Source organism: Mercenaria mercenaria, chromosome 3, assembly GCF_021730395.1.
Source record: "Mercenaria mercenaria strain notata chromosome 3, MADL_Memer_1, whole genome shotgun sequence".
In the NCBI taxonomy this organism is placed as follows: Eukaryota; Metazoa; Mollusca; class Bivalvia; order Venerida; family Veneridae; genus Mercenaria; species Mercenaria mercenaria.
The window spans coordinates 45,123,239-45,259,694 of NC_069363.1; the positions used below are offsets into that span (position 1 = coordinate 45,123,239).

General features: G+C 33.9%; 4 protein-coding genes and 1 long non-coding RNA gene across 8 annotated transcripts; 3 read left to right on the forward strand and 2 right to left on the reverse strand.

The window, feature by feature from the left end:
• Positions 1–9,514: 9,514 nt before the first annotated feature.
• LOC123524925 (von Willebrand factor D and EGF domain-containing protein-like) lies at positions 9,515–39,779 on the reverse strand. The gene is made up of 29 exons (XM_053538329.1): positions 39,585–39,779; positions 39,015–39,185; positions 37,587–37,715; positions 36,461–36,601; positions 36,051–36,170; positions 31,459–31,569; positions 30,656–30,858; positions 28,426–28,681; positions 28,199–28,321; positions 27,398–27,622; positions 24,916–25,077; positions 24,734–24,760; positions 24,220–24,373; positions 23,889–23,991; positions 23,099–23,185; positions 22,591–22,803; positions 21,757–21,918; positions 21,410–21,492; positions 20,960–21,023; positions 20,402–20,584; positions 19,759–19,994; positions 19,204–19,513; positions 17,613–17,774; positions 14,038–14,212; positions 12,873–13,069; positions 12,218–12,478; positions 11,059–11,167; positions 10,714–10,852; positions 9,515–10,203 (listed from the first exon to the last, which is right to left on the reverse strand). Exons 1-29 carry the CDS (start codon positions 39,667–39,669, stop codon positions 10,098–10,100), a joined length of 4,497 nt encoding a protein of 1,498 aa, XP_053394304.1. The 5' UTR covers positions 39,670–39,779; the 3' UTR covers positions 9,515–10,097.
• A 6,833-nt stretch (positions 39,780–46,612) lies between these two features.
• On the reverse strand, positions 46,613–56,520 carry LOC123523534 (uncharacterized). Its single transcript, XR_008370200.1, has 9 exons — positions 56,296–56,520; positions 56,061–56,099; positions 52,183–52,392; positions 51,870–52,037; positions 51,474–51,575; positions 50,747–50,873; positions 48,952–50,365; positions 48,433–48,467; positions 46,613–47,345 (listed from the first exon to the last, which is right to left on the reverse strand). It is a non-coding gene; the product is annotated as an uncharacterized LOC123523534 (long non-coding RNA).
• An 866-nt stretch (positions 56,521–57,386) lies between these two features.
• On the forward strand, positions 57,387–71,593 carry LOC128556027 (uncharacterized). Of its 2 annotated transcripts, XM_053539926.1 has the most exons (11): positions 57,387–57,447; positions 57,589–57,795; positions 58,208–58,378; positions 58,633–58,662; positions 59,786–60,449; positions 64,407–64,493; positions 65,381–65,590; positions 68,454–68,618; positions 68,970–69,052; positions 69,650–69,713; positions 70,376–71,593. In XM_053539926.1, the coding sequence occupies exons 5-11, from the start codon at positions 60,414–60,416 to the stop codon at positions 70,628–70,630; spliced, it is 900 nt and encodes a 299-aa protein (XP_053395901.1). In that variant the 5' UTR covers positions 57,387–57,447; positions 57,589–57,795; positions 58,208–58,378; positions 58,633–58,662; positions 59,786–60,413; the 3' UTR covers positions 70,631–71,593. The 2 variants fall into 2 exon arrangements, with proteins under 2 accessions (XP_053395901.1, XP_053395900.1); XM_053539925.1 differs by having other exon boundaries at positions 58,633–60,449.
• A 34,596-nt stretch (positions 71,594–106,189) lies between these two features.
• On the forward strand, positions 106,190–111,709 carry LOC128555583 (multiple epidermal growth factor-like domains protein 6). Of its 3 annotated transcripts, none has more exons than XM_053538332.1 (5): positions 106,190–106,291; positions 107,095–108,654; positions 108,843–108,951; positions 109,383–109,480; positions 110,457–111,709. In XM_053538332.1, exons 2-5 carry the CDS (start codon positions 107,157–107,159, stop codon positions 110,894–110,896), a joined length of 2,145 nt encoding a protein of 714 aa, XP_053394307.1. In that variant the 5' UTR covers positions 106,190–106,291; positions 107,095–107,156; the 3' UTR covers positions 110,897–111,709. The 3 variants fall into 3 exon arrangements, with proteins under 3 accessions (XP_053394307.1, XP_053394306.1, XP_053394305.1); XM_053538331.1 differs by having other exon boundaries at positions 108,849–108,951; positions 109,383–109,543; positions 110,457–111,707; XM_053538330.1 differs by having other exon boundaries at positions 109,383–109,543; positions 110,457–111,706.
• A 15,051-nt stretch (positions 111,710–126,760) lies between these two features.
• On the forward strand, positions 126,761–130,552 carry LOC128555585 (peptidoglycan recognition protein 1-like). Its single transcript, XM_053538333.1, has 3 exons — positions 126,761–127,055; positions 128,349–128,469; positions 129,313–130,552. Exons 1-3 carry the CDS (start codon positions 126,816–126,818, stop codon positions 129,516–129,518), a joined length of 567 nt encoding a protein of 188 aa, XP_053394308.1. The 5' UTR covers positions 126,761–126,815; the 3' UTR covers positions 129,519–130,552.
• Positions 130,553–136,456: the final 5,904 nt, after the last annotated feature.

Sequence of the window (136,456 nt, forward strand, 5' to 3'; positions counted from 1 at the left end):
AACAGATAGCGACAAACGTAAATAGTTAAGTATGCATACGTAAAACTTGCCGGGTCAATGCCGTCGGTTCGTTGAAAGACCAGAAGCTTGTTTACCACAAAAACACACCGAGGTCAGATTGAAGAGCGTAAAAAAACTGAAGAATAACCGACAGGCATAAAGTAAATCAAGCTGCAAAATTTCCATGGATTCCATAGAAAAAGCTAAGAAAAATTGATCTAGGAGCTGCAACACATAACATATTCTGTCGCGAAATTGGGATGGAAGGCAACTGAGAACTGAACTCACTGATAAAGTACTTTGACAAAAACGCTCGCATATTACTTAAGGTTGAGTTGATGTCTTGTGTTAATTAACTAAGGCAACAACCAGCTAAATGTGCTGTCTCCAATATAATCTACGAAACGACAGTAAACAGATAAAAATTGAGAAAGCACACACACACACACACACGCACGCACCCCCGCACGCACGCACGCACGCACGCACACACACAGCTACATGAATGGCAAGTTCAAATAACCAAGATATCATTTCTAGAGCATCATTATGTTTTCTTTTGATAACTTTAGTATAGCTAGCTTGTTCTATATAGTAATGTCTAGCTGTACAAGACTTGTGCATGGCTTGAATATTCGAAATAGCATATATCCTTAGGACGACCAGCACATATTAATTCAATCTCGCCAGGCATATGTATGTTTTCGACAACACCCCGTCTAAATGTATGCGCGTGAACTTTTTTTTTTTTTTTGCTATTGGGGAGCCAATTTTCAGCACTTGAAATTGAAATTACCTGGGCTTTAGTACAGCATGTCAGCTTTTAATCTATGAAAAAAATATTTGAGCTCTGGATAAACAAAAATCCCACAGGGGTCCGTAACGGACCAAGGGTACATTGATAATTTTGGAACTTCATGAAATCGCTCAAAATGTCATTTTTGATGTTGTCTGAGAGTGTCAGTATATGCCTCAGATGTAAGATATAACCGTATTTGAGAGCTGCAGACCTAGACATTTCAGAAATATTTTCAAAATAAGTTTCGTGTAATAAATGTTGTTTCTACGAAAGCGTGAAAGGGCCATCAGACGCTAATACGTTTTAGTACGTTAAGGCTGCGGAAAGGATATAGGGTGCCAATAGTTCTAAATGAAACAAAGGGAAGTAATTGAAAAATATTCAAGGAAGATATTTTTTTCTGAAAAAAAAAAAAAACGTTTGGCACTGTGAGTGATACAGACAAATATCTCACTGATAATGTTCAGTTTATCACCAGTTATGTAAAATAAATTAATCTATTAATCTTTTACAATAAATACAGGAATGCGTTAGGGAGTGCTATTGAAATTGCTTTGTGATTTCGTTTAGACTCTCCCTTCCGACGTGAAAAGAAGTGATAATGCATTTTGATACAAAGTGATAAAAATAAAACTGTGAAAAGGTTGAAAGCAACTATTTGCACCTTTTGTCGCTATGGTAACTTAAAAATTTTGAACGATGAACTCCAATAATGACAACGAAACCTGTATTACGATCAAATGTTGACTGATAGTAAGTTGTATTTGCACTGTGAAGTTACCCTGGGTGGCTGGGTATTTCAACTCTCCGCATGTATCTTTGTTATTTGGTCCTGGCAAGTTCAAGTCATAGGTTATTACTTGTTAACGAATATATGTGTTTAAATTGCTACCATGTTTTAACATCACATCAAATTGTGCTTTTACTTTGGCTGCGTAAGCATGACGTATTACTTTAGACCCTATGTTTTGTACACCGGGAAAAGCTTGTCTATGTATTCAAATACCAAGCTCAATTTTTAAAATTTGAAATCCCTGATTTAAAATAACGTTTCCAATTCAAAAATTGAAAGGTTCCCAAGTGCCTGATGGATGTTATTAATTTTCAGATTTGACTGTAATAATAAAACAAAAAAACTTATTTTATGCCTTGATACATGTTTCACAGAGGGTTTCGTTTTCAGGTTTTATATATTTTACAAGACATATGCTATTAATATATCTGTTCTGTGTAAAAGTTAACTTTTTATGATATATTTCCAGTGAAAAATTGAAATATAATAGCGAAATCAGATAAATACGTTATATACTGTAAAGTAATTGGATCTCAACTATGTTTGTCCCAGAATATGAATTATAGTAAATAATATGAAGTTATTAACAGTATGCTACAAGTAAGACAATTTTGTGAACTTGCAAGACCAGAAACTTATTAACTGCAATCAATTTACAGACATATACCAATTTTGATAACTAAATCATGTCTGACCACAAATGGACGCATTATTGACAACATCAGACTTGCAAAGAAGGTTTTGTTAGTAGTGTTCGTGTCTCTCTCTGGCCGTGTCAATTTGCAAAATTACTCTTTCTCACAATCTACATAGCTCATCTCCCTTTGTCTATCATTTCTTTTCCAAGATTGTCGTCTACACGATATATTTATGCATTCTTTCTTGTTTACACAGGTTTTGACTAAGTTAATTCTGTACATTAGGCTGGAGTACATTTTATCCAGCGAGTATGGAGCATTCGTGATATGTCCTTTGTAAAAATGGAGTCTATTCAATATCAATATAATAGATTGCCGTTTGAGCCGATAATAAGGGATGTGAGAGGTGTTGCACTTTCCATTACCTCTCATGAGCAGACTCAGTCAAACAAATTTTGTTATCATCATTTTCCTGGTTGTATTCGAAGCTCCCCCCGAAGGACCTTCTCAGAGATTTTATTTCCAACGAGGAGGCTCACAAGCTAAATAGTTAATATGGGAAACACTTTATATGTTTACGGCATAAAGTTTTTATAATAGAGGGCAAGATGTGTTTGCTTTTGTTATTCATTCAACACAACAACCTTGCGTGAAATGTAGCTCTATTTTTTAATGTAATATGTGATGAAAACTTACACATTCATTTTATTTCTATAATAAATGAAGTTATATTAGGTTTTCATTTGGCAAATTAATTTACACATTCCCTTAATACGGAAACAAAACTGCTACAAGTCGTGCATTGTTCTATATACAAGAAAGTTTCTGAAAAAATAACGCGTAGGAGGATTGAATAACTTACTCGTAAATTACTTCTTATATTTCGACAAATGAAATCAAGTTATCAAAATAAGATTGCTTTATTACCATTCAGGGCGTGAACTATTATATAACTGTATCATTTTGCCCGATATACCAAATATAACATCTTCAAATTAATTTCGAGGTTGATGCAATATATTATGAAATATGAGAAAAACAAGTGTGAATTATAGTTTATCAGGGAGCGTTTTGATAAAAATATTGCCCTCGTTTTTTTTAATAATTTCCGATAAAAATATCGCCCTCGGTTTTCTAATAATTTCCGTATGGAACAAAGCAGCATTCAGACTGTTGCAACTCAATGTAGAGAACGTATTCGTTAGGAATATCCAAGTTTCATATGACCTCAAATTGTGTCGATGCGACGTTAAGGTGGAGTGCGACCTTTAAATTTCTTTTAGATAGATCTATGAAAAATTAACGGAAGAAAATTGAGTATATTTCTGATTCACTGTCGATTAATAAAAAGAATTGACATGAATGTGTTTGTGCTTTTCTTTCCATGTTAATTTAGACACAGAAACGGAATTAAGTGCAGTTGAGCTGATAGTCCTCCATGTGGATTCAAACATAAAATCAGTATGACGTGCAGATGTAACTGATATTTTTGACATGTTCAAACTTAAAATTAGAATGAATTACAAACGTAACTGATGTCCTTTCCGTGTACTGATAGTTCTCTACACACAATCAGGTGGGTAGGTATAACAAATGTGCTCTCCCTGTCGATTTCAACACAAAATCATGAATTTCAGTTGTAACCATGGCAACAGATGTGTTTTCCGTGTCGATCAGTATGAAATGCAGTTGAACTGCTGGGCCTCTGTAGATTCGGGTGCATCTCTTGTTGCTCTGTCTGCAGCTGCATAGAGAACATGCGTTTTTGGCTCATATTGTTTGTTTTTTACTTTGTTCAGGTTGAGCTATTAGTGTAGGTGTGGATAGTCTATCGTCCTGCGTCAACATTTTTACTTGAACATCTGCACAACAATAGTTCTGTTTTTTAAAAGTACATCCCTAAAGGTTTGCTGTTTAAAAACATGATAAAGTAAAGTACGATACGGTATTTTACACGGGCATATACAATACCAACTTTATGAAAAAAACGAGCAAACTTAATAAAACAAGCATGTTCGTAAAACATGCACCCACATTTGTCCCATTACTAGTGTTAATTGAAATTAGTTAACTCTAAAGTGCAAAGTTTTCCATAAAATAAATTTTATGTATAGAGGAAAGAAGGAAACATTTTATGCGCCCGAAGATGGGCATATTAACATCGCACTGTCCGTGCGTGCGTCTGTGTGTCCGTGTAAATTATTGTCCGGGCTGTAACTCTGCCTTTCGAAATAACTTTGCATAAATGTTCACCATTCGCAAGACCCAGGTCTCTAGCTCCAAGGTCAAGGTCACACTTAGAGGTCAAAAGTTAAAACAGGGTCTTTTTCGTATCCGGTACATAACTGCCATCCATGAAGGCATTTTGAAATAACTTGGCATAAATGTTTACAATAATGAGACGACGTGTCAAGCACAAGACTCAGACCCCTAACTCCAAGGTCAAGGTCAGACTTAGAAGTCAAAGGTTAACAGGGTCAGTTTCGTGTCCGGTTCACAACTCTGCCATTCATCAGGGCATTTTGAAATTACTTGGCATAAATGTTCCCTATAATCGTGTCATGCTCAAGATCCAGACCTCTAGCTCTAAGGTCACGGTCACACCTACAGGTTAAAGGTTAACATGGTCTGTTTCTTGTGCGGTCCATAACTCTGCCATCGATGAAGGGATTTTAAAATTACATTATATAAATGCTCGGGGGCATTTGTCACAAATATTGACAACTCTGTTAATTATGAATCAAGTTTCAGATTTTTCTTATCAGCTTAATTGTTTTTTACGAAATGTCATTGAGAGGCGATCTGTAGTTTTTAAAAATAGTTCTGATACAGCCTGTCAAGTTATTTGGAAGTGTCAAAGCTTGATAAAAAGCATGACTTAGTCATAGAACACGTATTGTACATGCATCTATATACAATAAAGTTAAATCTTATTCATACATTTCTTTGTGCCGATTATATATTTCAGTCATCAAGTAAGATTTACCCATGTAAACTAGTTTCTTAGCTGTAAAGGTGAGTATTTTGTATGCTTTCCGAGATAATCCTACTGTACACACTTGTGGGAAGCATGTTATTTGAAACGTTTTGTTGTTACTATTTATTACTACTGTTTTGTTTCCAAGCTAAAATAGACATGATATTGCTCGTCCGTTATTTTCCCCCTGCTTTGTACAAGTGTGGAATTCGAGTTGTATCTTTTATTTTTAAAATGTACCCATTTCCCTCACATTTTCAGCAGCTTTCACTGTTCACCTAAATTTCAAATAAAATAACACTCTTCTTTCAGAATCTTATTATTATTATGAATGTTTTCTCTTGTCTCAAATCTTTTCAAAAGTCTAAAATATTTAAGTTTCGGTCAGAACTAATGTGATTTATGTTCTCAAACCCCATATTTGCAGTTCCTTAAACAGCTGGGTGAAGTAAAAGCTCTGTTATGTTATGTATGTTCTGTACCTTCTACTTTTTCTAATTAGACAGTTATGCAGTTACGATTTCAATTTCCTTGCGGATTGCATTGTCTTTTGTTGGTTTACGTAGTTCTTCAAATTAACACTGTGCAAGTTTCAATTGAGCTTGAACAAATCCAACAATTTCTAGTTTCTTGGTTAACTTTGACGTTAAATGGAAGCAAGAACCTTGAATTTCACCCCATTAAACGTGTGTGTATACTATCGTTTTGTTCATATAGGGAAGAACACCTACATATGTTCATATTTGAGAAAACATGATTTATCTACCTCCAAAATGACAGAAACTTAAAAGTTTAGTTATTTTCATTATATGTTCAATAGTGATAAACAAAATTAGAAGCAATGAGATGTTCAGTTAGAGTAACTATGTTTAACCGAATTGGAGAGGGGAAATGATGTATATTGTCATAAGTGTTAAACTGTTCTAAATTCATAAGACATATCTTTTTTTTAATTAACCGTATAAAATAGTTTCCGTATATTATTAATTATTCGGCTGATTTCAACCTGTTACGATATGCAAGTTTAAATAAAATATAATCTGAGAATGGGTACGGAATTAACAAAAAAAAAAGATTCAAATTCTATATATCGTTTTTCCATAACTGTAATTAGAATCATGACGTTATGCACTGTAGAAAATTACATGGCTAAACTTTTAAAGGGTAATCTATACGAAGAGATTGGTTCGTTTCATAAAATTAAAAAATGCATCATCATACTTGAATATTGTTCTTTCCGGATGTATTTCATGCACAATACATTAAACGATTGCCATCATCCGGTTTACGTAATGGAAAAAAACGTCTCCCTTCATGATAGAAACATTTAATTTGTGCCTTTATGTCGAAGGACTTGAGAACAGTTTACCAAATGATCTGTATCAAGTGTGTAATGTCAGAAAAGAAGTTAGCAAAATATATTGAAGACATGGCATGAAAAGATATCAAACATATTTAATAAAAAAACATGAAAGGATTCCCTCATTATGGCAATAAAACGATAAGATATGGCCATGATGAAATAGATTTAAATGTGATTTCATAAAAGTGGTAATGAGCACCGTATCAATCAGCATTATTCTAGTTTTTGTCAAAACTCTAGCTAAATGCCAAAAAAAAAAGCGGAGTTAGGACTGACTTTCTCCTAATTAAGGACTATTTATACACTAATTATTCTCCGCCGAAGGCGGGTGGGATGTTGTTTTGGCGTTGTCCGTCCGGCTGTTCATCCATCTGGTATAACAGTTGAAAATGCTTACACTTCAAAAAGTATTTTGGCAAGAATCACCAAACTTCGCATATTTATTGAATAGCACATACCCTTTGCTGCTCATTTTCAGTATTATCCCCGTGTCCAAGTAAAAACGGGGTATTTCCCCTTGACTTTGTAAGAAATGTTTTACAGGATTTTACTGCATCAAAGTACTAGTAATGTATTGATGAATCTTCATGAAACGTTACACAGATGTTGATCATTATAAGGCGGTGACGCAAGTGCAACTCAGTAACCACAGTTGCTGCCTTTTAATTGTTTTACAATCCATAAATTCCCACATAACAAAGTAATCCTATAGGCCGGTGATATAAATGTACTGAATTTGTTTTTTGGAACATATAATAGTGCTAACAAATCGCAAATGATAGAACCCATGCGCATTTTGTAAGTAGCGAAGTAGTCCTTTCAAAGGTTTAAATTGTGATTTGGGTCATCTGACTACAAAGTGCTGACATATGAGCTATTGTGATATCCTGTTGCCTGGTGTCTCTCCGTCAGTCAGTCAGTCAGTCAACCTGTGTGTGTTTGCATGATAAAAGTTTTGTTTTCTTTTGGATTTTAACCAAGTATTTTCATAAGGCAACGATTCCTATTAACAAAGATATCTCTGATGACGATAGTTTCATTGACTGCGATATCGATGTCGTCAATTATAAACGATAACAAAATTAAAGTCAAATACTACAAAAATGGTTAAAGGCTATGGCGAGTATAATAACTAACATCTTCAATGCTGACGAATACATTAGCATGGGCTGAACAACAACGGCTACACTGAAGAATATTTCGAAACCGACAAAACTAACTAGACTGATGCCGACACTGAGATGGTTACAGGAATTTCCATGCGACAATACACAGGACAGCAGTACCAATGGTTACGGCGATACCTTCTTAAACTGACATTTAGTCGGTGACGTCGACATCTATACCGACGACAGCAATACTGGTTGTGACAATGCTACAAACGTGGAATTAACGTTGACACCTGTGACGATCGACTTAAACAATGACGCTATACCTGGCGGCTATCACATGATAAATTTGGTGCATCAAATGACGAGGTCCATCATCACTTAGTTCTAAGTCCTAATTAGGAGATATATCCTAATCAAGAGATACTTAATCCTAATTATGGAATTTAAGTCCTAAATAGAAATTAGAGGACACTTAGTCCTAATTAAGAGATTGCAAGTCCCAACGGTTAGGAAAATTAGGAGAATACCAAAAGCTAAGTAGGAGATACTGTGTACTATTTATAGGATATTAATTATCCCCCGCCGATAAAATCGGGAGGGGGTTATTGAAATGGCGTTGTCCGTCCGTCACGTCCGTGCATCCGTGCGTGCGTGCGTCCGTCCGTCCGCTGCCATTTCTCAGTAGCTATCGGGTAGAACTTTATGAAACTTGAAACAAACCTGCACCAACATACTGCGATGATGCCAGTCAAGTTTTTTTTGGATTGGTCAATTTTCCTTAGAGTTATTGCCCTTGATTTATTGAAAAATACCAAAAAATGTCCGTCCACAGCCATTTCTCAGTGACTATTAGGTAGAATTTCATACAACTTGAAATAAAGATGCACCAATATACAGCAATGATGCCCGTCAAGTTTTTTGTTTGATTGGTCAATTTCCCTTAGAGTTATTGCCCTTGATTTAATGAAAAATCCACGTCTGCAGCCATTTCTCAGTAACAAGCTGGTACAACTTCATGAAACTTGAAGTAAATATGAACCAACGTACTTTGATGATGCCTATCATTTGTTTTTATTAATTGGTCAATTTTCCTTAGAGTTATTGCCCTTTAATTGTTTAAAAATCTACAGATTTGTACATAACAAACCAACCAATTGGTAGAATTTCATTAAACTTCTTTCATTCTTTTTTCATGAACATTTATTATAAACATGTGAAGTTGTGTACCTACACCTGGTCATCACCTTGCCATGGTCACCCCCCCCCCCCCCCCCCCCCCCTCCCCCCCCCCCCCCCCCTCCAAAAAAAAAGATTTTTTTTTTCATTCCTTTTTATTACTTTTTTTTCAAACCTTGATCAACATGTGATGTTTTGTACCCTCACCCAGTCACCCCCCCCCCCCCCCCCCACCACCACCAGTTTTCTGTTAAATTGATTTTGACTAATGGAATTATTTGCCTCTAAAGTAACATCCTTAACTTTTTGCCTGATATATTGTTTTGCCATTCCTCATCACAAACCCTTTCGGCGGGGGATACCAATTCATCGAATTTGCTTGTTCCGTTTTATTTTACGCGTTATTAATAAAAATCAGTTCTGCACAAAGTTGTCTTTTAGAGAGTAGGATTATAAAGGGCGTGCATGTGTAGTAAGTAAATTCCAAATACTATTACTACTGAGGATTAAAGGTCATTTGTTTGTAATAAAGGAAGATGCGAACTAATCGAGGAAATGGAACACATTTTTATAACGACAAGATAGCAAGAATTATAGTGGGAATGAAAATTCTACACAATGGAAGAATCCGCTTGTGAAAATAAGAATTGATATTTAAAACTTTTTTCGTTAACTAACTATTTACTTAAAAACAAAGATTTTTATTGAAAGTATTACAAAGTCATTTGCATCCAAATTCACTAATGTACTAAACAAACTTATAATAAAAGTGACTATAAACACACTTTATAATTTGATATACATGTATTAAAAGACTGCTTCATAATTATGTTGTCCACCACATCGGTTGTTATTCCTACACACATAAAAACAAAGTTATGCGGGTCACAGGTATAAAACTGTAGTAAAAGTCTCATTTAACAAACCATATTGAAATATCTAATTATATCAAAGTTTCTATGCAAATAATAATAATACCTTAACATAGTAGCAAAGTTAATGAAAACCCAAGAGAGTATCAAACCAGCTTCACCGTATGTAATTTTTAATTATTCCATTTTATTAGTTATGGAAACATGTAGTTATCATTTATTCTTTAATCTAAAATTTCATAAGAAATTCAAACTACGACACTTCACTCTCATTCCATCCGTCTCGAACGTGTTACATGTTTCGATAGAAGAAAAGCTAGAATGTCGTAACAAATATTTAAAACAGAATGCCTCTTGGACCATTTTTTTATTCTTTGTTTCTATGGCGTATCAGCTTAGGATCTAGACGAGGATACGCATGTACCATCTCCTTCTGTGGTTTTACGTCCAAAATTGCGGCGTCCGAAACTGATCTAAAATACGTTATAAAAGATAAATTCTGAATGTCATACCGCAATTTACAACTAACCTAATGTTCTTTTTCTTGTTTATGATTATGTTTTATTCAAATTAGAAAAATGCCTTATGATATGTGACATGTCAAGCATTTTCGTAACTTTTGCTTCTTGAAGCTTTCGGTCAATTGTTGCTAACAGATATGAATACAGTTTCCATTTGAAATTCTTTGTTATATTTGCTTTAATATGCACGATTTTGTATAGTTATTTCAGACACTGAATTGCTTAACAGCTGAAATATAAAAAGTTGCCCAAATGTTACATGTTTTTTTGGGTAGAACCACCGACTTTCCGTATGCCAGCTGGACAGATTTTCTCACAAGAAGAATTCAACGCCCCGAGTGAGGCTCGAACCCACATCAAAGAGGGGCAAGTGATTTAAAGTCAACGACCTTAACAACTCGGCCAAGGAGGCCCCTCAAATGTTACATGTGCGCCTTTGTATTTAAAACTATGTATACTTACTTCATTCGACGGCCAATCGTGCGTTTGAAGATGCAAATCATCATTAATACGATAACAGACACCAAGAGACCTCCACAAATACCAAGTATAAATCCCAAATTCTTTTCATCGCTCTCTTTTTTATTTGGTTTATAGCAGTCTGAAGCGAAAAATTAGCCATTGATATATTTACTTTATACCAAACTAATGCAATGTATTTGCTCAGTTTAGTTCATATTTTTCCAAAGACATTAAAAAATCTGCAGTGAAATAATTTAAGCAATGTATAGACTAGATTCTAGTTGCAGAAAATATAAAAAACGATCACACGACAATAAACTTTTATTGATATATAATCTCACTTACTGTCTGCCCATACATGTTTATTATAGTATGGAAGGCATGCTCGGCATTTATCAGTAAGTAGCGTTTCATTTGCTGCTCTGCACAATCCAGATATGAAACAAGTGTTGTCCTAAAATGTATATATATATCAAATAAAGGGCGCGTTGGGCAAGTGGATAAGATGTCAGCCGCTCAATTCGGGGGACGTGGGTTCGAGCCCCACTGGGGTCACGACCATGACGAGACCAGTACTTGGTTTTCCAGGAAGCGGACTCGAGAGTGGTTCCAAGAGGCTTGAAGCTTTCATTACAATCGAGCTAAAACAAATTAGTATAAACTAAATCAAACCAAATATTCTTGAACATATTCTCAGTTATTATCGCTCGCTGCCATTTGTTCAGGGTTGTTGTCCATTTTTAAGTTGAAAACATGTATGGCAACCTTAAAACTGTACTTAATATTTAACTTATTTTATTTTATTCACAATAGTTTGGTTTTCTTTTTTTCCTCGGGTCATTCAGTCAACATTTCGATTAAACTGATTTTGACTGTGTTACAAAAGCCATTCTCAACACTTTTCGTTCAAAATTATCACTAAAATGTGAAAATTGTACTTTTCAGAAATATAACGACCGAGATTTTTGAAACATAACAACACTGATCGAGACATAAGCCTGAGATTCGCAATAAATATACTTAAGTTTAAGAAAGAAATGGTAGATACACTAATATTCTATTCTATTCTGTTCTAGAATCTATCATAATATGATATAATAAATTCTAACATGGCTCGATTTGATTTCCAGTTAAACAAAGAAGCAAATCAAGTTCTGTATATTTTGCGATAAATAACGGTTGACACGCGAACTGATAAGAGAGCATTATGACGTCAATTATGACGTCAGATTACCACATGACGTCTAATACATTACTTCTCAGGTAAATGAGGTCCAGCATAATATTTATCTAAATATGTCAACGAGCATGTCAGAATGAAAACAATCAAGTCCTTCTTGTCTTTTATCGTCTAATTTACCACGGTTCAGAGTTCAGATGCTTAAGTATTTAACCACTCGGGCTAACGCCCTCATGGTTCAATTCCTACGAATCTGAACTTTGAAGCGTGATAAATTAGACGATAAACCACTCGAAGGCCTGGATTATTTGTTAAATGAAGCACCTTCAAAGCAAATAGTTTCTCTCCATTAGCAGCGATCTCCTGTTGGCATTTAGAATCAAACAGATGAATAGTTGCAGCATCGCTGTATGTCCTTCCGTTATTGCTGATCGAAATGGTATATCGAATTGTGAAGACATCGATTGGCATGTCTGCCCGTTTCTTTCGACCACTATGCACACAGCACATGCCATTGTAAATGTCAAGGTACCCGCCAGGGGTAAATGTCGAATCTGAAGATTTTTCCGAACCATTCACTAATATCTAAGAAAAGAAAGGCAAAGCACACTATAGAAAAATTGCTTCAGTACTGTCGCAATGATGTAACTGTAATAAACTTATAGAGACAAGCCTTTAGCCAAACCTGAAATTAAAGCAATAAAGATAGTACATGTATTAATTTATTAAGATTATTATCATTATAACTACGAATGCCTGCCTCTAGAGTTATATTCAATTTGCAGCATGTCCTTTGTGTATCAAAGTAAAAAGAAGTGAGCGTTGACAATGTACAACGAAACTCTATCCACTGACTTTGTTTTACAACCCTAAATAATTAAATTGCTGTTAGTAACAAAATCAAGTTTTAGTGGCAACAAGAGTTTCCTTAATTTCAATAAATAGAATAGAAAATAAAACAAAAGTAAGATGTCCATACCAAAGTCTCAGAAATTCTGCATTGAAACTTTTCTAAAAGGTTATTTGTTTGAAAATGATGGCACTGGCACTGACATGCTTCCATTCCATTATCTGTGTCACACAACCCACCGCCCTCAATATCGTCTATACGTAAACGATCATTTTCATCAATACTACAGTCTGGTCCATGGTACCCATTTATGCACATGCATTCTCCTGAATGTTAATCAAACCTGTTTTATTGTTCCGTTATTACTTTGCATTTGAATGACATTTTTCATGTAAAATTAATATTATACCTAATTGCTGCTAACTGTTCTTGTAAGCTTTAACGAAACACAAATTATTTGAAAATTTATTCATCTTCTTTCCTGTAGCTTTATCTTAGATCACATTTAGTAGGGAGTAGGTTATATGTGAAATCGTTAAAAAGAATGACCATATGTTCTTTGAATCATGCCAATGAATGGCTGCAAGGTTTGAAAATAATGATAATTGAAGACGTAATAGGCGTGTGCAGCAGCAGAGAATGAACGTCACCAATACACTGTTCACAAATCAACAGAAGTCTAACGGGTCTTTAACTATTTTACTGCCATTTACAGTAGAAATAGATACATGCAAAATTAGGAAATATCAGTAAAACACTATCAAACGTTGACTTCAGCCATAACCCTTAGGGAATTAAATGCGCAAGAAGTAAGTGTTATTGTAGCCGATACAGTCCATTATTTTTTATGGAAATCAGTGCTTATCTTATCTATTGACAAATGAAGTCACTACCAATTAACAGCTACAGTGTGTCTCTAATTGTTTCTTTAAAACATATAGCGTACAATAAATAAATATTTGTTAGATCATTTTGAAATGCTCGAACAGAAAACATAGTGTATGTATTTGTTTGATGCCTAATATACATACCTACAAACTAATAACTATAATTCAAATGAATCCTATTTTATGAGATACTCTTTGGTTTTTACTAATTTATTTTAGTTCGATGAAAGCTGAGATCAGATTCGAGTCGGTTTCATGGAAAACCCAGTACTAGTGTCATATGAGAAGGCATGGTCTCGCGACTCCAGTGTGACTCAAACCCACGCCTTCCGGGTTGAGCGGCTGATATATAAACCACTAGACCACCGCTCCCTATAAATACATTTTAAACAACATGTTCACAGTACCTTCGATCGAACAGTTTCCATGTCCAGTGCAGTTGCGTAGACAGGACTGAAGATTAAAACTAGCAACTTCATCAGCGTTAGCTTTAACATACTCTGGATCGCGTTCATTATTGGCTTCTATTACCTGATCAAGTACACTTGGGTAGACATCAGCCCATGATTTATCATTGCCTTCCTGTTTAAAAACAAAGCTTATTATTACTTTTTATACGTAAACTGCACTTCTACACGTTTCAAACTCACAATACTACTTCTGAAAATCAAGGGCGTCGTGAGATCATAACTAAATAGGATAAAAATTCGTTAGAAAGTAAACATGCCAATGTAAGAATTAAATACGAAAATCGTAAACTATAAGAACAAGCGAGGTCACTATCCTGTGTCCTTGGAACATGGTGGGGTTAAGAGTGAGATTATGCGCACAATAAACCGTTTTAAGCTCCCCAATGGTGTTTATGCCACTGACCGTTCCGAGGCGATGCCCCATCGTGTTTTTGCTTTGTGTAAATGTGTTAGTGTGTATGTTGGTTATGTGTACATCTGAGTGCTGTTGTTTGGGGAGGCTGCGGTTTTTGATCGTGAATAACTCTTTTGGATATTTACAATCACTGTCGCTTCTTCAACATTTTCAAGTAAGAAGACACAAATTATTTTCTAGGAAACATATAAATATGATGATAAACAGTATGAAGATGAATCTACATTCAATTTAACTTACTATCTTGTAAAACACATACTACATGGCCTCAGATTGTTTTAAATATCATCCTTTGTACTTTACTGAATGCAATATCTTTATTTTTACACGACTCCTTTAATATATAAATTCCCGATCCAAAGTTTCTGCTTTTGTGTAGGTTGGCTAGGTAAACTTAAAAAAGTAAATGTCAGATTATTTAACAAGTGTAAATTGGCATTGGGAAATATGAATAGAAGAAACAAAGCGGTATTGCATATTTGTGGACACTTCTTTCAAAACCGTCTTAGGGGCTTTACTCTTTTCGGGACAGTTTCTTCTTTGTTGTTGTTTTTCCATGACGGAATTCGGTAGGTAAACAGGTAACTTCCAAGAATATAACTAGTTTTAAGAGGATTTCCTATCTGAAAACGTACGAAAGGGGAGCCGCTTTATATTTCAGACAATGCCATTGTAACGTAACCAATAAAATCTGTAAAAAGATCCTTTGGAAGCATAATACAAGAAACATAACTGCAGACTCGGTCTGCTTGAGTCTAAAGAAACATGCAACATCCCTAACACCCCCTAGACCGGTTTAAGTGTAATTCTGTTACTGTACAAATTAATGGTCTCTATGTCCATTACCCCAAAGGAATAGAAAATATAACAACACTGTGAACAAGCAGATTTTTGTCAGACGCAACACGGCATTTAATAAAAACAAAGAAAAATATCAAACAGGGAATGCCACGCACCAAAAGCGCAGCCTCCTCAAAACGAACCCCCCCCCCCCCCCCCCACCAGCACGCAAACGAGTGCACCACACACACACACACACACACACACTCAAAGCTTACACATCAGGACAAAACGAACAACAACACACACACACATACACACACACTCAAAGCCAACACATAAGGACAAGACGAACAATAAGCATACACACACGCGCGCACACAAAGTCAACACACAAGGACAAAACGAACAATAAAGGAACACAGTGGGGCACCGCCTTGGAACGGTCAGTGGCAAAAACACCACTGGGGAGCTTAAACCGGTTTATGGTGCGCACCCAACCTCACTCTTACCCCCACCATGTTCCAAAGACATGGGACAGTGTAAATAAAAGTAATCCCCTCCAGGTGAATCTCTAACACACGTAATGGAAACAAAAAGGCATGGCATGTAATACACAAAAATGCTCGTGTATAAATATATGAAAAACAAACCTTAAGAACCAAAAACTTATGTACTCAATGCCTTTTCAGAAGACAGAGCAACAAGAGAAACACCCTTAAGGGCCCGACGAAACAGGCCAGAAGACAAATATCAAAACAGTTCAGTCCTGGTAGGATTTAAAAACTGCTCATCATAGAGTCCTCCCCCTCTTCCGTCAGACGCAATCAAAGAGGGAAGCGTAGTGTCCAACTGTAAACGGGTTGAACACTAAACATGCGGTATGTCTCAAAACAGTTGGGTCGTAACCTCTTTTAATAAAACGTTTGATAATCTTTTCAAATACATTTGGAAAATTACCATGACCCAAGATCTTACGAAGTTTGTAAACCACATCCCCATAAAAAACGGGTATAGAAATACCTTCTCGCAGAAGTGTCTTTAAATTACTATTGAATTTTAAAACTAAATCAGAATTACGATAATAAAATTTAGTAAAATATTTACGCAATTTGTAATAACGGTAGCCTTGCTGAAGAAGTTTACTTGTAATATATTGATTACGTTCATTGAAATGCTTGACATGACTACACGCTCTGGCAAACCGAATTAATTGAGAAATATATACCCCATAAGATGTAGCCTGAGGTACATCCCCATCCAAATGGGGAAAATTTACAATACTAAAATTAAAATTATCCCTCTTGTCATAAATTTTGGTATGTATAATATTGTCATAAATAGAGAGATGTAAATCTAAAAATGAAGCATCAGTATCCGAATTGTTAGTTTTAATTAACTGAAGCTCCCTAGGATAAATAGTACCCACCAAATGACCAAAAAACGGATTATCCATATTAAGAATATCATCCAGATTGCGTGATGTATTATTAAATGCAGTTATAATATCTGCTTGCGTATCTGGAGAAAGGCTCAACATAAAGTCTCTTTCATAACAATATAAAAACAAATCTGCGACAAGGGGTGCACAATTTGTTCCCATGGGAATACCAACAACTTGTCTAAAAACTGCATTCCCAAACCTGATGTAAATGTTGTTCAATAAAAAGGAAAGGGCTTTACAAACTTCGTCACAGGTCCACATTGTATAATGTTTAATAATATTGCTAGTAAAAAAAGCTTTATCAAAATTGCAAGCGATAAACGTAGCATTCTCTCTGGCAAAAGTCTTTTGAATTAGGGCAGTTAATTTGTCATTTATTAAGTTATGTGGTAAAGTGGTATACAAAGTAGAAAAATCGTATGTACTGACTGTAGATACCTTGTAATTATTAATTTTCAACTTATCCAGGATTTCGCCAGAATTTTTAATCGACCAAAATAAGTGTTTACCAGAGTTTTCGTATACTTTATCGCAGTATCTTTCCACGTGGGCTTTCACAGCAGTTAGACATGATGTTAATAGTTTTGAAATATTTGTAGTTGTACAAGAGCTTGAATTAGCGATAAAGCGAGCTTTATATGGTTGTTTATGCAATTTAGGAATCCAGTACATGGTCGGTAGTTTAATTTGTTGATCGTCTATACGAACTTTTAGATTAGAAACTTCAGTGATGTGATCATACATGCGAAATGCCAAAGGTCTGTAGATAATCCTAATTATCAGGTCGTTCGTATGTTTAAAACGTTTCGGACAATGTAAAACCCCCTGCAGAATTTATTTGATTGTAATACGTGTAACAAACGAAATACTTACAACAACGTCAAAAGTACATTCGGCTACTGCCTGTTGTGGACTTATTCCCTTCAATCGATGGCCAAACGTTTTCACAGCTGGTTGAGAATTGATTACATCTGCGCAAAGTTTTCCGGCTTCATTTTCCGTTATATTGTTGACATTGACAGCTCTGTCATTTCTCTTAAAATTTTATAAATGCTTTTAAATAACTGAAGTACCTGATCTTTCAAATTTGCAATCATACATGCATAACGTTACCAGAGGCTTAGATTGGAAGGAGAAAATTTGTAAATTCATATTATTAATCACTAGTTATTAATAAATATAATCATAAGTATTTCAGTTTATATGCGACTGAACATGATTATCTTTTGTAATCAATCTTGGAGGACATGTTTGACTGTACATTTACAAAATAGCCTCTTACAATAGTCAGAAAAAATATTGTATCTAACTGTACAAACTATCGTTCAAATTCAATATAGAAAAATTGAAACATAATAATAACTGTTCATTATCCTTTCATTTAAACGAGACTTACCCTAAACCCACTTACACAAGGAAAATCATCTGTTTATACAGTGAAATAACTCAGTGTGCACCGTTTGGCAATTTTGTTAAGTCAATGAAATGGAACAATAAACTACTATGCAGGGTAACTCAGTCATGCATCAAACAGACCGGAAATTTTTTTCTATGATTTTCTCATATTTCTAGATATTTTCCCCATACTTTGACGCATACATATATGAAGCAGAAATTGTTCTCTTTCCTTCAGTAGCTTTCTCAACATTTTACCCTGTGAAAGTCTTTGGGATTTAACTTTTATAAAACCTCGTTTGTTTGTTGACAAATTTCTGTACAAGAATATAACATTTTCCCCATTTAATCTTTAAATAATTTCCTTTACAATCCCTGACCACTGTATTAAGTATGCCTGCTTTTTCATGCCTAGTAGTAAAGCGCATGGTTTTCAGGAGGTAAAAAATAAATAGACATCTAAGTCTACGAGAATGTTTTGATGGAGTTGTCTCAAAATATTTTACCACGGATCTTTTATTCAGCTTAAATAACTTTTTTCCAGAAAATAATATGGTCATTATATTTTTCAGAAGACTAAGCACTCTGGTGAAGTTAACTAAATATATCTAAAGTAGGTAGTGCCTACCTGAAGTTTGTATTTTTAGTTCTAATGCCCACAGTTAGCTCTGTTAATGCAAAATATTTCAGGGTTTTATCTTAGTTTATGTAGGTAAATAGTAAATTAATCGTTTTCCAAAATAACTGAAATGCTTAATGAAGTTTTAATTCAGAACTATGCCAGACCATCAAATAATATGTTCTACAGCGGAACATTAAACTGTTTGTGATCAAAGCTAACTGTCAATGTTGAACTTCTGCAAAAATAACATCATCTTATAATGGTTTCATGACGTTATGTCGGTTTTATTTATTTTAGATTATAATTATCCTTAAATGTCCAAATTAATACTCGGCCTTAAATTATATATTTCAGCTCCCATTCTCATTTAAAAATAAATCTGAAATTTTAGGTGCCACGTATCCGTATTGTATGTAGCATATTCAATTATGTAAACGTTATACATACTTTGTGTTCTTGAAACGGTTCTTTGTAGACCAGCTGTTGTCGTCTTTCTAGTTCCACACTACTTCTTTCTAAAGATCTACGTTTTCTTTTATGAAATTTCTTACATAATTGTTTTGTGACCGACCGTTTATTTTCTTCGCATCCGGCATATAAAGATGCGGAACATTTTGCCGTAGCTTCCATAGATTTGTTGCCTTGGAAATCAGTTAGTGCTTTTTCGCAATAGCAAAACATGTCTCTCTGTTCTGCATGCCATGAAGAAATTTGTCCAGGGTTAAGCACAAGGTAACTAGTCTCGAAACTTTTACGCCTGTAAAAAACATTTATCGGACCAATAGATTCAATAGCCAACGTAAAGAAACAATAAAACATAATGAAGACATTTTGTCGTTCTGACAATGAACTAACTGTTTGTATGTTCGGTACGAAATATTGCACTGAACCATTTCCGACAAAGATGTAAAAAAACGGGACTTTTCAAAATGTAGTACACTAATAAGAAATGTGTTTGACCGGATGATAAGATAATAGATAATCTTAAACATGCAACAATACCTCCATTCTTGAGAGAAATCTAGATGACGATGTCCTCCCCTTCTAAGATCTATTGGAATTGATTTGTTGTTTCGTTTTCTTAAATCATTGGTCTTTATGTTATCAAAATATCCACACAGTCCCTCTGTATTACCTAGGTCTTTCGGAGCCATATAAATGTCCGTGTTTATCAAATTGTCGTAACCAGGATGTGGTCTCATTTGAAGATTTATGTACGTTCCAATCGGTGTGAAAACCTTAAAACACGCGCTATATGTAATAAATAGTATCCATTGCTCAAAAGTCACAACAACTTTTTGTTAAGTAGGTAACGTTTTTTTATTATTTTCTTAACATTAATAATTAATTTACAAAATCATGTATGGAAACAGCAATTAAAACTTAATCATTGATCAACATTATATGAACTTCCCCAAACATATGTATATGCAGGAAACTGAGTGCATTAAATAAAAGAAGGAATAAAGAATAAATGAACATGGATTCAGGGATAAAATGAAATATCAACTGTATTTTGATGACCAGCTCGTTGAAAGACAAGGGCTAATATGATGCGATACTATGTTTCAGTGCGGTATAAAACGTAAAGGATAACTACATAGTCATGATAGTGTAAACCCAGCAAAGTAATGACAAGAATTACCTGATATCGCAAACTCGAACGTTTTCTTACGTCTAAAATTCCGCCATCACTACAGGAAGTGAAGCCTATGAACTTTAACCTTCCACATGTGTTAATCAAGAAAATATCTGCACCTGCACGTATTGCCACAGCACATGCGCAGTATGCTCTTCCATGGTTACAAACTGTCGTTTTCTCTTGTACCTTTTCATTAACATTATCATAACTATAGCCTTCCGTGTTAAATAAATTGATTATCAGAAATTCTACAGTGGAGTCAAAAACTGAATTTAGATATGAAACCTACTGTATTGACTTGTATAATAAATCTTATTAAAGGCCCGTAGTATACAAACTTTATTCAGTCTATAAGAAGATTATTTAGAATAACAGAATGCAACATAGCAAAATAATAGCACAGTCAGTTTGACTGTGTCTGTACATGAGAGTTTATGAATTGTGCAACACCCCTTACCCCTCCTAGTACCAGTTTCAGCGGAATTCTATTATTGGCAAATTGAATGGATTCCATGATCCCATAAAATGTAACAACACTGAATCCTAATACTTATGTTTTACCTCAATACCGTATTTGATGTTTCTGTATAAGATGAATTCACCCTCATACTGGTTGTCAAAATGACTGAAAACAGAAATACATAATCAATGAGCGGGTCCAGCATGCAGACTAGGAATTACCCTAGTGACTTATAATCATACCTTCTTCAAAGAAGAGCTGAACTCTACTTTTAGGTAAGTCTGACTGGTTCCTGGCTTGTAACGGTCATGCAGAATGAGCAGGTCTAACGTAGTTTCACCTATTGCCTGGGCCAATACTGAGTCAGCCTACACTACCCTGTAGTGTTTAAGCTGAATACGAAGAAAGACTGAATAACCATATATTTATAATTCCATTCTTTCTACTGAATATGATACGATTTTAATACATATTTTTATCTTTTCTATGTTGTTTATATATTTTGTAAATGAAATATGTGCATTAAACAAGTAATATTTAACATAGCTTACTATCCATCTACTGTCTGCATATGTGGATCTACATGCGAATAACACTGTTTATACTTGTAGGCATCATTATCGGTTACATATATCTGGGAAGAAACAAGAGAAAGATTCTTCATTTATCTTTAACATATTTCGCTCATAGGCACATGAAATGGCAAGTGGTAAAATGAAACCTACTACAATTTAAAAAAGTGCATTCTTCAAAACAATGTGTATGCTTGCTTTAGTGCCAGAAAGAAATGTATTTGTTTATATTAAATATGTATTTGAACATTTAAAGCCTCATCAAAGGATGTTTTAGCATATTAATTGAAAAAATGTAAGAGTAAAATTTCGTCGAAGTGACATACCATAATATCTTTGATTCTGTGGTTTCTCCATATAGGATGCAAATCGCCAGCAAGCCTTAAAGGCAGTCTGAATTGGTGTCCATCTGCGAAATTTCTATCTTTTGTCGTAACTTCATATGAATAGTTTTCCCCCACTGTACATGTTTCATTGAATTTACAAGCCTACATAAATGTAAAAAGCGCATTTTTTATTATTGTCATTTGCTTATGATACTAATAGTAGTTTGGGCGTCTAGGGTCAAGTCATTAAACATTTATACAAGACAATAACATAACGGTAAGCATTTTGTTCTAAGAATATTATCTAGTATTTATGTTGAGGAAAGCGGATGTATACGTAAGCTTATCTTGCGTCTATTTACTTGCTGAATATTTGTTTTGTTTTATGATTTTTTATCATGCTTCATAATATGTCTCGTAATTGCATGGCTGTCTTAATTTCTTAATTTGTTTGTTTGTTTTGGGTTTAACGCCGTTTTTCAACAGTATTTCAGTTATGTAACGGCAGGCAGTTATTCTAACCGTTGTTTCTGAATTCTGTACCAGTAAAAATCTATTCTCCACAAGTAACTGCCAACTTCGACACAAGAATCAGAGATGGAGGACGAATTGTCTTTTATCAAATCGTCACGGAGAACATACGCCCCACCTGGGGATCGAACTCTCCGAGATCCGTAGATCTGCGCTCTCCCTATTGAGCTAAGCGGGTGGGCATTTCTAATTTCTTAAACATGTCATTATATTCTGTTAAATGGAATTCTTTACCATAAAAGACGGGGAGGTAACTTAACATTTTTGTACATAACAGTACTAAAGACTTCTTTCATGACTTACTTTCATTCTTCCCCCACACCGTCTAGACCGTTCGACATCTATCAAACCAGTTAAGTCACAACCCTCTCCTTCAGGAGAAATCATGCGGAAGTCTTGATAACATGTTTCTTTAAAGTGTTCATTTTCCCCATATATACATCCGATTGGTGCTGTTGGCTCAATTGTTACTTTTGCGTTTTGACCCTTTTTAATGTACACAGTAGGTTTATGTACCTTAAATAATATTAAGGAAAAGATGAAAAGCTATAATTTTGTTTACAACTACAGTAACACATTATATTCAGTACATCCTTTCATTGATGGAACATGCAAAAGTTTCTGTAATGTTACACAATATAAGTCACTTGGAACGACACCTGTCTGTAATCATTTGCTGTACTCTCACACATGTATGTCCATATTTATTCTTTACTGTAACGACACCTGCTTTACGTGTATACTGACATCTTTTGTTTGCCTTAATCAAACTACTCTAGAGGCGCTTCTATTAAAACAGGTTTTACTTTACCTTTATTCCGTAAAAATTCTCTGGGCTTTTTGTTAAATTAGTTAGAAGACCAGTTTGAGAAGCTGATACTCTAACACCGCAACTCATCTAAAATGTAAAAAAGTACTAATGATAAATGATAGAAATCTAAAAATTGGATAACTGGACATAATTCATTTTTGTGGAATAAAAGAAAATTTCACCACATTTTGAATTTCATGTTTCGATATTGAATTTTCAAAGTTAAATGTTAAATAGATACGAAATATATAATGGCATTATTCATTTTTCGAATTGCTTCATTACTTTTAATTTTGATGTTTTTAAAGTAAAAATCGGATGTGGAAGTAAAATGGGGAAATTTAAATATGGCTTAGATTAATTTTTAATTGACATTAAATTTCGTAATGACATTTAAAAAATATATATCTAAAAGTATGCCACATTTCAAAAATGTACTTTAGGCAACATGTAAGATATTGGCAAATAAATGCTAATTGTTTGGTTAGCAAACTTATTACGCGTGCGTGTGTGCGTATCTGCGTGCGTGTGTGCGCGCGTGTGTGTGCTGAACGTAGGCACGTCCCTAAATGCACTGCTGTGATTTTGAGAGGCTGCGTTCTTTTTTATGATCTGGATATTCATGCTTTTGCTGTGTATGTCTTAGAAACCAATATACGTGTTAAAGTTCAATACATAAGGCGGTAGGTAGAACCTGTCATTAGAATGAGCTTTTAGTGTACACTAAACTGATGCTGAAATGATTTTTGCTTGATATACATAAATTAATATATATATATATGTATATTACATAAATGTCAAGTCCTTGTTTCTTTTGTTTAAGCATTTCTTCAGTTAGGTTTTCAATCCTACGAGAAGGTCCTATAGCTGTGAATAATGTTGGTCCAAGATACCTGTAGAAAAAGTGTTAAATATCGGATCAGTATAAATTCCCAGTCCTATAATTTGTTTAACATCACATCTACCGTAAAATGAAATACATTTTTTTTTCTTTTAACGTCGCACCGACACATGATAGGTCATATGGCGACTTTCCAGCTTTAATGGTGGAGGAAGACCCTATGAAATACATAGTTAACTATGCAACTCAACATGAAATCAAACTAAACAAGAAAACCTACCAATATGTAGTGTAATAGAGGCTTTCTGGCAAAACAGCAGACGGTGTACAATTGAATGTTAGATATGGACGATACTGCCGGCGTGCATGCATGAAGTGAAGTTCTACATCCAAATTTAAAGTAAATCTGTCAACAGCTGGTACTGGGTCAAAATCTTAAATTAAAAGTAAGAAGTGCGTAATTTCTGCGCCGCAGGCAAATGACATATGATAGATTAGACCAGCATTAGCTTCAAAGTGATGATAAAACATAAATATATATTTAACAGTGATTTTTACTAAAACACACGACAGTATTTGTAGCGAATGAATAATTATTACATAATTAAGCGAATACTTCGCTCTACATAAAAATGAAAAATAAACACACATAGTATGCACTTTAAAACTTAGTCAAATCTGGTATCTTAGTAAACTTATCTACTAAACTGTTATGCCGTACACACTGAGTGGAATACTGTCATGAATATAATGTAGTATATATATAACGGATTAATAAACATATCTCACTGTACCTCGAATGCCTTGTAATTCGGGTGGATCTGAAATGAAGTGAAATACTGATGCATTCGCAAGTCATGTGCATTCGTTTATGTAGAAGGATTTGTGAACTTAATACTCTATTTTACTAAATATAGCAAAAAAAATTATTTCAAAACATTACATTAATCTTATTTAGAAATGAAACAATGTTTACCGAAACAGTAGGCTGCCTTTTCGAAGGGAAGTCTACCGAGCTGATATTGTAGAGAGCCTTGGCACATCCTGACTGACACTAAGGAAGTTTCTGTGCAATTCTTGTAACATACAGTCAGTTCCACCGGGTTCTTTGTTAAATTTCCAACTGTAATATGCGTTCCTGCGGAATAAAACGAAACGAAACAGTACCATAAAGATGTTGCAACAAAGATGTATATAATTGGTCTCGTAAAAATTGTACTTCGGTGTATGGAAAAATTTAATGAACTTCGGGTTGTCAGCTCCTAGCACATGTCATATAAAGCATTATAAACAATTTTTATTTTTAAACTTAGACAATATTTCATGTAAAAACTGAAACAGCCTGTATCGGAACAAACAGCCAGAGCCAGTCAATCTGTGTTTTACAAGTATTTTGCCAATAAAATGTGTCATTATGTACAACATGAACGCAGCTATTAATAGCGAGCTCGAAGAGCAGGCCCGAAGGGCCTGCTCGAGAATCGAGCTTTACGGTAACGCAAGTATACTTTCACACTTGGTGATTGATTTGAAAAGTTTCGTCGGAAGTTTTAAAAAAGCGCACCCTAGCGGACTGGTGCTCACAGGAAGTACTTCTTTCCGGAGTGAATACAGAACTTCATTCAATTGCTAAAAATTATTCATCACTCAACAATAATGAAAGAATGATTTCCAGTTGTTTGAAAAAAATATTATTTGCTTTTAAAAGATCAAGCATCGGCCAGAAAATGGAAAAATGTCCTTAATAAGCAGAAAGAAACGGGAACGCGGTAATGACGCAACATATGATATTCACTGTTATAGGCATGGTGACACTAAATGTAGACATTTTTTTTCAAGTGAATGGGTTCTCCTGAATTCTTGTGACTAGTGAATAGTTTCTTTGTGACAAATAAATGATGCATAATATTTTTAGATAAACCCGATTTCTTTGAGCTCGCTTTGAGGCTTTGCCTTAGTTCATATTAAGGAATCGATCCTATCAATCCCTCTACGGTAACATGCTATATATACCGAATGAGACATACTATCGAATTAAAAAATGTGGTCTTCCGGCACGTGCACAGAGCGTCCGACTTCCGAATTTTTGGAAGAATACGCTTTTTCCTTGTGCGTAATAAGCGTCCACACAACTTGTCCGAACCGCAGCGACTTGCACATCAGTACAAATATGTGCAGTATTGTTTTTTATTCCAAAATTTACCTTTAAAGTGATACAAACGCATATTTCTGGGCAAGCTGATGTACTGTAACGATTCCCGATTGAGGCATTGCCTTATTTCATATTATAGTTTAAAATGTTTAATCGACGCTTAATATGCCGGTGGTTTTGTTTCATGGTAGGCTGTAAAAACAAAGGAACTAATTCTATTAAGTCCATGTCATTCTTTCTATCAGAAATCATAAACGGTAACCAGTAATGTACACTACAACAATTTACAGAATCATTTTTGCTGAAGCAACAAAGTTTATTTGTCTCGTGCACGCCCGTGCTTGCGCTGCTGTGGTTTGCCGTGTAGGGAGACTGTATGTTTGGAACGTGGTTTTCCCTGTTGAATAATCAATCTTGCTTTTTTCCACCTTGCGCAACATCCCCATAAATTTCTCTTCCACTTACCCATTATTTGTATCTTACATATAATTAAAATGTACTTGTTGCTGGATTTTTGAAGCAATTATCTACTACAGTTTCTATTTGTTGCGGGCCTACAACGCGATGCTTGTCTCATTGGCTGTGTTTGGGATGATCAGTGTTTCCGGGAAATCAACCCTAACCTTTTACTTTTTAAGGTCTTATAAGTTAATTGTAGGGTAAGTGTGAGGTCGGAATGCCCCAAACGTGTTAGAAAGCCCAATGTCCTTTACAAAGCGATGTTCCTATATTCAACTTACTTCTCGGTACAGTTTTATTTGGTATACATATTGTCTTGTTTCTTGGTGGTGTCGCTTCCATTTCAGTTCCCCTGTTTATGCCCCCACCTTCCTGACCTTTTTCGCCCCACCCATCCTCGATATATTTTTACATTTTTTTATGTCTAAAAGTTATCTCGTCTATGAATAGTTTAAAGATTCCGTCTGTGAAGATTTTATTTGTGGGTTGCTTGCCACGCCGTGTGTGGCTCTGGCTGCGTTTTTGCTAGTAATCAGCGATTAGAATCATTTTATTGATAAAAATTAGGCAAAATGCTCTTACTACTACATGTTTCTATAATTATGTGCATTTCAGCCGATACTTTGGAATATACATCATATTCCGACTTTTTATAGCGGCTAAAGGTCAATGTAAACTTATTTGCTATTAATAACACCAGAGTGGACGTTTTAATACATAATTTAATTTTAAACTCAAAATTTCAGTTTGGTCAAACTTTAAGTTTACGGTGCATAAGCAAACAGGAAAGGCAGTGAGCTTTAATGTTACACAGGCTAAAACTGTTTAAAATGATGAAAGCGTTTACCATTGACATAAATTTGGTTTCTTGATCCACAGGAAAAAGGCGACGGCACTGTTGTTGAATCAGGCATTTGATAGTTTCCTTTAGACGTGCTAACATTGTACCAAGAAAGCTTTAGAAATTTGTCATCTACTATACCGTCTGATGTGCTTGATTGATCGATGAAATAATTTCTGGCTCGTACCCCTAGATCGGGTAAAAGCGGAACTTCCTCTTCACATGTTAGATCTGAGGAAAAAATGTTGTTCTTAACAGATGTTGTTTTGATACTTTGATCTAATGTAGAACATGGTACTAATGGACCATTAATGCATTGATAATGTTTATTAGACTCACTTGAAGTTAGTTACTGCAGTCATTGGCCACAATTCAATTACTTCATAAAATTTATGATAATTTCTTTTCATTATTTATGGTCGTTATCCAGTAGTATAAGCAAACTTAGAAACATAATGGTAACATCAAGTAATATTTGAAATACCAAGGTATCTGGCAAAAATACGTAAATCATTCCAGATTTATATATCGCCCTTTTCATGACAAACACGTTCAAATGTAGCCATTCAGGGAGTCAAATTCACCCTCCCCCACCATTGCAAAAGCAGAACGGTCTGATAAGAGGGGCTGAGCGAGCGAGAGATTATCCTTTAAAACTCTAAGAAATAAATTATCTCAATATTTATATAATGTCATTAACACATACGCACTGATTGTGCATAGATTGGCGTTATATGATCTAATACATGTAAATTGAAAACAGTTACACTAATTAAGTTATGCCAGAGAGATAAACATTCCAATTACATTTTTGACAGATGTCATCGTCTACGTAATAGCCGTCTTCACACTGACATGTTTTATTGATGCAGTCTGATTTTTTATCAAAACAGTCTCCACTCCCGCTGCAGTTTGCATGTAAAGTCGACACTGAAATATAAGAATAAAACAACATCTTAAGGATACATTCCAATAGTGAAGTGGTCTATCATCAGATTTCCTATTCCAACTCCCCACATTCTTTAAACACATACCTTGTGGAATCCAAATATGTGCTTTGGACACTGCTTGATTAGAACATTGTGAATATAGTCCTCCTCCATATATTCGTGGAATGCGTATTATTTGTCCGATGTTTGCAGACCCAGGCTTCCATGTTCGAATGGAGCTATTTGTGTAAGCGTATGTAAGTCCACCATAACTGCATGATGACTTTGGTCCATCGAGAAAAGCAAGAGAACCAGTGGCGACGAAACGAAAACCAGCATTAGGTCCGTCCGTGGCCTCAGCCTGGTTAGATATAAACCCGATCAATCTCTAAAGCATGACATGTAGACGCTTCAAACTACATCTTCTATTTTGGCAAATATGGCAAATTCCTATTCAAATAATTCAATTTTATATTATTTATTAAATTTTATCTAATACGATGATTCCTATACATTATTTCTTGAAATGTAAGCTTTAGAATCTAGAATCCCAAGCACATTGAACTCGTCTTGTAATTTATGGCATACTAAGTATTTATATTTCATACTAAAGTCCATATCAATTCACTTACCAATATTTCAAATATTACCCGAGTGTTCTGTATTAGCTTTTTAAATTAAAATATTATAAATAAATGTATACAGCTGTGAATTGTATAAAGGAAATACTCTTTTCCAGGATATATTCGCAATCCCATTGGAGGGCATTTCGACACACCTCTACGTTGGGAAAAACACCCCTATGGACAAAATAATTTGAGAGAAAGTACTCACTGGACAACGTTTAAAAGGCATTTTCCCGGAGAAGCACACACTTGGACAAATTGTCTGTAAAGATCCTCCTTGAATTACTAATATCCGTCCAGGAAAGGCTGTCTTAAGTTAGTCCAGGAAGTCTCTTTTGAAAATGCTGGTCAAGAAAAGGGTGGGAGCGTGTATTTTTAGGAAAGATTCCTTCAATAAGTTGCACGCGAAGGGCGGGGGTGGTTGTTTTTGTTGTCCAAGAAAAATGCCTTCAACACGTTGTGCAGAGGTCCAGGATTGACAGTGTTGTTTGATACGGCTTGTCCAGGGGGTGTTTTTCAGAAGAAGAGGTCTTTTGAAAGTTTCCAGAGTGTTCATGAATATTGCCTTCCATATGTTGTTCAGGGCGTACTTTATGTCAACTTGTTTGTATCTAAAGGGCATTTTTGGGTCGAAATGCAATTCATAGTGGGATTGTGCGGAAATGTTCGGAAAAGCAGATTTCTTTACCGTGTTAACGAATGAATAAGCAAAATAATTCCAAGACATTTGTGCGATAAAGCGTTGTCTGTCGAGTCGCATTGTCTTTGTAACTTCGTATGTCAGGCACTACATTTTTGATCAGAGATCGACACAATTCCGTGACATTTTTTGCGGTTATGTCGTGTGTCATTTCGTGCTGTTCTGTGTTGCGTCGCATTGCCATGTATCGTGTTGGGTGACATTCAACTCGATACAACACACGACATTGCGACTCGAAACACGACACACGACAATACGAGGCGACACACGAAATTGCGGTATTTCGTGCTACAGGCGCGACACACGTGTGTGGAAACGCTACATTTCTGTCTTCGATTGTCGTATGTTGCGTCGTTATATCAACTGTTGTATTGAATGATTTGGTACATTGTCGAGTGTAGTAACATGTTTCGCGTTGAGAGTTGTATGTCGCACTCCATGTGCGATACACGGTATTGAAAGTTGCACAAACAGGATTCCGTACATAGAGCTATGTTTGCACATTTACGCAAACATCTAGTCATGATGTTTTATGAATCCAATTTCCTAAAATATGCAACTATAATATTTGATAATTTTTATTTGAGTTCTATCAATTACTCTAAAGTACAAGTTTATATTATGAAAAAAAATATATAGAAAACGGATGACTTAATTTTGCATATAAAATATAAAGTAAACTGTTTGTTTATTATAGTGTCACCCCTATTGAAATGGCCAGCCAAGATGGCTTATGAGGCACCTACATACATTGAACAGCATTGCTTTCCGGTTTCTATCTTTTAATGCCAGGCACCAGGCAGGTAGGCAATAAGTAACCATTATTTAACTAGCTGGCGGCTCACCAACCGGTCTCTCTTCAGTAACAAGACCTGCTTCTGACAAGGGTTCGAATCTTCGACCTCCCGATTGCGGGGCAGGTGCCTTATCCATTAGGCCACCACAGCTCAGTATAACTTTATGACTTTGAACTGTCGACTTTGTTGGACGGTCACAATTTTACTCTTACCCAAAGGTTTATGACTATATTTTCAGTTGGAGATACTATAGCAATATGTTTATCATTGTCAAACTCGCTGCCTGGAACAACTCCTAACTGAATTGTCTCAACGGATGTTGGTGTCAGTGTTGCTTGCTTCCAGGCATATATCTCCAACTGACCGGAAGTAAATTCTGTATCAAATGCGCTTCCGTCTGCACCGTTGAATATATCTGGTTAAGTCGATATAGAATATAGCAATCATTTTATAACCAGATAAACAACAAATTGCAAAAAACATTTTCTTTCAAACATTGGATCAACACATAAATTATTTAAAGAGTCTGTTAATACATACTCATTGGTAGATAAATGTTAACGAATATTCTATTTGAATAATCTTCGTAGTTGCCAGTCACCAAATTTTAAATATTGACTGATATAGAATTGTACTATGTATCACCTTTTAATTCCTGTAAATAGTACTGTCATCAGTGATGATAATAGTTCCTGAAAACTACACAAGTCTCAAGCAGGAAAACCCGAATTTTCAGTTATAGATAATTTGGAATAGACTTGTGATGCCAATATAAACTATGTCACTAGAAAATGAATAAATAGTTAATGTAATTTAATGTAATTCGCCAAATAAATTCCCAGTTAAGAAATATCAGTCATTACAATTTGTCTTTACATATTAGCTTTAAACGAATCACTCCCACTAATTTCTACAACAAAATGTTTGGATAAATTCAAGAACTAAGATATAATAAAGACAATTCGATTTATTTACATTTAATTTTGTGTGAAAATTTAAATCTGAAGATACCTACTGCGGCCTTTCGAAGAATCTGTCCACACTCGGATGCTCTCCATATCAAAACCAAATAAAACATAACCGCTATGTTTACCAATATCATTATCATAGGTCACCTGTCCAGAGCCTAAATAGGATAAGAACTTTCGCAGGTAAGCGAGAACGGTTACAAACAAGAGAAAATTGGTTAACCGGTCGGAACATATACAATATCAATCAAATAACGCAAATCTATCATAGGTATTCTTTACAAAATTGTAAAGACAGTGCATATATTCAGAGAAATGTTTTGCAACTTGGAGTGTAACAAATCTTAAAATGACAACAATCTGTTTTGTGGAATCTGCCATAGGTTCAAAGAAAGTAAAACAATAGCTCAGCTTTGAACTGTAGTTGTAAGAGTTTTAAAGGGTGTAAAATGGTAAAGTAACTACATGTAGTTTTTGCTAGGTTAAGTACTATCAAACAGATAAGGAACACTATAAAAATCAAAGCCTGTGTCAAAAGCCTAAAAGCAGACATAGAAAACACTTTTTCTTTAATGTCTAATACAGAAACAATATGAATGAAAGTAATACATTTATTTTTAACCCCGACAAACTGTTTGTGATGGGAGATATACTCGTATAGGAATCACTTTGTCCAGCCTGACCCTTTCCCGTTTGTCTCGACCCGTCCCATCTCTGAAACCCATACAGATATCATCTTAAAGTTTTAAACAGGTTTTGGGATGATAAGATAAGTTCAAATATCAGGTTTCTTAACTCTGCCATCTGTTTGAAAATATCATTTCCTTTCGTCATTTAAAAAAATAGACATTTCATTTAATGTTTTAATATTATATTGAAACTTAATACACATTCCTTTTTGATAATGGTATAAGTTTACAAAATAATTTCCATAACTCCGTTTACTTTGCCATGATAACTGTTCCCCTTTACGAATTAGAATTTTATTTTAAATATCGTTGGAAGCAATGAATAAATTTCACTGGAACTTCAAAACATAAGTCAAATTCATACAGCTGGTTCAATAACTTACTTCTGTTTCGAAAAAAAAGCGCAACTTTGCATTTGCAAAAATGTCTAGCACATGGAGTTTCCTTTAATATTTCTTACACGTAAACATTTATGGAGTTGAAACTTAAACACATCTGAGATTATATCGCAATTACAGATATACAGTCAAATTAAATGTTTTCTTGTGACAAAATTACTTCCTCTTTTTAACTTGAACTCTGTCTATTAGACATGGAAAATGGGACAAAATTATTATTTTCTCAAGAACGGTTTGAAACTAATGATATCTCATTGGAATATTATATAAATATACAAGTTGACATAACATGTCCTATACCTCTGACTGCTCTTTTCAATTTCTTTTCTAATTTTACTAATTTTTTCATAACTTTAATATGAAAAAGTATTGTCGATATATAGAAACAATTTATATATATTTTATTTATGGAGATAGACTAAATAAAAGTATGGTTTTTGAACATTCATGAATTAGGAGCAATTACTAGTGCGTTGTTATATTTTGGTGCCGCCATCCGAGAAATGCGAGGTAGCTAATGAAGTAGCTTTTAGAGCTTATGCACTGTAATGTAAACAGAATGTCGATGACAAATGTCCATAACTCTCGTTCGGGCAAATTGCGCATCTGAGGGAAAACACAAATGATGTATAAAAATGGTATTACAAAACTGCAATATAAATACGACATCTAGCAACCATTTTTGCATATTCTCACAACCTCTCATGTAGAGTTGTGTGAGTCAACGATTGAAGGAGTTTACTTTTGTTCAAGCGTCACATGCTGATTTTATTGATAGTTATTATATATTCGCTCTTTACGTTACCCGACCCAAAAATGAAAACTGTAATGACTTTTGTTTGTAGAATATGAGATTTCAATTCCACAATATAGCACTTTTCCCGATGTAGCCAAAGTAATAAGCATGGACGGGGCTATAATAGAATGGCATCTAAACCACTGACGGGAATTTAATTTTGATTTAGTTCATTGAGACGTTTCATTTAGAGTTACTGAAAGGGTCAATAATCATTTATCTGCTCTGAATAAAGATATAGCCGTCTCTTTATCTTATTTTCGTTCTTTTATTGTGCAATAAGTAGTGATGGGCAAATCGGTTAGATTTGCCAACCGATTAATCGGCATAATCGGACAAGCCAACCGATTCGATTAATCGGATATAATCGGATAACTGGTTACTCTAGTTGCATATCTATAAGTTCACCTCACAATGTATGATTTTTCATTAAGAAATGAACCTCACAGACATCAAATATCCTATTTCTATTGTATCCCTTCATAAATATGAGTAAGTTAACAGCATAAAAGTAAAATATTTGTGAAAATAGTAACCTTCAAATCAGGTACTGTCTTAATTTTACCAGGGACTTATCCAGTGATATTATATAATTAAAATAAAAATTATTTGGAGCCAAAAAAAGTTATTAACGATTTATTAATTCCTATTTAACGACTGGACTGATTTCAATCCCACAAAATCAAAAATTGAAAATACTTTTGCTAATATGCTTGCGTAAGTCTTACGGCATGCTATGCATACTGCCATAACAATGTCAAGAGTTTAGGTTGATGGTTTTCCCGGCTTATTTTTGTAAAAGTCATATATCTTCCAAAATCTGGATGATCACAGATGACATCAATTTCTTTTGACACTTTGGAGGAAGCCATTTTTACGTAGAGTAGTTTCCCTTGGTGTAATTGCCCCAAAGAACCGTAAATACCAGAAAGAATAAGGTCAGAAACAACTAAATTATCCGTTAGGGTGACAAGTAATTAATCGGTCAGGGAAAAGTGAAGTCGGCGATCGCGCCCATGAATGCAACGCCGACGATTATTCGATTGTCGCCGATTGTCGGCCCATCACTAGCAATAAGTGAGTTTAATGTGAACACAAACAGTTAAGGATAACATGACAGAAATATCAGAACACTTTATACAAAATTGTATCCGTTTCTAATTGTATTTCCCACGTTTTAATAGTTTAACAGAATGACATAAAACAAGGATGGATATTCAGCAGGGAAAGCCGCGTTTCATAAACGCAGCCTCATATAATCATGTGAAAGAAATATAATGTAACTTGGTATACTGGTATTTTTGATATGGGGCATTGAAAGACAATAACCATAAGTCTGTCCTGACTAATGATAAAATTATCTTCTATCTTTTTTATCTCGTCAGAGCACAACCTGCTCAAGATTACTTAGTGTGAGCACCCAACGTATGTCGTCCGTCCGTCCGCCAGCCCCAACATTTTTTTACTAACAAAATCTTTTGCCTAGATGGATTTAGGTGGCTTTCATCCAAAACTGTTAGACGGTTTTGTTTGGTTGAACATGGAGTCTGCATGAACTAAAAGTGAAAACAAATCTTCGACGTTTATTCTTTGAAATAATTTCATAAAAGTATTCCTTGAATGGACCTATTCAAAGATGTTCATATTATTTCGATTCGTTAAAGACATGCTTGTCAGAAACTGCTTTCCCAGTTTCAAAATAATTTTACATAAAGATTCTTGGGTGAACCTCTACCAAATTGAAAGAATACGTAGAGCTATTGCACTTGCCCATGGATTTTTGTGTGTAAACTGGTATCTCATTAACCACTTGGCCTTAAGAGCTTAAAGTAAAACATGGCCTTAAGAGCTTAAAGTAAAACAAATATCTAAACAACATCTCCTTAGCTGTTGGTCCGCTTTAAAGTAATTTAACAGAAATGTTTCTTCGGTGACTATCTACCGAGAATAGTCAATTATTATTCCAATTTGTCATAGAACATGGCCGTCTAGGCTAAACCAATAGAACTATATTCAAACATAATTTTCTCATGTATCACTAGTCCGCTTTTGAATTATGTCATATACATGTTACTTGTGTGACCAACTTTTAGAATATTAAAAGGCATTTGAATTGTTTAAAAACATGACTGCCGGTCCAGTTTAAATTTCCTAGTTTGGCTCTGTGGAAGTCTTTGGAAATCTCTTCTGAATCTTCGAGCCAGGTTTAACATAATTTGACAAACTTATTTCTTGTTGTACATATTTGAGCTGTGAAACTGAAGTTCTAAGTAATTTGATACAATGGTAGATGGAAATAAATTATATTAGGCACAATAATCATCAGTCCTTCTTAAATATATCTACAATTATTCTCAAGGCACAATTAGATACAAAGAGTATCCTTTATTACCATTTAGACCTTTTATAAGCAAGACTTTTAGGTAACTATGACTGACATTTAGTTATAGACCTAATTTAATTATCTAACTACCAGCCTTTGTTTGCTTTACGACCTTGATATAGATCCAACATAGTTGTAAGTTACGCACATCGAGTTGTAAATGAAAACTTCGCACTAAGAACTATACAGTTGCTCTTTATTTAAAAAGATTTAGAGCAGGCACGAAATAATACCATTTCTTCACGTTTTATCTCACAGCCTTTGCTTGAGAACTCTAATATGGTATCATCTCAAAATCCTACTTGGAATGCGAAAACTAATGATTTTACGGACAGATGGAAGAGGCGGTGAAAACATTTCTAAATTTACATACCAACAGCGTCAGACATGAAACCATCAAAGTCCGAGTTCGGATTGGATAATTTTGTACGAACGATCACCATACTTGGATATTCTTTCAAGTCGTGAATCTTTTCATAAAAACAGTCTGTTTCTGAAACAAAAGAACAATTTAAGAAATGGTACGTTCTCTATTAAGATAAGACAATTGTTCTGGTGAATCATGTTTAATAGGATATCACTACCACCGTATATTGTAATCACTTAATCCTTTTCATTACATGACAGCATTATTCGATAGATGTCTTATTAAAATACACCTTCTTGGCGAAATCCCAGAATTGTATAAAAGAGCCAGCTTGACAGTAGATCGCAATAACGATAGATGTTGGCACGTATCATGTAAAAAGTAACAATTAACTTAAAAGAAAAAAACTTTTTTACCAACTGCACATGATGATGTTATATTAAAACCATCAATTTTGAAGTCTGGTTTTGGAAATGATGAAAGTTTCCAGGCTCTGACCCTCACGTAACCATCGTAGCTGTCGTCAGCATTTGGACCATCCCAGTACTTGCTATTCTCTGTAATTAATGCAGTAAATTGTTTGTTTGCTCTGTGTTTAATTGTACGGCAGGCAGTTAACCTTACCGGTGTTCTTGTAATATTGTTTTTCTTAAAAACTGTCCGCAATATTTTGTAAGAAATAACAATTTCATTTGTAGCAGTTTGACCTTATTTCATTTTGAATACGTCTTGAAAACTTTTAATTTTATGATTGGATGTATTTTATAATAAATTTTTTGTATAAGCCAAATGGAATGTCGAACGTTTTATTTTTACTGTTGTCGCTCTACAAATAAATATATTGTGTTAGTTCAATAGTATGACTGTCAGAATTTGTTTGTTTCAGCGTAAGATCAAGACGGAGTGGACACTATAATTGAATATTTTTACGAGTGGCACAGCCACGAATGAAAATGTAAATTATGGTGTTCACAAGTGAAATATATTTCGATGTTACATTGAAACAAACAAATTTACAATTTTCGATGTTATATTGAAACAAACAAATGTATTTTCGTTGGTTTTGAACAAATCTATTTAACTCGCACACCGTCACGTGCATAGCATCTTGACGTCATGATATCTACGTCGAAAAACCGTAAATTAGTTCAATGACGTTTCCAGATTTCTTTCACATTTTAATACGATGGAACGTATATATTTATGTTCATGTAGGTGTCTATATACATTTATATCTTTACTAAAGTATATTTCGCAAGGAATTTGCAATTATGTATAATTCATATTCATTCGCATTAAAGTGTAGATCCGTAACAGTGAGAAATAAAATGATAATTTGATTGTTTGAATCAGTGAAAATATCAATTCTTTTTCACAGATAAATTTCAGTATTTTTCTGAAAACCATGAAATAAATTTTAAAGTTAACAAAATCATTATACCGTATTTCAAACATTTTATACTGATGCACATTATTAATACGATGACGACTACCGCTGTTACAGCAGAACTGATTCAAATATAAGGCTAACAGAAATAATACCTGTGTACAAAACTCTTCCACGGTTATTATTATTTTCACTCATTGCTGATATGGTAACCATTCTTTCATTGTAGATATATGAAACAGCTGCGTACGGAATTGCCTCGTCGTCGTCACGTGGAACAAGTCCTACAACGTTTATTACTAGTGAGAGTGTATTCGGTTTAATGTATTTTAAACAAGTTTTAGTTATATAACAACAATGTCTACTTGTAGCATTCTGTTCTATTCCCAAGTCAATGGTATATCAAGCCGTAGGCATGTGACATGACAGCTGACCTCATCACATTATACTGACTCCTAGATGTTGAGAACCAAGTGTGGAAGCTCCTAGTATCATTTTCAGATCTTTGATATGACGAGGCCAGGGAGTGAACGCATGGCCTCCCACACTTTGGACAGGCACTACACCCCCAGGCTACCAAGGCTGTTGTTTATAAGTAGAAAACCAGTAAATGGGTTAAAGATGACAGCAGGTAACAAAACATAAACGGTTTACTATGTACAGTAAGTGTTGAGGAACATCAACATTTTACTAAATGGTTCGTTTTCACACGAAAAAATGAATCAGAAATTATAATCTTAAGATGGCGAAAAAGTATAGATAATATTAGATTACAAAATGTCACACTGATTATAAAATTTGCATAGAGCAACAGGATTTTAGTTTCAGCATTATCGAGGTCTGATAAGTTTTAATTGAATTTCACCGGCCGGGAGCAATCCGTATTCAAAGACTAAGAAGGCGCTTTTGTTGAATAAACAGGCGTTCTAATGAGCCGACCTTAATCTAACGAGTCCGTCCTATTTAGGTTTTATATCCACAATGTTAATGCTAACATTTTTGTTTGGTAAATATCTAAGGTCAACCTTATAAATATGTCATTTTTCTCTGGTTGACAATATCCCATATCTCCACATTAATACAACATACAACAAAATAGCCACAGATAACCGTTATATTTCCTTAAAAATCTCTATGTCTACTTTGACCAATATTAGTTCAAGCAATGGACAGAAGTGATGTTTTACTTTTGGTCCCTTTTTCAATCTTTTTTCAGTTTTACTTCTTCTGAGTTTGAAAGAAAAGAAGTCTTTAACAGAAGAGGTAGATCATTGTATTTCGGTATATTTTGACACCTTTGGTAAGCTTTTTCTTCGGTCACCAATTCTAAACCAATATAATATCTCTGCGCTGAATTTCGGGGACATGAAGGGGCACGCAAAAGCAATGTTTGCCACTTTCTAATGGAATAAATTTAAACTTACTGTCTGAAACTATTTCTCTTTTTTCGATAATGTAAGTGTTAAGCTTTGGTCACACATACACCTTTTTGCAATGTTTTTCGACCTCTACAATCTTCTATAAACTTTAGCCTGTAAAGACTCACTACGAATAAATTCACACAAGTTGGTGTAGATTGATACCTATTCCGGGAAATATGTATCCGTTGTTGTTCGCAGAATCACTTCTGACTTGAACTTGGACGAAAGCTGGTGTAACCCGTAAGTGATGGTAGACATCAATTCGATCTTGTCCGGGGGCAGCATTTATGTAATACCACTGGCTCACGAAGTCAGGGCTTTTGAATGGTCTTGCTTTTGAAATTGTATGAGGCAAATATATTCGTTAATTTTATGTTTGTTTGCTAATGGAATGTTTGAAATCTATTCTATCATATTTATATACTCAAAATTTTGAAAACTGTAGACACACGTTTTTAAATGGTGTACAAACATTCTAAGTTTTACGAATAGTTTATCAGTTGTCACTTCTACGTGTAGTTGTCATTGTCAGATGTATCTTTAAATCACTTGTGTAAATGTAATAAGTAAAGACATTCAATTAAACTTTCATCAAATAACTTAATATCTCGTATAACTTTGCTCTTTGTCACCGAATGTTGTAACAATCTAATAGTACAAAACTAGTACCATATTAAACAGAATAGAAATATTAAATGGATATATAAATTACTAAACTATAAAAAAGCTTACCTTCGACATAGTAATATACAAAGAAAACAAAATTACAAAATTTTGAATAAGCTGAAATTAAACTATGTCTAATTCTTTCTGTCATTGTTCAGTCATTTACAATATAACTATAACATGTTTGCCAAAGACGATTTTAAATTTTCCATTTATTTTTTGTTTTGGTTCAAGATGTAATGAAGTATACGCGTTTAGTCCTTGCTCCGCCTACTCTGTGATAGACAGATTATATCTTCACTTAAACTGATTTTTCATGCTTTTTATCTTACAGTTGATACGGCTATAAATTTGGGTAGCAAACGTATGCCCCTTGTAGGAAATGATTGACATATTGTTCTAGAAAGAAACACGGAATCACATTTTGTCAATTGAGCGGAAATATCCAAAATTTATATATTGGTTTGATGCAAGGTAGTTGTATGCAGCGACAAGATCATATCCATCTAGTACATTTACTTTATCATTATTTCATCACATTAAGTACTTCTTCATGAACATGTACACAGTTTGACAAAATATTAGCTATTTCAATTCTATATCTGCTTTAAGAATTCTGTATGCATGAGTGTTAAAATACAAAGAAAGTCTATTGGGATCTCTGTTCGTGAGACGGGAGAGAAGTCCTAATTGTAACATATTGATGCGAAACTTTGGCACAAGAACTGACAAAAGGCTTTTTATTAGTTTAGATTCACAAACGACCTGTAATGTCAGGAATGACAATGGTCAGTCTTTTGAATATTACTGGTTGCAAATAAAGTTCATTCAATACAGGGTAACATTACTTAAGCTGGCAACAGTTGACGTGCTGTGGACTGGTCGCAGCTTGTCCAATATGATATTAGGAATAACACTCAGACATTTAAGACATTTCTCTTAATTACAAGCTCGCACAATTCATCTAATCACAAGTTTTAGACCAACTGTAAAGCGTAATTTGTCTTTATTATTGCAACTTCCTTATTCCTTCTTTCAGTTTGAAGATAAAACAAACAACTGCACGGCTACTTGTTAAATCAATATCACTTGAAAAAACCCTATATATCTAGAATTGAAGATACAACTTCTTAAAGACTCTTCAGATATCTGTAATAAGACAATCCCATTTATCTTCAATCAGTCTAAATTTCTTTTTTTATCTACTTGTCGATGATGGCATATCAAGCTGATTGCTTTCTTATGTTGCAGTTACAACTCTTCCGGGACAATTTGTTTTATTTTATACCCAATAAGAGGACTTTATTTATTTTCACAAAACATTCACCGATAATAAATTCGGTCAACAACAGTCATTATCGAACCCAAACAGAACAGTAAGCGTTTCTTTATAATTTACCGAACTTAGACATTCCGTTTGTGCGATCAGGTATTCTAACTAGTTCGCCAAGTGTGGCCGAATAATTTGGTTTACTTGATATAGTTATGTTTTGTTTTTTCGTATGTCTTCTAATATTTGTTGTTGCGTGCACCTGGCAAGGTCTTTTAATGAATTTCATACCCAGTTGGTGTATTGTTTATAGTTCTGATTAGGTATAAAGCATTCAAGATACCTTAGGTATTTAGACAATGACGTCTTTCCAGATTTTGTAAACTTTACAGCTAAAAAAAATACTAAAGCATTTTTAGCAAATCAAAAGTTTGAATCATTAAATGAAGCCAAGCAAATAACGACAGACAGTGTCTGTTCGTGAGTCATAAAACCGCTACACGTCACCTGATAAGCCTACCTAAGTTTAGGCATAAATCCTATAAAATCATTGATTGGAAAATGATCACAAATGTCAAGACATAATTACAATACTGAGACCAAATACAGGGCGACACACCGTACTGTGGGAGCATGGAATGCAGCCAATCAAATAATAGCAGTTTTAATCTCTGTGTGTGTGTCCGTGTGTGCGTGTTTGACATTAGCGTCCTCCTACTGTGTCTAATTGTAGCATTTAGCACAATACCCAACTTCATAGTGCTGCCTAACTTGAGAATCCCAGAACACGCCGATCATTATCCCTACCCAGTCACATTGTTCTAACACCGGGCTGGCCAGTCCTACCTCTTAATGCTGGTATCATTTCTATCCTCTTTGGAATGATGCGACAAGGAGGTGACCCGACGGTCTCCTGCACTTGAAACGGGCGCCCTACCACTCAGCTTCCGAGGTGGTACTGAGTATGAGAGGTAAGGAAGAGTACAAATCCTAATTCGTGCTATAGCTAAAATTGAAGATTTTATAAATTTTGCACTCAGTTTAAAACGTTGATACTTGAAACATCAAGGTTCCAGTAACTATAAACCATCGAAACACTTTTTAAAATTCTGTGATAAATAACCTCAAAGTTTAATATTGTTTCACGTAAAACTCAAAGCAGGATTTAGATTAAGGCTATAACTTCTCGGATTGTAATATATGTGTTATCATATATAAACTTCAAATGATTTTAACCACAGTAGCGTAAATTTATAGCGCATTTAATGTTTGGTGACTCATTCTTTACGGCCAATCTATAAAAACATCCATGTGTCTTGACGATTATTAAGAAATTTCCTTAAACCGCCAACTGTCTTTTTTCGACCTAAAGCAGTAATCGTACAATAGCAGGGACTTGTTTGTTTGTACTGTGATGTTTGAGTTGTACATTTATATTTGCAAGTGTCTTTTTACTTTCCTATTCAAAATAAGACTGATACTGTGTGTTATTTTGCAACACATGCACTGTTTGTACGTCACAATTAATACGTTTTAACTTCAAACCTCATAGCTAAACGATCGAAAACAAAACCACATAAACAGGCAAATATTTGGTGAATACCTTCAAAGACGCATATAATAGTCATTTATGTGTTAGAATCGAAATAATATTTCTCAAATAGTGATTTTCCCTTACATAATATCACTGGTTTTCGTTCAGATGCGTATTTATATATATTCTAACATGGATCCATTTATTTTCCCTGTTAAACAAAGAAGTCTGAAAGTGTAGGTTTTTAGCGACCACTGGAAAAGAAAACACACGAAACAGGCAAATATTTGGTAAAGAAGTCCTCCAAAGATGAAGATAATAAACCTCGATGATGTGTTAGAATCGAAATAATATATCTCAAACAGTGATTTGATCTTAAATAGAATTACTGCTTAGCGTTCGGATGCGTATTGTTACATTACAAGGGCTGCAGCCTCGTGACACAATTTCTTTGCATCTAAACTCTAGGCAATGAATTTATTATACGACAAATCACTAAATGCGATATATAATTTCGTAATTATAATTCCATCGCTCTAATGTTTAGTTTGATGGTGCAAGAATTTTGTTTTCTGTTATACCGTTTAAAAGGAAAATCAGCTAAACATTTCTTCCAAAATACTTAGATACATTGTACATGTATATGTAATGTCTCACTGTAAAGTAACGTAAAACGTCATTTATTCTGATAGTCAGAATGTGTTTAAACAATGTGTTTTGATGTTTATTATTTGCTTTCATGACAGAAACCTATAAATAATAAAATCAGTAATAAGATCCCTTGGAAGCAAATAGTGCAGACATGCAAAATAATATGCAGACTCGGTTTGACTGAATGTAAACAAGAGCTGTCGGATGACAGCGCGCTCGACTATTCGAAGAATTGATTGAAGAATGGGGTCAAAATATTTCCATAGTTTTTCAGACTAAACAAAAAAATGGATAAACAAAAAATGTTCCTGTATTTGTGGATTTCGATTAGTCTTGCACTAACTGGCAATGTGTGACCATGATGGCAAATATGTTAAGTTATATGTCTGGCAAAACATGGACTTATATGAAAAATTTAACTAATTTCCAAGTCCAAAAAGGGCCATAATTCAGTCAAAATAGTTGACAGAGTTATGTACTCTTGCCTACAGATGGAAATCATGTTGATAAACTAGTGTTAAAAGTTTCAAAGCCACAGTTCAAATAGTTTTGACAAAACGCTGACTTGTTAAAAAAAACTGAACAAATTTCAAAGTCCAAAAAGGGCCATAATTCAGTCAAAATAGTTGTCAGAGTTATGTACTCTTGCCTACAGATGGAAATCATAATGATAAACAAGTGTTTAAAGTTTAAAGCCAAAATGTCAAATAGTCTTGACAAAACATGGACATATATAAAACAAAACCAATTTCCAAGTTCAAAAGGGCCATAATTCAGCCAAAAAAGACGAGAGTTACGTACTCTTGCCTATTGATAGAGACTATTATACTGAACAAGATATAAAAGTTTCAAAGCCATATGTCAAACACTTTACACAAAATATAAACTGGTACGAAAAACTTAACCAAGATTTCTAAGTCAAAAGGGGCCATAATTCAGTCAAAATGCTTGATGGAGTTATGTACTCTTGCCTACAACTGGACATTGTGATGGTAAACAAGTGTTGAAAGTTTCAAAGCTTTATCTCAAAAGACTTTGTCAAAATGTGGACTGGTACGAAAAACTTAACCAAGATTTCTAAGTCAAAAAGGGGCCATAATTCAACCAAATGCTTGATGGAGTTATGTACTCTTGCCAACAACTGGACATGGTGATGGTAAACAAGTGTTGAAAGTTTCAAAGCTTTTTCTCAAAAGACTTTGTCAAAATATGAACTGGTACGAAAAACTTAACCAAGATTTCTAAGTCAAAAGGGGCCATAATTCAGTCAAAATGCTTGACAGAGTTATGTACTCTTGCCTATAACTGGACATGGTGATGGTAAACAAGTGTTGAAAGTTTCAAAGCTTTATCTCAAAAGACTTTGTCAAAATGTGGACTGGTACGAAAAACTTAACCAGGGTGTGACGCCGACGCCGACGCCGACGCCGACGCCGACGCCGTGGTGAGTAGGATAGCTCTACTTATTCTTCGAATAGTCGAGCTAAAAATGTAACATTTCTCACGCCACTAGCACCGGCTCAAGCGGAATTCTATTACACAGATATAAGTTAAATAAATGGACTCCATAATCACAAAGGAAAACATTGAATCCAAGTACGGGAGAATTTTTAAGTCTCAAGTAAAGTTTCAAGTAAAACGAATTCGTTTATCAAACTTAACTTTCTTAGCTGCGTTTGAATAGGTGTTGTTTACAATTCTTATGCGCAAATTAACTCTTTTTTGGTTGTATATGTGATATGTTGCTATAGAAATGGAAAAAGAAAGGTGAAAGAAAGATAATTTGGCAATTATCTTTGCTCGAACAAGTTTTCGCAACCGCCTCAATAGCCTAGTGGTAGAGCGTCCGCTTCGAGTGCGGGAGGTCGTGGGTTCGATCCCCGGCCGCGTCATACCAAAGACGTAAAAAATGGTACTAGTAGCTTCCTCGCTTGGCGCTCAGCATTAAGAGGGTAGTAGTAGGACTGGTCAGCCCGGTGTCAGTATAATGTGACTGGGTGGGGTATCATGTCACGTGTCTACGGCGTGATATTCTAGTGAGGCAGCACTATAAAGTTGGGCATTGTGCCGACACCGTCGTTTATATGACTGAAAAAATGTTGAAAAAGACATTAAACCCGAAAACACACACAAGTTTTCGCAGACACACTAAAGATCATTTTGTTCGTTTTTTTCCTGGGTCGGTAGGGGAAAGGGGTAAAGATTTATTTTTCTAAATCAAAGGATGATATAATTTCTTTGTATATTATAATTATTAACGCATTACTAGCTTACAACATTCCAGTTTGGTAAAATTCTACCCGCCAGACTTTTATTTCATGCCATGAGGTTGATTGTTTGTTGTGACATTTTCGGACTTCACTCGAGGAACTGTCAAGTTTTTAGACAAATAAAAATTGCATAGTTGTTCATTACAGTGATTCATTTGTTCGACTCAGCGTGATGGACGAAAAGTAAATTCTATCTAGCAATCTGTGGTTGGTGAAATATATATTTTATATAGACCAGTGTATATAATGTAAAAAGGTTTTAAGAAGCTGCTCTAATTGAACGTGGCTGCAACTATTCGATCTTTGTCATTGTTTCTTGATTGCTAGAATCTTTATGAAGGTATAAATGTCAATCTCTTGGAAAGCTACTTCCTTACCATGTAACGACAAGAGGGCAAACACCTCCATGTGGCAATGATTTTTGATGAAACAAAATAATCTTTACAATCTTCGTAAAGGGCCACCAAAGAACATCTGTGTCAAATTATTTTAAAATTGGACCTGCTGTTTCTGACAAGATTATTTTGATTAAGTTTTCAATATATATATATATATATATATATATATATATATATATATATATATATATATATATATATAGGGAAAAATGGCCACACACCCTGGTGGCCATGTTTTTTGACGAATCAAAATAATTTGAACAGTATTTGCATTTATGTGAAATAATTCTTAAATCAGGCCCGAAGTTTCTATGACCTTTTGTTTTGGCCAAGAAGATTTTCAAAGCTTTTCCCATATATAAGTCTATATAAACTATGTGACCCCATGGGGGGTCATATTTGACCCTAGTGGGATAATTTGAACAATCTTGGTAGAGGACAATTAGATGATTCTGCATATCAAATATCAAAACCCTTTGGTTTTGTACAAGAAGATTTTTAAAGATTTCATTTCGGTTGTCATGGCAACCTATATTAACCTTTGCGTGTGTCACGGAGTCTCCTAGTGGAGACAAATATTATTTCATTTACGTGTGTTATGGATATTCCTGGCTAGGGTAATTTTTTATTTACCATTGCAGGTGTTCGAGAGGCACATGGAAGGGCAAACATTTATCACGACTCGCCAAGCGGAAATAACACTACTCTGTAACATTTGAACATATTAATTAAGAGTAAGGCTGTTGAGCAATGTTACCCTGTTTAATGTCCTACAGGGTTCCTTTGTCCTAACTGATTAACCTTTTCTACGTATGACCGCCTAATTATTAACACTATGAGGGAACGACACCAGCAGGTTAATATCGGCACAACAGTGACAAAAGAAAGGTAAATTTGCCATATGTCTGTAATACTAGATTTACTAATAACAAACCTACACGTTACTTAATTTATGATGATTTATTTTGTACAACACATCACACAGGTGTAAAAACAAAGCAAATTTAAATTAACAATCAGAATAGTATAAGAATTGTAAGAATTGTTCTTTGCCTAAATATATGATAAAATCCAAGCTTTTGGTGTTTTGTACAATTCAAGAATTAATGCAACGTGTAAAACTGTTATAAAATTTAGCAACCAGTTTTGAAATATGTCTGTTTCAGGCGATAAACTCCATCTTTATGAACGACCTTTACTCTTAAATAAGTTTTAACTCTTGCTACTGAACTTTGTACAAATTAAGAATATAGATGCAACACATGTAATACTCATAAGAATCAAAACATTACAAACATGAAGTTTGTTACATTCATTATTAATCAAACGAAAAATATTTACATTTTTTTGACATTCTTATGCAATAAAACAGTTCATGTAGTACCTCTACAGATTTCAAAATCATATGTTGCTGTAACTAATGGTATGTTTAGAATATTGACATTAGTAAATATTTATATATTTCCATCTGATATCGTTTTGATTGTTTCGTCTCTGGCTGTAGAACTATCATATATATAAATAACAATAAGTGAATATGAAAATGTGGCCACTGGCTTTAATTTCCTCGTATCATAAGTCAAAACAAACTATAAATACAGAAAAGAAAAACACAATCATATTTCCAGATTTGAACGGTTACATGATAATGTTAAATAGAAGATGACATCTCTTTATTTTACTTTTTCACACTTTTAGCTGGTCCTGAAAAATACAAAAATATACAGATTCACACTTGAGTTAATACTAGAATAATCTTGTTTTCGGGTTCGCGGTATTCGCTACTCAAATATACTCGGTAAAAAAGTTCTACACACACGGATGTTTTGGGTGACTATATTTTATTATATGAAACACAATAAACATGAATAAACCAGATTAAACTTTAATCAAAGCTTAACACAGAACTGAAAACTAAAATAAAATCCAAGTATCCGTTCTTGAGTAATCCATAAAAGAAATCCCCAAGGGTCCTCTGTCAAAAATGGTTAAATCACTGTTTTACTATCAGACACTAATAATGCGTATATCCTCCACGCTGAATGTGACACTCTGCTTGATACCGCTGATTAAGACGAATGAACAACAATACTCCGGTGGATTCCAAATATCGCTGCAATATCCTGGCGTCTCATACCAGCTTGTAAATGTCCCAGGGCACGAGCCCGGTCTTCATTAGTTAGTCGTCTAAACGGACGCCTTTACTGTGACAGTGGCCAAACTTTGAATATGGATCGCAAGTTTATTTTCTTTTAAAAAATTCATTTTACAAACAAAGTAATTAAGTAATTAAGTTACTAGTGTTTGATTGATCAACAATAGAATAAATTACTCATATTCCGGACTTAGTCTGTGTGTATGTTCAGTGTGTGAGGAAAGAATGCAAGCAAGACTATTCTGAGCACTTTTCAAATTTACTGCTAATTTTGCCATTTTTGAAGGCTTACCCCCAGTGCATATAAACTGTTATAACTTGATCATTTATTTATCGATTTTTATTCTGTTTCGACTAGTGTCCTTGTAACAGATATCTGTTGACTATGGTAAATACAAAAACGCATGTAATTTTTTAATTAGCGCTATAATGAAGAAAACATCCAGCTCTGCAGGACTTTTTTATCGAGTATATATTTGCTCTTTTGAAGTCTTATTGCGTAGTTTTAAAAGGCATATTATGTAACTGTCCGGTTGCTTTAAATCTGTTAATTTGTAACGTGTCTTACTTAACGTTTTAGCCGCTTGGCAGTATTCTTTTAATACAAATAGAAATATATTTTTTTAAAAAACATACCAGCTGATGTGGTCTAATATATTGCAATCTTTTCCCTGAAACAGTTTTGTAACATTAAACGTTTTGCATATTTCAATTACTAAAAGTACATTAAGGCTTAAAATTTTAACACAGTTGTTTTTATTAAATACTGCAGTGTGTATGCGAGTTAAACAAAAAGGAAGTCAAGCTATAAACGAAGTTGACGCACGGACCAGTAGTAGGACATTATGAGGGAAATTATGACTTCAAATAGCCGCGTGACCTGTGGTTCATTCCTACTTGGATTAATACAGTACAGTATACATTAAATCATCATGTTTTAACGAGCGTATTTAAATGAAAATAAACAAGACAATCTTGTGGTTCATGATCTGATTTACCATTGTCCGTCGTTCAGATGCACGGAGCCTTCAAATATAAAATACTGCTAACCTAAACTCTGAAACGTGGTAAAACAGACAATAAACAACGCGAAGGCGTTGAATGTTTGAAAATTTAAAAGAAATTACTAATATTACTAAATAAAACCATGCATACCCATTCACTGGATTTGGTAGAACAGTGTTCGCCAGTTTTCTGTAAACAAAAAGTGCACATTATTTCAATTTTAACACAATGTTGAAAATTGTAAACAGTCATTCGTGACCTGGTGGTTATGGTCGCTACTCTTCATTTCTTTCGGTTCGATCTCGCTCAAGCGTCATGTAAAGAAACAAGAAAGCATCTAGTGATCTTCAGACGTTCGTTACGGTTCTTAGGTGTCCTGTGTGTACATGAAATAATTCCCGGAGAATTCCGAGTAGTTTCCTTCATAATTTAAACTGGAACGACACCGTAGTTATGTCATGCATTATGTGGGTGTTACTTAACAATATCGCAACCTTTTCCCTGAAACAGTTTTATAACATTAAACTATCTGCATATTTCAATTACTGAAAATACATAAGGATTTTGACTCTAGGTGTGTCCATTTGTTGATTATCTCCCTGTATTTGAAAACCTTGTTAAGGGCATAACTCAAATACTATGTAAGATATTGACTTGATACTATACATATTGATAGCGGTCAGTAAGAGAGTGTCTAGTGACAAGTAAACAAATTCCTTTGTCGGAAAATAGCTTTAAGCTAGTGTTATATGTTTTATTCTTATCCGACGTTAAATAAATCTTCTTGTATCTTGTATCTTGTCTTATTTCTGAGTTATCTCCCTTTTTGAAAACTTTGTCCGGGGAAAAACTTGCATACTTTGTAAACTATTGCCTTCATACTTTACATATTGATAGAGGTCAGTGAGAGAGAATGCAGTGACAAGGAATCATAACTCTAGGTGGTCTAACTTTTTTATTTATCTCCCTTTTTAAAATCTAATCCGGAGCATAACTCGAATACTATGTAAGCTATTCACTTCATACTTTACATATTCATAGAGATCAGTGAGAGGGAGCGCAGTGTAAATGAACCACAAGTCTTGCTGAGCACATTTTTCCTTAACATAACATCCGTGATTGTAAAGCCTCTTATGCTACAGTATTTTCAGGGCGCATTCATCGGTGTTACCAATCACCTTGTTAAATACTGAAGCTGTATATATAAATAGGCTCATTTTGTATTTGAGTTAAACAAAAAGGAAGTCAAGCGTTGTATATTGTCCTATAAACTTCCTACTTGGATTAATACAGTACAATATACATTAAATCCTCATGTTTTAACGAGCGTATTTAAATGAAAATAAACAAGATATTCTTGTGGTTCATGATCTGGTTTACCATGGTCCATCGTTCGATGCGTGGAGCTTTCGAATATCAAATACTACTCACCTCAACTCTGAAAAGTTGTAAAACAGACGATAAACAACGCGACGGCGTTATGTTTTAAGAAACTATTTATATTACTAGATGAAACTTCGCATACCCATTCACTGGATTTGGTAGAACAGAGGTCGCCAGTTTTCTGCAAACAAAAAAGGTATATTATTTCAATTTGAACACAATGTTGAAAACTGTAAACGGTCATTCGTGACCTGGTGGTTATGGAAGCTGATCTTCATTTCTTTCGGTCCGATCTCCACAAACGGCATGTAAAGAAACAAGAAAGCCTCTAGGGACCTTCAGAAGCTTGTTGCTGTTCCTAGATGTCTTGTGTGTACATGAATTTGATGAAATAATTCCCGGAGAATTCTGAGTAGTTTCCTTCATAATTAACACTCGTTCACTAGAACGTCGTCGTAATTATACATGCATTATTTGGGTGTGGCTTAAGACCCAACAAAAAGAACTCAAACATATTTCATATTTTTTTTTTTGCTAGAACAAAAGCTATGGACAAACTTACTTTTTAAGAACTACAATTCGACCAGACAGCACGAGGTTAGCTGAAACAGATACAACGATCACAGACGACAATGCGATTATTACATTCCTACAACCATTTCCGTTTCTTTTCGCTGTGTCAGCTGTCTCTGTAGAAAATACATAAAACGGCATTTATTCAAACTGTATTTGAAAATATGATCTTTCTAAGAACATTTATAAATATATCTGTTCTTTTCTTTTAAAGAAAACATACATGTACCATATTAAATATGTGTGACAATTTAATCATCTACAGAAATTGAATTCAATGAAAATAGTTATATAATATCTAAGTCCAGAAAAATAAAAATATGTTAAACATGTGTGTCAATTTACTTTTCCTGGCATTTTTATGTTGCCAATCGTCTATCCAGTCTTACTTTTTATGCAATGTAATATATGAGGAATTAAACACTCCATGAAATGTTATTTATTGTTTAATATTAACTGGTTTACGAGTAAAACAGATATTTGCATTAGATTCAATGGTTTAGGTTATATCATATCTATGACGTGAAAGATGTTTTGTACAAGCCCCAAGAACTGTTTGAAGAAACCGATAATTATAAAATGCGTTTTATCGTATTGATTGTGTCCATGCTAACTAACCACTTGAGTAATAAATCTTCCTAAAATAATTGTCTTACGGGCAAGTGTAGAAAATTTGAAGACGTAAACATTATAATATATCATTGAGATAAATATACCTGAAGTGGATGGAACCTTTTGCGTAGTTACTGAAATTGGTGAAGTTGTCGACGTAGTTGTGGTAGTTGTAGTAGTAGTGGTGGCCTCTGAAAGGTCAACGTCTGTTCACAAAAAGGAGCATGCATTTAAATTTCTAAAATCTTACGTATATTTCGTATGCCCACTCATCTAAAACAGTTTATCATGCTTATCGAAACATATGTTTATTCGGTAGGCATCCAGCAGCTATTTAACGTATTTTAAATTTGACTTAACCATGTTAATATTGTGTGTTTATCTTTTTCGATTACATGGTGGATTTATCTTCTGGTGTTACTTTTAAATGTATCATTTTAACAAAACAGACACGTATCATGTTACCTTATAGTTTATGAATGAAAATATAGACTATTTACCGAAACAGTATCTTTCAGGACAGTCATGTGGAAGATTCCAGAAGCAGTACACATTGTAAAAAATGCAGTTCTTGACCATTAACATGTACGATTTTGCACAACACCCATCATACGTCCTAAGACAGGCTGATCGATTAACAGCTCCTTCTACAGATGTTGGCATTGTCCCTAATCAAACAAAAGTAGGATTTCATTCTCAAGTTAAATAAAACAGACTCTTTTGACATATAGTCAGATCTTCTAAAATAGTGAACTTTTTTTGCACCTTGTGCAATTTATATTTAGTTATTTTGGAAACCAATGCAATACGTACCATTTAACCAAATGGGAAGTCGTGAACCACATGATTCTTGTTGTACACACGTCTGGGTTATGTTGTAGTCACTGATATACTAGACCCCATCATCCAGCGCATAAAGGTCACAGTATTTGTTAACATCGGCAGTTTTGTCAGTGTATCTGACGGAAGGATGTCTGCTGTCTAGGTACGGAATATCTCTCGTGTTATATCTCTTGCATGGATCTAAAGGGAAAATTGATTAAAGTCTGAATTAGCTTACTTTATTCTACATTATACAATTATTGACTCTTGAGCCATTGGATATGATGTGATATTCACCGGAAGAGGGCAATATCGACCTCGGCGATCATATCTAAATCCTCAAGAGTCAATAACTGTTTTTATATGGGTACAGGTTTATGAATAAGTAACAAATATTTGTTGCAACATAATTATTTAATGTTTGAAAGTAACAATAACTGTGTGAAACTTCCATTCTATTTTTAGAAAGTGATGTTTAATGGGGAAAACCCACTAACCATTAAGTATGAAATATATTTTAAAAGATGATGAGCAGTTTCGGCCAATGAAATTTAGGTTATTTTTAGAACATATAATAAAAAGGCATATTTCATCGATTGAGTTTGTCTTCCTGTATTATTATATTTTAATCATTTGGTTAATTCGGATATGAACAAATAATATGACGTTTACGCGGGTAGTTGTACGTAGAGGGTAAATTTACATAATTAAATTGTATGCGGAATATTAAACACAAATGAAATCACAAAGTTAATGCCAGTTACAACTAGAATTCAGGAAATTGACTATTAATGTTTATTTGTAATATCTATTTTCTGCATAGTACGTTGAATCGTTTTCACTTATTTATCTTTTCTGCTTACGTTAAAAAGCATCAATCATGTAGCATACATCACATGCAGTTGTGGATAGCTGTTCACATCTCCGTGTACTATTTGTCGGTAAGCGTCTGATGTTTTACATCAACATTTGTGTGGGCAGCGAAGCGTGCCCACAGATTTACCATACCACAAATTTACGGACGATACGCTTATCCGAAACCGAACAACAAGTAGTTCCATGTCCTCCATAAATTTTACGTAATTCAAGTCTGTTTAACTTTCAGAAAGCTTCTGAGATTCAACTTTATCAAAAAATGCATTGCTTAAGTACATATTTGTCGTAATCTATATTTTATAACAAAAACAGAGCGGTTGAAAATGAGCATGCTTGCTTTGATCACATGACCAAAACAATTCTTCATCACGTGACCAAAATAAACTATAAATAACCTTCTAAAATAGTACAGTACTTCAGCACCATCCGCGTAGATCTATAATGGGTATTAAAACCAAGTTGCGTCTTTTGTAAACATTTTAAATTAAAACTCAGTTCCTGCTAGAAAAGTTAATCGAAATTTTATTATTGTAACAACACGAAAGAGCTTGTTTTGGTCACATGATCAGAAAACATCAAACTATTACGGCGTGCGTTCTATTTCGATACGATACTGAATGATAAAATTGCACCCGTGTATCCATCGACGTTTGTAGCATAGAAATGTGTTTATGGGAAGATATAGTGCATGAAATCAACAGAAGAGGTGTTATCTTATTTATTTTTCGTAGAGAGAGATACGATCCCTTCATAATATTTACGAAAATATTTTTTATTTGCTCGACTTAGGAAAATAATTGCAGCCGTAACGGAGGGGGCGGACATTACGTACCTGTTTCCCGAAAATACGAACATATGCACTTCGGTTTGATTTAATTTTACATTCTAGCTGGAGTTTGTGATTGACATATTATTAAAGGGTATAATTAATTCGAAAGAAACATTATTTAAAAATAAATACAAAAAGGAGATCATGTTTAAGTTATAAAATAAGTGTTATTTAAAAGCTTTATTTACACAGGCAGTTACATTATAATCTTATTTTACAGAGATTTAATACGGTTTTCTACAAATGATCACTGTTTAATGAATATACTTCTACAGCTAAGTCTTCCCCACACAAACAAAGTATATATCTTTTAAAATCCTGATATTGATATATTTCCCATCCAGATGTTCGTAAACGTAAAATCTAAGTCTCATAGAATTAGATGCAATACGAATTATTATTACAAATCTAAAGTGAATATTACTGTTGCAGACATCAATTTGATTATTTCTAAGTTTGGTAGACACTTCATGCTTTCACATCTTGTCTCTGAATCTGTCCAATCCCTAAAACATATATACTGTATTTAAGTGCACAAATTACAATTAAGTGTTAAAAATTAATCATATACAAAATAATGTGAAAATTATATTTCAACAGAATACATCTATAATTATAAAAAAAGATGGATAAAGTCAGCCACAAATTGACAAATACTATGTTGAAATAATTTACTGTATTAAACTATTTCACAATTATATTTTACCATTACGCAGTAACATGCGCATAAACATATTCACTTTAATAAATATCTCATTTATTTCCCTTGTTTTGTGTCTAAATTTTGTATGTGTGATACAATGGAATGAAAAGAAAAGATATAATATGACTATGTTTCAAGCAAATTAAAAATAATTTATATGCGCCTGTCCTTAAAAATGCTAAATAATAATTTTGTCGGAGCGTAAAGTTTTATTCAACATTTCTTAGTAAGATGAAAATAAAAGCCCTAGTTATATATGTTGAGCATCAAAATATTTTTACATTTGAAATCTTAACATGCGACTCGGGTTTGTTTAGTTTGATTGAATATGAATATATCTCGTCGAGATTTGAGAGATTTTTATATTTTTTTCCGCTACGACAATTTTTAAAAATTAGAAATCAATACACAATGTACTAATAGACCGGCAAAACCATATCACTCAGAGTAAAATTGATATGGATTATAACTTACTGATAATTTCCAGTATTTCACCGAAAAGCATAAAATAAAAGTTACTGTACAGTTTCGTTAAAGTCTACATATAATCTAGAGACATATCGAAAATTAGTAATTAATCATACCAGTAAACACATCAGCATTGAAAATGAATTATAATCTGTTAATATTTCACTAAATTAAAATTGATGTTTTTTCTTTATATATATATTGGTTAAAATAGTACATGGAATGCCTTTCCATACTTATAAACTGTCAACTTAAATGATTTATGATTTTTGATGTTTAATATATGATGCTTTCTATTTGAAAAAGCAAGTGCATCCTGAGAAATTATATAATTCAAAATCTTAGGTCGTAATGGTCTTTACCTTACCACCGGGGCTGGCGATGTAAGGTTTTTGATGAGTAACAAAAATAAAACCATAGAAGCTGTTGAATCACCAGTGACCCCCACTAGTCGAATCATTCGATTAAGTTCTCTGTTTTGATAAAAACTTAAAGCAAACAATCAAGTTGAAGTCATTTTGCAGGTTGGGAGAACTTCAATAACTGTTAAAATATTTTTTATTTGGGTAAAGTAATAAGTAAATACTTACATGTATGATGGAAAAGTGATTTTTCAATTTATTTTGCACATTGTTGTTGTTAACATAGTCATTATTTTCATGAAATTTAATATTTTTCAGCTGACATACTGGCCTCTATTGGTATCGTTATTGTTTTCGTCTGCACTTACCAGAACGAGGCTCCAGTGGGGAACGACCCCTTGTGTCAAATTATGTAGGGAATAACTCAGTTTCGTGAAATAATAACAAAGAATTGTTAAGTTTTCTGCTTTATTCTCACAAAGTACATGAATTTGCTGGGTGTGCGAAACCGTGTACAGTGCGAAACGGTTAAGAAAAGCTTTTCCACATGAGTCATATTAAGTGAAGAGTCTCGTATAAATCATTATTACAGAACAAAATCTAAAGAACAAAGTTATTGTAATTTTCTTACCTGATTTATCTTTGATCATGCAATCTCTTTGTGACAACACTAGCAACGATAAAGAAAGAATCGTTTAGTTCTATACATGTTGTTTCCATTCTCCGTTAGGAAGCTTTTATATATTGTTATAAAATGTAAGCTGTATTTATTCAGGAAGCATAGTCCCTTTGTTGGCATTAATTACATTTCAAAAGTTAAGGTATACAGTTTTTTTTCCAAAGATTAGAAGCTCATTAGTACTTACCAGCTATAAACAACGAAACAACTAAACAAATCGTAGTTTTCGCCATTGTTCTGACCAAAAACAACTTTGAGAAAATCTAAATCCCAGTATCTTAAAGTTTGAAGTCGTTTTCACTGAAAAAAGGCGTAAATAGTTTGGAAATCACTTCAGAAATAAACTTTGTTGCGCCATATTAAATTGGCTTCACAAAACTCGATATTTTCCAATATTTATTTTCACTAAAGTTGCAACATCCTCATTGGTTAAATCATACTGATAACACCGCGATAACGTAACTTCAATTGCTTTGTCAACATTTCACTTGTTTTCGTTCAAAAGATAAAGAAAACGATAAATCTCGGGGAATTGGGAAAAAGTTGATAATTTTAACTATTCAATAAAATCTGGAAAGTAGATCCCTCAACCATAAATTGTCTGATGAATGTATTAAAAAAACTAGAAATTCTGTAAGATAAATATGTTGAATAAATACTACGCAATTAAAGCAATAACACTGAGGAAAATGTTTTATCCGTAAATGACAAAAAGAAACCCCACGTAATATTCTGCGATAAAAATCTCGAAGTTAAATTCGCATGTTAGTTCCAGTGAAGATTTCTGGACTGGGATATATGATACATCTCATAAAATAAAACCACAAACGATGAATAAATATATATAACATTATGAAGTTTATTAATAAAAGCATGAATGAATTTAATGGATAAATGAACACAGGGGGAAAACATGAATCTCGAAAGAATGGAAATCTTTGTTTAAAAAAAAAGAAAGAAAATAGTACAATACTCTAGAGTTCCTATATAACATGTAAAATTCACGTTATTTTCGTGTAGTATATTTCTGTTAACATCTGAGCTCTTAAAATGTAGTCAACATTGAGAACTTGCAAAAGGTGAGTTAAATAAAGACATTATCTTATATCTTTAATGTTTTAGAACATATTTTACTAAAACCATCATCACTACCAAGAACAAAATAATCAAGCGGGATATATGAACTCTGAAAGATAGCGGAGATAGGGTCAAATATCACGTGATTAATGTCGTAGTATATAAATCAAAAGGATTTTCAATGTTTGAGTACATTATACGCTTAGGACTGAGATGTATCTGAAAGCAGCGTTTTCGTATAATATTTTACTGGTTGCATTAGGTCAGTATAAGGGTTGCCATTAAAGTTCACAACTTCATGTGATTATATTTTATTGGAAAACTTAAGTATTCATTTTAAAGATCGATACATAGTCCTTAAACGTAATTTAATTCCCGAGTCATATATTTTGTATATATTTAGCATGCAACAGCACCTTACTTCCGGAGCTGGAAAGGCGGGCGAGAAATTATATAGCAGATGGAAGTGTTGATCCTTATGTGAATGATTTTTTTCTTGTTGACCAATGGTATGACGTTACAAAATACGACCAACAGTATTTGATGCCGGACTCTACAAATATGCCTGATGATTTTACTTGTGGAGGATATGAACCTATTTATATAAAAGGTAAGCCGGATATTTTGTAATATACAAGAAGGCATTGGGTATTACTATCTCAGTTTTAGGAAATCACGTTATTTATCACATTTTTTAATTCTTTTAATTGTCTTAAATATATGACAATTCGCATGTAAAATCCTAATAATCTTTTTTCAATAATTTTACCGACATTCTAAAATTTACGAATTATTCGTATATTATTATACTGTATTTTCTTCAGATAATGAAACAAACTATTCAATCCCACATACCTGTATGATTATTCAGAAAAGTATGTTTACAAATGCTTTTACAATTATTATTATAAATAAAAATAAACCGATAATTGTAAACTGATATTGACCAGCGCAAGCCATAATTAATGTCTTAACTGCATGTTACGTAAATTTAATATTATGTATTTTTACTATTTAAAAAGGCACACATCCAGACGTTAAGAAACTTACCAGTACACCTGTGGCTGTTAAAGCGTGTTTACGCAGCACATTTGACAACTGTGATATTAAGTACAATATAAAATTGAGAAAATGCCACCAGAGAGTACAATATTATCTTGAATCAACGAAACAACATGCATCATACTGTTTTGGTTAGTATGTTTTCTTTATTCATTTCCGTTTTGAATACAAGAAAATGAAAATTAAATATCAATTTAAAGTAAAGCAAGGCCAACGGCTTATCACATTCATGTACCTTAAATGTAGCCAGCTAATATAAACAATAAACTATGTGTTTAAAAATATATGATGAGGAATAAGACAATTATATGTTGCGTGGATTTTGCTTACAAGGGCATCAAGTTCTGTTCGTAAGATCGATTTATGTTCTTTTTTAATTTTACAGACCCACCTTCAATACAGAACAGCAATGCAAGTAAGTTGACATTTTAGTGAAATGTATATTTTAGAAAAATACGTTTAAGCTATATCCTTTTGGTATCGTACTCGCAAAGAGGTATTATATTCGGTCTATTACGATAAGGATTTTTTTTTACATTTTAGTTATTATTGAACGGAATTGTTGAGGTACAGAAAGTCTAACGTCTACATGTTTTTGACTTTCTCAAGTACTTTTATACATAATGCGGGAAAATGATTTTGTCGAGGCATTCGTTGATCAAAAGACAATCGAAATATTGAACAGTGAAGAATTGCGAACTAGGTTCCCAGACTATGGAACTCTATGTCCATCAGGATTAAGGATGTCGACACACAGGCTACTATTAAAGTCTGTTAAAACACATTTCTTTCAACAACACTTTGCTATGTAACATGTTCAAATTAAAGAGTAAATCAATATTTATGCGCCTTTTAATATTTTATGTATATCCATTTGTCTTGTTTAGATTTGTATTTTATTATTCATGTTAAACAGACACACTTCTGCTGTATAATCCTCTATTTTGCAAATTAAAAGCAAAAAAGTGTAGTCAATAATCTAGACTGCTAGATGCTGATTGCTGCCATTAAAAAAAAGAAGAAATTTTAGAATGTTGATGAAAACATGCACACTTTCATCACAGAAAATCGCGAAATGAATCGGTAGGTAATGTAACTTTGAATGGTTCATGTTCAAAGTCATTACTTACTTCCTGAAAAAGAATTAACACACTAAAACATTGTATATCGTGGTTATGATAGTTTCAGTTTGGATATAACTGACAAAGAATATTTTAAAATTGTGTATTGGCACTTAACTCTCTTGTTGTTCTTTGGAGAAGATCGCTATATTTCGTGTATTTCATTGTTACATGTGTCTAGTTTTACACTTTTATTTCCAATTTATGTCATATTGCGTGCATTGCAAGAAAAGATATTGTTCTAACACGTTTTACACGGGAAATTCTCGGTGAAAAATCGTTGATAGTTTGAAATTTCTCCGTACTAATTCTTTTACTTTTCTTGTCCAAGACAGAAAATATATTGCTCAAGTCCAAACTAGATGTATGTGTAATATTTCATATGTTCTTTACAGTACATAAAGTTTTCTTCTAAAGAATTTTCAGACCCACCGACAAACGTCCAACTTGGTAGTGTTATTGTGAAGCCGATACTAGATTTTGATAAAGAAGACAAACAGATCCATGATAATGGCAAATTATTTGATACTACAAATTACACCCCTTTCGTGAAGTTTGAATGTACTTTTCACAGTCAAGGGAACTATTTCTATTCCGTTCATTGATATAAAATATTACATTTCTTTTCTAACACAGTATATACTGTCATCATTGGTAGCTTAATACATTTTTATGCTACCAACACAGCACTCTTGAGAAATCGAAATCTACATGAAATATATCTAACATAAACAGTGGATCCATTTGTAACACGTTCATGTTGAAAAATAACATAAAACAAAACTTCCGACAAATATATATACCATAATGTCGCATTTCAATGCAGATTAAAGCAGTCGTATGAATATTGCTAAAATTTATTTCAGAAAAGGGAAAGTTGTTTTAAAGCATGCTGTTATTTTGTTTTTGATATTTTTTGTTTTGTTTTAAATTTCATTTACTAATTTTACATTAATTATTTACACAAAGGTACAAAAATAGTCGTCTTTACAAAGTGCTTGGGCCTTCACAGGACACTGAGACATTAGTAATCTCGGAAAAAACAATGCATAGAAATGATAAAATACCCCTTGGATTCACGGTATGTAGTCTTTTATTTCATCATGAATTAACAAGTGTTGACTCAAAACACATTCTTTTGTATCTGTAATGACGTTAATGGTTAACAGTTTAACATCGGCAAAAAATAAGAGCAACTATGTATGTTGTAGGAAAATCCAGCTAAACCTAACGTGTTCCAGCGCTTTTAGTAACATAGAAGATACATGTATACGTTATACAAAATGATATACAAGAACCACACAGCTCAAATATCTTCATCCAAATCAGTTCAAAACACTCAACTTCAGTCTCGGTATCACTTTCATCTGTATCGTCGTCTCCTCCAAGCTCAGTTATCATCTCTTCCAGTACACCAACCATCTGTGGCGGCAGTATGTCCCCTTAAAACCATAAAGGTTCAATCAGGCCTGTGTCATCCTTTGTCCATCCATAATCCTCTGATGCCTGATGAATATCAGGATCAGATATGTGTGAGTGCTTCCATATCCCGACCTGATAGTTCACTCTACGGTTGTATTGAATCAGGCATTTCTTACATGGAGGCAACACAGAAAAATCAACATTCTTGGATGCATCTGGGCTGTCATCGCAGATCTCTTTCATTTCCATACATGGCACATGTGAACAAGTCCATTTAAGAAACAATGTCATCTGAAACAGTCCATTTGTTTCCTTAATCAGCAATTGAGCCTATACTTCTCGGTCCCCTACGTTTATGACCATTGCCATATCATTGATGACCATGTTTGAACCATGGCCGACAATGAAATGGATTTGTTTTGTCAATCATAAAAATCAATGGTAATGAAATGTCCATGTTGCAACTATGATTTGACCATGTCCATATCAATGATAAACGTAGTCAGGGATATAGACCTGTTTTGGCCATTGTCAAATTATTGTCATATTAATACCATGAAAATATTTCACTTCCAGATCATGGTGAAATCATGTTTGTTGAAGTAGCAATATTTTGACTTTGATTGAATTTCATGGTCATATTATGGTCACCTCATGTTCTCAACTCATATTCTTTTCAAATTGACTTGTTTTGCCCCAGTGAAAATATCACCAAAATTACTGAAACGGGTGAAATTTACCAAAATGATAAAAATTAGGTGAAATTTCAATGAAATTTGCTGCAATTGAAATCCTATTAAGGGTAGGATAATGTTTCAGGGTAACAATCTATATTAGCATCTAAAGATTCTAAAAGGGAAATAACTGGTGTTTACATATTGCGTCTGCAAAGTGACATGGATCGAAGATTTGACTCCATCTATGAAAATACCATATTATCATTACATGAACAAGAAAATTGCAGAATAATTGAAAATAGATCGTTTCAAACAATGCTGAAAATTTAGAAAACATTGATGTAAACAAGCGGGTGGGGAAATGTAAAAAAAGAAGACAAGTGTGAGATAAGATGCTATTACAGGTGGTGAAAACTAACAGAAGGAAGACTTTGACTGAATTAACAAGTGAATAGATTCTATAATAGCACCTTTTTCTTAGTTCACCTGAGCCAAAGGCTCATGATGGGCTTTTGTGACCGCTCAATGTCCGTCGTGCGTCGTGTGACAGTCAACAATTGCTACAAAAAATTCAAAACCACTGGGCAGAATTATACCAAACGTCACAGGAATGATCCTTGGGTGGCCCCCTTTCAAAATTATTCAAAAAATTGAAATTCAAGCAGCACTCTGGTTGCCATGGCAACCGAAAGGAAAAACTTTAAAAATCTTCTTGTCGTAAACCACAGGTCATAGGGCTTTTGTAGCATCATCTAGTGGTCCTCTACCAGGATTGTTTAAATTATCACCCTAGGGTCAAATATGGCCCCACTCTAGGGGTCACATAGACTTATAGGGAAAACTTTGAAAATCTTCTTCAAGTTCTTGTCCAAAACCAAAGGTAATTAGGACCCTGTGGAAAATTCATGGACAAACCATGGTTAAAATATGGTAAAACCATGATTAAAGCCGTTTCGGGCAAATGGTAAAAGGCCTGAATGGCTTCAATTTGACCATAATCTGGCCATGACTAAAACATGGTTTGACCAGGTATCGCAAATGAAACATTGTCACATCATGGCTATAACAGACATGTCTTATCCGTGATATGACTATGAATTGTCCATGATATTGCTGAAATGATCTGGAACTGATTAGAACCTGTCCAAATCATTGCCGGATCGCTCTCAGACGACACGTTCATATCATTGTCAGTTTACAATTTCTTGTGACCATATTCCAACTTCGATGTGGTAATGTTCCATTTGCGACACCTGGTCAAAACATGTTTCAACCATGGTCATAATGTATCTATATCATATCCGAAACATGGCCATTTACCATGTTTTAACCATGGTTATACCATGGTTTGTCCATGAATTTTTCCGCAGGGTCTCTTTTCCATCACTTTTATTGGTTTCTCATGTCCCTTCCCTCTGAAGGCAATGGTGGTGTCACAGCCGCAGTATTCATGAAGTCCAAGAAGTGCAGATCTGTACTCTTCTGTTAAGCCTCTAGCTACTTCTTCCATGTTCTAAAGTTTTCTATTGTTACCAGAACCAGTGTCGAAAAGTATTTTGCATCCTTCAAATTTGTCAATATAGAAAAAGAAGTATGAAGAATATGTCACTATCTGTGGTACGAATTTGAATATTCTTGTAGCCATAGTCTTTTCAATAGAACGCATACAAAACAACTCTGGTGTCTTTTTCCTCCTGCGTAGATTTCAGAGTTTCAATAGTTGATTTTTCTGTTGTTTCGCAGTCTGTTGACGTGTATTGATATGATTCACTGTCACATATAAAGATAACTTTCCTCCCCTTTAGTTTCTTTGCATATTCGTTGCTCTCCCAGGACCTGCACATAACCTGACCTAGTTGTTGCTAGTTCTCATCATTTGTGAGAAACGCCTTCCAATCGGCTGTCATTGGGTATTTCAATAGTTCCTCTAAAACAATCTGCCGGTCTGGTCTTTGCGATTACACAAGAAGCTGCATAGCAATATTATCTTGATATTTATACTGCACAACTTTGTTATTTGCCGACTTCACTTCACAAAGTTGTGCAATATAAACAACAAAGTAATATTGCTATGCAGCTTCTTGTGCAATCGCAAAGACCAGACCGGCATATTGATATAGAGGAACTATTGAAATACCACACACTCTCTCTAGACTGCTCCCTGTTCGCTTATATCAACATCTGTCTTCTATGGTGATGTTATTAACAAAATTAAATATTGTGTGTTATGGCAACTTTCATACTGTATTTAGTTAAAACTGTAAAACGTTTTATAAGAGGCTAAGACCTGATTGTTTTCGGACACACCAAATGTTTGATGTTCAGCCCTTTAGCAGCTGGATGCTAATCATTCCTGTCTAATTGTGTATAATGGATCAGATTGAATACTCCACGATAGACTAATTTGTTTTGATTCTGTTTAAGGGCCCTTAATTACTCTGCTTTCTGCCAATATACGTGTTTATATGATTTTTAGGTCCGGTTTAACATACCATTTTACAAAAGTTTGTTTACATATATTGCTTTTTGTTGCTATGATGTTTGTTAGAGATTAATCTTGTGGAAATAACTTTTTTTACACTGTTCTTCAACTTTGGAACATCGTTCGGGTTAAGAGTGAGATTTAGTGCGCATCATTAACCAGTTTTTACATTCAGTGATGTTTTGTCACCGACCGTTCCCAGTCTTTGGTCCTCTGTATTTTTTATTAGTTTGCTTTGTCTTTGTTGCCATATTGTTTTACTCTTGACTATATATTTTTGCGTAAAGGTCAACCATTTACACATCCATACATACACTGATGTAGGGTTTTATTTTGGATGGCTGCATTTTTGGAACGTGGATATTCCTGCTGGAACTTTATCCTTGTTGTGAATATTCAGGTTAATGAGTAATCAAAATTTAGCTAAAACTTCATTTCATATCGTGTGTTGTTTCAGCTTAAATGCGGAGTCCGCGTGTCACAAGACAAAACTGGCCGTGCAACAAAAATGGTTTCAAGTCCAGATTATTTTGCTGGGATAAAGGTGAGATTGTTTTACAAAACTTTTACATAACATAGCTGATAATAAGACGGCTGTTTTGCTGTAAAATAAAATTGAGTATATCACGATTATCAAGTATGCTTCCTTAACACAGTATTTTTCATAATGTGGAGAAGTCATGCAAGTGGCTTGTTGAAGGTCTGTTATTCTATTTAGCTGTCCGCCCCTGTTTGCAATATAGCATGGAGTGGTACTTGGGGTCTACCAGTAAAGGCTTGAAAATCTAAAATCACAAGAACGAACTGTGTCGGTGTTACTTAAAAGGAAAAAAGGAAAACAATACATTAACGCCGTGTTTATACATGTGCCAGTTTGTTTCACATTTTGCGGCTTACGCCAGTTTGCCTCTGACAAAAGGCTATGCATTTGTTTCCTTTCCCATCACTGCCTATGTCTATTCAGCATTCACTAAGGTGAACCGTTCTTGCGATATAAGCTAAGCGGCCACTCTTATATTTTCGAAATTTAATACCAGTAAAGGTAGTACACACAACAAGAAAACTTTGTTAACTTATTTGGAACAGGTTAAAAAAGAAATTGTAACAAATTAGAAATGAGTTATCTTTCCCTGTGGTCAGATCGCTCTGTGCCTGTACTAGAAGAGGATGAATTTTGCGCCCTGTGTGGCTGCGTTTGTGCTATGTAAAGCGCCTTTGAACGTGTTTATCATGCAAAGGGTGCTATATAAATCTGGTATAATAATAATAATAATAATAATAATATACTTGCAGCTCACGTGACCGCTTGTTAAAATACCAACGAACATTTTTTCTTGCCGCTTATATCCCAGGTTTAGTGAAACGAACTGGTCGTAAGTTTAGATTTGACGATGTAACAGTAAATCTACAATGACAATAATATTCTTTTAGGTTTTAAATCCAAGGGTTGACCTCCCAAAGGATAACACGTCAAGGGTTAATTTTCAAGTGACTGTTCCTGTAGGTTGTCGTTACAATAGCCATCCACAAAACCCGGCTTGTGACATGGGGCTCAATATGTTCGACCCAAACGGGTATACATGTGGAAGAGCAAATGTAGTTCAAGTGAAGGACAGCAGAAGATGTGGTCTTGATATTACAGTAGGCATTTTACTTTTATTACAAATAAAATTTACTCGTAATAACTTTTTTAATTCTATCTAAGTTGTTTGTGTCTTGTGTTGTTGGTAGTATAAATGTGTTCAGTGTACAAAAAACATTAAGTTCTTGTGGAATTAAATGTCTAAGGAGTTGCGAATGAACTAATTATAAACAAGTAAATTCGATGAATTGGTATCCCCTACCAAATGGGTTTGTGGTGAGTAAAGGCAGAGAAATATATGCGGCAAAACGTTTAGGATGTTACTAAGAAGCAAATAATGTCGAAAAAAATGAAAGAAGTTTAATGAAATTCTATAAATTGGTTAGTTTGTACAAGTATGTGAATTAAAGGGCAACAACTCTGAAGTTACTAAAGAGATCCTGACGAAACTGTATGTGCGCTACCAAATTATGGTGATCTAAATTTATTTTAAGTTTCATAGAGCTAGTTCCAATATGTCACAAGTTATGAAACAGAAATTGCCATACTTATAGTACCCATTATTAGTTTACACTAGAAACTAGTAAGGGCCATAACTCTTGGGTTACAAACATGTAGGCAATCTGACTTAAACTTGACGGGCCGCATTTCTCTATAGTGGTGAACATGTATATGAAGTTTTATTTAGATATTCCAAGATCAAAGGTAAGGGTAGATTTTCCGGAAGCACAAAGCACCCAAAACACAGTCATAGAGCCATGTATCGCAAAGTAGGCCCACAACAAAAGAAGCTGTAACGGAAACATATTGTAGACGGGTTGCTTCAAAATTCCAACAACAAGTCCATTATAAATATATGCAAAATACAGAAAATGGGGGTTGGGTGGTAAGGGGTAGATAAAAGGGTCGGTAGAGCAAGGATGAATATTAAACAGGAAAAGCCACGTTCCTTAAACGTAGTATTCCTACAACGTCGCAGACACGTACGTACAAAAGAAAAACACACACACACACACATGTAACTGATATGCACAGATAAACAAACAGACAAGCAAGAAAAAACATCACTGTGGGGCACCGCCCATGACACACACGCATAGATACATATACACACACACATAAGCAGGAAAAAACAACAGTCAGGCACCGCCTAAACCGCATCCTAGATATGGCTCCGGACAGAAGGACGGAAAGACGCACGGACGGACGGACAACGCCAAACCATATCCCTAGGCTATTATCAGAAAGGTTTTTTAAAAAAGCAATCTTTACAGTCAAGCGATCGTTAACGGAAATACGCTTTTATATACATTCTGCAGTACGTAACACGGAAACATGATTAACCTAGTTGTAAGTGCTCATTTGAAATAAATGTTGTTAAATTGTTGTGTTACGGTTTATTCTGGTAGAAATGTGTTCTTAGCTTTTATTTTAGTTAATTTAAATACTAATACTTATGCGGTACAACATCATTTAGAAATGCTTCTGTTACAGTAGAATATGTAAGAGGCATATTTAAGTAACAAGAAATATTTGGGCGACAAGCTAAAAGCACATCCCGTAGAACAATACAGATCGCTTTTATCTTTTTTTGTTGAAGCTGACGATTATCAACGAACACAGAATTCCTAGTATATTTATATCTTGCTTTACACAGATAGAAGTGAAATATTACACCTGACAGATAAAAGATATTTAAATCTTACAATGAAATAAACAAATATGCTTCATCTTCTGTAAAACAAACGTCCCTTTATATATTTACAGTAATAGTCGAAATAGAGTTATTTTAGCTGATATGATATAACTCACTGACTGTCAGTATTTATTAGAATAATTCTTATAGTTTAACTCGGGGTTAAGTATGACATTGCATATTTTCATTCATTATAATGTTATACTTGGATTAGATTATTTTCAATCAATTTTGAGCATCGGTAATGTGTTGACAAGCTGATTTTATTCTATTAAACTCTCAAACATTTGAATTCTTCTTACCATGTCTGCAGGAAATATCAAAACTTAACGCATGTGTGAATACTAAAATCTATCTATATTGTGTAAGTGTCATATACGATGGTTAAGCGTGAATTAAGACTGCTTAAATGACAGTCAAATGTTTTAAACATTCCCAGTTATATAGTAGCAAATATTTTGATGTCAAAATGTTTGACTGGATGGTCTGTCAAAGCAAGAGAGTAATATCTCATCTGTTTGCACTAGATAATTGTTCTTGATTAAACTTTATTTCAACGATACCTCTACTTCTCTTTCCTACCTCGGGCTATGTGTACCGGCGTCCAACGTTTGATTTTGTTTAAGTTATCTTCTTACTACAGCATTATAAGCTGAACATTTGGAAGCTTAGTTGCAACACACAGTTTGTTAAGCTATTCAGGCAGCAGGAGAGTTTCAGCTTACCGACATACGAGGCTCAGTGTTACTGCCTGGAAATACCTTTAAGGTAGTTGGAGCTTATACGAGCTGCTAATAAAAGCATTGATTGATTTGCTTGGTCACTGAAATTATTGATCTTACATTTTACAAATTATCGGTATATGAATCATTAAGGCAAGGTAGTATAGGGAAATTTTATTTGTGAGATTTAAAGGTCTCGGCAACTATACGGTTTAACAAATGACAATCAACATGGTTTGTCTGCTAGTCTATGACATAATCACCTTAGCGATTGGCAAGATGTAAAAGGACACTTCCCTAAGTGATATATCCTTATCTTGACTCAAAGTATTCAAGGTATATATTGTTTATGTACACATACACATAATTATACACGATTGAAGAGTTTCTGTTTTTAAGCTTAAAATATGTTTTTTACGTAAACAAAAGCTTGAATTCAGTCAGGAATTACTAATATTGCAATCATTTTTACAGTAATTTATCATAATTATATACTTTTTCTAGGGGATTAAGGAAGGTGAGGTGTGGGATTACAAAAAAGTGTACACATTCGATGTAAGCACGGTAGACATTAACTACAGCGACGAAAGTGAGTTCACCTTACAGCTGAAGGCGTCATCTGACTTTGGACACAAGTGGTGGAATGAATATCAACCTGATAACATCAAGGTTTAATGACTTGCTGTTTCTATATATATATGCAGACAAAAACGCTGCATGCCCCAATTTCTTAGATTAATTGCGATACGAAATCAATAATCAGTAACGGTATATGCAGGCTTCTCTTTCTTTATATCTTTGGTCAAGTAAGCATTCCTTTTCAGTTGAAGCATACTCCATTTTCATGCCGTAAATGTACGAACTTACAAGCCGCAGGTTTTCATTAAATCTTCATTTGACTTTATGTATTTTATTGAAAGCGTATATGTCTGTCTATACAGTTTTCAAACTTCTTTAAGAGTTGAACGTAATATATTTTGTCAGATTGCTTACAACATTATCTTATAATTTGTTTCTAAGGTCGCCGTCACAAATAACAAAGTGTACGAGAAGAAACTGTGCTACGCGCATGTGGACCCTCACATGCAAACTGCAGATGGATAGTATGGCTTTTTAGTTATTAACATGAATTTAAACAAACGTAATGATAGTTATATTGCAAGATCAAATTTGTGACAGGAAATCAACTGACACGCGAATAGAATTAGGTAATTACTTCGATTTCTAACTGTTCATAAAATGAGTACACATGGCTGTAGAAAGTTATGATTTAATCTTAGGGAGTAAGACAGACAAAAATATAGGTACAGTAAAACGTAATTAAATTGTTATATATCGTGTTAGACGTCATTGTATCAAACCGAGACATTAAAGTTATGCTCGAATATGCTTTATTTATCCTTGAAAAACGAGTTTTAGGACCCATACGGATACTAGATGTATGTTATAATTGATTTTTGTGTTTTACTTCATAAGATATTTTTAAGAATTGATGTGAACTGACATGAGTATTTGTTTTGAACATTAGAGCAGTAATATTTCGCATGGGCTAATTGAAAATAAATGAATTATACGAGTAGAAGCATGAGTTCGATTTCTTAATTTCAGTCTGTTAGGTGTTTGCAAGATGTCTTTATATGACTTTTATTGTTGAAATATGATCTTATTTTTCATATTAAATTTTGATAATTATTTTATAGCAACTATGAATGCCAAGATAAGGGTGAATATTTGATGTACAGAAATACAAAATACAATATAGAGGTAAGACGAAGACACGTTTTTAAGAAAATAAAAGTTCATAAAGACCATTCTCATATCTATAAAAATGTTTCTGATTTATAACTGATTCTGTCGTTAAAAGTAGCCTACAAATTTTGACTATACTAATACAAAACACATAGCAATGCTGTAGAGGCAGTCACAAAACAATGTATGGAATTAAGGGGACATTCATTAAGTGTTTGCAAGAAAACATTCTTCAGACTTTAAACGTAAGACCGTTTGCAGTACATGTATTCTTAAAATTTCATATACATCTGCCTTTTCAGTATGTAGAATGATTGCATGATTTTGTTTCAAGCCATAACAGGACGCTTTTGTCGTCATAATAAGAAAGGTCTTAAATTATTGCTATGTGTAATTCAGGTCGCTGCTGTGATCTTTCTGTTATTTACTTAACGTAATAATTTATTTACTCCATAAATGGACTACAATAGAATATATTTCATATTCATAACTAGTATATCGTTTGCTTTTACTTAATTACATCTAGAAAGAGGGTGACGTAATAGACTATTTTCGCCTCGCTATTTGAATTGTTACAGCAAATAGGTAAAATTGAAAAAAGCTGACGAGTCACGTACCACAATATTTGAATGTTTAATTTGAAAATATGAGTAACATTGAATCGTCTTGTATTTTAGATCTTAATGAAGACCGATACATGTAACCATGGGTATGCGCAGTGTATATGTAGTTTAATAATTCGGGCTGGTGCTGACGTGTTCTCCATAAATAGCTGCCACTCACCACGGTTTTTAGATTTTCTGTCATGTGATGATGGGGGCATTTTGAAAGTTCAAAGAAAGAATGACAGACATTATCAGGTTCTCTACTACATTTACGTTGTGTTCTATATTTCTAATTTCTATAAGTCGGTATACAGGTTAGAAACTTAAACCAGTTGTATGTATTCATAATGACTTAATGAGCAAGTTACAATCCTTTTATAAGGATTTGAATTCTTTTTATTAACTGTATGGGTAAAAAAGTTATCATATCTCCCAACAAACAAGGTTTTGGACTCCGTGGGAGGTTGAGCTACATCGGAATCACGTTGTGTCAATCTTTCGTCCTGAATGATATACCTTTATTATCTCTGCAACCGATACAGTTATTACCTTGAAACTTAAGACAGGCCTCAGGAGACAAACTTCTCTTACAAGGTTCCATAACTCTTAACATTTCTTTTTTGCAAAAATGCTTCCATTTTTACACTCCAAAATTATCCCGTCCGTCCGTCCAAATGTTTTTTCCTTGAATATATCTGGAACCGGTAACGATGTTTTGAAAAGTACAGTGTCACGCAATGTTTCCATACCCTGAATTTCATGCACTTCAAAACATTTCCCATCCCGAAATGTTTCCTTCAATAACAAAAGAAACAGTACAGATGATTTGTAACCTTGAAACAGGCTTGAGGGATCATGAAACATAGACACGTATAAAGTTTCGTAACTCTTTTTTTTATAAAATTATCTTCCATTTTGCACTTAAAATGCTCCGTCTCATTTGGTATAAATAAGATATTAATTTGAAACTTAAAAGAGGCTTTAAGGATTGTAAGACCACTTCACATACCAGATCTCATAATTCTTACTTTTCTTTTCACAAAATTATTTCCGTTGTCGTTATTAACATATTGTTTTTATTCAGTATCTCTCGAACCGATATATATATTATTTTGAAACATGCTTAAGGACGCTCGCTACAGTTTCGTAATTTTTTTCTCTATAATAGATTTTGATGAAATGTTTTGTATTAAAAGATCATGTTATGATGTATTAAAAAATGAAATAAAAATACTAGGTCACCAGCTTTGTTTCAATTTAATTTGCCCTTAGATATGGTGCTATTTTAAACATTTTTCAAAATTTCTGTAATCCTAAAATATATTTCAGTTAAGTACAATATTCAGCATAAATTTGATTATCTAAGCATTTTTATAACGGAAAACAATATATCTATTTGAAACATGAGTAGTAGTAGATAACAATGAGTTGGGGAGAGTTGGGGCATTGGGGCATTGGTGCATTGGGGCAGCGGGGCAGCGGGGCAGCGGGGCATTTTAATCCGACTTAATCCCTAAGCCGACATAATCCCTAATCCGGTTTAATCCCCTCCTATTCGGGGCAGCGGGGCAGCAATTAATCCGGCTTAATCACCTTCAATGCGTAAACGTTGTGGAGTGTGGTCCGAAATTTCAAGATCTATATAGCAATAATATAGAATTGTCTAAACTACAACCTAAGGTGCTGCGGCCCTTTGTTCTATTATAATAAACTGATACGCCACCTTATGCAATAAATGACTGAAAAGAACATACCTCCGACAGGCCGTCTGCGATTTCTTTTTGGTTTTCCTGTCTAAGAATTTATAAAATCTAACACAAAGTTACAAAGTCATTTACTGCATAATACAGTACAAACAAAAGCAGTCAAAAATGAAATAATAAACCACAATGTGTAACCTTAGAAGACGAAAACATTTAGTTATAGCGATAAAGGGAGGTAATCACAAACATAAATTTACTAATATTTTCCACTATGTAAACAACATTCAAATCTTTGGCTGCTTCATCAGAAAAGTAAACGTTTGACTTTCCATGTACATATTTTTCATTTCTCTGCCAATACTTATAATGATATTTAGACACTCGACCAAAATTTATCTCAGGAAAACAAAGGAATAACATCGAACTTTGGCCGAATATTATAATATCGAACGCACAGAACCCAAAAAATTTTGAAATTAAAAAAATTTTTCTTTAAAAAATATTAAAATTTTTTTCAAAATTTTTTAAGGGAAAACAATATACGGAAACTAGAGAGTAAAAAATTTAAGGGTTTGGGGTTTTTATAAAATTTTTTAAATAAAACCCAAAAATTTTTTTGGTTTTTTTCCCCTTTTTCCCAGGGGGGAAATTAACCCCCTTAATCCCTTTCTTGCAATTGGGATTTAAAAATTTTTTTAAAATTGCCAAAAAAAAGTAAACAAAAACAAATCCCCTTTTTTTTAAAAAAAACTTGCATTTTTTAAATAATAAAAAAAATATACACCTTATTTTTTTTGGTTTTTTTTAAAATTTTAAAAAATCAAAAACAATTAAAAACCCTTTAAATATAATAGGGAAAAAGGAAAAAATAAATAAAAAAATTTAAACCAAAGGGAAATTTTAGAGGAAAAAAGGGGGTTTTAAAAAATTTTTTTTTTCCCCAGTTTTCTTTGGGGCTGTTTGAAAAGCTTTTGTTTTTTGTTTTTTTTTCCGTTTTTTAAAGGGGAATTTGGGGTGCCAAAATTTTACCGGCGGGTCTGTTTGGCCGTTTTATTTGTGGCGAAAATTAGAAAACGGTTTATTTTTTTTTTTTTTAAATTTTTTTGTGTTGTTGCGTTTTTTTTTGTTTTTGTTTTTTGTTGGTAATTTTCGTGTTTGGGAAACCCCGGGCGTTAAGGGTTTTCTTTTCCGTTTTTTTGGGTTTTTGTTTTTTTCTTTTTTCTAGGCCCCTTTCCCTTCCGGAATCGGCCCGGGGTTTGTGGGGGGTGAAAAAAACCCTTTTGTGGTGGTTTTTTGGTTGTCAACCCTTTTTTCTTTGTGTCCCGTTATGGCGGTACGGGGGCCCGGTTTTATTCAAATGTTGGGTATTGTTTTGGCCCCCCCCCCTTCTTTTTTTTTTCCCTTTTCTTTCCCCTTTTTTTCCCTCCCCTCCCCCCGGGGCCGTCTCACTTTCCCCAAATTTTTTCCCCCCCCCAAAAAAAATTTTTAGTTTTGCTCTCCTTTTTCCCTGTAATTGAAGGGAAAAAAATTTTTAAAAGGTTCGGTTTTTGCGTTTTTCGGTTTTGGGTTTTTCCCCGGGGTTTTAAATTTTATTTATTTCGGCCCCTTTTTTTTAAAAAATCTTAAAAGGTTTTTTTTTGATTGTCCTTTTTGTTGACAATATAGGTGAGGGAAACTTTGTTTTTTTTTTTCTTTTTTAAAACCTTTTTGGGTTTTAGTGGTTTTCAAGTTTTTTTCTGGCCCGGTCGGGTTGTAAAAAGTGCAGGGGGAACTTCTTTTGTAAAAAATGTGGCTTCGGTTTTTTGGGGGTTCCTTTTTGGGAAGTTTGAAAAGAAAAAAGTTTTGGGGGGGTGTGTGAAAAAACTGTTGTTCGGGGTAAAACGAATTTGTTTGTTTTATTTTAAAAAAACGAAAAATTTTTAAAAAAAAAAGCGTTGAAGGGTACAAAATTTAAACTGAATTTTTTTTCGCTAAAAAACTAAAGCGTTTAAAGTACTGAAGTAATTTTAAAGGTACGTTAAAATTAATGTTTAAATTGTAACTAAACGTGGCGGTTGTAAAAAAAGCGTTGAAAGAAACTAGTTTTTCTTCAAACTGCTAGTTGAAAACCTGGGACTACTTCATTTCTTTTTCAAACTAATCAATTTTAAGTTTAATAGTAAAACATTTAGAATAACATGTCTTTCATCATCAAAAAAATCTGAAAAAATGGGACAAAACGTGTCTACGGTGTTTTCTTTTTCCGGTCTCAACCCTGATTGGTGCCCACCAATCAAAAATTCCAAAAGGTTGAACGATGTTTTAATGGCAAAAGTAGTACAATATTTCTTACCCATACTCTTTTTTAAAAGGTAAAATATTTTCTAAGTTATTCCCTCCCCTAGCGAGTGCCCGAACAAAAATGTTTTTAACAACCTTCATTTTTAAATTGGGTTTAAACAAACCTGTTAAAACCGCTTAAAAAGTAACACTTGGGACTTGGCCGCCCAATATAATTACATTCGGACCATGTCTTTCAATTGTTTTTTTCCCTAAATCCCAAAAATTTTTTTTAATAGTTTTAATCCGGTATTTTGGGTGAGTCGGGGGAGTAGTTATTACCCGATTAGTTAATTTCTCACAGAATTAAAACGTTTTAAAAATTATTTACATATATGTACGTATTTCAATTATTTTCTAACGTTTTTATTATGTTTTGAAAGGGTATAAGTAAAAAAAAATTTAAAAATAGCCCAAGAGTGATCTCCTATAAAAAAAGGAATAAAAACATTGGTTAAAGAAAGCTGTCAAATAAGGTGTAAAAAGGATATGAAAAATACCCCGCTGTTTCCCTTAAAAATTTGATAATTTAGGAAAAGATACGGAAAAGCGGGGTTTTGCAATAGTCACTAAAACTGAAAATGTTATCTTTAAAAATCCCCCCTAAAGTATGAGTTTTTAAAGGTGAAACAGGAAATTTAATTTTTTGTCATTTATAAAGTGGAAAGTTTAGTTAAAAGCGTTAAAAGTCTTTATTATTTCAGCGGGAACATTCCTCGTTTTTTAAAGGGAAAGTTTATTGCAACTCGGTGCCCTTCTAACGCGTAAAAACGGGGAATGAAAATATTTAAAATAAAGTCAAAAGTGAGGAAAATTATTCACAAAGGGAAAGAAACCTGATAAAAAAGTCAATTTGTTGTCGTTTTTTTTTAATGTTTTTTTTATTTGCCCCACTCCGTTTTTGGTTTATTATTTTTTGGGGGGTCTAAGAAAAAAAAAATAAAAATTGCCTCGGTGTTCCAAAAAAATAAAACCAACAAAAAAAAAAAGACATTGGGTCTGAAGAAAGACTGTAAAATATAGGTCAAAAGGGTATGTAAAATACCCGCTGTGTCTATTAAAATTTCAATTTTTAGGAAAAAAATACGGTGAAAGGGTTTGCTTAGTCAACTAAGGAAAAAATTTGTTTGCGTTAAAAAATAAAAGCGCTAAAGTACTAAAACCAATTCAAGGTGAATACGTTGGTTTCCAAATCAATAAAGGTTTACGTACTCTATCAATTTTAGTATATAAAAACTATTTATCTTTTAAATTTAAAATACAAAGTATTTAAAAATGGCGAAGAAAATTTTTTGTCTGACAAACCAAAGGGGTGTTTACTCGGTTCTTTTTATTTTTTAAAGTATGCAGGTCGTCGAGATACGCTAAAATTGTCGCATTTCAACTTTGTCTCGGGGTAGAAAAGGTTGGCTGTCCAAGGGATATATTTTTTGAATAATAAACGAGCGTGCAACCCAAAAGACGCTTATATCGATAACAAATTTTTTTACTCGAGAGAGTAAGTAAGCTGTTTATTTATTATGGCGAATCATGACGGATGAGGAAAGTGTTATTTGATGGGGGACGGAAATGAAATTTTTGGACATGTACCACGACCCTTTAGACATGTTTATGTTACAAGTGAATGAAAGTTTCGAGAATTGATAAAAAAACAACCCCCCGGGGGAAAAAAACGTTTTGGGGCCCAGAAGCTTTAAAACGTTTACTCTTAAAACTCGGCCCGGAGTCCTTTTAAAGTTTCTCGCAACGGGGTTTTTGATCGTTTTAAAAGGGCCTTCAACCTCCTCCCCGCGTACTCTGGTCAAACTGTTGAAAATTTTTTCTTTCCTCACTGGCGAAAAGACGGGGGAAACTAAAGTAGAAAAAGTAAACCCATTCCCCCGAAGTTTAAAAACGAAGATTGTATTTTTAAAACATGTAATTTACTTGGAACTGAAAAGGTGTTTCCCGGGGAGACGGAATGAAGGTTTTGGCATGTATGCCGGTTTGACTGTCATTTTACAAGGAAGTAAAGGGGGATATCGAAAATCTCGATGAAAACCCCATCAATCCCCCTGGAGGAGAAGCGTTTTGAGGGTAGCAAAGCGTTCTAACCCCAGCCGCATGCTTAAATGGAATAGTAAATAAAAAAACACGTAGACATTTTTTTTCTCACGGGAAAAAATGACGGGAAACTTCATTTTAAAGTAGGAAAGTGCACCCACGGAGGAAGAAGAGATCTATAAATTGACTTTTCCTAAAATTTAGGGGCTCCCCCAACAAGGAACTTTTTTCCAATATGGTTTTTTCCCTTCGTTCATATAATCTTTACAGTTTCCATTAAACGATTTCTTGAACATGAAGATACAATGTGTCGTTCTTAATTTTATTGAAACGAATTTAAATTATCCCCAGTTTTTATGAGTTACATATGCATGTGTAGAAAAGGGTACAAAAAAAAAATTTATAAAAAAAGTGTCGGTTAAAATCAGATAGATCTATATGAACCTGTTCTTTTAAAGTAGCGATATTTTTGGGTCTTTAAATGTTAAAAGTTTTTCAAATTTTCTTTTCATGCAAAATTTATAAAAGAAAAAGAAAAATATTTGAATTTAGGATCGTAAACAGTTTCTGTAATTTTAATGCCCGTTTTTCTGAAAACGGGACATTCTGGTTGAAAAAAATGCGCAAGCAAATTTATATGTACATATCTGAAAAAGTTTGAAGGGTTTAATCAAAAAGCGTTAAAATTATTCTTTTTTATTTATTTCAGTCGGATAAAATTTTCTTGTTTTTGAAGAACATTAATACCTTTGTGTTATAAAAACCATAAATTTGATTTGTTTGACAGAAACGATGAATTTTTGGTTGACGTATGGGTTTTACAAAAATAAAAATAATCGTTTCCCTTTTATCGTTTTTATTCTTAAACATCTTTTAAATTGTATCTGCTTTTCAATAAGCTCTCTAACAGTTCTAAATGAAAAATTGATCAACGAATTCCGTTTTGTAAGAAAAATAAGTTTTTGTTTATTTTCCTTCTCAAAGATGGAAACCAATTAATTGGTTCTTGGCCACCCCTGTATACATCTTTGAAAAAAGGTTTTTTCCAAAATTCCGGAATATAAGTCACCCAGTACTTTCATGATTCCCTAAATTAAATTATCTATAAAAAACGAATCATATCGATCAAAGTGTTTAAAAAGATATAAAAGTGCTCTTTTTCTTAAGCCATGTTTTATGTTTTCCGGGGAAAAAATGTTTGTGTCGTTTTTTTGCCAAAAGACCCAGTTTTAGGCTATAGTCCAAACTAATTTAAACGGTATGGGGTCTTTAAACACTCAAAAAAATATTTTCCACATGATCCAATGCAACCACCCATCATTTTTTTTTTTAAAACTCCCCTTTTGGGCTTTTTCATCAATGCGGTTTTTGAGACACAAATCAGAAAAAAGCTTTTTGTTTAAATAAAATTAAGTACTTCCTTTAAACGAACTGAAAACAGAAGTAGGAGTAAAGGGTCAATGATTTACTTTACAAGTGCGCTTAAAATAATCAGTTAATAAATAATTAAAAAAATGTATTTTGATCGGAAGGAGTATTTTTTAGCTTAAGGGCAACGTGGCTGTTTTCCAATATTTTAGAGAAAGTTAAGTACAAAATTCAAATTTTAATTTTTTAAAATTTTGGAACATCTTATTGTTAGTTATTTTATTATAAAAAACGCGGTTAAATCTGGCCCCTTTCCCAGTCTGGGATTGTGGCAGACGGTGGTATTTGAAACACAAACCCAGGGAGGTATCATCAAAAAAAAATACATGCTTATTTAAAAATATCGTGTTTTTCATAGTTCATTTAAATGTCAGGAAAAATAGTTCTTTACTTTTTCCGATTTCCGGAAATTAAAAAAAGGGTGTCACTTTGGGCTAGCTTCGCTTACGAGATAGAAAAAAAAGTAAAAAAAAAACAATAAAACATTCATGGTGACCCTATTTTTTTTCGTGGTTTTTTCATGAGAACCTACTGGCTAGTTGGTCCCCAATTTATGAAAAGTTGTACGATGTTTGATTTAAGTTTGTCTCGTTTTTTGAAACAAAAACGGGTGATAAAACAATGAGTTTTGAGAAACATTCGAGCTAAAAGAAAATTTAAATCCTTAAAAATAGCCAAACTTCATTTTCTACCCCCATGTCTTTATACCTTTTTATTTGGTATTAGTATTGCTATAGCTGAAAACCTTACCACTTTCGTTTTCGTTGAAAGTTTATTTGCCCCTGGCTATTTTTAAAAATTGGAAGGCGTTTAGCAAAAAGAAAAAAAAATTATCGAGTGAAACAAAATATGCCTTTACCTTTAAAAAAAACTTCTTTTTGTGGCTATAAATTAGTATCTTTTAATTCATTAGTCTTTCAAAAATTAAAAGTTTAAAAAAAAAGTTGATTAGCTTTTTCAAAAACTTACGGTGATAAAAAATATCCCATTACCTTTAAAAAAAAATTCCTGGAGTTTACAAAAACTGACGATAATACAAAAAATCGATCGACATTGCAAAATTACCAGGGCACAAAAACTCGCTTTTTACACTAAAAATTTAACGGGTTTTAATTTTTTTTGGGGCTTTTCGCGCAAAAATTCTTGTCGTTCAAAAATTATTAGGTTATACAAAAATTTAATTACCCGTTTACAAAAACTTCCCTAATGAAAAAATATCCCAAACCCTTTAACAAAAACTTCCTGGGGATTAAAAAAACTGATTCGTTTAAATACAAAAAATCGATTGATTTTGAAAAAAAATTTCCCAAAAAAGCAACAAAAACGTTTTTTTACACTTAAAAATTTTTTAGGGGATTAACATTTTTGTGACTTTTCGCGCAAAAAACATCATTGTTTTTACAAAAACTTACAACTTATAAAAAAGTTGATTAGCGTTTACAAAAATTACCCGGATGCATCAAAATATCCCTTTTTTTAAAAACAAAAAGTTCTGGAGTTTCAAAAACGACTGTTTAAATACAAAAAATCGTTTGACATTTGAAAAAAAATTACCGAATGCAACAAAACTCTTTTTTTTACACTTTTAAAATTTTTCGGGATTTAACATTTTTTTTGGCTGTTCGCGAAAAAATATCTTGTCTTTACAAAAATTTCTAAACTTATACAAAAATTTAAATTTAGTTTCAAAAAATTCCCCAAATTTGAAACAAAATTCCATTCCCTTTAAAAAAAACTTCCGAGATTTTTACAAAAAACTATCGTTTAAATACAAAAAATCGATCGACTTTGACAAAAAACTTCCCCGAATGCAACAAAAATCGTTTTTTTAAACCCATATAATTTAAGGGGGATTTAAAATTTTTTTTGAGGTTTTCGCCCAAAAAACATTTTGTACTTACAAAAACTTATTAGGTTTTACAAAGTTGATTAGGTTTACAAAAATTAACCCTTTTTCAACAAAATTTTGCCATTCATTAACAAAAATTTCCCTGGGGTTTTAAAAAAAATGACTGTTTAATACGAAAAAACGATCACTTGACAAAATCTTCCCGAATGCAACAAAACTCGATTTTTTACAATTGTTTTACGGGATTTAACATTTTTGAGGCGTTCGGCAAAAACTTTTTTGTTTTTAAAAAACTTTAAACCCCTACAAAAGTTATTGGTTTACAAAAATTCCGAATGCAACAAAATATGCCTAAACTTTAAGGGAAAACTTCTGAGAGTTTACAAAAATGACTCGATTAATAAAAAAAATGATCGACATGCAAAATCTTACCCGAATGCAACAAAAACCGATTTTTTACACTATATTACTTAAGGGGTTTTTAAACTTTTTTTTGTGACTGTTCCCCCAAAAATATCTTTGTCTTTAAAAAACAACTAAACTCTATAAAAAAAAGGGTTAGCGTTTACAAAAAATTACCCGAATGCAACAAAATATCCCTTTTCCCTTGGCTCCTATGGCACGAGTTGCGTAACTCTCCCTCTCTTGGAACGCTTCGGTAAAGGGCACCAGAAAGGCCCCCTGGCCGTGTTTGGGTGTGAATGTTCACCCCCAGGGCGCTTGCTGGTGCCTTGCCGAAACAGTTCCCAAAAGGGGGGAAAATTACGCAACCGTGCCCCGTGTAGCAAGGGGAAAAGGCATATTTTTTTGCTTCGGGTATTTTTTTTTAAACGCTATCCACTTTTGTATAGAGTTAGATGATTGTAAAATAATGTATTTTTTCGCGAAAGTCACAAAAAAGTTTTTTCCCGTTGTAATAAGTGTTTAAAAATCGAGTTTTTGTTGATTCGGGTTAAAATTTTGTCAAAGTCGATATTTTTTGTATTAAACGATCAGTTTTTTTAAACCTGGAGTTTTGTTAAGTTTATGGCATATTTTTGTTGATTGGGAAGTTTTTTTAAACGCTAAACCTTTTTTTATGGGAGTAGTTTTTGTAAAGACAATGATGTTTTCACGAAACCTCAAAAAATGTTAAATCCGTTTTAAATCATATAGTGTAAAAAAAACGAGTTTTTGTTTTATTCGAGTAAGATTTTGTCAAGTCGATGATTTTTCGTATTAATCGAGTCGTTTTTGTAACTCTGGAAGTTTTTGTTTGTAAAGGATTTTTTTTTTATGGGGTAATTTTTTTTTAACGTTTTCAAAATTTTGTTAACCTAAGAAGTTTTTGTAAGTACTAATGTGTTTTTGCGCGAACGCCTCAAAAAAAATTTAAATCCCGTTAAAAATTTTTTGTGTAAAAAATCGAGTTTTTTTTTCATTCGGGTAAGTTTTTGCAATGTCGATCGATTTTTTGTATTTTAACGAGTCAGTTTTTTTTAAATCTCGGAAGTTTTTGTTTTAAAAGGTAATGGATATTTTGTTGCATTGGGTAAGTTTTTGTAAATGCTAATTAACTTTTGTATGTGTTGTAAGTTTTTTTTAAAGCTAATGATTTTTGCGCGAAAGCCCAAAAAATGTTAAATCCGTTAAATTATATAGTGTTTTAAAAAAAAGGTTTTTTTTGATTGGGTAAATTTTTTTTCGTCAAACGTTTTTTGATTTTAAACGAGTCTTTTTTTTAAAATTAGGAAGTTTTTGTTAAAGGTAAGGAATTTTTATGCATCCGGGTAAGTTTTTTAAAAAGCTAAACAAAATTTTGTATGAGTTAGTAAGTTTTTGTAAAAAAATTGATGTTTTTGCGCGATAGTCACAAAAAAGTTAAAACCCCTTAAATTATATAGTGTAAAAAATCGAGTTTTTTTTGCATTTGGGGGGGGTAAATTTTTGTCATGTCAACGTTTTTTTGTATAACGAACAGTTTTTGTATATTCGGAGGGGTTTTTTTAAGGTAATGGCAATTTTGTTGCTTAGGGTAAATTTTTTTAAAAGCTATTAACTTTTTGTATAACCCAAGTAAATTTTTTTTAACGGGCTAGTATTTTTGCGCGAACGCCTCAAAATTTTTAAAACCGTTTAAAAAATTTTATAGTGTAAAAAAACGGTTTTTGTTGCACTTGGTAAGTTTTTTTCAAAGTGTCGATTTTTGATTAAACGAGTCGTTTTTGTAAACTTTGGAAGTTTTTGTTTAAAAGGGAATGGTATTTTGATGTCCGGGTAAGTTTTTTTAAACGCTAATCAACTTTTGTTTCCTTAGTAAGTTTTTGTAAAAACAAAGTATTAAAAGATCTAATGATATAGCCACAAAAAGAAGTTTTTTGTTAAAGGTAATGGCATATTTGTTTTATCAGTAAATTTTTTTTTTTTTTTGTAAACGCCTTCCAATTTTTTAAAGATGCCACGGCGCAAATAATAATTATTCAGCGAAAAACGAAAGTGGTAGAGGGTTTCAGCTTACAAATTCTAATATCCAAATAAAAAGGGATAAAGACTGGGATAGAAAAAGAAGTGTTGGCTTATTTAAAAGGGATTTAAATATTTTTTAGGTCGAAGTTTTCAAAGCATTGTTTTTCAATCAGTTTTTTTTTCTGAAAAACGAGACAAATTAAAACAAAAATGTACAAAATTGTCATAGAATTCGGGGCCAGAACTTTGCAAGTAGGTTCTCATGAAAAACGACCGAAAAAAATGGGATCCAGTGAAAGTTTTATTGTTTGTCTTTTTACTTATTTTTCATTCGTATGCGGTAATGTATGCCATACGTGATCCCGTTTGTTTAATTCGCCCGGGAAAACGGAATTGTAAAAAACTATTTATCTCTGACATGTTAAATGTAACTTGAAAAAAAAGATATATTCAAATTGCATGTATTTTTTAAGTGATTACGCTCATCTGGATTTGTGTTTCAAAGGGGGCCCCACATCATTGCACAGCAAACCTCAGAGGAAAGGACCCCGATTTAAAAGCGTTTTTATATAGAAATAAGCTAACATAAGATGTCTAAAATTATTAAAGTTATAAATTTGAATTTTGTATTTAACTTACTCTTAGAAATATTGGGAAAAAATGTCACGTTTTCCCGTTAAAACTAACTTTCAGTCCCTTCCGTGCTATGTACGTTTTATTTAAAGTATTTTTTAACGATTATTTGAAGCGCACTGTGTAATGTAAAAGCTTAGATTCACTACCTATTTGTGTTATTCTAGGTTTCGTTTAAAAGGAGTATCTTAATTTCATTTTTTAAAAAGAATACTTTTTTCTGTTTTTGTTCATCAAATACACGCCCGTTTGTAGAAAACAGGCGAAAAGGCAGTTTTAAATAAAATAAAAGATGGATGTGTTAGCATTGGATCTTGTGGAAAATATTTTCTGACTGTGTTGAAAGACCAACATACCGTTATATAGGTTGGGTATGAGCGTATAAACGGGTCTTGGCAAAATAACGACACAAACATTTTCCCGGAAGCTAAAACAGTGGCTTTTGAAAAAAAGCACTTTTTTATCTTTTAAAAACACTTTTATCGATATGATTTGTTTTATAGATGAATTTGAATTTGAGGGCAATCGTGAAAGTGACGGGGTGATTTTTCCTGGAAAGTGGAAAAGCGCTTTATTTTCCAAAAAGTGATACGAGGTGGTGGCCCAAGAACTTCAATTAATTGGTTTCGTCTTTGGAAGGATAATAAACAAAAAACTTTTTCTGTTCGAAAAAGTGATATCGTTGGCAATTCTTCATTTGAATGTTAGGAGCTTATTGAAAAAAAATGATATCAAAATTTTTAAAAAGTGTTGAAGAAATAAAAAAAACGAAAAGGAATAGATTATTTTATTTTTGGTACCCTACGTAACCAAAAATTCATCGTTTTGTCAAAAAATTCAAAAATTTTTGGGTTTTTATAACCAAAAGGTTTTTTTATGTTCTTAAAAACAAGAAAGATCTTACCGACTGAAAAAATAAAAAAGAAATAATTTCAACGCTTTTGATTAAAACCATTCAAACTTTTACGATTGTTCTATGATTAGCTTGCGCATTTTTTAAAAAAAAGAGTCAGTTACGAAAATACGGTTCATTAAAATATTTTAGAAAGTGTTTGCGATCCTAAAATTTAAAATATTTACTTGTTTCTTATATAAATTTTGATGAAAAGAAATAAGTTTAAAATATTTTTAAAATTAAGACCCAAAATTTATGCTCTTTAAACGAAAGGTTCATATGATCTATTGTATTTAGACCGCACTATTTTTTATTTTTTTTTTTTTGTTCATTTAAAATCACATGTTGAATTTTAAAAAAATTTTGGGGATAATTCAAATTTTGTTACAGTTATTTATGAACGAAAAGTTGTTCTTTATGTTCAGTAAATGGTTTATATGGGAAATGTAAATGATGTAATGAACGAAGGTAAAAAACCATATTGGATAAAAGTTCCTTGTGGAGGAGTCTGCCTGATTGTTTTAAAAAAGGGTTTTATTGATAATCCCTTTTCCCCCCGTGTGGTGATCACTCTTTTTACTTTTAAACTGAAGTTTCCGTCATTTTTGCCAGTGAGAAAAAAATGTCTTCGTGTTGTTTTTTTACGTATTGTCTATTTTAAGAGGGCTGCGTTGAACCCCTTCTGGCTACCCCCCAAAAAACGTTTCCTCCGGCGGGTTTATTGTTTTCATGCGAGATTCTCGTAGTCTTTCATTCACTTTGTAAAATGAAATGTCTTAAGCTCGGCTACTGTCCCAAAAAACCCTTTATTTCGTCCCCAGGCAAAAACAGCTTTTCAGTTTCCAAGTCAAAATTTCAGGTTCTATAAATGACCCTCTTCGTTTTTAAAAATTCGTAATGGGTTTATCAATTTTTCTACTTTTAAAAAGGAAGTTCCTCCGTCTTTTCCCAGTGAGGAAAGAAAAATTTTCAAAATTTCGTTTCGGAGTCGCGGCGAGGAGGGGTTGAAGGCTTTAAAAACGATCAAAAACCGCCGTTGCGAGAAATTAGAAAGGACTCCGGATCGAGTTTAAGAGTAAAAGTTAGAAGTTTGGTGCCCTCAAAAAAGTTTCTCCTCCAGGCGGGATTGTTTTTCATGCGGTTCTCGATTGTCTTTACATTTCATTGAAAATAAAATGTTATAAAAGCCGTGGAACAGTCCCCAAACCCTTTTTTCCGTTCCCCCAGTCAAAAAGCTTTGTGTCATACCGTCTTGATATCGCCTAAAAAGTAAACGCTTTTTACCTTTTTCTGAGTACAATTTTGTTATCGATATAAGCGCTTTGGCTTGCACGCTGGTTTTTTTTCAAACAAGTATGATCCCTTTGTGCGCCCCCTTTTCTACCCCCGAGAAAGGTGTGAAATGCGACAGATTCTAGCGTTTCGACGTACCAGCATATTTAATTGTAAGAGAAACCCAGTATACACACCTTTGGTGTTGTCGAGACAAAAACATTTGCTTCTCCATTTTAATTACGTTTTGTATTTTAAAATTTAAGAGATAAATAGTTATTTATATTACAATTTATGAGTACGATAAAACCCTTTATTTATTGGGACACTCATACGTATTCACCTTTGAAAAGGTTCGTACGTTTAGCGCTTTTTTTTTTAAAAGCTAACTTTTAGCCTTTAGTGTGACTATGCAAACCCCCCTTTCCCGTATTTTTTTTACCTAAAAAATTTTTAATTTTAATAGACAGACGCGGGTATTTTCATTCCTTTTTAGAGTATATTTGACTAGCTTTTCAGACCCCAAAGTCTTTTGTTTGTTTGTTGTTTTTTTTTTATAGGAAAACACTTCTGGGCAATTTTTTATTTTTGTATTTTATGACCCTTCTCAAAATAAAAAAACCAAGAGGATGGGTCGAATAATATGAGAAACTATTTTTTAAAAAAAAAGACTAACAAATTTAGTTTCATCAAGGTTTCTCCCTTAGTGAATATTTTATCACTTTCGACTTTATTTTGACTATTTTCATTCCCGTTTTATACGCGTTGAAGGGGACCCAGTTGCTAATAATGATCTTCCCTTAAATAACGAGGAAAGTGTTCTCCGACTGAAAAAAAATAAAGTACTTTCAACGCTTTTATATAACTTTCCACTTTTAAATGACTAATTAAATTAACCTGTTTCCCTTTTTAAAATTTTTCAGTAGTTTAGCGCTTTTTTATTTTTTTAAAGTATAACTTTTTTGTTTTTTTGGATATTGCAAACACGTTTTCCCCCTATTCTTTACCAAATTATCAAATTTGAATGGTGACAGCGGGTATTTTTCAATCCTTTTTTCAGCCATATTTGAAAAGTCTTTCTTTTGACTCAATGTTTTTATTCCCTTTTTTTTTGGAGATCATCCTTGGGCTATTTATTTTTGTATACTTAGACCCTTTTTAAACTAATAAAAACTGTTAGAAAATAATTGAAATGTACTATATGTAATTAATTTTTAAAATCGTTGTAATTTTCTTTTGATGAATATTAACTAATGGATAAAAACTACTCCCCGACTCACCCCAAAAATACCGGATTAACATATTAAAAATGGCATTTAGTGATAGAAAAAAATTGAAAAAAAATTGGTTCGTTTTTGTATTCTTATATTGACAGGCCTATGTCTAAAGTGTTACTGTTAAGTCAGGGTTTAAAAGTGTTTTTTAGACCAATTTAAAAAGAAGGTTGTTGAAAATCATTTTTTGTTATGGTCCTCGCGGGGGGGAGGTAATAAGCTTTGAATATTTTACCCTTTAAAAAAGGTAGGGGTAGAGAAATATTGTACTTGCTTTTGCCATTAAAAATCGTTCAACCTTTTTAAATTTAGTGTGGTTTTTGGCACCAATCAGGCTTGAGCCCCGGAAAATATGAAGATTACCTGTAGTCGCGCTTGTGTCCCTTTTGTCAGATTTTTGATGATGAAAGAAGTTATTTAGAATGTTCCTAATGAAAACAAGATTGTTTTGTTTGAAAAAGCAAATGGTAGTCCCCGGTTTTCAAATTTGCGTTTGAAGAAAATGTTGTTTTTCCCCTTTTATTACAACAGCCAAAGTTTTAGTTTTTCAATTTAAAACATTAATTTTAAGTACCCTTTAAATTACTTTGTTTCGTTTAGCCTTTAGTTTTTTAGGTAAACTTTTCAGTTAATTTGTACCCTTTAACGCTTTTTTTTTTAAAAAATTTTCGTTTTGTTTTATTATAAAATAATACACAATTTTGTTCTAAATTAAAAAAACTTTTAATGTTTTTTTTTATCTTTACACTTTTTCTATTTAAAATCGGTGTTTTTCTTTAGATTAAAGTTTCAACAGAGGGGTTCATCCTATATATACAGAATGCCACTTATTGTTTTTCTAAATAGAGATTAGTTTTCGTTATCCGGTGGCACTTTTTACTTTAAACCCGTTGTAACGAGTGCGCATTGAAATGGATTAAAATTCTTAGAAAAGCAAATTTAAAAAAAATTTTTGTATAAGTAAAAAATTGGAAAATAAAAAACAAAACATTATTGTTTGACCTCTATTGGTTTCCGTACTATTGTCGGATCTGAGATATTAGGTATTTTTTAAAATAAAGTGTTGTTAAACTAATTTTAAAATTTTGTAAAATGTATTGGGGGGCCCGGAAATATATAGATTTTGTTTAAAAAAGGCTGAGGGGGTTATGTTTTAGGTAGCTTTCTAAACGCTGAAAATATGTACGAATTTTCTTGAACAGTAATATAAAATGTTTTGTTTCTAAATTTTCGATTGTTGTTAATTATTTCATTTTGGGTGATTGTTTGTACTTTTATGCAGAAATGATTTTGTTAAATTTTTTGTTAGATTTTATAAATTCTTGCAGGAAACCGAAAAAAACGCAGACGGCCCCTCGGAGGTAGTTTTTCAGTATTAAAATAATGGGAAATAAACAAAAAATGATAAAAATGTAAAAAATAATCAAAATTTTCTAGAATTGGGGACCCCCGACTAGCAAGTACGGATTCTCTGCAGTTGTTAAAATGTGTAAAAACCCAAAGTTTGAAAAAAACTTTTTCCATATATTGTACTTTTCGCCCATATATGTGGTGTTTTTTTCGTTTATGTTTAATAGGGTGTGTTATCCCAAAGAAAGCCCTTTTTTTTTTTCAATTGGTTGTTTTAGTTATCCCGGTGGACTTTTTCTTTAATCCCCTTTGTAACGTTTCGCGTTTGAAGGGGATTTAGGGGTTTAGAAAAAAAGTAATAAAAAAAAAACCCCTTTTATTTATAAACGAATATGAAAAAAAAACATTTTAATTTTTTGTCTTTGGATGTTTTTCCCTTTTTATTGTACGGATCTGAGAAATTGGGTATCCATAGTCAAAAGTTCTGTTTAAATTTAATCAACACAATTTCGCACAAACTATTTTTGTTTAATAAAAATTAGATATTAAAAATGTGTTTTTATTAACCCGAAAGTGCATATATTATAGTTCTGTGCGTTCGATATTATAATTTTCGGCCAAGTTTGTGTTATTCCCTTTTTTTTTTCCCGAGATAAAATTTTTGGTCGAGGTTAAATTCATTATAAGTTTGCAGAGAAAAGAAAAAATGTACATGGAAAGTAAACTTTTCTTTTCTGATGAAGCAGCCAAAATTTGTTGTTGTTTCTTTTTGGGGAAAAAATTTGAAATTTTTGGGTTTTTGATTCCTCCCCTTTTTCGCTTAACAAATGTTTTCGTCTTTAAGGTTCCATTGTGGTTTTTTTTCATTTTTGACTGCTTTTGTTTGTACTGTATTTGCAGTAAATGCCCTTTTTAACTTTGTGTTAGATTTTTAAATTCTTGACAGGAAAAAAAAAAAAAATCGCAGACGGCCCGTCGGAGGTATTTTTCTTTTCAGTCATTTTTGCATAAAGGGGGCGTTTTTGTTTATTTAATAGAACAAAGGGCCGCAGCCCCTTGGTTGTAGTTTAGACAATTTTTTATTGCTATATGTCTTTAAATTTGGCCCACTCCCCAACGTTTTCGCATTGAAAGGGGATTAAGCGGATTTTAATTTCTGCCCCCCTGCCCGAAAAGGGGGGATTAAACCCGGGTTAGGGGGTTATGTCGGCTTAGGGTTTTAAAATCGGATTAAAAACCCCGCTGCCCCGCTCCCCATGACCCAAAGCCCCCAATGCCCCAACTCTCCCCCCAACTCATTGTTTCTACTATAACTGATAGGAAAACAAAAGAACATGATTTTGTAAAAAAAGGAATATTGTTCAGCAGACCAAGGGTATTTTTGATATTTTGTCAGTTTTAAGTTGGTATTCTGCTATTTATCTAGTTTCACATATAGAAATTTTAAACAAACTCTGCCATACCTTTGGTTTTGTCTACCTAATCTAAAACAAAAAAAAAATTAATAGGTCACCATTTAGATTTCGATTAAAACAAATTACAAAGAGGTGGGGGGTGGGCATTTTACAAAACAGGTTGGCACGAAATACTCTTTCAGTGTTTGAGCAAATGCATAGAATGTTTTAAAAAAAATTTCCCAAAGGGGATTTCTTAAAAATGGTTTTTAAAGGGGTTTTTGAAGTATTTTTATGGCATAGAACGTTGAAAATTTCCCCCTTTTTTTAAACAAAACCTATAGTTTACGAATGTACGGTACGGGTACGGTCGGGATTAGAAACGCTGTGACCAATGCAGAGTTGAGCGGGGGTTTAAAAAAAAACATAACATGAATATTACTCTATATGAAATGCACTGAATTCTGAACGGAGCTGCACGTTCGGACAGTTCAGCGCCTTTAAAACTTACCAGTTTCAAAGAACGGTTATATACCTTCTTTCTGATGCATTTCATAAACTAGATTCAATGTAGTTATCAACTGTACGTGTTTAATTTCATTTCTGTACAAAAAGTATTATATTATAAAAGGAACCAGTCACACGGGGTAGTGTTTTACAACATGTACATGACAGGTAGATTGTTGAAGATGTTATTCATTTAACCAATATTTCTGTGGTTTGGTGATATATTGCTAAACCTTAAATCTATTATAAATATTTTTGTAGTCACGTCAAAAAATGAAAGTTTTCAAGCAACAACAATTGATTAAAAATACTAATATCCTTAATTATACAATAAAACAATAAAATACAACAAATGTAGCATAAAGAATCAAATATGAGATGCAACGAAATGCGTGTTTAAAGATGGCGTATTTGTTAACACTAGCTGTCGTACACAACCGTCAATGTAGCCAGTATGGCTTTGAGTACATACCTATCGTAGATCAAATCGATGATAGATAAACCTTTTCATCGCCGGTCTGTTTTCCTTAGGGGTAAGGGGCGTAAAACTGTTGATCAGGGTTAGATTGAATGTAACGAACGTGGGAAAGTTATCAATAACGACCTATGTATTCAGAACGTACATTTATTCTCTCTCAATTTTAAGTCAAGCATCCGCCTTTTCACTTAGATTCGGATGGTTTGGCGAGGTTATATGATGCTGTGTTTGCCGTGATTTGGTGAATTCTTTAAATTCAGACGAAGAATAATGTGGACCACCATCACATAGGAATTCCAAATCTACCGAACAGTTTCGTCAGCTTTTCAATTACTTGTTTTGAAGTTGGTGTTGTAAATTGGTCAAATTCATATCAAAAAAGTTTGTGAAATAGTCAATTCCCAGCAAATACGTTTTGTTCTCAATAATGAATGCGTAATTCAGTAAGAAGGCTATCATAGGGCGAATAGTCACTGGGATAAGTTTGCCGAAATTTGTGAGATTCCAGTACTTCATTCCTCCTAGAATCACAATAATTCTAATTTGTTTTAAACATTTTCAGTTTTAGTTTATCGGCATCTTCATCCCACTCAAACTGGTCACAGATTTCAATTACCTTAGGTCCTGCGCAGTGAAGAACACTGTTTACTTGAATTTTCTCGTCCTTTTCCAAATTCCCACTAGCGATCATGTACACTCCCATCTGCCGGTTCCATTTCAGTTTTGTGAAATGTTTCCATTTTCTATATCCTAATTCTCAGATGGTTTAAAAGGGTCTGCCGTCTTCGTAACAGCTTTTTTAAACAGTTTGTGCTGTCAAATATAATGTTTAGTACGACAGATTTTGAAGACGAATGTTTATTTTTCTATTTCTGGGACGAATTTCTGAAGTCAGTCAGTTTTATGGGTTTTTACAGGTTTTACAGTTCATAACTAAATTACACTTCAGGTGTAGATATTGTCTGTTTTATAAACTTCCACACACTGTCATCATGTTGATCAGGGTTTGATTGAGTGTAACAAACGGAGCGAATTTATCAAAAAGGTAGCAGTAAAATAAAGGTAAGTGTCAAAACTGAAGACCCCGTTTTCATTCAAAATAGTGTTCAATGCAGAATTTGTGCTTTGGTGCTGTGTAATGGACATGTTAAAAACTTCTGACGGGTATTCAGCCTACCTGAACGGAATTAGTGTCCTGAAGTTAGTCAGATGCGAAACTGCGAATGTTGATTGCTGGCTCTATGTGCAAATGTCAAAACAACAGAGGCCTAATTCAAGAAGGAGTACTGGAAAAAGTAATCGGTTGACAGATATTTTTGTAATGCAGAATATGTACAGGAGAGGCTTGTGTTTAAGGCACTGTGCATTGTTGGACGCCTGGATTTCCCCTAACGTTTTGCCACAAGGCCAAATATGGCAATATTTTGAAAAATCTGTCCATATACTCGCGTACCTATGTTTCACTATTAGCTACCTATGGTCTTATAAATGGCAAATATTTTTATTGGATTTTAAGAAAGCATACAAATACATAATAGTTATATGCTTTATTTCTTTCAAATCACATGGTGTAGTTGATTTCTGCTTAATCGAAGGAAGACTGTCTCCGGCCGGCTTGCGAAAAATCCTAAAACTGGCATCTGCTACCTTAAGGCCCAAACCGATATCTTTTCTAAGTGTTTTCTGCTGCTTAATTTTATTTCTAGAGAAGTGTTTAGCACATTTCATGAAGTATTATGGACTCAACTAACTAACTTACTGCAAAGATTTGGTTTTAGGCACCAAAAACAAAGGGAAATAACTGGATTTTACAGGTTAGTCATTTTGAGGTGTAAATAAGCAATGATATCGTCTTATTTGGCCGCTAATCATCTTTTGAGATCGAATAGAAGTCAGTTAGCGTAAACATTTTCAAATTAAGCAAATTTCATTGCCATCATAATCATTGTAATGTAAGCAGTGTGGAAATAGACTGGGACGAGTTGTTCTGAAAGTAATCGTCTGCGGCATTTTGTCCGGAAACATATTTTGTTGTCATTATAAGTTTTCATCTAAGACAAAAAGTCATAAATTTACGATACTGACACGTGTTACTGTATGGATACATGTTACGGTATAGACACAGTGTTACGGTATAGACAAATAAAAGCGTTTACACTGATTTTAAGGAAATATGGGCTTGGTAAATGTAGCATTTTGCATAGGTGTATGAATATTGACTTGAAAGCAAAATAGAGACAAAATTCATGCATTCCTCGACAATTTCAACTGCAGCTATTTTTATCAGACTATGCTGAACACACGTCTGTAAGATGTTTTTGTATTAAGAATAGATAAAAGTCCACGATACAGAGTAAATAAGGCAATATGGGAGCCTAGTCAAAGTTATTAGGGTTGCAGTTGGTAGTTTCCAGCCTTAGATGCGAATTGGCCAAAATCCTAAAATAAAAGTAGTTTCAAAACTAAAGACCCCGTTTTTATTCAAAATAATATTCAATGCAGAATTTGTGCTTTGGTGCTGTGTAATGGACATTTAAAAAACTTCTGACAAGTATTCAGCCGACCTGAACGGAATTAGTATCCTGAAGTTGGTCCTGAAGTTGGTCAGATGCGAAACTGCGAATGTTGATTGTTGGCTCTATGTGCAAATGTCAAAGCAACAAAGGCCTAATCCAAGATGGAGTACTGAAAAAATGTAATTGGTTGACAGATATTTTTGTTATATGCAGAATATGTACAGGAGAGGCTTGTGTTCAATGCACTGTGCATTGTTGGACTCCTGGTTTTCACCTAACGTTTTGCCACAAGGCCAAATATGGCAATATTTTGGAAAATCTGTCCATATGTTTGCGTACCTATGTTTCACTATTAGCTACCTATGGACTACAGAGACTTATTTCTACTGGATTTTAAGAAAGCATACAAATACATGATAGCTATATGCTTTATTTCTTTCAAATCACATGGTTTAGTTGATTTCTGCTTAATCGAAGGAAGGCTTGCGAAAAATCCCAAAACTAACATCTGCTACCTAACGACCGATGTATTCAGAACGTACTATTATTCACTCTCATTCAGACGCTTGTCATTGGTTACAAACCGCTAAATGTAACAGTCATGTTATGTATCAATAAAAGTCTGTCAACAAAAAGGCATCTTTACGTTAAATATGCACGCATTTTTAACAGCACTATTTCAGACTTTGATGATATGATTATTTACTATACACTTTTAAAACTAAAACATGCAACGACCATTCACTTTAAGGTATTAGGCCCATAATAGAGTTCCTCCTTTTTGAAGAGTATTCTATTCCTACCATAAAACTACTTTGACTGCAATTTTCAGGGGGTGGGGTGGGGGTGGGGGGGGGGGGGCAAATAGTGCTGTTAAAAATGCGTGCATATTTAACGTAACGACGCGTAGGTTCAAGCCCCACTGGGACCAAAAATTCCGGGTTTTTTTCTTGTAAGTTTTTACTTCTTTCAAGACTTGTTATTGATCTATTGTACAAAAGTTAATAGGCGACTTCTTGCAGTTCAAAGTGAATTTACCTCTGAAACAGAAGGGGTACCGTTAGATATCTTTAAAAATACTGAGTTACATGCGGTAAAAGTTTCTGTTTTGCCATCATTCCTTAGATTACATATTATGGAAGAAATGTAAGTAGGTTTTACTCCTGCCCCAAGGTTATTTTTGAATGAAGTGAGAAAATTTCAAAACAAATCCGCAGAATTCGACCTTAATGTTGGGGTTAGAATTCTGTCTCATTAAATCCGTTTACTTGAGGCACCCTAGAAAAAATGATATTGACAGTTTTATTTTAAGTTTATAATTGTTTACCAATAGTTTGATGTTTCTTTCATAAAAATAATGGTATAATGAATTCTCTGCAAACTTTTTGGATAAGGCCGCCACTTTGAAATTTGTTTCTACTTGAACTTGGGGAAATACCATAAATTATACAAAATTTATAAAAAAAAAAAACGGCGCGGTAAAAGTTTTTAAAAATTTGCAGCAAAGTGCGAAGCAAGGTCAGCTGTAAGAATATACCAAGCAAGTGCCATTTTTAAACATTACTATTAGGGGCCTGATACCTTAATTGTATTTTTTTATGTTTTGTGTGAAGCGGTGCCATAGTTCCGAATCCTAGTATGTGAAATAAGGAGTTTTGTATACAGTGATCCAAGCCCTTGGAACACTGTTTCCACTCGTGAAAATATTGCGCCTGGTCTTCATTAAGAGAAATATATTTCAATCGGACGATTAATTCAAAGGATTATCGCATGTATCAGGTACAATATTATACATACTTTGTAACCGCTACTAGCAAGAAACGATATTTATGTATCATTCCAGTGTTTCAAGCGCTTTCATCGATTACCGGCTATTGATACTCTGTTATCATTTCAACATTTGAAGTACGATAAAATACTTACACGGTATCCATGTTGGCACTGGCATCCCAAACCATCGTCCGTGCACATTGCATTATTCAAACAAGTAAGGCTACCACATTTCCTAGAGTTTTGGACTGATGTGTCGGCTAGTACAGATGTACCCTGAAAACATTAAACGAAAATGTACACATGTCTCTAAAACATAGCATGGATAAATAAAATGATTTATAAGATTAACTGTTTTAAGAAAATTTGAGAATAGATCAAACAAACAAAAAAATTATCTTCTTTGCTGCCTTCTCCGGTCGGGTCATTTCTTTTCATATAAATCAACAATAATTTTAAGTGTTCAAATATTACCTTGTATAAAAGCAATAAGAGCAAATTGTAGGAAAGCAACATGTTTTAAAATCCATTTAAATATTGTGAGTAAGAAACTATATGCAGTGTACTGATCTCCATATATATATATTTTATTTTATCTGTGTGTGGCGGGCGTGATTTAATACTCACCATGGGCCGTGATCTCAGGGCATGATATATCAGTCTTAAATCAATTTATTCGACATTTTAAGAATATCTAATCAACTACATTATCCATTTAAACCATATGGCGGATTTTTAGACCCACAAAGTGTAGAATTATATGCTGTCAACTTCTGAGTACGGGTTTATCTAACAGACCTATAGGGAATTCATGGGAGCACGGAATCTAAGTATGTTGAGATCATGACATTCATGATGTGATAGTAAGTTTAAATCTATAACAAGATATTTTTGAAAGATAAACCGCTTACAAGCAAAAAACATAAAAATAATTGAAAACTTATCTCGATAAAATAAATTACATCGCACCACTTATGTTAAAAGTTAATTATCTTAGAATCACTCCTCAGTAATGCATTTAAATTTCTGAGCATATATTATCATAAACGATACGTCGGAATTGAGTGCTTGCTGCGAAATCGTCGCATTGTGTATTCAGTTTGTGTCATTTCAGATAGATGCAAAATATGTTTACAAGCGAATATGGAAAATAAAGTTGTATCCTTTGTGAATAATAAAATATGAAAAGATATATTTAGGAGTTGAACAGTTGGGCACATAGTAATAAACAAGGACTATGGCGTCAAGTAATAAAACGAGCTATATAAGACAGTATCTGAAATACCCGAGTTCATTCCCTTTTCCTAAATTTTCTAAAGGTGGTGTAAGTTAGGAACTATTCTTAAACAGAAAAGGAATGCCTGGAAACGTAATGAATAATAAAATCTGTAAAAAGATCCTTTGAAACCTTGTCTATTGTTTAGGTTCTTGATGTGATTAAGATTTTCCAATGTTTTACGGACACTAAGTTGCCCTCTGACATCGGAGGGGCACATGGTGTCTTTTTACAAAATCAAATACCTGGAATAGAAGTGCTCTCTCTCTCTCTCTCTCTCCCTCTCTCTCTCTCTCTCTCCCTCTCTCTCTCTCTTCTCTCTCTCTCTCTCTCTTTCTCTCTGTATGCGTGTGTCATTTTATTTGAGCTATAGGTTTAATAACTATAATTCTCATCTATCGTACATTACTTACACATTATGCGTTATTTTATATTAAAGGAGGCGCAACAGTTGAAAAGCTCATACTGTGTCAAAGTCATCATTTTATAAAGTGTCACCGGCCTTATTGTACAATGCGCGTTTAACTTATGACATTGCTTAATTTCCTTTAGTAACAAAAATAAGACTATTCTACTGAAAAACAGTTAATGTAAATAATCCTTCCACCTGTGTACATGATTAATCATTTTTTTATAATTTAAACGTGAACTGTTGCTTACCCTAAACCCTGTATTGTGACTACGTGAGGAATTATTCGGTCTAATACAATTCTTCAGTCACGCTTTAGGTTTTAATTGCTAGGCCAGAATATAATTATTCAAGCTAAGATATTATTGATTTAGGTTTCAATTTATCTACCAAACTTTGTCCTTCAATGTACAAAATAATTCAGATTAAAAGCTAAGCTCAAGAACATGTCTATTTGTAAATCCCATCTCATTCGATGGGCTTAGGTAATATCTATTGAGGATTAACATGATATCAATAATTTATCAGTTGAAATACTTACATCGCTCCTCATAACGATTTATTTTTCACATGAGATTACAATCAATAGAACGTTTTTCAACATTATTTAAGAACCAGTCATTTGTACAGATTTAAGAAAAGTATTATCTTTATGTAGAATAGTTATATTTATATAATTAAAGGAGATTCAATTATATTTAAGGTTATTAATTGTTAATTTAAAGCTCTTTTTAAGATGTGTTTAAATTAACAGCTGATAAGTAAATATTGATTAAAAATAACTCCCCTCTTGATCTTACGCTTCTTGTCTTAACAGAAGGAGTTTGACTTTAAACCGAGAGATCACGGCTTTGTAACCATTATATCTGTCCTTTATATTTTGTGTCAAGGGCATAACCTTTGAAGTTATTTACTTCAAAATAGGCATATAGGAATGAGGTATAGGCAATAAGATGATATGTAAAGCGCATAAACTTGGTCAGTAGGTCAAAGGTTAAAGTCACAAATTAGGTGCAAGTCCTTCCTTTGTATTTTAAGTACGGAACACAACTTCTAAACTATTCAAGGCGATATAAAATTGGAATATAGGTGAGTGGTGATGAGGTGGTTTGAGGGGTGCAACCAAACCACACTACTACTCCATCCTCATACCCAAACCCCACGTTGAATCCCCCTTATATAAAAAGACTTGATGGGTGCGTCAATCCACATTGCTTTATTTCACAAACTCGACCCCCACATTTCCATCCCCGCCCGGAAAAGAACACTTTAATATATATTCTTGTGCTTTTAGTTAGTATTCGAGCTCATGAACCAGGTCGGTAGGTCAAAGGTCAATGTTACAGCAATGTCAAACCTACCCGTCACATTTTGTGTTATGAATACTGAATCACCTGAACCCCTCAACCCACCGCCACATTAGATCACCTATTACACATACACACACACACACACACGGACGCGCGCACAAATCTTCAAATTTTACCTCATCCCATTATTATCGAGCTTCTAGCGTATAATTCCCAGTGTTGCGGAGCTTATGTTAGTTGAGTTTGACGTCACACCGATAAAATGATTTGCTATATTGTTACTTTCCAGCTTTTGATGGTAGGGGAAGACTCAAAATGCAACCCAGGTCATTATTTCAACATGGGCTGGTACCTGTGTAAGAAACACTGACCATTCAAGATCAAGTTTGATGCTACCTCACATGAATGAAAACTTAGCCAGCAAACTTTTCCTCTCAGCTACGGACGCCCTTTTGTCCTGACTCAAAATACAGTGTCAGCATAAAAATTAGCCTATACGATGCACTTTAACAGCAGCCATCACCTTCACTTAGGTTTCACACAGCATTAAATTGATGAATAATTCTTCATGAAAGACATATGGTTACGCGAAAGGGACAAATATTTCACTGGGGTGGTTAGTAGCCCTAATATTCGGACACTGGTCATAGCAAGTTTACTCTCAAGGAACGAACCGCGTAACGGTTTTCAGATTTTATCCTTAAGACCATTAGTTTAAACATAATTTTATTTCTTTCGATAAAGTTACATAATCAAATACATGTGCAAAATACATTTGTGAAATGTTGGATCGGAAAACAAGCAAGTAAATGCTTATATTAATTCCTTTCCATTAACCATTAAAACCATTAACAACAGTAAACTGTCAAATTCAAGTATTTGATGCGAACATTATATCATAAAGAAATGTGGCAAGAAGTAAACTCATGATCAAATGAAACGAATGATGAGGTTCTACACGGGAACTACTCCGCGGGTTGTGACTGTCTTAATATCGGATCCTTTTAGAAACAGGAAACAGAATGTATTATAATGACTGCCGAAAAATCCGACTTGTTCAGACGTAAGGTAAGAATTGCTGAATTCTCATGTATTTATGTAAACTTTCTATATCAGTCAGACTGATTCTTAAAATAGCAAAATAACGGATTTAAAAATAAAAGAAATCTCATCAATATCTAAAAACCAAATCAATCCTACTTTGAATATAGTAGAAAACATTTCTTTACAAACTGATAAATTTACTGAGGTAGGTTTGAGGTGGTCAGAGCCGTTTCACTGAAAAAGTATAGAAAAGTATCGCCTAATTTCTAATTTTGTAAAATTTCTAGGACGGTGCTGTCGTAAGGTTTTCAGTATATGGAGGATTGAAGATCCCAGTTACCAGCAAGGCCAAAACGAAAATACAAATGTACATGTGAAAACTAAAAGAAATTGAACAGTATTTGGAAGTAATGAAAATGCAATTACGTTTTACTTCCCTTTGTTTCCTACAAAAAAAGTTTTACCAGTAGTCATCTACACGACAATCTTTCCGTAATACAATCAATCAAAACCAGTTTTTATCAAAAACAATTGAAGAGTAAACCGCGGTAAACGGAAATCACGTGTATGGTTCTGAGATAATTGAGATAAAGCGTATCTCTTTACCTATATAATGAGAGCAATCGCAATCATATAAAACAATTGGTTATATTAAGGCTGATCGTACGCACAGAACTTTTGCTATATTGGTTTCGTACTTTCCCCGTCTCAATCCTAAATGCATTAGTACGTGAGCTCTGCGTCTTTGTCAGCCGCGCGTGTCGACGCCACGTCATGATTAACACGTCTCTCCAACACACTCTGTCTATGTCACCAATTTTAAGAAGGACCTGTGGTCGAGACAGACACATGTTAAGTATCCTAACAATTCTGCTTCGTCTGGAAGAGACTGCAGATGCTAGTGACAAACAAACAAACGCGGTGGTGATGGAACTGCAGAATAATTACCAATAATGGCCGTATTATTGTAACCGTAAATTATTAAGGTAATGGCAATGTTTTGTTTTGAATATTGTAATGCCAAACACGAAATCACTACATTAGCTCAAGTGTGTATTTCGTATGGCGTTTAGTATATGTTATAAAATGTGTATGTGTTTGTTGATTGGTTTCCTCTGTGTACTCATAATTTAGAATATATCCGTTACGAATAATGGATGTCTTAGTTCATTGTTTAGCTTAAAGTCAATTCAGAATATTTTAATGACAGATATTACATATTTGGTTATGAAAACTAAATTATAATTCTAGTTTACATCAGTTATAGTAAATGAGGAAAATGCAGATGCAAGATTTTTTGCAGAATTTGCAGAAAATGTCTTTCTAAATATTGTTAAAACGGATATCATTTATAGTGTGACTGGAGTAACATTATTATGAGACAACATTATTTTCCTTGACATTGTTATTTTCTTTGATGTCCCGGATGGTAATCATATATAGTGAAATAACAAACTCGCATTAACTTAACAATGCTTCTATGTCAGTGACTCATTGAAAACAATTAGTTTCTGTTTCATCTGGATAATTTCCTCGTCAAGAATAATAAGATATAAGATTGATATAGCTGGTATGCATATACATTGACCATATTTTGTATGCCTTTTTATGGACAAAGAATATATGGTTTTCCTTTCGTATTAATCATTTTATTTAGATTTGCATGAAGATCACGTATATGATATATTTAGTGTTACTTCTACTGTAATGTTATCTTTCCTGTAAACAATATTTCTACAAATCCTTTATAAAATTAAAGCGTCTTCAGAAGTGTTTGATTTTAGACACAAGAAGACCTTACACAGGTGTGATGGTATTTCTCTTCTACACAAAATTATGCTGACAAAAGAAGAAAGTATAATAATGTTGATCCACAGTCATGAGTAGTGCTTTAGTTAAGATGTATTTGCATTTTCACGAACAGTCCCTATATAACTTTAAATATTTTCTACACCGCGGGGTATAACGGTTACTAAGAACAATTCCTTATATTTATCGCATAGTGAGGCAATTTTCCTTTGATCTTTGCAGCATGTTATACATAGTAACACACATTGTTACTACAAAACTGTGCTGATATCTTACAAAACTGTTGCGATATATATCAACACGGAAATCTCTATGGAGTTTCATAAGAAAAAAAGTGTTCCGATATATATCAGCACAGTAAAACTGTTCCGATATATATCGGAACACTTTTTCACTATTGAGGCCCTATCAAGGGAGTATAATTTTTTCCTTTCAAAGAAAAGATGATTTTAGCTCCAATTTACAGTTCACAGAGAAAGAATTGTCACAAACACCTACATTTATAAAGTAAAAGAATAAATAAATTAGAATATTTCAAAAACTTGATAGTTATTGCCAAATTCAGAAATACATGAAATATATGAAATTCTGAGATTTCTCAAATGTTTCTTTTTCTTTGATTTTTTTTACAAACAAAACGACAAGTTTTACAATATGTCTGGCCAATGAAATGCAAAGATTTAAAACCAATGCAGAAATTTGTTGGGTACTTTTATCTGGGGAACACATTTTCTAAAACAGAAGTTTTAGTGTTTCAGTCAGCGAGGCGCAGAAAGGGAATCAAAATAGTAAAAATAATAATAAACAAATTTAAATGAAAATGATATATAAATTTTAATGATAAACTATGCGATAAAACAGTTATAATATGTAGCGCTCGTGTGTTACCAGGATATATCAGAGCTAGGGGTACATCTCGTTATTTTTCTCTTCACATATCTGTCTCGGCCTACCGGCCTCGACTATATGTGCAGAGAAAAATACCCTCGATGTACCCCTAGCTCTGATATATCCTGGTAACACACTCTCACACATACTATAACTATTACTTATAGCACGGAATTTACGTTGAAAATTAAGAAATATAAACCCAAAAACAAATGCTTACCTAAAAATTTTAGATATATCAAAAATATATAAAAACCAATTATTTTCTACTTTATGTGTAAAATCAATTTTAGCTATAGCAATGGAAAATGCATCTGTTAGGTCAAATTAAATCTAAAAAGCTTAAACAGCAATTGTTTTCAGCTGCATGATCCTTGGCTCTTTCATTAAACTAAATTGCTATAATATATATTGATTTTAAGCAACCTTTTAATAAGGCAAAATAAGACACGTTAAACAATTCCTACATGTAATTATCTCTATGGCAGATAAAAAGTGTCCAAATATGAAAAGCAACAGTAATTTTATGATATAAATAATAAACATAACGCATGATTAGTGAGATAGTCAATGTTTAAACTACTGCAAACAGCCCTTCATATATCTCATTTCGCGTAGGACTGTCGCATTTTTGTGATCCATGACTTACTCCAGGCGTAACTTTTATCACAACTCTTAAATGATTAACCCTTATCCTGCTAAATTTTTATAATGAACATGTCCATCTTTTAATTTTGACACTGTCAGTACCATTAGCTGTTAAAAGGGGTGTATACAAGAAAGATATTGACTGCATGGCGAACAGTGCATATCATGATCAGACTGCACGGATGCGCATGCGGATCATGATCTGCACCGGTCGCAAAGGCAGAATCAATCGTGTCCAGCATAATAAGGGTTGAAAGCTGTTCATCAAGTTTCGGTAGGTTTATACGCCAACTGGCAGTGATTTACATCTGAAGAGGATAGAGGATAGAGCAGTAAACCCAAGGCAAAATTTTTAACAAAGTTGTTACGTCTTCCCTAAATTTCAATATAGGGTATGAGGTATTACACATTCAATAACAGGAAATATTACGCCCGCTTAGCTAAATAAGGAGAGTGCAGATCTACGGATCGCGGGGTCGCGAGTTCGAGCCCTGGGCGAGGCGTACGTTCTCCGTGACAATGTGATAAAAGACGTTGTGTCTCAAATCATTCGTCCACCACCGCTGATTCATGTGGAGAAGTTGACAGTTACTTACGGAGAACAGGTTTGTACTGGTACAGAATCCAGGAACACTGGTTAGGTTAACTACCCGCCGTGCATAACTGAAATACTGTTGAAGAACGGCGTTAAAACCAAAACAAACAAGTACCTAAAAACTGGTGGTAGTGTTTTTACCATCAGGATATAAAAAACATTGGGATGGAGAGTGGAAGCCGAAAACTTCCTAACGTAAATTAAACAGCCAATGTATTATACATCCAGGTTGTAACTACATAACCGCAATCATTTATTCTTTTTATGTACAGTTTTCATTTCTCTTTCGTTTAAAGCAATATATCTCCGGAACTAACAAAGCTCGTCAGCTAACGGCGGCTGTTGGAAAGGCAAACACTGAAACGTATCATAACGCACGCATTCAGATGGCAACTTCAGGAAAAATGCATGTCTTTATAAGAAGACCTGACTTATATTAATATTAAATAAAATTCTGCCATATTTTTCATGTAAATGTTATTTGTGTTGTCATGGCAACGGAAATTCCAAAGCATCCATGCATCATGAAAATATAGGGGTGTACAGATAAAAGATCCTTGATGAAACAAAAATATACGGTTAAGTTATTTTTCAGTAAAATCACTTTAAACTGTTCCTAAATATTCAAATGTATGATGTTTAGTAAGTGTTACGCATAATTTGTTCCACTAATGACTTGAAACATACATGAGATGCACAACGACGTCATACTGCTTTCAAGACCTTTTAAACGTCACGTCTCAAAATGCCTTCGATGACTTACTTAAAAGTAATGTAGCTCTTGAAAAAGTGAATATAATCACTTCAAATTTTCAGATTTGAAAGGAAAAAGAATGTTCTTCATGAATATTTTGTTGTTGCAATTTTGAAATGTTTGTCACTAATACATGTTTTCTCACGGAACGCCCCATATACATTATCAACGGAAACGCATTTTGAGTATAAATAATAAGAAATATCTACTTGAAGGGAATACATAATTACATATGTTCCCCCTGACCTTTTCATCAATTTCGTTTTTACATTTGAACATATAAAAAGTATTTGTAGATGGTTTTAGAAACGAAACCTTCTGATCATTCATATTACCCTAATGATGCCTCAATATAATAGAATGATATATCTCTCATATCGTAATTAAACTTCCAAATTGAATATATATAGTTTCTCCTTAGACATGTCATGGATAACATGTGTATCATCATAATTAATGTCTTTTTAAACAGAAACACATCTTTACTTAATGATCGAAATGATAACGTTTTATTTTCTTAATTCGAAAGGCACCAGTTATACATGTTTTTATTTTATCATTTTTGGAAAAACGAGTGTATGGTCATGTTATTTATTGACAAAAGCCGCATTAATTGGTGCCTTAGCCTACACAAATATGCAGAGATAAGTTCTTAGAGTGGTTGCGTATGTTGTATACTCTGGTAAAGCGTTTAATTGTCTTAACTACAACAAACAATCTTCTATCTTTTAAGTCACATTTATATTTATTAAGTGTTTAAGAAAAGCAATTAATTGCATGCTAGAATAAGAAAAGCTTTATGTTACTAACGTGCTGGAATAGGAATATCCTATTTTTCAAAAAAAAAAAAAATAATAATAATACAGCCTGCACGAGCCATAATCTTTTAGCAGTGTGCAATGTGTGTATGAAAATGAAACTGATTTACTTATGTTTTAAAAAGAAGTCTGTTTTACGTTCAGTACAAAAGAATACTTATAACAGTCGCTTCTAGCGAATTGGAGCAGGTTGGAGAACAGGCGTCATAGTAAACAATAAATCCCAGTGTGTGTATGACATTGTTCAGATCGCCAGATATTGGGGCACTTTTCATCGTCTGCTTCAAACATTTGTATGTTGCCAATTGAAAAACAATCCAGAGGGAAAGAGCATATAACTGTCTGCTGTATCTGTTGGTTACCATCCTGTATCTTCTGACATTGCAAGAGCGATTGTGTACTTAAGAATGTCGTACATTATACATGGATCCCGATTCCTCTTTATGTACTGCTATGATATTGACATTTAGTTCATTGTATGGCTGATTTAGAGGGATTTCTAATAAATATCTGTGTAATATTGCACAAACTTAATGTTCTTCATCAAAGCCATTTTTATCCTGGGAATTATATAAATTTTGTGAATCTAGTCGTCAGTGACCCCTGGCCCTCCTTTTTTATGATGGGATCTCTTTTTTTCTGCACAATTCATTGGGACCTTTTGTTGATATATCTTATATTTTGCAGACTTTAAAATGTCTGCATACGAGTTTACTTTTTAGAAAAAAATATGAAATTCGTTTCTAGACAAAACATTCCTATGTGTTGCTATTGTCGCAATAATTTAGATATCTATTCTCTTTATTTTTTGATGATTATACTGTATCATGTACATACATCTTATTGATTACTTGTTATCTCTTTAGTAAACCGCTGGCATTTTTCAAATCTAGATATTATACCAGGTAGGCTCCAGACAACTGAGCGACTCGATAATAGGACCGCTTTCAACCAGTTCCCCAGAAGGTCCCAGTAACAAAACTTTTATTGTAACAAACAGCTCGATACACAAAACACAAAATTAAATTGGTAAATAATCATAAAAAGAAAGCGTAACGACACATACATGTCTATGCATATATATCATAATCAATTTTTTAAAAATATCATTTGGCAAATCAAGCAAACAAGCAATATAATTGTAGATTCGGTCTGATTAAGCCTCTCTGAAAGATACAACACCTTCAACCCTACCCCCACAATAGCAACACTTTCAACCCTACCCCCACAATAGCACCACCTCCAACCCTACCCCCACAATAGCACAGGTTTTAGTAGAACTGTAACATAGAATAGACTAGTACTAGCAGACTACAGAACCGAATTGATACAAACAGTGTCCCGCCTGTTCTGTAACATGCGGCCATACAAGAAAACTAAAAAGTGACAAACTTTGTATCTACATAGCTAAACAATTCATTCCAGGAATATTCATCCAGTCTGGTTTCCTCCCGTTTCACAAATATACTATAGTATCTCAATTTCCCACTATTTTTGGTCAAACAATTCAGCTCAGTAGTGACACACATGTCCGAAATGCCGACGGAAATATTCTTATTTTTGAGTACATATATATCAAAAACGGCGAAGAGAACGAGCATTCTCCAAATTTTTTTTCCAAGTGTTTCAATACAATTTCGATAGATAAAACAAACAAACAAACAAACAAGCAAAAAATGACACTCTGTATACTTAAAGTAAATCCAGTGTATAATGATCGTTGTGATTATTCGTCTACCGTTTGTCTGTGACTTCGAAAGCAACAAACAAACAAAAATTATTCGTTAATTAATATGTTTTACAGAAAAATACGGATGTTTACCTTTTCACAAATCATAACATAACAATCATGATGAAGCAACCAAATATCAAGCTCAACATATGCAAAATGCAAAATGCACGAGGAAAGGGCTTTAATAATTATTCAACGGTTATATATAAATACGTTTACTTCCTTCACGATTTTTTTTTCTTTCTTTATATATATATATATATGAATAGTATTCTCCAGTGTTAATTTGTACATGTACAAATAATATAGTAATGATAAAGTAATGATTTGCTTGCAATAAGGTTTCTTCTGGAAACGACGGACATGCTCTAAAATGATGCAACTTTGCCAATGACAATTTCTTGAATTGATTTGTTTGCTCTAGATGATATTTGCACTGCCTTGAAATCCGTTAATTTGTGTTTGTTGCAAGCTTCAGACACATCATCTTTTTAAAACCCTTACATTTGCATCAGGTTGTAACCTCTTTGTAACCTGCCTTACGAGAAATAGGTAGTCAGACTGATACATTTAAATGACAGCACGGTAGTTTTGTCATCAGTCGTCAAATATAGTATATGCCAAAGTTTGCTATTATCTGATTTTATATCTTATTCATTACTTTCGTTTCCGATATTGTTTTAATGGAATGACGTATAAGGCTAAAATATGATATAGAAGTATAAAATAAACCTGATGTCTTAGTGATTATTACATATGCTTCTTTAATATGATCTAGGGTTTTACAGACAAAAATGAAAATATTCACACCGGATAAGAAAAAGATATGGTATGTTTAAAATATTTTTGGTTAAACATCATTGACATAGCTGAAAGAAACGGCAACAATTATCAATTATATCTATACAAGTATAACTATTTCACAGCTTTTTGTGTAAAACTTATAAGTTTCGAAAGGAAGATCTTTTTGTCAACATATATTTGCAAAGTATCAATATAAAAGGATCATTGTTAAAGCTTGAAATAGCGTAAACATCTTCAAGCATTATTAGATATAGCAATAAGGAGGTCAAAATTATTCCACTAATACTTAATACCGTAATTCACTTTGTTATCATTTCTCAAAGTAAGCCTAGACTTTCATTTAAACTTTGGGAAAATGAAAGGTTATACTTTTAACCTTTTTTGCTCTGAAACATGATATAGTTTCATTTAACACCTGATTCTTCTATTCGTAGAAAAAAGAAAAACAATGATAAAATGTTAAGAAATCTTGTCTATTCTGTGCACCAAAAAGTTATGATGTCTTCTGGTTTTTATTGAAAATTTAGAATCAAACTGAATTTATAGTTTACGTGGGCATTTTGAAGGTTCTTTAAAACCTTAATATCAAATTTGACGTTTTACTTTTCAAACGCAAGCTTTTAGTTTCGACTAAATCTATATGTAAAAATACTTTACTTACCTCATCATTACACACATTTACGGATTAAAAAGCATAAATAGTCAACAGGAAAAGTTGTTTCTTCAGACAGAGTAAAATGGACTGCGGAGACAAAACATACAAATGAGGAATATAGAACGATCAGTTGATAGACCATATCCATGTGTTACTTAATCTTCTTTTTTCAGTATACTGCTCAAACGTATTCTGGATCAGATGTAGAAATTACTGGCTGACTAGAATAAGGTATATGGTGGTTGTATATGCGCTTGTTATTTTAAATAATATTTTCCTGACGTCGAGGGAACTATCTCAACATATTACACAAAATATAATCTTAGATATGTTTATGACTCTAGTTTTTCTTATATGTATTATCTTTCAAAATGCCATTAGTTTTGACTGTGAGGACATCTTTTTCGGAGTACAAGATTTTCATTTGTGTCCGAAAAATTGTATTGTGTGTTCATTACACAATTCATGTATACACTGTTTGAGACATAGTTCAGGAAGTTCTTGTCGGGCAAAGTGTACCATTGGTTGTGCTGAAGTTTACGTTACCAATGGAACGTTACTTAGAGGATGTTCTACTGAGAAACTAGCCGATACATGTTGTATGACCTGTCCACACTATAGCTTTTGCTCAGATTGTCTTCAATTTAATGGTACGTGTTTGAAATGTTCCTCTGGATTTTATCGTAGTCAAACTTCAAGTTATTGCGACAAAAAATGCGGTCATTGTCAGCCAGACGGCAATGGCCTTGTAGAATGTGACATTAACACCGGTGATTGTAAAGATGGTTGTAGCGGTGGTTATTATGGTCGTGGTTGCGACGAGACATGCAATAAAAATTGCCTTGTTCTTAAAACAAACAGCATAGAATGCGATAGGCAATCAGGAAAATGCATATATGGATGTGTTCCCGGGAGATATAGCGACAGCTGTGAAAGCATTTGCAGCAACACTTGTTTAGATAGTTCTTGTGACCAACAGTCCGGGACATGTATTTTAGGTTGCATTCATGGCTTTTATGGTGGAATGTGCGAAAAGAATTGTAGTGAAACATGTGCTCGCTTATCTTGCAACCAAACGACTGGCCATTGTACACATGGATGCGTTCCTGGTCGGTACGGTTACTTTTGTGAAGATGTTTGTAGCAGCAAATGTCAAAATAGCATATGCATGCAGACAACTGGCCACTGCAATGGTGAGTGTCTACCGGGATGGTATGGTGAAACATGTAATATAAAATGTAGTAACACATGTTTCGGGAACGTCTGTAAACCATTGTCTGGATACTGTAATAATGGCTGTTCAGCTGGATGGTACGGGGACACATGTGAAAAAGCCTGCAGTAGTTCCTGCTCAGACAAAACTTGTAACCAAACGTCAGGCTTCTGTCAAAATGGGTGTAGTCCAGGTAGCTACGGCGACATGTGTGAAACAGAGTGCAATGACACTTGCCACGATAAGACGTGTAACCAAATCAGCGGTGGCTGTATATATGGCTGTGCAAGAGGATGGTTCGGTGACTCATGCGCTGAAGCATGCAGCGAAACATGTTTCAACAGATCATGTGACCAGTTTTCAGGACTTTGTAATGGAGGATGTGTTTCAGGTTATTATGGTAGCAACTGTGAGAAAAACTGCAGTTATGATGTCTTGTTCGAATTATGTGACAACAGTACGGCGTCGCAGTGTTCACGAGAATGCACGACGATGGTTATGCAAGGCGTCTGGAACAAATGTAATGCATTAATCACTTTTATTATAACATTTAGAAATGTAATTCAAGCATATGCATATTCCCTAAATAAAGATATATTGTAATTGTTATGTTATAACTAAACGAGTAAGTAGGTCTTAAAACAAATACAGAAAACAAACTTATTGAAAACCTTGTTGCAACAAGAACTTGTTGTCGTATTTCTTAAGTTTCAGTTTCCTCCACCAACCGGTCTTCTACGTTGACAGTTAGCACGTATATTCTAGCTGGAGTTGTTTCTGCAATTTCATTTGCATTAGCGACATGTTTCGTCCGAAGGTAGGATTGCATGTGACCATATTGTATAATGTATTGGTAGTAAGAATGTGTGAAATGATAGAACTGGAACAGGCTTTTATTGGTAAAAGTTAATTAGTGATACATATCATTTTAATGTTATCCTAATTGCACACATATGAATAAAGATGTGCATTTCAAAGTATATTTTCATAACTGTCCACAAAAGAACCAGCTGCATTATTAAACTATAGGTCACATTAAAAGATCATATAGGACGGTCAACTTTTTTGATGTTTATACAATCGTTACCTATAACGCTTTTCATGTCAATATTCAAAACTTTTTGCACTACCACTTTGTTGTGTATAATTTAGTTTTATTTTGCTTCAACTTAATTGCTTATCTAGTACTATAAATTGGAAATTAAGATGAAAATAGCTGTTTCTAATAATCTTTTGTTTTTGTGTCAGGGTCCTACTAAATAGAAGACACAATCTCCAAAAAAATCTTGAACTACCAACAATAGAAACTACGGAGCCAATATACGAAGAAATAGATGACATTTATGGTCTTGAACTACCAACAATAGAAACTACGGAGCCAATATACGAAGAAATAGATGACATTTATGGTAAGGAAATCTGTTTGAAATCGTCAGTTAATATGAATACCGCCGCAATGTGTATTATAACTTTGCTGCACAATAAGAGCTAAATGACACTTGCAAAATAGAGTACTAGTGGTAATGGTATGTAATACCACAGTCACACATACGGATCGGATAGCTACGTCTAGCTACGGACAGAAACGTAGTAATCCGTATCGATCCGTACCTGAGCCGTATCTCAGAGTAGTCATTCGTATTAATCCGTACCAAAACGTGGTCAAAACGTATTCAAAACTTATTCAAAACTTGCAAGTTTCTCCAACTTTTGAACATGCACAAAAGTTTGAGCGAACCGTAGCCATTTGAGCGTGGCTTTAGTCCAACTTGGCTGAAACTGATTCATGCGTAGTTAAACGTACTTAAACGTAGTTATCCGTGCTGTTACGTACCTCGCCGTAGCCGAACGTTGTTATCCGAGGCTGCTCGTACTTAAGCATAGTTCAACGTAGTTTACCGCAGACCCGTCCGTGCGCTGGGCAAGTTGAAAGGCGCAGTAAAACGTAATTCAACGTAGTACCTCGTATCTATCCGTACTTATTCGCGTCCTGCATTGTTTTGTTTGTTTCCTGTTTCTCACCATTTTTCCCGTACTAAGACGTACTGCTCCGTAGGTATACACCCACAGACTAATCCTATCCGCACTGTACCTCAACGCACGGACATATCCGTATGTGTGACTGTAGCTTAAAATGTTGTTGATAAGTTAAAATAATTTATTGATTTTCTGTTAATTTTCAGTAAATCCAACAGTAATGCCTGCAATTGCCATTATACTATGTAGATAGGTAATAAATGTAAAATAGTATCCATGACGTGTTATGAACAGTTCTGCCAATTTCATGATACATATACTTACGTGTTTTTATTATTTTTACAGATAGCACAACTTTTGAAAACGACCCTATACACGTTGATAACAAGAGCATGATAACTACAAAATCAGCATGTGGCATATCTCATACTAGTAGTTATGAACTGAACCGAGCTGAAACTCTTTGCCCCTGCCGAGGAAGCTATGAAATCCCAGTATCAAGTGCAACCTTGATGTATGAAAACATGGATGTTGCTAGAATTGATGAAAAACAACATAGAAATCCTCAAGATATCTCAGGCATTAGTAATGACTTTGAAAGAGAGTTTGAATGTAAAGTTACTAAATCAATCCATTCCAGCACTACGAGTGAAACTGGAGAGACTGAAAAGGATGACACTTATGGTGGAGTGAACGAGAACCAAGGCGATGAAGATCACCCGAATAAAAACCCTTCTACAAGTGCTAATAGAGAAAGCGTACTTTACCTGCATCCTAAGATATAACTATGTGTAAACCGTTTAGAATATTTTGTGTTTGGTGGGAATAGTAAGGTCAGATCTGGACAGACTTGAAAAAGCATAATATTTTCGGTTAAATTTGATAATTCAGTACCTTAAACGTGAAAGAGAGATCTCAATGTTACTTTGACTCTAAGTTTAATGCATTTAAAAATAATAAAAATTCAGATGTATGCGTTGTGTAGCTTTATAACTAAAAGGACTTGACTTTAGTTCTACAACTTGATTCAAGTAACAAAGTGACCAAATGTCTTATGCAATAAATTTGTTTAGCCCATTTTAAAATTACCGGCATATTTATAAATTGAACTATATGGCATATATTTGATTTTGCTAGCTAAGTGAATGCATATTACTTGAGGACCGTGTTAAATTTAGCTACATAGGTAATTGTCCTCTATTAGTATTTAACCCTGAATGTGTAGATATATTTGATATATACAATCAGCTTATTATTCTTATAGGCTTAAAGATCTTTTAACAACTGAAACAATTAGATCTGCTTAAAACATCTTTAAGTCATTTTACTTTATATGTGTACAAATATCACATGACCTTCATTTAAAGGTACTAAATAAAGACAAATAAAAAAAAAACATAAATCTTAAAAAAAGACTACACATTTTGAAATATACTATTAAACATTACGATAGCTGTGCAATATATTCTTCAAGACAAAACATGTGCAGAGGAACGAATGATTGTTTTTTTTTATTTTCTTAGACTGACATTGGTGGTCATGTTGTCCTACTTTAGTGTTTATCGTTTTTCCGTAATCGATCGGAAATTCTTCGGGATCACGTGATTTTAAAATTAATTCAAACGAATATCCATTTAAAGACGCGCCAAAAAAAATAACTGTATTTTTCGTATTTCCATGATAGTAATTTTACATGATTGGCATGAAAAATATGAGTTTATAAAGTTTTTATTTGTAAATTGACAGTGATTTCTATGGGCCCAAAGGGAAAATGTGTTTAATGTAAAATTTTATTGAATTAATTTTGCAATATGTACAAAAATGGTGTATATAGGAAAAATTTTCAATCACATTTTGTTTTTTAGTGTAAGGTGGGTTTTCATTTTGAACACCCTATATTCTTAAAATTATGCAAAAAGGATTGACTGAAAAAGTTTGAAAAACCCAAGTTGTGAAAAACTTTTAAATTGGGGGAGGGCCGAAATCTTTCCCCCGAAAAACTTGTATTTAATTTTGGGATTTTAACTGTATTAAAAGGGAATTTTTTCTTTAATTTTTTGGGTGAGTTACAAAAATGTTGTTTTTCCCTTTTTTTTATTTTTTTTGAAAAAACATCACGTTATCTTTGGGAGTTTCTTTTTTATAAATTTACCCTCTTTTTCGGAGCATTTTTCCCGAAATAACCCGAAGATGCGGAGGGTTCGTAACCCAATCGGAAAAATATTTCGGTTTAAAATAGGAAAAAGGTTTTGTTTATTTGTTGGTTATTTTTGGGAAAAAAATTCCCCAAATATTTGGTCAGATCCAAACCCAGTGGGTCAAAATTTTCTGAAAATTTAAATTTTCCAGCAAAAAAACTCGGGTTTTTTCATTTAAAAACTCTTTTTCGGGTTTTAGAAAGGGGGCCCTTTAAACAGGGTATATTGAACATTTATGTGAAGCATTCTTAATCGATATTTAGTTTTTGAAATAGTGCTGCTTTATTAAGCAACTTTTTGGAGTGATTTTAAAATGGTAATTTATTGACTTTTAAAAAAAAAAACGCTGGGTAATCATTGGACGGCCCCTTTTTTAAAAAATTAAAGGGAAAGCGGCTAAAACCGGGTTTTTTAATTTTAAAAAAAGAAAGTTTTTTTCGCCGTCTATCGTCATTCATTTGTTTTTTTGGTTTTTTTGTTTTTGGTGGGTTTAGCCCCTTTTTTTTTTCAGAAGTTTTTTTCGAAATTATAGGTTCTTGCAATTTAATTCCAATTTCCCCGCATGCAATTTTGGGGGAGGACAAAATTTGACATGAGAAAAAAGGGGCATCTATGAAGTCGACACGGAGAATATACGCCTCGCCCTCGCTGTTCGTGTATTATGTTATCCCCCTTTAAATTTGGTTTTTGTCTACGATGTTTTGCCCAAATCTGTTCCGCTTGACTTTTTAATTTTTTTTTCAATTAGATTATGACTGTTGGGAAGATATAAACTACAGAGAGGGAATTTGAAAAATTAAAAAAATTTTTGTTGCCGCCTAATTTAGATATGGGGCTTTAGGAGTTTTGTTCACATTAACAATTTACTTCATGAAGAATTCAAGGGCCCTACGTTCGAAATACTTATTTGATGTCTCCCTTTTATTTGTTTATTCGTTTAAAAAAATTACTTGTAAACAAAAAACCTTTTTTAAAAGCTTTCATTCATTGTATGTTTTAAAATAGAAAACCGTTAAATAAAAATATTTAAGCCCTTTTAGCAAAATTCCAAAAAATAAATTTTTGTTTCCCCTTTTGGTCAATAGCAGTCAGGTTTTTGGAAATTTAAATTTTTTTTAATTTTCAAAATTTGAAAAAGCTCGTTTTTAGTTTTATGGGTTTGTTAAAAAATACGTGATGTTTGCTCTCTTAGCCGTTGTTGTGTTTTTTTCAATTTTAAAATTATTTTAGCATTTTTAATTTTTGCTGTTTTGGGGTTTTTTTTGGTCATATATGTTTTGTATTTTTTTTGCTTATAGGGGAAGCGTGTATAACTTTTTTAAAAACTATGGTTTTCCCCTTTTCTGTTTTTGATTTCAAAAAAAACAGTTTAAAGTTTGAAAACGTAGTCTGTTTTTTTTATCAGAAAATACGGAAAAAGTGCGCTACAGTCACGGCGACATGCCTTTAAAGTATGTCGTCTTGGGAAACTTGGGGGAAAAAAGAAATCAACGTTTAAATTAAGTTGTATTGTTGGTTTTAAGCGGGGAAAATGACTTTCGCGCCGCAGGGATTGGACAGTTGTTAAGTTATTTTAGAGATTTTAGCAAACCCCACCCAAAAATTAAAAATTAATGACCAGTTCCCCAAAAACTATGTTTGATCCTCAAGCTATAGATGATAAAGCAAATGGAAAGACTTCCCAAAAAGTAAACCAAAAAATCTAAAAAAAGGGACCAACGTACTTGATTCGAGTTAACGTCAATCTAGGGGCGCCTTAAATAAAGACCAATACTCGTGATGCTTCCTGTCTGAGATGGGGCGTAAGTGTTTTTTGCTTTTTTCAGTTTTTAAATAAAATTTAAATGGGGATCATTTTAGGTTTTTGTTATCTTGATTAAACAGAGACTTTTAAAAAATTTTTAAATTGATGCAAAATAATAAAAAGCATCCCCGAGGGAAGTCAAGACGTTATTAACGCCATTAAACATTACCCCGTGCCCGTTTTATTATAATTGTCTCCCTTCAAGGAACCCAAAACTTGTGATGTATAAGTAAATTTTTGCAGAAAAATTTATTTAAAAAGGCTGCGATTTGTGTTTTGGATGTAATTTTTTTTTTTTGGGCTTCTTTAAAAAGTATCAAAGAGGAAAAAGGGATAAAGCCCTTTTTTTTTGAAACCCTTCGTATTTGTTTAACGTTTTTTTGTTTTGTGTTCTGTGTATTTTGGTTTTTTTTTTATAGATATCATTCTGTTAAATAATTCTGTTATAGCATTACAATTTTCTCCTAACAGCAACAAAGAAACCAAAGGGAAAAACAATAGGACATAAAAAAAAAAATTAGAATACAAAAAATTAAGTCTTAAACAAAATTTTTGGGGTAGTGTTACGTTTTTTTATTTAGTTTAGGGGAATATGCCTTTTAATGTAAGTGGATGAATGGTCCATTTACATATATGGTAAAAAGGTTACCTTTTTTCTTTTTTTAAAAAATCATACTTTCGGAAAAAGATCAAAAACAAAAAACAAAAATTAAAGATTTAAACTCAATAAAAAAAAATATTGCCACATTAAACAAATTTTAAAACATGATCACCCCCCGATCTGTTTGTGCTTCATCAAATGCCAAAAAGGGTTAATTGTTGTCTTCAGGGGAAATCCCGTTTTTGACTGGCCCAACTTTTAAAGGGGTTTAAAAAAAAATTGGCAAAAAAAATCGTTGAGTTTTAATTTCCCCAAAATGTTTGCAACCCCGAAAATCCACGAAGTTTTTTTGCTTTAAAATACAAATTGATTTCCCTTTAGTAAAAAGGGAAATTTAAAATTTAAAATTTACAGTTTAAAAAAAAGGGGAAAAACCGCAACAAAAAGGGAAAATTTTGGGCGGGTTTGGGGTTGGGATTGAGCCTTTCAGGGCGCGGGTAAAAATTTTTAAGCTACTTTTCTAGCTCTCTATCCCCGGGCTGGGGAAAATTTCTAACATTAACCTGTTACTTGTAAAAAAATTTGGGGACATCCTTACGTGTTTATATTCGACGATGTACATAGAACGAGTGAAATTTTTAAAAAAGCGGCGAAATGGGGTTTGGCCTTAAACAAGACAAAAAATGAACAAAACCCTAATTTTTTGGGTGGGAACGATCTTAAGAGGTCAAAATGGTTGAAAGTGGGGAAAAACCGTTTCATGTTTAAATTTAGGCGGGGTTTACAAAACGGTAACTGTATTTGTAATTAAAACATCAATTCTAGAATATTACTGTCTACACATTTCGGCATTTTGGGTAAGTTTTATTACTAAATGCAGAACACAAAAACTTTTAACCTGATTATTTTTCCTGACAAATCTTTTTAAAAAAAAATATTTTTCCTCATGAGTCAATAGAAGGAAATTAGTAAGAATGTACTGTGGGTAAATGTTTTGTTTTCCCTGGCGAAAAAATTTTTAAAAGGGGTTCAAGACAGCATATATTTTTTATTAATGTTTTCTTAAAAAAGACTGTTTGGGGTTCCCGGTTAATGTTCATACTTTTGTTTACTTGAACATTTTCTGATAAAAAAAAATAATGATTCATTCAAGAATGAAGAAAAAAATTTACATACCTAGTTGGAAACAATGATGAGCATGGTTTTTCTTGTTTATTTGAAATTTATTTTTTTAAAAATTGAATTTTTTTAAAATTTGCAGGTAATTATTTTAATTTTTTCCCCCTTTAAAAATTACTTTTTTCTTGTTGCTATTTAATATTTTTTTTTTTTGATAATTTTTTTAAGGGCAGTTAAACGTTTCTTGCAAATTTAAGGGATTGCAGAGTATTACTATACTATTGCTTTTAAAAAATATTTATGTTTTTTTTTTTCTACGTTTTTGGGTTTTTCAATGTTTTAAAATTGTACTCAAGTGCAATTTCAAAAATACTAAAAAATTGTTTTAAGTTGGTAAGAAAAAATCTGTTATCTGATCATCAATTATGATGGAAATCCCTTTGATAGCAAATTTTAAAAAAAATTTTGCAATCCATATATAATTCTAAAAATTCCAATAGCAAACCTGTTTTAAAAACAAATTTAAATGTTCAGCTTTTAAAATTTCTTTTTGCATAACCCTGCCGGTATACAAAGCAGTTAATTTTAGAAAAACTGGCAGCAAAATGATCCCGGGCCCCACGGGAAAAAGCCTTTTTTTAAACCCAAAACCGGAAGTACTTTGAAGGCATAACTACTGAAAAACAATTTATTTCCCCTTAAATAGCAAAACTCGTTTTGGTAAGGGAAATACATATTTGAGGTGTTTGTCAGTATTAAAAAAAGCATTGAATCTTTTTTTAGGTGAAGCCCCAACCAACTGCAGACATTGCCAATCTCTCGGGGAGGGTTCTGTAGGCGCGTGGGCCCGTTTTTGGGGGGGAAAAATGTGAAAAAAAATATGGGGGAGCAAATTCTTCTTTTATGTTTTTCTTTGTAGTGTTTCCCTTTTTAAAAAGCTTTTAAGTGGGAAATTGATTTTTTTGGTTGCAAAAAAGGGATTTACTTTTAAAATGAAAAATTTTCCCACTTTTTGTCCACAAACATGTGTTTTTGTTTCCCTAAGAAAAATTTTGTTTTGGATTTTTAAAGCCGGATTTTTGGACCGCCTGTCAGAATGATTCCCCCAAAAAACTTTTAATGCGTGTTCCTCGAATGATTTAGTACCTTTTGCAAAGGGGGGGTTGGGGTAGGTAGTTTGTGTCAGTGCAGTAAAAAAATTTGTTTAAAGAAGGTAAAGGTTTGAATGGTGCAGTAAAAAGGGGGACTGTGAAAAAGGATGCATTTCGGGAAAAAACTTTGGAAAAAGTGAAATTTGGGGACTGTCCGAAAAAAGGGAAAATCTCCCCAAAAGTGTCCCTAAAGTTTTTCTGAACGTTTTTTTGGAATGTTTTGGGATGGACTATATGGAATAAATTTTTTGTGACCAAAAAGTGGCCGGGGTATCCCAAAACCAAAAAAGGGGGTACCCAATTTGTAGATCGGGGACTGGGGAAGGTAAAAAAGGGGGGCCCGGGAGGGGATTCTTTGGTCGCAGATGGACAAAAAAATGTGCAAATTGTATCCCTTTTTCGGTTGATTTGATGAAAAAACTTGTGACACTGATAACGGAATATGAAACAATGGCTTTTTTTTTTGGATATTCTGGCAGTAGTTGCGACAAAAGGCGGGACTTGGGCTTACCAAAACGGGGAAAGGGTTTTGGTTAAGTGTTCTATTGACACTGGGGAATTTTAAACTATTGTACGAGGGTTTCTAGGGCCCAAAATTTTGGGGAGAGTGTAGTGGGAAAACTTTTTTTGTTTCCCAAAATAGACTAGTTTTAGATTTTTTTTTAAGAACAGGAAGCGTTTATTTTGGCTGTGTCCCCAGGTGGTACGGGGAAATATGTAAAAACTTTTTGAAAAAAATCGTGCTAAAAAAAATTTGGCAATCAATTTTCGGGTAAATTGCGATAGGATGTTTTCCCGGTGGTAGGGTTTGAGGGGGTTTGCAATGAAAACTTGAAAAGGGTTCAGGTTTTTTAATAAATCAGTTAAATAGTTGGGAAAATTTGAGACATGGAATTTTGCGATGGATTTTTCGGCGAAAGTTGTAAACACGTCTGTTTTGGAAAATTGCGGGGCCCGATTTTTTGGTGCAGACGGGACGTCATTTGTTTGCCCGGATCGTTTCGGATTGGGGGGGATTTTCGTAATGAAGGGTTTTATACTTTGGGGTAAACGTTTTTTTTTGGTTTCGTATTTTTCGTCATAAATGAAATATTAGTAATGTTGACATCGTGTTAAGGTCTGTGGTTATATGCTTTTACAAAGATTCTTGAACCTACTTTTAAAAAATAAAAAGTTTGCTATTATTTTTTCTTTGATAAGTATGTATTTTTAAGCATTACTTAAATTTTTTTTTTCTTGGGCACTTTTTGTCTTTTTAGCAAATGCGACAGGGTTTTTTGGGCCCGTTGTTATAGGAACAGTTAGGGGTTTTGTGGAGTTTTTAAAAAATTATCAATTTGTGTTGGGGTTTACTTTGGGGGCAAAAAGGTTTTTACCCTCCTTTTTGGGTTTTAAAACCCACCCCTAAAAAAAATACTACTTAAAACACTTTATAGCAAAATTGTCTTCATCAAAAACAGTTTTATTTTAAAAAAAAAAAAACTAGAATAATTTTTTTAAAATTAATATGAATTACGGTGAATTTATTTGGTCAAAAAGCCCAAAAAATGCCTTTAAATTATTGATTCCTACTTATTCTGTAAAAATGTTGGGGATAACCCCTCCCTCTCTGCGAAACAATGACTTAGATTTTATATTTTTCAAATAGTTTCCTTTGTTTTCATTGAAATTTGCCAAAACGGAAATTAATCCGTCTTTAATTGATGATGTTTGACTGTCACAAAAACAAACCCCAAAAACTCTGCTGTAATAGATGTTTTTAAGTTTTAAACCAAAAATTTAAAAAAATCAAGGCTTGTTTTTGGGCTGAAAAAATAATAGGTAAATTTTTTGGGCAGAACATGATTTCATTGTTCGAATTTTTGTGATTTTATACAATTTAAAAATTTTGTTGGTGGATGTGCCCCTTTTTATAATGTAAATTCCTACCATTAAAATGGGACCAAAAAATTTGCCCCCCTTTTAAAATCGTCCCTTAAATTTTTTCAACATAAGTTTGAGGTTTGCTCTTGTGCTAAAACGGGTATTTATGCTGTAAATGATCCCCCAAGTTAAAAAATTTTAAACCAGGGCTACGAAGGGAAAATTTTGAAAACGCAAAACGGTAAATAACTGGGAAATTTTGGGTCAGTTTGATAAAATTTTTAAATTTGTCAGTTTGGGAAAATAAGCAGGTCATGCCAAGTTTACATTTTATTTTTTTATTTAAATTTTTTGTATAAAATTTATGAAGTGGAAAATGCTACAGTTATTTTAAAGGGTTTTAAAGGTTTTAAGTTAAAGCCCGAAATTTTAATTTTCTTACATCCCAAATTTTTTAGGGAAAAAAACCGGGCACTTTTAAAGCGTAGTCAGGGGGGATTTTAAATACATGGAGCGCTTAAAAAGATAACAAACCCCTCTTAGCAGTTATTTTGTAACATATTAACCTAAAATTAGGTATATTATTTAGAAATTGTTTTGTTTTGGGCCCGGGGTAGATACATGGAATGCTTGAAAAAAAAAGTTAATTCTGGAAAATGGTCATTAATTTCTAACGGTATTTTTTTCGGGTTTTTCGTGTATTTAACTTGGGTTTAAAAAATTTTTTAAAACATAAAAAAATTTTTATGGGAAAAATTTCCCCGCCCAAAAAGTTATCAGAAAACCAAAAGGAAAAGTTCTATAAGGCCGTTTGTAAAGAAAAATATTGAAATTTATTTTTTTTTAATTTGAGTCCGTTTTTTTGTAGACGGGATCATGGAGGGCCCCATTTCACTGCCGGGAATTTTCATGTTGAAGCTGGTTTCTTTAAATCTCAAATTGGAACTAAGGATGAATTTGGGGGTATAGCAAAAAATTTAACGAAGCTTACGGCACTAGGTGACAGGAGATGTAAAACCCCCCCCTGTTATCACCCCGCCGCCAATTTTAAATTTTCCCTTTAAAAACCCCGGCAGGGGAACTTTAAAACTCCCAATTTGTTGTGAATTGGGAATTTACCAAAAATTTTAACCCCGAAGAATCTTCCCGAGGTTTGAAAACTCCTGTTTCTGTTAACACCAAAAACGGCGGTTTTCCAGTGCAAGCACTTTTTTTGGGTATGTAAAATATTGGCTTGGGTGGGAATAATTTAGGGTTTTTCAGAAAAGCCTTGTGTCAACCAAGGGCTTCAAATGAAAACCCTAAAAATTTATGATGTTCCCGAAACAGTCGTTGTTAGAAAATACAGGGCCTAAAAAAATATCGAAAGACAGCGTTATACCCGGGGGGTTTCATTTTTTTAAAACTGAAAAGAATTCCTTCGGAACAGCAAGAACTTGGACAATCAAAAAGAAGCAATATAGTGAATGAAAAAGGGTAGTTGTAAATTCTTTTCACCCAGTTTAAAATGATAAAGTAATAATTAAAAATTTGGGCAAAAGTTAGGGGCTTGCTGTTTTCAAAACAGAGTAGTTTCCCCGCAATCATGGCCTGATTGCCGAAACACAGGAAAAAATTTAAAAAAAAACTTTATCCCAAAGTTTTCTTTGTCTTTTTTTTTGAAAACCCCTTGTTTGATGTTGTTTGCTTTAAAGGGCCCCGTTTGGTTACCAATTTTTTAGACGAAAAATTTATTATTTGAGCCCTTTCCATGAGAAAAAAAACTTTGTGGCTTTGCGACCAGCTGGATCCCGACCAGCCGCGCATCCGCGCAGTCTGGTAAGGTCCATGCTGTTCGCTAACAGTTTCTCCCAAATTCCAAAAGGCTTTTTTAAAGCGAACAGATGGGGCCCCGACCCGGGAAGGGGGGGATGATCGGCTGGTCTGGATCCATTTCTTGGGCGCAAAACCCCCTATGTTGGGTTTTTTAAAGGCAGGTCATTTTTAGTTTAAAAAAGTGGCACGTTTTATACCCGGGACTGTAAATTTCTTTCTTTGGGGGGGAGGGTGCCTTTATGGGTATTGCACTTAATCCCTTGATTCTTGGACAAAGAGTACCCTTAAATTTTTTTTTTTATTTTTTTACATGTTTTTTTGGTTGTTCTATCTGCCCCCAAGTGTGCGTTAAAATTTTTAAATTTAAAAAAATTTGGCTTTTTTAGTAGTCATTTTGATTGGGTTATACAGTAATATATAAAAAATGCTTTTAAAAAGAATATTCAATTATTTTTTAAGGGGGCAATGTTTGGAGGTTTTATCACACTGCAAAAAGGCACGAAAAGATACCCCGTTTGCACCTCACTAGGGCAAAAATTTTGAAGTACATTTTTTGTTTTTTTAAACCTGTTAAAATTTGTTTTTTAAAATTGGCAGCCCAAATTTGGGGAAAGGGGATCAATTTGGGTTTAAATTTTAATATTTTCCCTCATTTACTTAAAAAATTTAGTACATATTTTATGGGCATGTAATTTTAGTTAGCGACAAACAGTAATTGTTTAAATTTTTTGGGATGTGTTGTCTTGTGCCATTCAAAGTTAAGCTTTCAAAACCTTTCTAATTTTTTGCTTTTTTTAGGTTTGGGAAAGCGGCCTAATTTGAAGTTTTGGGTTCCCATTCGAAAATTTTGTTTAAATTTAAAAATTTAGCTTTTTCCCCACAGGGAAAGGTAATTTTTTTTTTTTTATATTTTTGTAAATTTTTTTTGCCACCTTCAAAAAGACCATTGAGCCCTTTTTTTTTGGGAACCCCGATTTCACGGGCGGGCGACTGTTTTTTTAAATTTTTCTGTTAAATCACAAAGAATCAATTTTTCTTGTTTCTCATCATTTTTTTATTTTAAAATATCTTTTAAAAAGGTGTATAAATTTTTGGGGAATCATTTTAAAGTAAAATTTGATATTTCCCCTTTTAAAAGGGGGGTCGGTAAAAGCGGGCAAATATGACGTTGAGTTTTGAAAAAAAAAGTTTGCTTTATTTTGTTTATTTAAAACCCAAAAAGATAATTTGACCAAAAAAATAACCAAGATGATGAAAACTTTAAATTTTTTGTCGATTTAAGGAATAAAATTTGGGGGGCACCGAAATTTATTTTCGCGTAAAATTACATTATGCTTCCCCCACCCCCAAATCACAAAATAGCGGAAACTGAGTACTTTTTTTTAGTATCTCATCTTTTTTCGATAAATTACATTTTATTTTTTTTTTGTATAATTTAAAAACAAAAAACGCTTTTAAAATTTGCTACCTTCGGGTTTAAATTTATTTCAGGTTTTGAATTTTAGATTTTAATGTTTTTGTTATTTTTCGATTTTAAAAAAAATGCGACAAAAACGCCCCCATTTCCGTTGCCTGAAATTTCATTGCTCTACCCCTAAACACAGATAAAAAAAAAAAAGGGAAATTAATGGATTTTCTTAGTCTTGTTTATAAAGACAAATAATTTTTTTTATTTTAAGTACAGTCTTTTAAAAATGTAACACTGTGCAATGATTTTTATTTAACGTTAAGATTGAAAAGATTTATCTCGCAAAAATTAATGATAAAGCATGAAAGAAAATTTTATTTATGCCACATTTACAAAAAAAAAATAAGAAAAAGGGAAAAAAATATAAATTTTAAAAACCCTTTTTAGAATTATCAACCTTTTAATTTTAACCCAAATTAAACCCGTCAGAAAATTTCCAAAACAGGCCGCATTTCCCTTTCATAAAAACTTAAATTTTTTTGCATGTTTTTGCCTTGAGGCAAAAAAAATTTAATAAACTTTTAGAATTTTTTAAAAAACCCTCATGTAATTTTTATTTATCATGTTCGAATAAAAAAATTTTTTTATTTTTTTTATTTTTTTATTTATTTATTTATTTTTAAATTTACACAAATTTACGTTTGGGGGAAATTTTTTTGAATTTTTTGGAGAGTAGTCCCGACAACCCGATTTTTAAAAAAAAGGGGCATCCCCTTTTGATTTAAACCGGGGGGGGAAAAAGGTTTATTTGTTATACAGAAAGGTTTTTTGCTCTGAAAATTTTTTTTTATTTTTAAAAACTCAGCTAGATAAAAAAACCATCTTGTTTAAAAAGGTTTTTGCTCCCCCGATTTGTGTGTATAGAAAGGTTACCTTTTCATTCTTAGGAAAAAAATAGAAACTAAATTTTTATGTAATATGTTTTTTCCCAATTTTAGAAACCTATCAAAATTTACAAATACGAGTAAACATTCTGCTTTTAAAATGATTTGATGCTCCCAAAGAAAAAAAAAAAAAATTTTGGTTTAAAAAATTTTTTTGTTTTTGGGTTCCGTGCAGTTTTCTTGTTATGCGGTTTTTTTCTTTGCAGTGTTTTTGGATTCTGTATTCTCAAAAAAGTAATTTCCCAATTCAAATTTTTAAATTTGAGGGGAAGGGGCGTTTTATTTCGGACACGTACCCTTTTATCAAGTCGTCACGCCCCACCGGGGGGTCGAACTTTCCCATCCTAGAAACTGCCTCCCTCTTTCTGAGTCAGCGGGTGGGGTAAAAAAAGAAAGAAACCCGCGGTTTGGAATGAAACTCAACCCGTAATGGGGGTTTTTATTGTTTAAAAAAATGTTTTGATTCTATGTTGCCATTATTAATGTGCGATCAAAAAAATCGTAACTTTTTACGGAGGAAGGAGGCTCAAACTTGCAACCCCTGCTTTTGTTTTTTAGAGATATCAGGATTTTTACGGGGAGTGTTATGTGAAAAGGGTTTTACATTTTATTTAAATAAATTTTGGGGATGTCCCAAAAAACCCGAAAGTAAAATTTTTCAACAATTTTGCTGTACAATCATAGAAAAACCCAATTTTATATCTTTTCGGTATATTAAATTTGGGATAATTGTCTATTTCATGGGTCACGGAAATTAAATTTAAAATTAAAAATTTATTTTTAAAAAAGCCCTGTGGCAAAATTTTTTAAAAGAATGAAAAAAAACTATGGGCCTTTTTAAAAATGAATCCCCCCGTTTATTATTTTGTAAAAAATGCGTGGGGCGATTTAACCCGGGGAAGCCCCTAGCAACTAATCTTATGGCCCGATGTTACCCCCGGTGGAGAAGTAAGCCCCCCAAAAGTAAAAAGGCATGACCCTGGGATGTGCAGGGGTGCGTGCTTTAAAGGGGGGGTTTTGGGTTATAAAAAAGCACTAAAAAAAAAATTCAAACAACTTTTATGCAGTGTAGGGGGGGTATAACAATGGTTTATATGTCTGAAATTACAAACTTTAAAAATATTTGAATTGTCGTTAATATTGAACTAAAGAATTTTTTCAATAAAGATTTTTTCAAGTGTGAAAATTTCCCAACTATATATACAATTGTATGCGCAAAATTCTTCTTTTTTGGTATTACAAAGGAAAAAATTTTTTAATTGGTACTTTAAATAAAGAAAAGATGAAAACAAATGCATTTTTAGAAAATACATTTAAAGCGATTTACAAAAATAACATGATCAGTATGTTATCGCATTGGCATTTATTAAACATACTGCAATGAAACCATTTTGCACTGAAGTCGCCAGGTTTACTGTTATAAAGACCTCTTTTGAAAAGAAAACCCTCTTTCTCACGTACCATGATTCGTTTCATGTCTGTAGTGAGCCTCCGATGAATGAGAGTATAAAATACTAAGATTTGAAAAGAAAATATATCAGAAAAACACGTAAACTAAGCTATGTTGTGATTTGGGGGTAGGGGTAAGATAATGTAATTTTACGCGAAAATGAATTCGGTGACCCCATAATTTTATTCCTTCAGTCGACCAAAAATAAAATTTTCATCGTCATGTTAGTTTTTGGTCAAAGCCTATCGTTTGAGTTTTAAATGAGACAAGAATAAAGCAAACTTTTAATCCAAACTAAACGACATAGTTGTCGCTCTGACGTCACTTTAACGTAAATATCGACTTTTACGTTAAAATGATCTCCACAAACTATACACCATCTTAAAGACATTTTTAAAAGAAAATATGATGAGGATCAAGCAAATCGATTCTTGTAGAATGAATAGAACGATTTACGAAAACCGTCTGACGGACGTGAAATCGCGGTTCATAAAAAAATGGACGTCAATGGTCGTGTTTGAAGGTTTGCAGAGAAAAAAGTTACAGAAATATCAAAAAAGTAAAATACGCATTCTGTGAGGAATATGCTGAATTTTATATTAAACAAAATATCGAAACGGAACCCAACACCTTCAAATTAGGCACATTCCACTTTAACTAAATCACGTTATGTATATTCTTATATGACTAGCAATGCTTGTTATTTAGCGCCATGAAATAGCGCTTTTAAGTTTATGCTTTATTTAGGGTTCAAGCGTATATTATCAAAACACAGGAATAATCATCTTTATCAAAAATCTATCCGACCATTTCATGTCCTGCCGTACTGTCCAGTACGATAGATACTTAACGTATTCTGAAAAGGTTGCGGCCCACTCCCATTCCTACTTTAAAAACGAATGTCATTTGTAAAGATATGAAAATAACCAATTGCTCAAAACTACGTTCCAACAAGTTATGTGAAATTTCAAGACTGGGATATTATTTCAGATGCATAGAAAAGAAGATATGTAGCAGCTCTTTGAAAATGTCGAGATTTAAAGGCGTTAGACTGTCCGGATATGTAGCCTTTTTGTGCAGTCCTTTACCGCCATTCAATGTTAATATCAGTATACTGACAATTGTTTTGTAGAGTAATATACATATATCACATGCTGTTCAATTTCCATGTGAAAACAAACCGCTCCCTTTCTATGACTAGGTGTTGTTTAAATTGTTTTCTCAAAATGTAAGACTAAGCGTTAACGAAATGTCACGTAGAACAACAACCTTGATTAATTCACACACACTCGCACGCAGGCACGCACAAACTAAATTGGTTATTTGCTTTGCAGAATGATTTACCATCAAATGAGCCCTAATGGAATGCAAGTCGTATTACCATTTCCTTTGCTGGCGTTTACAAATAAAGGAGCGTAACGACCTACCTGTTGGCGCCACAATTGCGTATAACAGTTCTAGCATATATGACCTAAATTTTACAATAAAATATATATAAAATACATATAAGAATCGAAATTATTTTTACGGTTATGCGTCACACCATTTCATTTTACTCGGGCTGCGCCCTCGTGAGATTATTACGCCCGACGTATAACCGCCCATCGTGTATAAATTGAGTTAAAACACGGTTTTGCTATAAATTATTTGTTAATCATTTTCACCAATATTGTTTTGTGCTTGGCACGCGCCGTAATCGCAAAACCATCAGTTTTTATTTTCATTATTGTATAGTTATGATACGTGCTGGGTAGGCAACGTACATGCAGAAAAACATATATCTCGGGCACATAAGGCAACAAAAATAAAGTTAAACATGGATTGTTTACCGGAGTATGTATCGACAGACTCATTTTCATGTAAACTTTGTAAATATTTACGAAAGATGGTCGAGATTAGAAAGAACAAGGTGTGGAAAGAGGATATGCCGTGTAGTATAAATAACAAGCTGGTGTTATTTAAAATTATCTTCTTCTGAAGGTAAAACTACATTGAACCACATTATCCGAAGAAACTGTTTTTGACTGGTATGTTAATTATTTCTTTAAAGAAATAACTTTTAAGTATTCTAACATTGTAGATAAAATTGTTCGCTTGAGCTGTCATGAATGAATCTATTATTTACTGCAGTGAATACACTTCGCTGTCTTTATAAATATTTAATCTCATTTGATGGTTTTATTATGTTAAATGTTTACAGTATTAGCTATTTATTTATAAACCATGTTCATAACTCAAATCTGTTTCAGTTTTGATATTGTGACGTTAACTTATTAATGAAATGTCCTAAAACCGTTTTTGTTTATCTTTGTGATAGTTTCTAACTGTGTATCTTTTTACAGTAGACAGTCATGCATATCACTACATTCATTCTGATGTCCTGGATCACCGCCGGTGTAGTCCTCTCATATCCAGACATTATATCCCGCAGCGACTGGGGTGCTCAATCAGCTAGTAAATACATTCCTAACCTCAAACATCCAGTTGAGTACGCAGTAATTCATCACACAGCTTCCTCAAGTTGCTCAACGATCGAGAAATGCAAAACGTATGTTAGAAATACACAAAGCGGTCACATCGACGACCCAGAGGTATCGTCAAGATTCTAAAATCACAATTTTCTTGATTGTAATTTAATTATATCTTATCAGTTACATATTTGTCTGATCGTACTGTTTTATAACTTGACTTGGCAAATTGATCTGGCATGAAATTGTACAACAGCTCTGCATTCGTCCTTTCTCGTTAGCAATCGTAAAGATATCAGACGAGAAGATAACAGTAGAGCAGTAACAGCAGTATCAGCATTACTGCTATAACTGCTATAACTTTACAACAGTAACAGCAGTATCACTAATACAGGCTGCTAAAACTTCCAGCAGGTGTAGCAGTAATACTGCTGATAATGTTATAACGTTATAACAACAATAGCAGAAATATTGCTGCTACTGCTGTTACTGATATTGCTAACTTTAAACCGGTGTTAAGTATCCACAAAATATATAAGGTTGATTTTAATTAACGGGAAAATGAACCAAAACGATTTGAAAGCCAAACAAGTAATTTTCTCGTTATTATTATTCCTTATCAAGGGAAGGAACGCTTCTGGTGAACATGTCACACTTGACTGATCATGTATTGGATACAAGGGTATCATCAAAGGAATCTGATTTCCCGTAGGGCGCCGCAATCTTGGACTCATGCATATTCATTACAAATAGCCTCAAGCCCAATATGTGTTTATGCATAATCAATCTTTATTTCAGTCTCTAGTGCAATACAACTACGTAAAAAACAGAACAACAAGACACAATAATAAAGTTTAAATTATGTAACTCCTCAGTTGAATATATCATAGTTAAGAATAGAGATTAATGAAATGAATATGCATCATCTAAAAATAGACTCCCGCTAAAATAAATAGAAATACGTAATGAAATTGTTCCTGGCCACGTGATTGTTTTAGCTTGTAACGTTTCATATTTGCAAGTGCTTTCTTTTGGCATACATTTTTACTCTTCCTGATTTGTTATTCGAATCGTAAACGCATGTATGAAATTTCTTTGTGTTAAGTGTGCAGTTTCTCGCTGGTGTAGTCGCGTGACGGGAGTGAAATACAAACTGTAAGACAAATGCTTCCAAATAGCATAATATGTACTGCACTTGCTTATATTAAAAAAATAAATCTTTGGATTATGATAAAACTGTTAATACTTAGATTAGTTCTTAAATAGTTAAGTTTGCACCAGAAATGACAGAACATATTTTACTTATTGCATTATTAAACATTTGTAACATTATGATAAAACAATATCCTATAAAAAGGATATTTTATATGCGCTAGAAGGAACCTTTTGGTAAGCTAAATCTTGTTTATGTGACAGATTGGATCTGATATCGCTTACAACTTTCTTGTCGATAAAAATGGTAACGTTTACGAAGGAAGAGGCTGGGATAAGGTTGGTTACCACTGTGGTGACTGGGGCATTAACAGTAACAGCATTGGTAAGATTTTAGACCATGTTCATTGACTATAGGCAGTCTGTACCATGTTCATTGACTATAGGCAGTCTGTACCATGTTCATTGACTATAGGCAGTCTGTACCATGTTCATTGACTATAGGCAGTCTGACCATGTTCATTGACTATAGGCAGTCTGTACCATGTTCATTGACTATAGGCAGTCTGTACCATCGCAAAATATCACTATTATAAGCTTTGCTTAAAAAATTGCCGAAAATTATAGATAAGAATGGGTTTTTCTTTTAAATATAATGAATTTGCTATAATAGAGAATACATCGGGGACAATCATGTTATTTTCATAAATGTGTGTTTTATTTTCATCGAATGGTATGAAAATAAAGTATTTCGCGACTCGCCATTCGACTCGTGAAATACTGTATTTTCATACCATTCGAAAATAAAACACACATTCATGCATAATGTATGAATAAAATTTACTTTTCTGTTAATTATATACACAAGTGATTGAATAAATGTATTTACATTTACAAATAGCAACAATAACTACAGTTTATTTCTGTAAATTCGAAATTTAGTCTTTGTTTCGAAATAACGACAGCATGTTATCTTCAAAGTATCTACGAAGCTATTAAAGGCGTACGCTAGAATTCGGGGCGAAAATTTCCCAATTTTCTTCAAACTTTTGATATTAAAGGACAATCATCAAAGAAACAAAAATATGCAATAAAAATCATAGGTCATTGGTACTGAAAAAGCGTTATCTGCCTTTGAAAATGGCATTTTCCCCAATATGTCGTCATGATCATCATCATGATCATTATTATCATTTAAATGTATAGCATATATCTTTAATTATTACAGGAATAGCTGTCATTGGGAATTTCATGACTAGAGAGCCAAGTGCAGAAGCCCAAGATGCCGTAAAGAGTCTTCTCGAAATGGCAGTATATAAAAGAAAACTTGATTCCACGTATAAGCTACGTGGTCACCGTGATGTTAATGGTTCTGCCTGTCCAGGAGATAAATTTTACAACCTGATTAAATTATGGCCACATTTTAATAATTAGAATAATAAAATAGACACTTTATTACGTAAAAAAGATAAGAAAATGGTATACCAAAACGCAATAGTATAATCGTTAGACTATGACTTGTTTAAGAACAGAATCACCTTAAAGGGCGGTGAATAGTTTATGAAATCGACAACATGAGAGAAGATGTTTTAAATGGCGAAGAACCAACGAGTACTACTTGTATATCTGTAGCAAACTGCTGATTAAGAAATGTCGGAAAGAATACGATGCGGTGTTATGCCTGCTGAATAATTTTACAAGAGCGAAGCGAGTGAATTATTTCTCGCGGCATATATTCAAAAACATGATCCTTTTATATTTTATTTCAATTCTAATGAGCCGTTTCTATAATAAAAAATAAATGAAAAAGGTACCTACTATTTCAAGTCGAAGTAACGTGAACGCGTAACCGTGTTTCAATCGAGTTAAAACACGGGAGGAAAACACCACTCGCGGATTGACTTAAGAGTGTGTAGACGTCCAGTGAGTTAATCTGCACAATTTGTCATTGAATTTGTCACCGTTCTGTTACTTCTATTCTAGAATAGTATGCCAAATTCGGTAGCATTTTTCTCAGTGCTTGTATGATATGTTGGCGTTGCGTTCTTATGGCATTGTTTTCATAAAACTCTTTTTTTTTCATTTTAGAAAAATAGTTAAACTGATCAGATTTTCATCGTTTTGATTGTTGTATGATTTGAATTTTGATCCCAAGATATGTTGTACTTGCACTTGTTTTAGGTTATACAGTGATATGCTTTAAAACGCTCACTTATATAACTCTGAAATATTCTAGTTCGAAGTATAGATTTAAATGATTTCCGTAGAGCTTTATGATACAAAATAAAAACATTCTGGACTTATTCGCGTTTCAACGAAATGCATTGTCATAATCATTGTTTCACACCTTGACTTTGTACAAATGTTTGTTTCTTGCCAAAAATTGTTTCACCAAGTATTGTTTATGACCTTGATATCTTTTTAATGATAAATTTGGACATTATGAAATAAATAAAATAGAATATGTTCGAGCTACTTAGCTTATGATTATAGACAAATCATTGTGAAATTTATTTGAAATGTATGGTATTTTGGGACTACATTGTATATAGTTTTATTCCGCTTTGACCCTTCAAACATACTCCTTGGTAAGTCTTGCTTGCGTCTTATACGAGGATTGTACAAATATGAATGCATCTGGAACGTTATCTCGCTCAATAATGCGAAAATCACGAGGAAATTAAGATTATTGGGTAGATAAACATGTTAGCTTTACATTGATACCACACCCATTAAAATCTGTTCACTTTAGCTGTGTCTATCGCTCGCTAAACATTGCCTACTCGTGTATACTAATACAAAAATGGTTGGAAGAAGGTCAGCGTACGCCGTTGAAATACGGTCCTATATTAAGAATCGTTGTATTCTTGGCATAGGGTGTAAATACATTTTTGATGAATTATGTTCTGTTTATGGGCATAATGAAATGTCTTTTTCGACAGTTATTCGTTGGTTTAAGAAATTCAAATGTGGGTTAGTTTCAACAGAAGATGCACCATATGGCCGTCGGCCGAAAACAGCAACGTCTGCCAAGATGGTTGCTAGAGTGTAAGAAATAGTTGCTACTGATGCAAGATACACCGCTAGGCAAATAGCTAGTATGGTTGGCATCTCATTAGAAGCAGCTCATACAATTCTGAAACGTAATTTGAAAATGAGAAAGATCTGTGCTAGATGGATTCCCCATCTGTTGACAGATGAGCAGAAAAAGGCACGCATGCAATACGCAAAATTGTTGCTTAAACAGTTTCAAAATTACAAAGCACGGTCTTTCGCAAATGTCGTCACTGGTGACGAGACATGGGTCCACTTTTTTGAGCTCAAACGAAAGATTCAGAACAAAATATGGGCAACAAAGTCTGGCAAAAGACCATGCATTGCAAAGCGGACCATGAGTGTCAAGAAGGTAATGTATGCCATATTCTTCACAACTCAGGGACCTGCCATTCAGGTTGCTGCACCTAATGGCAAATCAGTAAATGCGAAGTTTTACAAGACTAAAGTTCTTCGAAAACTGAAGAAATATTTCAAAAATCGAAGACCCGCAACTGGTTTGGCCAATGTCGGATTCCTACATGACAATGCGTCATCGCACAAGGCCTCTATTGTACAAGACTTTCTGAAGCAGGAAAAGGTTGTTGTGCTCCCTCACCCTCCTTGTTCGCCTGACCTTGCCCGGTGTGACTTCTTTTTGTTCCCACTGCACCTCTCTGTCTGCTAGAACTTGAACTTAAATACTGCACCTCTCGGCCTGCTAGAACATGAAGCTAAACACTGCACCTCTCTGCTTGCTAAATCATGAGACTAAACACTGCACCTCTCTGCCTGCTAAATCATGAGACTGAACACTGCACCACTCTGCCTGCTAGAACTTGAGGCTAAACACTGCACCTCCCTGCCTACTAGAACACGAGGCTAAACACTGCACTCTTTCTGCCTGCTAGAACATAAGATTAACCACTGCACCCCTCTGCCTGCTAGAACATGAGACTAAACACTGAAATTCTCTGCCTGCTAAAACATATGTCAAAACACTGCACCACTCTGATTGCTAGAACATGAGACTAAACACTGCACCTCTCTGCCTGCTAGAACATGAGACACTGCACCTCACTGCCTGCTAGAACATGAGGCTAAACACTGCACCTCTCTGCCAGCTAGAACATGAGACTAAACACTGCACCTCTCTGCCTGCTAGCACATACGGCTAAACACTCCACCTCTCTGCCTGCTAGAACATGACACTAAACACTGCAACATTCTGTCTGCTAGAACATGAGGCTAACCACTGAACCTCTCGACCTGCTTAATCATGTGACTAAACACTGAACTTCTCTGCCTGTTAGAACATGAGGATAAACACTGCACCTCTCTGCCTGCTTGAACAAGAGGCTAAACACTGCACCAACCTGCCTGCTAGAACATGAGGCTAAACACTGCACCTCTCTGTGTGCTAGAACATAAGGCTATAGACTGCGCCTTTCTGCCTGCTAAGAGTGTTCTAGCACACAGAAAGGTGAAGTGTTTAGCCTCATGTTCTAGCAGGCAGGTAGGTGCAGTGTTTAGCCTCAAGTTCAAGTAGGCAGAGAGGTGCAGTGTTTATCCTCATGTTCTAACAAGCAGAGAAGTTCAGTGTTTAGTCACATGATTTAGCAGGCAGAGAGGTGTAGTGTTTAGTCTCATGTGCTACCAGGCAGAAAGGTGCAGTGTTTAGTCTCATGTTCTAGCAGGCAGAAAGGTGGAGTGTTTAGCCGTATGTGCTAGCAGGCAGAGAGGTGCAGTGTTTAGTCTCATGTTCTAGCAGGCAGAGAGGTGCAGTGTTTAGCCTCATGTTCTAGTAGGCTGTGAGGTGCAGTGTCTCATGTTCTAGAAGGCAGAGAGGTGCAGCGTTTAGTCTTATGTTCTAACAGGCAGAGAGGTGCATCTCTCTGCCTGCTAGAACATAAAACTAAACACTCCATCTCTCTGCTTGCTAGAACATAAGGCTAAACACTGCACCGCCCTGCCTGCTAGAACATAAGTCTAAACACTGCATCTCTTTGCCTGCCAGAACATAAGGCTAAACACTGCACCTACCTGCGTACTAGAGCATCAGACTAAACACTGCACCTCTCTGCGTGCTAAATCATGAGACTAAACACTGAGCTACTCTGCCTGCTAGAACATGAGGATAAACACTGCCCTTACCTGCCTGCTTGAACATGAGGCTAAACACTGCACCTACCTGCCTGCTAGAACATGAGGCTAAACACTGCACATCCGTGTGTGCTAGAAAATAAGGCTATACACTGCGCCTCTCTGCCTGCTAGAACATAAGGCTAAACACTGCACATACCTGCCTGCTAGATCATGAGACTAAACACTGAACTTCTCTGCCTGCTAGAACATAAAGTTAAACACTACACCTCTCATCCAGCTAGAACTTGAGGCTAAACACAGCACCTCTCTGCCTGCTAGAACATAAGGTTAAACACTGCACCTCTCTGCCTGCTAAATTATGAGACACAACTCTGAACTGATCTGCCTGCTAGAACATAAGGCTAAACACTGCACCTCTCTGCCTGCTAAATTATGAGACACAACTCTGAACTGCTCTGCCTGCTAGAACATGAAGCTAAACACTGCACCTCTCTGCCTGCTAGAACATAAGGCTAAACACTGCACATCTAACAGGCAGATAGGTGCAGTGTTTAGTCTCAGGTTCTAGCAGGAAGAGAGGTGCAGTGTATAGCCTTATGTTGTAACAGATAGGTGGGTGCAGTGTTTAGTCTCATGTTCGTCTCGTGTTCTTGTAATCTTTTAGCAGGCAGAGAAGTTCAGTGTTTAGATTCATGATTTAGCAGGCAGGTAGGTGCAGTGTTTAGCCTTATGTTCTAACAGGCAGATAGGCGTAGTGTATAGCCTTATGTTCTAGTACACAGAAAGGTGAAGTGTTAAGCATCATGTTCTAGCAGGCAGGTAGGTGCAGTGATTAGGCTCAAGTTCAAGTAGGCAGAGATGTGCAGTGTTTATCCTCATGTTCTAACAGGCAGAGAAGTTCTATGTTTAGTCACATGAATTAGCAGGCAGAGAGGTTCAGTGTTTAGCCTCATGTTCTAGCAGACATAGTGTTGCACTGTTTAGTCTCATGTTCTAACAGGCAGAGAGGTGCAGTGTTTAGTCTCATGTTCTAGCAGGCAGAGAGGTGCAGTGTTTAGTCTCATGTTCTAGCAGGCAATGAGGGGCAGTGTTTAGTCTCATGTTCTAGCAGGCAGAGAGGTGCAGTGCTTAGCCTCATGTTCTAGTAGTCAGTGAGGGGCAGTGTCTCATGTTCTAGAAGGCAGAGAGGTGCAGCGTTTCGTCTTATGTTCTAGCAGGCAGATAGGTGCAATGCTTTGGCTAAACATTGCACCTACCTGCCTGCTAGAACATAAGACTAAACACTGCACGTCTCAGCCTGCTAGAACATAAGACTAAACACTGCACCTCTCTGCCTGCAAGAACATAAGACTCAACACTGCACCTCTCTGCCTTCTAGAACATGAGACACTGCACCTCACTGTCTGCTAGAACATAAGGCTAAACACTGCACCCCTCTGCCTGCTAGAACATGAGATTAAACACTTAACATCTCTGCCTGCTAAAACATTAGTCTAAACACTGCATCTCTCTGTCTGCTAGAAAATAAAGCTAAACACTGCACCTCTCTGCCTGCTAGAACATAAGGCTAAACACTGCACCTACCTGACTGCTAGAACATAAGGCTAAACACTGCACCTCTAAGCCTGCTACAACATGAGGTTAAACAGTGTACCTCTCTGCCTGCTAGAACATAAGGCTAAACACTACACCTACCTACCTGCTAGAACATAAGACTAAACACTCCATCTCTCTGCTCGCTAGAACATAAGGCTAAACACTGCAACTACCTGCCTGCTAGAACATGAGTCTGACCACTGCACCTCTCTGCCTGCGAAAACATAAGGCTAAACACTGCACCTCTCCGCCTGCTAGAACATAAGGCTAAACACTGCATCTCTCTGCCTGCTAGAACATAAGGCTAAACACTGCACCTACCTGCCTGCTAGAGTATCAGGCTCAACACTGCACCTCTCTGCCTGCTAAATCATTAGACTAAACACTAAACTACTCTGCCTGCTAGAACATGAGGATAAACACTGCATCTCTCTGCCTGCTAGAACAGGACGCTAAACACGGCACCTACCTGCCTGCAAGAACATGAGGCTAAACACTGCACAAACCTGTCTGCTAGAACATAAGGCTATACACTGAGCCTCTCTGCCTGCTAGAACATAAGGCTAAACACTGCACCTAACTGCCTGCTAAATCTTTAGACTAAACACTGAACTTCTCTGCTTGCTATAACATGAGGCTAAACACTGCACTTCTCTGCCTGCTAGAACATAAGGCTAAACATTGCACATACCTAACTGCTGGAGCATAAGGCTAAGCACTGCCCCTCTTTGCCTGCTAAATTATGAGACTAAACACTGAACTTCTCTTCCTGCTGCAACATGAGGTTAAACATTGCACCTCTCTGCCTGCTTGAACATGAGGCTAAACACTGCACCTACCTGCCTGCTAGAACATGAGGCTAAACACTGCACATCTCTGTGTGCTAGAACATAAGGCTATACACTGCGTCTCTCTGCCTGCTAGAACATAAGGCTAAACACTGCACCTACCTCCCTGCTAAATCATGAGACTAAACACAGAACTTCTCTGCCTGCTAGAACATAAGGCTAAACACTACACCTCTCAGCCTGTTAGAACTTGAGGCTATACATTGAACTTCTCTGCCTGCTAGAACATGAGGCTAAACACTGCATCTCTCTGCCTGCTACAACAGGAGGCTAAACACTGCACCTCTAGCAGGCAGTGAGGTTCAGTGTTTAGTCTCATGTTCTAGCAGGCAGAGAGGTGCTGTGTTTAGCCTTATGTTATAGCAGGCAAGTTGGTGCAGTCTTTAGTCTCATGTTCGTCTGATGTTCTTGTAATCTTCTAGCAGGGAGAGAAGATCAGTATTTACTCTCATGATTTAGCAGGCAGGTAGGTGCAGTGTTTAGCCTTATGTTCTAGCAGGCAGATAGGCGCAGTGTATAGCCTTATGTTCTAGCCCACAGAGAGGTGAAGTGTTTAGCCTCATGTTCTAGCAGGCAGGTAGGTGCAGTGTTTAGCCTCATGTTCAAGCAGGCAGAGAGGTGTAGTGTTTATCCTGATGTTCTAACAGGCAGAGAAGTTCAGTGTTTAGTCACATGATTTAGCAGGCAGAGAGGTGCAGTGTTTAGCCTCATGTTCTAGCAGACAGAGTGGTGCAGTGTTTAGTCTTATGTTCTAACAGGCAGAGAGCTGCAGTGTTTAGCCGTATGTGC

Excerpts from the sequence above, each read along its gene's own strand:
- LOC123524925 (XM_053538329.1), bottom strand. The coding sequence starts at position 39,669 with ATGACAGAAAGAATTAGACATAGTTTAATTTCAGCTTATTCAAAATTT. Across the intron at positions 23,992-24,219 it reads CTCTATTACACTACATATTG|GTATCTTGGACCAACATTAT; the intron begins GTAGGTTTTCTT and ends CTTTTTCTACAG. Across the intron at positions 21,919-22,590 it reads GGTGTGGGGGAAGAATGAAA|GCTTGTAAATTCAATGAAAC; the intron begins GTAAGTCATGAA and ends ACATTTATGTAG.
- LOC128555583 (XM_053538330.1), top strand. The coding sequence starts at position 107,157 with ATGGTGGTTGTATATGCGCTTGTTATTTTAAATAATATTTTCCTGACG. Across the intron at positions 108,655-108,842 it reads GCAAGGCGTCTGGAACAAAT|TTTCAGTTTCCTCCACCAAC; the intron begins GTAATGCATTAA and ends GTATTTCTTAAG. Across the intron at positions 108,952-109,382 it reads GCGACATGTTTCGTCCGAAG|GGTCCTACTAAATAGAAGAC; the intron begins GTAGGATTGCAT and ends TTTTTGTGTCAG.
- LOC128556027 (XM_053539925.1), top strand. The coding sequence starts at position 60,414 with ATGCATAGAAATGATAAAATACCCCTTGGATTCACG. Across the intron at positions 69,053-69,649 it reads ATGCAAACTGCAGATGGATA|CAACTATGAATGCCAAGATA; the intron begins GTATGGCTTTTT and ends ATTATTTTATAG. Across the intron at positions 69,714-70,375 it reads ATACAAAATACAATATAGAG|ATCTTAATGAAGACCGATAC; the intron begins GTAAGACGAAGA and ends CTTGTATTTTAG.
- LOC128555585 (XM_053538333.1), top strand. The coding sequence starts at position 126,816 with ATGCATATCACTACATTCATTCTGATGTCCTGGATCACCGCCGGTGTA. Across the intron at positions 127,056-128,348 it reads GTCACATCGACGACCCAGAG|ATTGGATCTGATATCGCTTA; the intron begins GTATCGTCAAGA and ends TTTATGTGACAG. Across the intron at positions 128,470-129,312 it reads CATTAACAGTAACAGCATTG|GAATAGCTGTCATTGGGAAT; the intron begins GTAAGATTTTAG and ends TAATTATTACAG.